General features: G+C 31.5%; 3 protein-coding genes across 3 annotated transcripts; all 3 read left to right on the top strand.

Moving 5' to 3' along the window:
* Positions 1–50,583: 50,583 nt before the first annotated feature.
* Positions 50,584–69,800, top strand: LOC149901301 (neuropeptide CCHamide-2 receptor-like). Its single transcript, XM_090111560.1, has 7 exons — positions 50,584–50,783; positions 53,039–53,258; positions 57,895–58,058; positions 59,122–59,315; positions 63,704–63,824; positions 67,009–67,191; positions 68,940–69,800. The coding sequence occupies exons 1-7, from the start codon at positions 50,584–50,586 to the stop codon at positions 69,100–69,102; spliced, it is 1,245 nt and encodes a 414-aa protein (XP_089967686.1). The 3' UTR covers positions 69,103–69,800.
* Positions 69,801–84,383: 14,583 nt separating this feature from the next.
* On the top strand, positions 84,384–85,342 carry LOC149901300 (uncharacterized). The gene is made up of 2 exons (XM_090111934.1): positions 84,384–84,463; positions 84,876–85,342. The coding sequence occupies exon 2, from the start codon at positions 84,881–84,883 to the stop codon at positions 85,190–85,192; it is 312 nt and encodes a 103-aa protein (XP_089968060.1). The 5' UTR covers positions 84,384–84,463; positions 84,876–84,880; the 3' UTR covers positions 85,193–85,342.
* Positions 85,343–96,809: 11,467 nt separating this feature from the next.
* On the top strand, positions 96,810–114,481 carry Kaz-m1 (Kazal-type protease inhibitor m1). The gene is made up of 5 exons (XM_090112008.1): positions 96,810–96,815; positions 98,012–98,177; positions 111,763–111,909; positions 113,724–113,930; positions 114,375–114,481. Exons 1-5 carry the CDS (start codon positions 96,810–96,812, stop codon positions 114,479–114,481), a joined length of 633 nt encoding a protein of 210 aa, XP_089968134.1.
* Positions 114,482–115,240: the final 759 nt, after the last annotated feature.

The raw sequence follows: 115,240 nt of genomic DNA, 5'->3' as shown, positions 1-115,240 counted from the left end.
CGCTTACGCACACTTCCGTATTACATTGAAAGGCAGTGATCCTGTCACATTGCATTGCCAACCATTTTGAGGAGCGTGGAGGTGACATTTGGGCCACGTGTCTTCAAATTTCGGATGCGAAACACACAGGGTGGTAAATATTTTGCTTTCATTAAGTGAATTTCCATTGGAATAGTTTTTCGGGGAAGTTGTTTCTGTTTTGCGGTGATATGAATTTTATAAAACCGAACCTGGTATTTCATTAACTTAGAGAATTCAATAGAAAAATCGTGGATATTTCACTTGATGTTGGTAATAATTAAATTGAATTTTCAATTTATATCCCACTTTCCAAATCACCAATGTTTCAATCGGTGATGGAAAACATCAAACAACGGGCAATATGGCTTATGCTGGATAATGCCCTAAATGCTCATAGTAGGATTAAATATAGGCGAATGATGATGTTCTTTGTATTAATAATAATAATCTACTACAGTAAGCTGATCTGATAAGTAAAGAAATGTATCGTGCGTGCCAAATTTCCGATAAAATGAAGAAGGTATATCATACGAGATTTATTTGATTAATTATATCGGTTAGAATCGAATCATTATTTAAGTGGGATGGGTTTCACGAACATAATATCATAATAATGAAATGTAGCTTCCAGATTGATCAATGTAAAGTAAGAAATAAATTAAGAACACAGATTAAGAAATAAATTATTATTTCATGCTCTTATATTTCAGTTCATTATATACTATATTCTTTTATATAATAAGTACCTCAATAATTAAACGAGTCAGCTAAAATAATCATATTAAATTTATTTACCTCGGCAAGAGCGAGGTAATTTATCTTTAATTTTGAGGAGAAATATTATCATTCCCGTGAACTTATCTGATCAAAGGGTTAATTTGTATTTTGGCATTCAGAGCGTTTCTGTAGACAATAAGTAAATTGAGACCAATTAAGTTTTGTGTATTTAATAAGGTACAACAATTTCTGTAACAATTCATCATAGTACCGTGTTTATTAATGGAATGGATTATTTGAACTTAATAACGAACTTTTGTTCAAATTAAATTATCGGTTGTGGAGCACGAATATTTCAGGAATTCAATTGACGCATTCAATTATATTTGGACATATTATATTCGGTGGATAAATGTAAGTAAGAAAGAAGTTTTCCTTGACCTGTTGCTCTATATTCTATTGTTATAACAAAAATTGGATTCATTGGTTAAATGAAAGTTAAATGAAACCTTATCATGATCGCGGAACTTTTGTCATTGGCAGGATATTGAAAGTTCCTACTAGAAAAATTGACAGGAGATTTTATGGAATGGATATACTTAAAACTACTGTTTCATATTATTGATCTTAACCTAGATCACTGAGTGCTCTCTCAATAAATAAAGGATAAGGAAAACCTCTTTCTTTGAGGTTTCTTAAACGTGCGTTGCGATTCAAAAGGCAGTCTAGTTTTATACAGCCTTTGTTATAGACAAGTCTATTGTGAAAGGGAAACCTAACCAGGGCGCAGCGCTAGTTTATTTCTAATAACTTCTTTATTGTTAAGAGCATTGCATTATTTTCATTTGGTCATCGTAAAATATAAAAGATTTTATAAGAATCGTGAAATAAAGGAAACGAAATAGTTTTTCATTTTTTTTAATTCCTTACACTATTGATTTTTATAAAAAAGCACATTAACATTATTGAATGTCCACGCTATTCGCTTTCTTCTGCCTTCTTAGTAGTAGTGGTGGTTGTAGGGGTCGTAGTAGTAGGTAGTGTAGGAGAGGGAGGAGGACTCCAACACGCCGGATCCAAGCCTTTGCAAATTAAGCAAATAATCTGAAAAAAAAAATCATATATCATTATCAAGGCAGGGTGAAGATCGCTTGAATCAGCAAACGTTTTCTTGGAACAACGCGTTATTGCAATTATGAGTTTTAAATCAAACAACCTAAAATACATTTTTAAATTTTAATAGGAGTTGTTCCGAACTCGCGCTGTTCATACTAATTTGAGTAGTCTTCATGTTTTCACGGTACAGATTTGCGTAAAACATGCGTAAAACAGACCTATGATGCCCGGAAAAATATTCAAGCCTACAACACACTTATCTAGCGTGTTATATTATAACCTTTGTGGAAAATTTTATAGCTTAGGCCTTAGATAATAAGCTGTTTCTGTATGGAAGTAAGTATAACCATTAACCATATCTGTCCATATATACCTACTATTGAGTACCTACTGCGAGTTGACCAAGTTATGAAGATTTATAAGCTTGAGAATTATATTTGATGATAAATAAAGATAAGTTTATGTTTATTTCTCGATAAAATGTCCATACTTCAAACGCAGCTGTATGTTGTATTCATAAATGTGCCCTAGCGAAAGTGTCAGAGCATCTCGTAACTTACAAATGTGGGTTTGTTTTATGTCCGCAAATAAAAGTAACTAGAAAAAAGGTAAAGAAGCCATTCGTGAAGGGATAGTGGTACACGTAAGGGTCGTAAAGGGACGAATATGTGACCTGTAGAGAGTTATGGACGAAATGAAGTTCACTTACACCTAGACCTTAAGAATTGGGTTTTAGTACGTTTTACTTTTATCAGATATGGAGGGATATCGGCTTGGCTTCCCGCACGTAAACTTTGATGATTTAAATGAAAATAGTGCAGTGTATCTATTTTATTATCTTTCAATTTAGTCTGCAAAATCTCTGAAAGTATGTATTCTAAGGCAGTAACTTTCTGTGGTGCATTTATAGATAAGCCAATTTGACATAAAGCAGCGCTATCTAATATTTATGAGATTATGGTGAACAATAGGCGAAAAACTGGATACATTTTAATATGATTTACAAGGATTCATTTTATTACACAGTAAATTAAATAATATTGTGATCTATTCCTCTTGCTTTCTTATCTAGCGTAAGTGATAAACATATTTCCTAACTGCACTGACTGCAGTTTTCTACACGACCTGTCGTAATTGAATTTTAATGCACATAGTTTAGTTTCCCAAACGATGTTCAAGGGAGCCACTAAGCTAACTTAGGCAAAGCGGGTAATAAATAAAGTTTGTTGCTACTGTTTTGTGCTTAAATGGATTCTTGGGAATAGAGCGGGCAAGTGGTGTTCGAACAGTGTAGATAAGGTAACTTGCTAAATTATTGACTTGCTTATATTATAGTGCGATGTAGGTCGTGATTTAGTGTTAGATAATATTATATTAAATTAATATTTGTTCATAATAAGACAATAATCTTTGGTAGTTCGAAGAAGCCTCATTTTTATTAGACAGAGAATTAACTTCGCTATGTAAGTCAATTTAAATAAAAAAAATAAAAAAAAAAACTAGGAACAACGCATTTCAACATTCGTTTGTATCCTTGTAAGTCAGAGTAAAAAAAATTGTTTAACTATTACTTGATTTTCGTAAGCATGTACTTAGTTTTTTCCATACCTATACTGATATTTAAAATACACAAGCAAATATTATACAGGTTATACAAATACCTATTGTATTATACAACGATCATCGAAACTTATTATGTCATTAAAACTTTAACCTATACAGGGTGTCCCACTGTTGGTATACTAAGCTCAAAGGAGGTTATAGTTTTGCATACGCTGAGTACGTAAAAAATAATTAAAAAATTCCAGATTCATTTTTTTTTCAAATAGATGAATTCTTAAAACTCTATGTGTACACCCATAACAAGCGAGCCGCCCAACTTTGCCACCAGCACGTGAGCTATCGTTTAAGATTATGTTTTCATAGATAAAATGCTCAAATAAGAGAAGCGGTATATGCCGGCTGCGCGAAGCTAGAGAAGAAAACATGGATTTTCAGGAAAAATTTAGCAAAAAATTTTGGACGTAATTTTTTTTTTAAGTATTTTTTACGTGATCAGTGTATGCAAAACTACAAGTTCCTTCGCGCTTAGTATACCAATAGTGGGACACCCTGTATATACGATCCTATTTCGATATGCCCTAAATTTTACAATGACGTCAATATTCAGAACCTTTTCTTTTGAACAGCACAATTGTCTTCGTGTGGAGACCCTATTCTCTTTTAAAAGCTTGTCAGAAGTATTAATGGCTCCATTAACTACACACTGAACTCAGCGCACTGAGACTTTATAGCAGGTAATTATTTAACCGGATACGGTATTGATATCTTGTGGTACCTATAGTTAAACTGTGTTTTACATCACTACATACTTACATAGTATAAAACAATGTTACTTCTTGTTGTCTGCCTGTCCCTATGTATGCTTAGATCTTTAAAAATGCGCAACCTATTTTGATGGGATTTCTTTTTATAGATAAAGAAAACAAAGTGGGGAAAGTCGCGGGTGGAAAACTCGTGAAAGAAATAAAAATGAAAATTGAACAAATATCCGCACTAAAATACTTTTATTTTCAATAAATTTTTATAACGATATGAATCTATATTATAACTACTACCTACAGTCCAAGTGATTTTTTTATTTTTTTAATTTAACAATAGAATTATTCACAATATACTATGAAATAAGATAGATCAATCAAAGTTTTAACAAACTTAGCCGACCTAGATCTGACAAGGGTTGCGTTTATAATTGTGCTGACCTAGTAACAATTAGCTCTGTAATACAATAATTGACAAAACTACCTTATTTCACTATTAAATTTCATTATTATACGTCCATGATTTTGTTTCCACATTTATTTAATAAATTACATTACAACTAATATGTAAATATACTTGAATTTAATGTTGTAATAAGTAATCTAAATAGATATTATACTTACCTAAAAAACTGAACTGAACGCAGATAATTGAAGATAGGTACCTATTCGTAATAAATTAAATTTCTACTTTAAGCTAATTTTGTAAGAAGCTTTATTACATATTCAATGAATTTAAAGTGCACTTCATAAAGTTCTCTCTTCTGCCATAAAAGCAAAACCAATCAAACACTTCGAATAAAACATAAAATTTTGGAACAATTACATTACAAAAAATAAAACTATAGGTAATGGAATTAGTTTTAAAATCAATATGAGTACTAAAACACACAAGTATACTAATTATTAAATTAATTTGCGATACATGCCTTTTTATTCATTTGAAGAAGACTAGTACTGGAGCATAATTTTTCAATGCCAAACGGCGCAGCAGCTCTTGCATCCCCTACATCTGTGGATTGAATTAACTAATTTAATTATTAGTACAAAAAAAAAATCCTTACACTTATTTTTAATGTAATTTCGCGATGTGAAACCTTATGAAATTTGTAACAGCGCTCACAGTGTTATAAAAAACCGTTTGTTATTCGCAAGGCAGAGAAAAGATGTGCCTACATAAACCGGAGTACCTTAACTATTTTTTTAATTGTAGATTGGGAAGCGCTTGACCACAATTTGGCCTGATGTAAAGTTATGATGTGGTCTAAGATGGTACGCACTTCCCTAGTATGTACTACTCTATATATTCATAACGTACAAATACAGAGAAGAATAATTAAATATTATAAAACAAACACTAGATGAACATATTATTTTCTCAGTCACTGACCGCATACAATCTATAAGCTTTTGTTAGCAGCAATTTGTTTCAATTGAATGCGAATTGTACTGATTCGTGGATAAGGCATTTAATGAATTTCACTTTATTTGCTACATTCGTTTAGAACATTTGTATGCTGGTGGAATTGCGTATTATTTCGTATTTGCTGTTGTGCATTTAAATTTGTTTAGATCAGCGTTTATTTTGTGATTGTTATTAGATTATATTATTCATCAATTATCCACATTATTTTGGTGGAAAAAAAGTTTAGAATTCTTTATTTCTATTACAAGTTCATTTTTGTATTTCAAATATTTTAATAAACGTTTCATAAATAATGTTTTTTGATGTTTTAATTACCTAATTGTATTGATATAATTTATTTCTTTTTGGTGGTCATGACTAAAGTAAGCAAAAAAAAAAAAATGCATACGCTTGAGCTTCATTAAACTACTTAATTATAAAAGGGTTATAAAAAAGTGAATCCTGATAAAGAACAGCCGATAACAAAGCGTTAATAAAATTAAGACAGCTGCTTGCTTTTCAACAAGCTCGGAAGTCCATGATTGATTGTTCTGTTCCACTTTGCTTAATTTATTACACTCATTTGGTATTAATAGTTTTATTTCCTTAATAACTAAATTACATACGCGTTGATATTAAGAAAATTTTATTGAATGTGTTATCTAAATCTGTAAGGAAAGGAAGTATGAAAAGTATGAAGGTATAAAAATAAGTGATCCAATCCTGAGAAAGATAAGTTATATAAGATAAGTTATAAAGATAAGTTATATAAGAATTCGTCTCGTTTTTTCCTAAGATACTTTACATAAACAAAGAATTAAGTAATATTTACAATAACACATCTACAAAAGAATACCTAGTTGAGTTTAATTATTATAAAAAATATAAAATTTAATTATTTTTACGAGAAGAAACCAGTCCGTAACGAGTAAAACCATCAACAAAGATCTTTCATATTGTATTCCAGCACTTCATCTAAAATTGCAACCCAGTTCTTACAAGCATAAAAGACACGTGTTCTATGCCAGTTAATTAAATTAAAAACTAACCTTTCATGCATTCGCATTGTGAAACCAAAAACACTGTAGAAATGCAGAGAATGAGTGAAAATCTGCATAAAGGAGCCATTTTGACGCACGGTATAGATGTAATGAACAACCCTCTCGACCTATACTTGACAAGCGTTTTATACTAAACGTGAGTCGAATGTGGATGTGACTGAATTTGCTAGAAAATTCCATTGCCACAATAATGTGTTGTTACAATAATTGTAAAGAGCGATATGTTATTACATTATGGTTGTATATTATCATGAAAAAATAATAAATTAATACCTATGTTAAAAAACTCGCTTCTTATTGGTTCATGAAATTATTTTCTCATCCCAGCTCTTTGATAAGTGTTTAAGTTTCGAATTAAATCTGTTCGTTTGAACTGGGCCAAAATCGAGTCTTAATAAGAAATTGTATTTGTTCAGGTGAAATTTTATTAATGGACAAACAATTTTTAAAAATTCATACTTATGAATTCAAACATACTGCAAATAAAACATTGATATGAGAGAGGAAGAGTTTAACTGTAGTTGAGGTTGAGTGCATAAAATGTATTTTGAAGGATCTTATTTTCGAAGGTAAATTAATCGAAAGTTGAATTTAATTTGCTAATTTGTGTTACTTATTGATCTATTTGATATGCTATAGAAATACATTTATCCAAAACTGATTTAATATTTTTAAATTCATTTAATATTTACATAAACTATATTCCGTATATCATGTATATATTAGCACAGATAATATTATAATACTATAGGTACTAATACTTAGTATTAGGTAGGTACTATATAGTATATACGAATTGGGAATCAATTACCGTTGTTTTTTGGGAATGCATTTTTTTTACGAGCTTATTATATGTATAGTAATGGTAGATAAACTAAGTAATAACATTTGCATATAAAGTATTAAACCTAAAAAAATACATCTACCCGCATTTTACCATCTTAGTTAGTAGGCTTATTATAGACCAAACACATATTTATTGAAAAAGTAAGTTAATGATTAAAAATCTTATGTAATCCATAATAATCTTTTGTGTAACAAAAGGCACATCATATCTCGGAAATTCCTGAAAGTTCGTTACTTCTCTTTATCTTTATCGTTGCTTTTAAAGCGGCTGTAAATTATACAACTCATACGGGTCCTACATTCACCATTTTGTTTGATCTATAAACAACATTCAACAATTTAAACATAATATTAATATTTAAATAATATACAAAATGATTATATAATACTAACTGTCTATGATTTGACCTCCATTGCTCTGGTCTATAGCCTTCCTCAAATCTAACAGTGAAAAAGTATACATATTTATAAATTTTTACCTTTATTGATAGGAACAGTTATAGATGTAATTTTATTATTAGTATTTATATAAATGTAGGACCTCGGAAATACGCGGGCAGACTGAAAATCAGCGCTGTTCGGGTGTTAGCCCACAGCATGGCTGAGTCTGTTCCGATTGCCTAATACGTGTTTTAGTCTAAGTTTTTGTTGGCAATAAAGCTTTTTTTTTCTTTCTTTCTCTCAAATAACAACAAACAAACTCTTCAGCTTTATAATATTAGTATAGATTAGATTTAATAAATAGTTTTGTTTACATTTAAACTCATACGACCACGCATCGGATTTAGAACTTCTATTTATATAACAACAAGAAATACTTAATTACATATTCATAATAACCCAGCTACATCCTTAATGAAAGCATAATACAGAGTATACGATGCAAATTGAAGAGACGATTACAGCGAAGACATGTTCTTATATTGCATTCAGTATCTACGTAGAAGCCTGTGTATCTTAGTAATAGTACTTCCTTTACATTGAATATTTATTAGTACCATTTTTATAGTATTTTGTTTGGAGATATTTTTATGATGGCAATTTCGTCTTAACATCTTCAGAGAAATTAGATGCCTACCTAATGGTTATTTTATCATTTACTATCGAAATGTAATGGAAATGAAAAAACGTCACTAATATAACGTAAAAATATTGTTGAACGAAGTTCTATAGTTACATTGCTAACAATATAATTTAACTTAAAACATCCTACTTTTCTTTTTTTATTCCTCGTTTTTAAACTCATAATAGTACCTATAGATAGAGCTATTTTTATATTCTACTTATTATTAAAGATAATATCATACTATATATATCATGTACAATTTTTCATTAAATTCCTGAAAACGCAATCAAATTGATCGGAGGTCAAAAACAAAGAAACAGCACATAATCGATTCAAGTCGATATTCCAAGTGAAAAGGCATGTTTATTGCAGCCATCGAAAATCTGTGATCAAGTGCTTTGTCCATACTCGTGATTCCCTCCTTGCTTTGGTTTCAAAGAATAAATACCTCGATGTGAGGAATTAAACATTTAGCATTAGGTAAGAGAGTCTGAACCTTTTATAATAATTGTTACCTTTACTTACGATTTGGGACAAGAATTAGGTCGATGGATGGAGCAATTAGTGAAAAGTCAATAACACTCAAAAATGCTTTGTAAGTAAAGTATTAGCGGACAGATAATACCATGTCAAAATTGAGAATTTCGCAATTACGGAAAACCTTATGAAATATCTTTCAAAGTTCATCAAGTTATGATATAACCGAAAACTTGTTAATACGTTTTTTTTATACTAAGCAATGTGCAATATTTTAGCTCTGTACTTCTCAAATGTGATTTCAAATGTTCTCAGCTTAACTATTTTTAATACATTGTTAACCCAAAACAAATAAATGAGCAATCGACAATCCCAGCATCTATACATTTCCAGGCAGCTCAAGAAAATGAATCAATACGCAATACCAAGGTAAGCGATTGTTACAAAGGGTCTACACAATCTGGTCATCGTTTTACGATCACAAAGCGCATTCTACAACTTGTCACGAAACTAATGGTTCGGAATGCTATTTATATTTTATAGCCGAGAAATTACTGAGGTACGAGGATTCCTTTTTAAAATATTCAGTCGACCTCCTTCGTTTCGCAATTTTTCATTTTACGTGCCGATGCTGTTTGAGTGGTTCTTGTAATGAAGTTAAGTCGTAACCAAGTACGTAGTCATAGCTAGCAAATTTTGTTTTTAATTAATTACATACATTTAATATAATTTGTTACTATCTACCTACTACATACTTAATTTAAACGTAATTCGAGGGTTTTTTTCTTAAACTTTGTAAATATTTTATTTCTCATTGAATTCATAATAACTTCTTAATCAGTCAATAATTTTTATTCTAAATCACAACATTCGGAATAAAGCAATCAACATAAACATAATTGAAGACTAGTTAAATTTGTGAAGTGAGCTTTAATAATAGTTTTGTTTGGATTACTTCCAATTAGCAGAAATAATATCTGTTTTGTTGTGATGTTTATTAAACAAATTAGCTCTACCAAACACAATACTCTTAATGTTTACAAATTTACTGTGTAGTTGACATATGATTAAAATAAATGTAATTGTAACTGTTGTCTGCGAGTGAAAAATTTCATCAAATAGGAATATTTTACTTTAAATAGAAAATAATAGGATTAAGAAAACCACAGTTAACTTTATGTAGTATAGAATAATTTTTAAGGCAGATTTAAATATTTTAACTAGATTTCCACCGGCCGCAGCGGCTTCGCCCGCATTTTCAAAGAAAAACCCGCATAGTTCATTTCATTTCATTCATTCATTCATAGTTCTTGTTTCTGAGGGATTTAAAAGTAACCTATGTCATATTCTGGGTCTTCATCTTCCTAGATAGCAAATTTCATTGTAATCGATTCTATAGTTTTACGTGAAAGAATAACCATCCATACTTACAAATTTTCGAGTTTATAATATTAGTAGGATATAACTATCGCACAAGAAGAAAAGAGCCTTGTTGTCGAACTATAGTGGCGTGTTAGTCTAAAGTTTAGATATTTAAAACATCAAAACATTATAATAGAATTTCCCAAGCTATAACTATTTATTATGCAAATGACATACACGAGTAAATCTATGTAGGTAGCTATTCGGTCTAGTATATCGATTCTCGGATAGAACTTCCTGCAGATAAGAGTATGGTGACAATGGTCGAACTGGAGTTGCCGCATCCTACTATTTCCTGCATAACAGAATACTGACACTGAATATAATACGTAATAGATAGTTTTATAGAAACATATTTACTAATAAATACTTTTATTTTAGTATTTTATTGTGTTTGATTTTACGCGAGTATATCTAGATAAGCTTGAGTTTCCCCGCTCGCTGTAAATTATGCGAAACATCGGATTAATTATTAAAAAGATTAAATCGTGTTTAAAATCCGTTAAAGTCTTTAATTTTCTAAATCTTTATTAATTTGTAAAATTACAAAAAAACGTGGAATTGGGCTACTTTAAAATAAATATAGATATTTAATCCGGGGGCGCCGGTTGTTATATATTATTGGCAACACTCGAAGGCTAGTCGTAAATATAAAGGAATATTGAAAGAAAATTATTTCGTTTGTCGATATAAAATTAATTTAATTTAAACTAAGAAATATTATGTCTCTCTGTTCAAATGACTGTAATATTGTCGCCTATTAATTTGTAAAGTAATATACCTAGTTAGTACAGCTGTTATTTTAGGGGGTTGACCTAGCCAACTCGATTTTCCGAGACTACATTTGACTACACTAAATTTGACGACACTAATAAGGTTTATAATATTTAAAATGTTACGTAAGTCATCTAAAGGAACGTGTCCATTCTTTGAGACGTTAAGGTATAAGAAAATGAACGATAGGCAAGTTGTTAAAGTTCTGATTGATGACTGTATAAAGAGTTCTAACAATTGCACTTTGGCCTTCAGAACCGCGAGGAAAGAACTGGTTGAATACAGTTTTCTTAGCTTTCCCAACTTAGAGGAAAAGAAGAATAATGTGATTTGTTACGGCGCTAAGTGATTTTTAGGTTATAGTCAATTTATCTTTGGGTTTAAAAAATGATTAAACTAATTTTTATTATTAAGCTGAAGAGTTTGTTTGTTTGTTTGAACGCGCTAATCTCAGGTTCTACTACCGGTTCGATTTGAAAAATTTCTTCGGTGTTAGATAACCCATTTATCGAGGAAAGCTACAGGCTATAAGATCATCACGCTAAGACCAACTGGAGTGGAGCATGTTAATGACCTAGCCTTATTTTAGAAGACGGCTATAGTCATACGAAGCAAATATGGGAAGTTTAATAAAGGCTAAATTGTTTTGTATGGGGCAGGTAATAAAACACAAAAAGTCCTGATAAAATTCAATTCAAAACTACCATCTCTACAATTACTACACTAAAGTAGTTACTAGTTGGTCCTATAAATAAACTACTGTATGCATTACGGAATAGATAAGCGTTTTTGGACACGAACAAGTTTTACTAACACAGTTTTTCTTAGCAGTTTTTGAACCCAATTCTCCCTAATAAGAAGTAACGTATTAGGACAGCCTCAATTCGATTGTCCAACTTTTTATGTCTAAGCTGAGTGCCTCTTAACAAAGATTGAATTGGCGAATGTTGTACTTGTGTATATTTATCTTATGTTAGCGATTGCTTATCGTGTATCTATAGTGCGTTTGTTCTGTTTTTCAATTGTTTTCTTAATATTACGTAGCCTTTTGGAAACGAAGAGCACTGAAGATGTTATTTTGTTATTTTCTGCTTATATAAGTATGTAGTATAGATGTAGAAAGCAAAATATTTGCGGATGCTACCATGTCAATATAATATACGGATTTTAAATACGATTTATTTATTCAATTTTAACATCCGATTTTGAAATCTCACGACACGAGTTATGACAGAACTGTTATATTTTGTAAATCTAATACATTGTAGTTAAATTACTCAATTGTCAGCGGTTGATTAATTTCAATTATGTAGTATGAAAACACAAAAATTAATTCACGTGACTGAAATTGCGTGCAAACAGCTAATTATTAAATATGATTTACTTTACTATTATATTTTGGCACATTCAACATTGAATTATAATCTATACAAAAATCCTATTGTGAAAAAATTGGATAAGATTATTGGGACCTAAATTTCAATAGATTCACGATTCACGTTCCGCCGAAATTGACCTAGTCAATGTGACCCTCTGCGGATTAGTCGACTTAAAATAATTCAACTCGTTTTGTACGAAATATATCGAAATTGTATTGAATTAGAGCATTTTTAATATGTAGTATGTTAAAGGCGCAAAAATTCTCAAGTTGGTCAAGATTCGTCAGTCGTTTTAAGAACCTCTCTAGTTTTATTTTTGTGATGTGTATGTTAAAATTATGTTGCCGGTGTCTTTATAATGTAAGAATTAACAAAAAAAATAATGCATTAGCAAAAAAAAATGGTCTTCGCAAAGAGTATTAATACCTTAAAACATTATCTGTTATTTAATAATTAATATGCTAAATCTTTAGCTGGTAGTAATTTGGCAACATATTTAGTCATTAGCTTGTCACTTCGTCATGTGGCTAACAAGAACAGAAGTGATTTATGGCTCTAGTTAAATAGGACGTGACGGGGTGTGGTTTCTTTACTAATACAGAGGGTTGAGGAGTTTAGTAATTTTATTATGTTCAGCGATAATGTTCTCTTCCGTGCGTGTTTTGTGTTGAAAATTTTAAATTAGGATCGAGTTTGTTGTATAAAATGATGTTTATTCAATTTAAAGTTAGCGGCATTAGAATTCTAAATATAGGATGTATAAAGGCTTGTGCTGATTATTTTACTCCGCGTAAAAATGGTGAGAAATGAAGAATGAACTTCTTTGTATGACCTAAGAAATAGCAATGAAAAATCACGTTTGTAAAGACGTACAGAGAAAAATTTATTAGATCTGCCTCCAAATAAATCAGCTTTTCCGAACCTTTGTACTTTTTTGTGTTTATTTCTCAATTCCGTTTACTAAAATGATACTTATTGCTCCCAAAAGTTAACACTGAAAATAAATTGACTCTTATTTTTTAGCATCAATGTGACAGTAAATAAATGCAGCCCAAGTGAGCCATTTGTGTCAAAATATATTGCGTAATCTTTGTCCAATTTATCTCAATATGGGGTATCTATTATTCGGATCTTTTATGCTCTATCATGCGCGTTTTATAAGTTTTCATGAATTCCTTTATTTAATGGAATTTATTGGAACTATGAGATATTGGTATTACCTATAGTTCAAAGTGAATGCTTGCAATGAGACAACTCTTGTTGCTTGTCGCTCAGATGCAGTAAATAAGTAATTACCTATATAGATTACTAGGTCTCCGCCCGCGGCTTCGCCCGCGCAGTTAAAGAAAAACCCGCATTTCCCGTTCCCGTGGGATTTCCGGGATCATTCTCCCGGGATTAAAAGTAGCCTATGTCCTTTCTCGGGTATCAAAATATCTCCATACCAAATTTCATGAAAATTGGTTCAGTAGTTTAGGCGTGATTGAGTAACAGACAGACAGACAGAGTTACTTTCGCATTTATAATATTAGTATGGATCTTCATATTAAAAGCCATCAACCGCTACCTTATTTTAATATACTATACCAATATTTAAAAAAAAAATTCAACCTTCAACATCAACTATAATTTTTTAACAAGCATAATAATTCAAAGGTACAATTTAAAACAAGCAAGGAAAGAAAGTCGCTCTCAAAGTTCTGACAATTGCACAGACAAAGGTTAATTGTAAACAGCGTGGTGTAACGAAAGGAGACAACTTTCTAGATGTTTCCCTTATTAGTTTAGAGTACGGCGAGGTGAAAATTAAATAAAATGTTTATTGTAGAAAAGTTTCCTTGATGTTTCTTTGAGAAAAATGTTGCGCTTCTACGAAATCATTGGATCTACGTCACACTTTGTTCACACGTCACACGTGTTTTATCTTTGTAATAATTTTAATTACGAATTAATTGGTCGCAATGCAATGCAATGCAATAAAATAAAATTAATGAAGTAAAAGTTAAAGAAAAACAAAAATTTTATAAATACCCAATTTTGGAGAGAATCCGTCGTAGCCATGTTAACATGTTTTTTGGTAGTGGCATAACTTATGAGTTATGGGTTTTGCGTCACCGATATGCTAATATGACGTGTTGTGTCGCTATGGGAGAAATTATAATACATATATGTAATATTTTTATTAACGAAATAGAAAGCAAAAAAAAACAAAAACACTGATAACCACTATTTAAGTTTTCGTTGGAAGTAAAAATTTGTTTGCAAGAGCCGTCTTTTGTTGTTGTCATTTTTTACATTCACATAGACACCTAAAAGAAAATAAGTCGCGTCGTTATAAGCGATTTCCAAATGTCTAATGAGTCAATTATAATGGAGAACGTCCCATTCACACAGTATGATCATAGAGAACAAAATATAATTTGTAAGGAAACATTCTTCCTACGAACTCCTTATTAAGAGGTACAATCGAGTTCGCATTATATTTATGTTTTGTATCTATTTACAACACGAAAAAAAAAAGATACCGTACTCATTTGCGCAAAATACTTCAAATGTTTACTTCAAGCATCATTATGATAAATATTCATAATGACAGTCCAAATATCTATTCACTTAATAGGGCTGTCATAAAAGTGGCATAATTTGGTAGGCGGAGTTGAGTAATGAGGTAATTTCCACGACGAAACGCCGACTTGTGAGAAATGACACGACAGCTGAGAAAATATCCAAGATTCTATTGTCTCCCGCCCACCTTACCAAAACAATAGCTGTAGGAAAGTAACCGCCGGCTTTCATAACTTCGTGTTCAACTATGGGACGCTATTTGACCAAATTATTTAGGCGGTGAAAGGACATTGTTATTTTTGAAAATTATAACTAGTTAGTATTGAATGTAGGTCAGGAATAAATAATAATGTTGAATGGCAAAAAATATTTGGATTAATAGCATTAGAGTCGTCATGAATAGTTGGAATGATATTGCTTATAGGGCTAATGTAGATATTTTGATACCTGAGAAAGGACATAGGCTACCTTTTATTGCGAAATATGTACCTACCACGGGCGAAGCCGGGTCGGACCACTAGTATTATATAAAAATAAACTGTTAAGCGACAATGAGTTTCAGAAGGCTACTCGTGTACAAGATAACTTTATAACGAAACTATCTGGGATGGAAACCCAAGGCTTCGTCCGCGAAGTCAAAGAAAAAGAAGGAACGAGATATTTCACCTTCAGTAGTATTAACACGGAAATTATTTTTCTTAAAACGACATATTTTAATAAGGTTTATTGTTTGTAAGTTCAATTGTTTAGGTTTAAGTATATTTATCTTAAATCATTTAATCAACACTTAAATAACTAAGAAACTAGTAGGGAATTTATTACATTTGTATTAGATATATTTAAAAAAATGTCACGTTACTGCCGCCAAGATTATTCCAGGATAAAAAGACAAACATGAACGTCCAAGTACATAAAGGTTTAAAATTTTTACACATTAAGCATATAACACATGGTAAATTCAAAGTTTTAAAAACTACGTCAAGTTTATTAATGGGGTACTAGCTCAGGTAAGGAACTACGAATTATACGAAGGTATGCCGTATGCTGCAAATTCTTCATTTGTAAAGCTTCGCATGAAACTATCATTGCACGTAATATATTCTCATGCAATTAGTTCGAATGTGGCTTAGTTGTGAAGTTATAAATAGAATATATGAGATACTATACAACTATACTTCTAGAACGTTCTAGAAAATAATACTCTACTAACACGTGAATACAACTCGATTCAAGGTCGCATTGTCTTCAGTTTGAATTACTTGGAAGATCTCAGAAGTACTTTCAACCAGGAAGCTATTAATCCTAAAATAGTTTCACTACAATACTATCGCCTGAGAAATAAAACTTTTCCACTACAGTTCGGTTTTCATTTTGGATTGATCATATAAGTTTTGTTGAAATTCCATGTTATTGATACATTTCATATGATTTTTTTAGATTATTTAACAATATTAGAAACAATGTCTTATTCATTGTTTGCGTGTGGAGTTCAACACGGTCGATATCTGTATTAAAATGCTTCATTCATGTAGTTTTTTTATGAAAATAATAACGAGATTTGGCGGCAAAAATCAAGTCCTTTGAAGGGTCGAGTTCTCTGACAAAAGCAGTATTTGAAGAGCTCCTTTGTCAGAGACAAAAATAGCTGCGTCATTTTCAGTCAATCAGTCAACGAGGAAGAGTGAAAATATGTGGACAATTTGATTATTAAATTTTATGTTTATTTTTAAATATTTGTTTTTACACGCGTAATGTTTCAGCATTGGAAGGCACGGTATGCGAATCAAGTAGGTGCAATATTTGATGGAGCAAAAAAAAATACTTGTAAAGCTCCAAAAAATCTCCTCATCGGTACTCGTACATACTCGGTTTAAAGTTCACAAAAACAGCTTTTCAGCATAATTTACATCAGATAATATACAAAAACTGTCGAAATGCAATTTTTTCAAAGATCTACCGTTTCGGAGATATGTTCGGAAAACATTACTCTCCTTATCACACTCCGATAAAGACATTATAATTTTCCTTTGTACTGCAGATTGTTATGTCAAGAAGGTTGAATTCATTATTTAAATAATCTTTAATTTCTAAACTGTACACGAGTATTGTGTAAGCCAAACGAATACCTACACAATTAAATTTTAATGAACGATTCTAAGTCACGCCAAACAAAACTACCTCCGTTATTTTTATGAACATTGTTTGAAAGCTTAAAATATTGCAGAATGAATTAAATTAATTATTTCATATCGTAATGGTAGGATTTTTATGTCTAGAAATAGGAGGCTAAAGAGTGACATAAGCTTCTCGTTACCGCGGTGAAACATCTCGTTCCCATGAGAATTTCCCTCGTCTGCACGGGTACGTCTGCGTAGTACGAAAAGCCTACCTTAAAATAATATTAAAGATGTTTCTAACGAAATAAATGATACAGTAATCGAAATATTACCTGCATTAATACGATGCGCCGATATTATTATAACAGACGAAGTTTCCAATCGCTGTACAAGCAATCTTACTTTGTATTGTTTTATAGACTTTGCCAATCATGAAACCAAACTATCGGCTTACAACTCGTGCAAAATGGCAATAAAGATATAAACTGTTTCACATCGTATTTTCCCTTAATTATACTATGGCTTTGTTTAGAAGCTCGATTTGTTGAAATTACGTTTGTGTGCTGAAATCGTGTCAACACAATTTTAGTGAACTAAACTTTTATTTAAGTTCTTAGATTAGGATTTTAAAAAGCTGTTATTTCAGTTCTTTGTTTAAATTTACGTTATTCAAATCAAACTTTTTAATAATGGCACGAAAAGAAAAACAAAGAAAACTTACCATTGGTGAATTGTATGATTATTATAATTTGAGCAAAAAATACTAAACTTTCTGCTTTTTTTTCCAGGAGCCATAGATGATAGAGTACAAACTATTTAGCATTTCTATACAAACTTGTGTTGTCTATGAATTTATATTTAAAAAAAATACATATTAATTAATTGAAAAAATAATAAATAATATGCTATATATACATACCTACGATAAAATAAAAGAATAGAATTACATCACAATATAATCATCATAGTCATAAATGTCTGATGGAAAAAGAAAAGTAGGAACTGGCTGAAAATTTTTCAGTTCAGGCTTTAAAAAAAGATAAAAAATTTAACAATAAATAAGAACTGCATTCATAATTCAAACTCACACGTGTTGGTGTCATCTTATTTCCGAACTGTGCGCAGAGATCGCCCTTACTTCGTTCGGGAATCGTGTTCGCCTCCAGTCTATTTTGCGGGATACCATCGCGTGGTCGACTCAGAGCACGCGTCAAAATGCTTCCAACTTTAAACGCAGCGTTCCTAAACGAAGTTTCGCGCCAATTCAATGAGCCGTTTTAAATGAACATTCCTTTTGACATTTAAAATGTTGTATTTGCCAGATTAATTGAATACATAATTATTAAATTAAAAGTGCATTATAATATATTGTAAGATTGTTTAAATAGTTTATAAAATAATAATTCCTTGACGTTGATACGACGATTGCTGCGTGTGAAAAGAGTATTTGGAAATTGAAGTTTACAAGTGAATTGTGTGAAAACGATTCTACGGAAAAAAATTACACATACCGGTATAACTTAAAAAACGTGAGTAGTATGTTTAATATTTATTATAAATTTATTTTGAGATAACTATGTACTTATTTTTATTTATAAATCGGTTTACATGATTACAATTATGTCTATTTATTAGATTAATGCGATCAGATAGTACTTACAATATCTATATTTAAATTACCAAAAACACTTAAAAAATGCAACTTCATTACATGAATTAATGAAAATATAATTATGCAATTAAAATAAAAGGCCATAAATAATGTTTAAAGTCACTTAAATATATTACGCTCATTTGTTTAGATATTTTATAAAAGTTAAATGAAAATTTAATTTTAGAATTTTTGGCAACCGAATCGTATATTTTAGATTAAAAATGATTATGCGAACATTTAATTTTAGTGTGAGTTTAGTGAATAGTCATCATGGGACACATTTAAACTAAAAATGTTTATTGTATTTAAACTAGCTTTCCGCCCCTGATTTCGCCTGCTTTGTCTAAAACTTACCAAATTATAATTATGTATACCTACTAAGACCTTCCTCGAGAACCAGTCTACTGAGTATTTACTAAATAAAAATCGCATAAAAATCCGTTGCGAACTTGTAAATATCTAAAAAAACAGACAGACGTACAGAGGGAAGTGACTTTGTTATATACTATGTAGTGATACTATGCATATAGTGATAGTTAATGAGAATCTTATAAAATAATTAATATTAAAAAATTATTCAAGAATCGCGTTTATACGCCAACAAGTAAATTCGAGTCTCTTACATTTTTTCATTGGTATTTTTTATATTTTCGTTTTTATTTCGCAATTTAACATTTTAATAAACATATCATTTTACATTTTGATAGGAATATGAATCAGAACTGTAGACACAGTGTACACAGGTATTAGTAAAGATTTATTATAGATTTATAATTTACACGAAATGATAAATTATTTTCATAATCGCTCGGATTATTCCAAGTGGAAATGTAACAATAAACACCTTTTAAAAACGTTTAAAAATGAACTTAAGGTTAAGGAATCTTAAGTTTATGCAATGTACCAAGTTGATTTACGCAATAAAAATTCTATAGTTAACTATTTTATAAATTAAAATTGTTTACATAGAACTGCTTCATTTTAACCCTTAACACGGCAAGCCCTGAAATAATATACCCAGATTGACCTGAATTGGTTTTAGTGATAGTTATTGATTAAAAAATACTATAGTAGAGAAAAAAATAAAACAAATTTTCTGTAAGTAGGTTTTTCAGGATGTCCGTTAAAACGGCCTTTGCCAAGAACCCCGTCTTCATTGCTGTCTCAAAAAACGGACAACGCTGTCATACAGCTTATAAAATAAGAATGAAAAAAAATAAAATTCACCTAATATAACACAATTGAAAACAATTTCAAGTAGCATTTTATTGTTTTATTGTATCACAGTATTTTCACTATCTATTATAACAAAAAATTCTTCAATTTTAACTAAATACCTAACAAATGATAATTGAGCCCTCTCGAGCTCAATCACACTATTTAGTTGTGTGGAATGTTAAATAACATTTATTATTTGGTGTCAAGCAACCTTTGGTTTCATTTAATACAAATAATAATAGTTTTTCTAAATGTGAAGTGATTTGGCCGATGATTAGGACATTTAGACGAAATGCATGTGGAGGTCGAGGAACTCCCGGTTCTATTGTCGATCCAACAGATTTAACTGGTCTTAGATTATATTCGTCATTTTGAACTTAATTAAAAATAATTCTACATATAATTAAAGACTCTTAAGCAAGAAATTCCCATAAAAGTGATATTTTATTAAAGTACGAATCATGGCAACGTCCGTTTCTTGGGACATGCCAATGGGTTCTTAGTTACCTGTATCTACGGCACTGTCCCAAAAAACGGACCAGCTATATTTCGAATATTTTGTCATAGAATTATTTGAATATTTCATAATCTTTAGAGCAAAAACAACACTTTATCTCACCTGAAAGTTAAATCAATAGAAATCAAACATGGAAACTATTACATTAAAGCTATTATTGACCAGAAACACAAACCATCACTAATTCCGGGAATCCCTAAATTCAACAGTCACCTAGCACACGAACGAAATGTTCTCTATAATTGGCATGTAGGAGAAAAATAAAGGATTGTTATCGTACTTTCTCCAACGTAGACAATTTTCTAGATTTTTTGGAACGTTCAAGATTTACACGGCAATAAGTACATGTACTAAAAAAGTGACAGAAAAGCAGGGTTAAGTAGATGTTTCAGGAATTCGGATTTTTTTATATAAATAACGGTGATGTATAAATTGAGGTCAATAAAAAGACAGCTGGAACAAATTGTTTCTTCCCTCAATTTATTCAAACCATAAATACCTCCAATATCATTTTGATTCAAAAATTTAATCTACAGAGCATTGGCTCTCATATTCTTTAAGCAATTTTGTGGGACCACGTTTTTATTTCTTTCATAACGGTACTTTATAGCGTAACTCCGATTTTTGTATTAAAAATTATATTGTTTAAAGTTCAATAAAATTAATATCGTTTTAGGAGTCGGGTCATAAACATGAAATTATCCAAGCACCCATCTGATATGCCTTTAAATTAGGTTTAAAAGTTGTGTTTTTTGTATTAGCTACATTTTGGCCTGTGAGGAATGAAATAGTTTATGATCCTATGCGTACTTTAATCGTCGTTGTAAACTGTTAAGTCGAATATTAGAGGATTTGAATAATAATGTTTTATTTATTTTGAAACAGTGCGCATGTATGTATCTAATACATACTTTGAATGGGAAAACATGTAGGTATATGTATCGATAAATTATTTATCTAGCATCCGCTAGTAGTTACTAGTTATTATTCTGTGCTAGTAGGGAAATATAAACTGATTAATATTCATAGAAACATTATGTGGCGATAAAAGATCTACGTAGTACGTAGGTAGAGAAAGCTTTGAAATTAAACATACGTAAAAGTTGAAGTGGATATCATTGGTGAAAACACAAACACTCGCAGATTATACTATTATTTTAATAAAGAGTCACCTAATAAATATGTATTGCAATTTTAAGAAACTAACTATTACAATAAAACAATAACAAAGACATACAAAAACACGGACACAAAAATACACAGAAATAAGTTTATAACAGGTCTACAAATAATGTTTATCCACGAAGCAAACAGTAAAAGCAGCTCGATTTTTGCACGAAACAACTTTTAATGTGTTCAGGATTAATAAAACAACATTTCATAAATCTGTCTGCCATATATTTATTGCGTGTTGCAGTTAAACAAAACCATTACGATAAAAATAAACGTTTGCAAAAAATACATGTTTACATGGTTTACCTTTACTTCTGTGTACGCGTGCAACGAACTCAGATTCTTTTTTCTTTATTCTATCTATTTCTTCTATAAAATACTCATGTCGTACTGTTATTTACCATACTCTCCGGAAACGGCTGTAATTATTCTGATTTTGTAAGCCTATAAAATGAGAATGCCATATGCCTACAAAATAGACGTTAGCCGATTCTCAGATCTACTATATCTGAGAATCAGCCAACATCTATTTTTCATACCCCTTAGTGACAATAGTATGGCAGAACAACGTTTCCCGGGACAGCTTTTCTTATAACATCTATTTCCAAAATACCTCCTTCTAATAGAGAATATTTACCTGTGTAGTCTCCATCAATATCTGAAATTCACAGATAGTTTTAAGCACTTAGTCCTTTGAGTAACGAAGACTGATATTGACCGTTAGGAAATAGTTCAAGAAGAATCCATACAATATAGAGTGATAGACTATCCCTTTATAGCTCTGTCTGCTTTTATTAAACCTAGCTTTTATCTAAGACTCAAACTTGTCATTACGTAGGTTGCAGAGTGACGTAATAGCAATCAGACGTAGGTGATAATCCATACTAATATTATAAATGCGAAAGTAACTCTGTCTGTCTGTCTGTTACTCAATCACGCCTAAACTACTGAACCAATTTGCATGAAATTTGGTATGGAGATATTTTGATACCTGAGAAAGGACATAGGCTACTTTTTATTGCGAAATATGTACCACGGGCGAAGCCGGGGCGGACCACTAGTATGTGATAATATGGGGATAACATAGATACTAGATAGACACACTATAGATAAAATATGGTAGGAATGACGAAATGGGTAATTTTGTAATTGTCAAAGTTAATGAATTATAATGAACTAGGTACTCGCCTCGGTTATACCCGTGTATTTGTTTTTGTAGTTTTGTATTTTTTTTATATATTTTATTCTATTTCATGCGGACATAATCCAATCGAACGGTTTTTTTTAATCCTTTCTATCCTTCTTGACTTATAAGTGGTATAAGTAAGTACAATGCCGCACTGTTTTATGCGTGGTCTAAAGCAAGCATAGCTTTTGAGTTATTCTGGTACATAATCTACATTATTACTAGGTATCATCATTATTCGATGAGTGGTTTTTACGTGAAAGAGGAACAAGCATACATAAACATCCATCATCAACTTTCACGTTTATAATATAAGTGATAAGATAAATACATATAATATAATTAATTTGTACACATCATTAAAAAAAGCAATTTCATCTAGATTATCAAAGGACAGAATTTTTCTTGTATTTAAATAAATACAAGAAAAATTCTGTCTGTGTTTGGTTCACCAAATTTGTAGCTTTTTGCATCAACAAATATTCAAACATAAATATAGGGTGTCCCAACAAGAACGCAAGATTTAAATTTGACATAAAACGCAGATATTAAAAAAAAATTGTGAAAACTATATTATATCGTAAAGTAGACAAGATGAGGTTTTGTTTGGAACAACACATCAGGGAGATGGCCACCGCGGCTTTGCTGGCACATACGCGATCTTTAATGAAATTTTCAATGACCGTTTTACATAAATGCTGTGGTATTTCATTAATACAGCGTCCAATTTTGTCTTTTAAGGCTTGAGTCATCGTCGGCTTAATCGCATAAACCATCGATTTCAAAAAAACCCCTAAATCGCATGATCAAGGTGGCCAATTATGGTCCCCAAAGCGTGAAGTAACATGACCGAGAAATGACTGATGCAGCAATTGTATTGTTTCTCTGGCTGTATGACATGTGGCGAAGTCTTGTTGAAACTACATCCCCTCCAGCATGCAAGACGCAAATCTTTTGTCAAAATTCGCTGCATAGTGGATTCGGAACCACCAATTTTTGGAGCTCAGTGTTGAATTGAGATGGATGGAGTTTGAGCGATATCATCACATACAGCTGCGATATTTTCGGTTGATCGACCAGGTCGAAGGCGCGTTGTTGTCTTTACATCACTAACAGACCCAGTTTCAGCAAATTTTTCCATTAATCTCTTTTACTGATCGCAATTTCTTTGATCGCAATTTGCGTACTGTAGCCGCAAAACTTTCACTATTTTGGTAAAACAAATTTTACAATGAGAATGCGTTGATCCTTCGTTTAGTTTCCATTTTCATTAACCTTATACCTTCTACTAAAAAAAAATAACACTTGTTGATATGTCAAACAATGACACTTCGAATGGCACCAAATTTAAATCTTGCGTTCTTGTTGGGACACCCTATATAAGGACAAAAAGCAATTTTAGAACGAGTAGAGCTAGTACGAAGCTTTGTAAACAGTGTGCCTCACATTTGATTGGAATTTTTAAATAAATGCTATCTAGAAACCACTAGGTATATCCCAGAATAAAAAAGTTTACCATTTCATTAGGACCTTAACTATGGCTTAACTATGTCGACGAGGAATAACTTCACGAACATATTCAAGTGGTGAAACCAACTGGGAATTCTTGATTGAAACTTCGTTGTATAATGCTCTATTTCATTTAGCCTTATGAAATTAAGCCAAAGAAAAAATAAGTTTCATGAACTTCCGGAGCAATTTGCTAACCAAGTAAACAATTCAGAAGTTATCAATACCTGAGCGTGAAACTTAGTTCCTGGATAATTGCATCGTTGCCTGGACTAAGTGAGTGGTTACATTGCTTCTTTAATATTACTATTTTAATCACTGCCCACTACATAGTAAAAGCAAAACCGCTTCTCGCGCATGTCCTAGTGTTTGAATGTATGCTCAGATCTTTAAAACTGCAAAACGGATTTTGATGCAGTTTTTTATAGATAGAGTAAGTCAAGAGGAGGGTTTTAGTATATAATTTATATGGTTTAAAAAAAAGCGGGCAAAGCCGTGGGCGGAAAGCTAGTGTACATTATAAGGCAATCAGAACATGATAGATTATATCATATTTTAACCTTTTAGCGGCTACAATAACTAAAATAAATCGTTATTTTGATGAGAAATTACCTTGAAAATGCTCCGAGATAAAATGTAATTGCTTTCAGACCATTAATTATGGCAGACGATTGATGGCCGCTTTAAAAAGCGAAGAATACGTCCTTTGCAATACGAGATTAACCCTAACAATAGATTTTATTACAAGCTAATGTAATAGAAATGAATATTACCCAAGGCGTATTCGTATTAACAGTATAAAAAGAAAATGCTTTACAAAAGAGGGGATCTAAATACTTACTCCTTTTATGGGTTTGTACAATATTTTTGGAAATTTTTTGTATTTTAGAAATATTCATGTACATCATCAATTATATTAAACTTTTTTCAGGAAACATATTTTTACATCATTTAAACCGCGAGCGCTCTCCATTAAAATTATCCGGTCTTTTTCTTTTTGCACCGTACCTGCAAAAAGAAAAATATTTAACATTGCTTCTAATATTTTTTTCCGTTTGAATATACTTTTAAATAAGTTGTAGTAAATTACAAATACGGGGAAAAAGGATTATATTTGTAAGCTTGATGTAAGCTGTATTTTATGGAATAAAATAACTTTTAATTGGAAAACACTGTGACATACGAGAAGTGAAATGTTTTGGACAAATCCTCTATTAAAAAGCGAATCGATTTGCATGTTGTTTTACGTCCTGGCTCTGTTTGGTTTGCGCCAAATGGGTTTCTAATCTATAAAATATTGTTTTAAGCTTTTATAGAAATGTCGCTCGACTGTGTTGGTTTAGTTTCTGTTGGTAACTAATTGAATAGCTATGAATTTTTTTAAATCTTTTAATTTGATTTAAATTTTAAATTATTTTGTGTTTCCGATTGATTTCCGAGATAGTTGTTACTAATATTGAAGAAAAATCGTTAAATGCTGAAAATTCTGAAAATATAAGTATTTTTGGGAATAGACGATACACAATTATTAATATATTAATTTTAATTTTAATGAAAAAGAATAAAAATATAACTTTAATAATCGATAAAAAAGACTATTAAATACTATTTTTCAGTGAGTTTCTCCATCACCTTACTTTTAACTCTCAATGCTCTTTGAGCAATCTTACCCGTTTCCGTCTCCGCGGTTTGTCCGTGCTGCTGAATCACCGATAAATTTATCTTTATTGAAAAGTGATCAATCTTGCGCCTTCACTGAGACACTTTCAATCCCTGCAGGAAATAAATCTTAGATGGTACGTGGAATGCGCCAATTATAAATGGTTTTTATAAAGCAATGCTTGACCACTATCACAAAAAGTTGATAGATGTCACAAATAACAAATAACGTTTATGTTACAAGGCATTATATTGGAAATATTTATTGCTTCACTGCTTCCGCGCTTTGATAAAATTCTCTATTTTGTAGTACGGTGCAAACAAAATCCATTTCATATTAATGAGAAATATAGAAAAATAATAGCCTTAAACAAAACCGTATAGCATAGTCCCGTACCGTATAGGATTTCTTAAATGTCTAATGTCATTAGTTACTGTAATTTACTATCAGACTTATATTAATACTTTCGTTATAAACTAAAACTACATATTATCATGGGTGATGAAGGATAAAATATTTGTTTATGTTATCTCTACGATTTCTCCATAATTGGTTTCGTTACTAGTGGAAATTAGAGGCTCAGCCTCGATGTTCTAAGCACGCCTCTGATGTATGTTTTCTTCCTGTATATGTACATAATATAATTACACATATTCATGCATGTCAGTATGAGCTCTGAAAAAAATAACATATAAGTTTGAATACGATGCAACTACAAAAGATTTGAGAAAGAATTAAAAAAATAATATATTCATTTCCACAAAAGCTCTTGGGTACATGTTTAACATTATTTTGTTTCATAAAAATGAGTTTCACAGGTCCGCGCTTTATTATTAAAACGGTAAGAAAATTGTGTTGTTTTAAAAGCAATTTCGGGAGGTGGAATTTGTTGTATACAAGAGCGTTGTTTGTCTTATTGACAGATATATGAAAGGGCAAGTATTTCAGTTCGTTTTTCTAGGTGTTATTTATCTGAGCCGTGTACCTACATTCTGAGTTTGGCCTTGCCGTATAAAACACGTAAAGTCATTATTTAGAGAAGCACCAGGGACATGATGTTTTAATATCACATAAAAGGTTATGAAGTTTTAATTACAAACTTTCATCTAGTTTTGTTGGGATGAAGGTTACTTCACCTACTTTTATTTTCTGTTTTACAAAACAAAACACTATTAAATAGAAGCTAACTATTCGATTACAAGAATTATATTATTATTACCTATCTTAATAAATTTTAAGCATTAACATTGAGTTTTACGTTGGTTTTAGTGCTGACATTAAAACATACTTGCCATATTATTTGGCAGAAAGGTTAGGAAAGGAACAGTCATAAGTTTGACTTAAATTATGAACATTAGACATCGTGTTTCATGGTTCTTGTTAACATCATTCGCACCTTACATAATCAAACCACGTTTATTTGGTCCGCTTTTAGCTCAGATGGTGCAATTCAAGTGACGAGTGCTCGTAAGTACATCCCTCTTAGTTCGTTAGCGAACTGACATCATGAAAAACTTCTTATTAGTGTCTCATCCATAATACTGGAAAATGAGTACAGGCATTTTGCTCGGAGTTTTTTGTACTGGATAAAAATGTATAGTTTTTATGAATGCGTTTTATAATATTGTCCGGGTGGAGTAGTGTTTAATGATTCGGATCCATACAACCTACATATATAAAAAGAGTATATAAAAGTATGAGTCAGAAAAGTCTTCAGTGTTTGGTATTAAATAATCTGCTTAGTTCACTAATGCTTACATAAGAATTAGGCTTGGATTAGTTTGGAATTAGATGTCATCTTAAATATCCCAGAGGCCAGATCCGATACTTTGTATAATATTTTATAATGTAAAACATCGATGTATCGATAAAATATAGTGTGTTTTATTAATTCCATTTATGCATCCCACTTTCTCATACATTGTAAGTACTATGAAGTTGTACAGTGTACACTATGTTCAGTGCCGGTGTAAGGGCCACTGACACCCCGGGCGAAAATATTGTGGCGCCCACTTGAGGTGTTCTGAAGGTTTGCACTAGGAGAGGCAAGAGACTCCAACTTCAGACCTTGACGCCCCCCAGAATTTGTCGCCCTGGGCCATCGCCCCCTCTCGCCCCCCCTTAACGCCGGCACTGACTATGTTACAACGTCAATAATAAATACATACATATTATATTAGTCACCGCAATTAGACACCATTGGTCACACACAATTAGATATAGATTAGCCTAGTGTAGCATTATATTATTTATGGTATATCCTTTTGGCGAATTACTAGTTCCACATTGAATAATTTTGTAAAAATTAATGCTTAGCTTTACGAATGATGACCGTGAAGATCAATTAAAAGCGCCGATATGTTAACAATTCGATTATGTGAATCAAAGGCGATGTAAATTTTTGCGAGGCATTTAATGAAACGTGTACATTTATTTATATTTTATTTTATGAAGTATATTCTTGATCGACTGTCCCCAGTTTAAATATTGATACTTCTTAAATGTACCTAATTTCGTTGAGCAAAGATTGCAATCGCAATAAGATCTCGATGGGAAATCAATCATTATTTTTCCAATCTATTGCAACGAAGTGGCTATTAGGTTCTATTTCTGCAACTAGAACAATTAGTCAGATTGAAAAATCGGTCATGGTATTGCTTCAGTCAAGTACAAATAATTAATGTATGACTTTCCTTATCTAAGTGTATTTTCCAATACAATATATTATTAATCTATACTAATATTAAGTCGAAGAGTTTGTTTGTTTGTTTTAACGTGCTAATGTCAGGAATTGCTGGCCCTATTTAAAAAATTCTTTCGGTGTTAGATAGCCCATTTATCTAGGAAGGCTATAGGCTATAATTATATCATCATGCTAAGACTAACAGGAGCGGAGCAACACGGGTAAAAACGCGGGGAACAGCTAGTAATATAAATACATAAGTAGTTAATTTACATTACGCAATATAATCTTGCGGATATTCGTTTATTTAGAATTCCACCAACAATAGAAGGAAAAATAGAAAATAATTTCGTGGAATTCCGTATTTGTCTATGAATAAAAATAATGGCTTTTATACTTACCAATAACAATAATAAGAAAATTTATTGGTTTTCCAAATCAAAATAGATGTCGAACAACGTAAATGTCACCTCCAGGCATCTTCTATTAATAGAGATAAAACACGAATATTTTGTAGGAATGAGATTTTTGAGATTGATTTGAAATGAATGGTTATGACAGCTGGACTATAGGGTGCCAAATACTAAGCGCCAAAAGGCGGGTCTAGGTACACATATCGAGCAGCCTCACGAACAATTGCTGCGCAAAGCAGTTCGGTCAGTGTGGATGTGGTTCAGCCGAGGAAAATGGCGTGTCATTTTCAAGTCACGTCCACAATTGCTTCGCGAGGCTGCTCGCTCTGTGGAGACCCTCCTAATAAAAATATGTAGTCTGAGACGATGACAAACATAATATATGCGGATTTCTCTAATCGAAGCAGCTCGTTTTATGTGGACGTGACACAAGACAGCATAAAGCGCGTCACACACGGTGAAGATACTATAATATTTTATCTTAAGATACTGTTATATTTTATATTACAGTATCTTAACGCTTCTGGTATCAGCGTTCGGACCATCATTTTTCTTTTGGTCATTGCGTACCACCCACCCCTTTTTTTTTTTTTTTTTTTTTTTTATAGTGGGGAAATCTTCTTAGATACCCCCGGCTCCCGGGGATGGAACCGTGGTTATGTCGGATTTCTACCGACTAAAACCCCACTCTGTTCCATCGCGCTGCTTTGGACGGGACTGCGGGAACGGTTACGACTCTACCGCGTGTCCCGCCCAGCAGATGCCCGTTTCCAGGCCCACCACTAGAACCCCCCTCGCTGGTGGCTGCTGGAACGAAGGCTTACGCCACCAACGCGCAGACAATGGATCTTTCCCCGCTCCATCATCCGCGTTCCCCCGAACCCCCGACCCCATCACCGTCCGGCCGGAGGGGGCACGCCGGAAGGTCCTCCGATGTGTGAAATACACGTCGGGGGACCCTCCAGCGCACTTTTATAGAGATTACCTCGCAGCCCCCACCTCACCAGAGATGGCGGCCCTCGGTCCGGCCCCACGGACCGGATTACGAGTTGGCAGACGGCCGTTTTACAGCGGCCGCCGCCCCACACCTCTCTGCAGGAGTCTCCGCGCGTCATCACAATGACGCGTCGGGATCCCGCCCTCCGCTGCACGGCGTTGCTTGCTAAACCAGCGAGCACGCCGCGCCGCGACCTCTGGCCGCCATCCACCGCCGCATAAAAGCCGGCTCCTCTCTGGCCCACAAACAGGACCTCTGCCGTCGGGTCAGTCGAGGCTTTCCAACCCCAACTGCCGTTCAGCGCCACCTTTGCCTAGTGGACACGGGGTCCGCCAAGCCACGACCTCTGGCCGCCATCCCACGCCGCACACAGCAGCCGCTGGGCCACACCTAGCCCTGGCCGTCGGGCCGGTTGAATCTCCCCGACTCTAAACCAGCCGTTCAGCCCCTCGCTGGTCCAATTTCGCTTCACTCAGAGGGCCATAACTCTGAGCTACTGAGCCCCTCCGCCGCGACAAGGCCTGGACCGTTGGGGGGTACCACCCACCCCTGTAGAACCGCCATCCTGTTACAAATGACGCGAAATTTTGTGGGTCATTTGTAACAGGATGGCGGTTCTACAGGAGTCTTAGTACGCAATGACAAAAAGAAAAATGATGGTCCGAACGCTGATACCGGATGCGTTAAGATACTGTAATATAAAATATAACAGTATCTTAAGATAAAATCTTCACCGTGTGTGACGCGCTTTAGTCATTTTCTTCGGCCGAGCCACATCCACACTGACCGAGCCGTTCGCGCTGCAATTATTTCGCGAGGCTGCTCGATCTGTGGAGACCCGCCTAATAAAAAATATGAAGAGGTATCTTTAATTATAACAAACGTAATATACCTATGCGATTTTGCGGTATACTCTGATATAAATATAAAATAATCATTTGTAAATTATACGTTTAATTTGGAATAGTACGTCCAGGTGAATAGTCACTAAAAACCGAACAATCATTTCCTCTTTATTTTTATCAATGGAATTTTAGAGCAACCTTAGGTGTAGGTGTATTTTAAGTTTATCTAGTTCTTGTTTATAAAGAGATACTTACGAGTATATCAGTGAAAACAAGCGGCTAAATATTTGTACGATGTTAGAATTTGCGGCTTCATTTAAATATAAAATAATAAAATGAAATCAGTCAAGTAGCGTTTCTTTGCGGAATGTTATTACTACGTATTTTTAATATGCGTTCTCTCTTTCACATTCTCCATTGATTACTGTGATTGATTATTATATACAATTAGCCCTAATTCAAAACATTTGAGGTACAAATATTCATAATATGATTTTTTTACTAGGCTTAGTTTATTCGTGAAATAATTAAGCAATTCTCGGCTATTACTTTGAATCAACAGTCCCAAATGGATGGAAAATTACTTATATGCATATTTAATTAATCATTTCTAAACAACATTCAAAATCTGCCGTATCTATTATAGGGTTGATTTATCACAAATAAATATAATAATACCTATCTAAAAATATACAGAATGTTATCAAAATCGAAAGCCTCTTTATTAATTTGCCAACTCGACAAACGGTTGCTTCCCTAAAGCGCGTCACACACGGTGAAGATACTATAATATTTTATCTTAAGATACTGTAATATTTTATACTACAGTATCTTAAGGTATCCGGTATCAGCGTTCTGACCATCATTTTTCTTTTTGTCATTGCGTACTAAGACCCTTGTAGAACCGCCATCCTGTTACAAATGACCCACAAAATTTCGGTCAGGGATCTTAGTACGCAATGACAAAAAGAAAAATGATGGTCAGAACGCTGATACCGGATACCTTTAGATAGTGTAATATAAAATATTACAGTATCTTAAGATAAAATATTATAGTATCTTCCCCGTGTGTGACGCGCTTTATTCCTGCGTTACGATGAAATCATTCCACCATTAATCAAAAATACAAATTAATCATCAAGCGTTTCTTTTTAACAAAATTTAATTATAAGCTAATACAACTATTACAGTATGATTTATTTATCGCGTTAGATACGATGCGTTAATTCTCTATTATCATGTATTACAATTATAATTGACATAATATTATATTTATCACATGTGCACATCATTTGCAATTATAATGCAAATATTATCTACAGGATGTGATATTGTATTAAAGTAAAACATTACCTAGTCTGAGTATGGATATCGAAGGAGAGATTACATGGCTAAGCCTCGGCTGAAGTGCCAGTATAATTCATTATTGACACGTCCACGTTTCCCTAATTATTGCTACTATGCTATACAGAGTGTAATCGTTAAGTCTGTACATTCGATTAATCGGTCACTATTGCAGATATCTAAAAACTTGAAACTCATCGAAAGTAGCTAATAACAATAAACACTTTTTAAAAATATAACGAGAAATAAAAAAAAAATTGTAAAATTATACAATAGTATGTATTGTCATTTTATTCATTAGGTATAGTGCCTACTTTACTTACTAAACCAAATTGTTACGGAATAATCGCATGTGCACACAACGATTACAGCCTGTATAATATAAATAAATTTAACGGCGAATTAGGTCTAGGTTATTTTCGAGTGCGAGTAATAGAAGCATGACATGGGCCATTTTAAATTGGACTTCGAAAAGCTTTTGACAGTTATTGGGTTGCTCTTTGCTATATCTGTAGGCCGACGATCGGTGATTCAATGATACCATACATGTTATGTTATTTTTATAGATGAGAGTGCCGGATCTTTGAATTGGTTCACCTTTAACCCGACCAAAATAGAGATTTTTATGCAATAAACTGTTTTATGGTAATATTGTGGATGCTGTGTTACTATTCATAATTGTTATAACATAATAACATAATTGTTATGTATGATTGTTTTATAATTTTTGTTAGCTCAAATAAATTTCCACAGAATGAAATATACATTAAATTTTGGTAATTTTTGTATTTAAAACCTGTGGTATGCTATGAGAACAACGTTGTTACAAGGAAGAGAATCTTAGCTAGGAGTTCATAAAGCTAAAGCTCAGAAAGAAAGGATAACTGAACTGCCAAAGTTATAAATGTTAACCACCCTGTATTCAAAAGAAAATTCAGTAAAACTTAAAGCTTTTATGTACAATAAACATTGCAAAATTACCAACATTTGTAACCAACCGCTAAAGTATACTATCCTATGTAAAAACAATAAGATATTTTAAACACACTAAATTCGTACAAAATTTCCGGCCCTAAAAACAACAAAAGCACAACTAAAGTTGCATGTAATAGTGTAATAGCTTTAGAATTAAAGTGAAAAGAAAAAACAAGAAGTTAGTTGCATGGTTTCGTATAACGACATGTTAAAAGTTGGCAAGCCTTTGTCACCATTTTTTGGTTCAAAGTTGCCAGTTTCCAACTGTTATTAGATAAAGTTTTGCTCGATTTTGTTTGCTTTTATGGTTGGGTTTCCTATTTATTTTATACTTTGTTAACTAACGTCAATAAAACAACTACAAAGAACAAACTATTGAGTTTACAAAGGATTTAAAGTTGAACGTTATAATGCAGGTGTTTAATCTATTGATGTAACAATAAAGAAACAGATACAAGTTAGAAATAAGGTGAAGCAGGATAACGCTATATCAAAAATATTGCCAAAAAATTTAAGAGAACATAGTAAGACGATATAAGACGAACAATATGTTACATGTTCGTCTTTTCTACTCTAACTTTTTACATCACTATATAGGTATATTTTTAGTACATGCAAGGGAGGGCACTTCATGTGAAATTATTTCATTATACTGATAGTTTTATTTAATCAATACATTTCATTCTTCATAACGCAATACATTCAAGCCTAGTGTCAGTATTCAGTGTACGATTTGATATCATACAAACTAGTTTTCAATCATAGTAATGGATGACTTGACCGATGAATTTCTAATTTCCCCATAGAATGAAATTAAAACCACAGCAAGCAAAAGCGTGAAAAAGGGAAGCTTTAATAGAGGTTTTCTTTTAGGTAAATTACGCACAATGTACACTCGGAAAAAAATATAACATTATTGTGACCTCAAACTGCAAATTTGGTCATAAGGCATTATGCATAACATTTTAACGGAATCATGTTTCCAATATGTACTTACTTCAATTTTTTTAGGAAAATTTTGCCCAAAAACGATACAGTGGTTATTTAAATATTTATACAAAGGGGGCAGATAAACAAACTACGTGTCACAGATAAAATACCCGCATTTCATTGAGTTGTATAAATCAGGGATGTGGGAGCAGTGAGCACAAGTGGTTTGAAACACGATATTGAATAATGAAATAGAATTGTATCAGTATGGTAAATACTAAATAGAATGCGCGGGAAAGGTCTTATCTAATGGAATAAAACTGTCGAGTATAAGTAATCCCTCTCGACGAAGAGGGGACGATAATAATGAATGTGCGGTTTCCGTCATTTTGAATACGATTCTGTAGGCATCTATTGTTTGCATGAAATGATTTTATAATTTAGCGGTTGGACTCACAACCTTGTACGTGAAAGGCCTCATTTATGCATATTTTGATATCACATACGAAATTTTAGCTATTCATGTACCTATATGGAACTCCCTTTAACGATTATGCATAGTTTTCAGTGTATTAATTCAATGTACTGTTTTGTGTTTTGATATGATTAAATACAAATAGATATGGAAATGGGAAATAACAGAACAGTTTTTCTGATAATTTTAAGCCGGTTAATGAATTTAAATATTTGTAGGTATTTTAAGATCCTGAAGATATCGATTAAAAATCAATATTACATATTTTTAAACGATACCTACATGGTTGAACGAAACTATTCAATACATTTATGTTTTATACTCTATCTCTGTTCACTCGTAATTTTGTGGCATTACACACTAAAACCGCATATTTATTTCGTCAATACATTAAAGTTTTTACGTCTACGCATAAAAGAGAAGTACTTCAGATTAAATCGGTTGTCTGTTAAATATTGGGTATCATATAGAGGTATTGGTAAAGATTATTGAACTTAAGTTCTGAATTCATATTTTGGTTAACGATTGTTTTGGTTAATGACGTTTTAGATAAAAGACAATCAGAAAGATTTTTTTGGTATGCTTTATAAAAGTTTAGGAATAATTATTATATAAACTACTGCAGATGAGCATGATGAAACACACACACATCTTAAATTAACATTAACTAAAAAATGAATACATTTATTTCGGTCCACAAAATTAATTGTGAAAAATGCACTGCTTTTATTCTTTATCACAATACTTATTGTATCTACAGAGGTTATGTGAGTTTAGGTTCGCAATAACTCATGGGATTTTATATCTACTATCATAAGCTAACTAAAATTGTATTCAAATGTCTTCCGTGTACTTTAGGGAAAAGCTCTACATTCTTATCTGTAATTGCATGTCTGTGCTTACTTGAAAAGGGTACTATATTGTTTATTTAATACCCACACATATTCACGTAGGGCGTTATATCAGTACATACATTTTATTTAAATATTTAATGAAATTAAATCTATACTAATATTATAAAGCTGAAGAGTTTGTTTGTTTGTTTGTTAGAACGCGCTAATCTCAGCAACTACTGGTCCGATTTGAAAAATTCTTTCAATGTTAGATAGCCCATTTATCGAAGAAGGCTATAGAGTATAGACTATATATCATCACGCTTAGACCAACAGCCAACAGGAGCAGAGCAACGCGGGTAAAACCATGGGGCACAGCTAGTAATCAATAAAGGTAATTATTAACATTAAAAAAATGTTTATATTCGATCCATGATAATTGTACAAAGTTTGTTTGTATATATCAGACTTTAATGGAGTCTTTGCATACAAACATACAGGTGAAGCTAACATAATATAAGCATGTTAAAAATAACTAGAAATTAAAAAAAATAACGGAGGAAGTTATTAACCTAATAGGTCTGGCAACCCAATTAATCAGGAAATTAATTATAGCCATGGTGGCGCTTCATAAATTATAATAAAAGTTAACTACTTGTTTAAAATAAACAAAACTTAATATGTTGTTCCCAATGTCAACCCAGTAACGAGTAACGGGTGGCCTACGAATAATTAGGATAATTATAATTTTAATTTAATTTCAAATGTAGTACATAAGTACTTACAAGAATTTTATAAATTGTGTGAATTAGAATAAAAAAAAGACCCTCCTTTTTGTGTGTAAGGAAATAATCTTTTAATGGTTTGGTAAATCTATGTAAATAACAAAATAATGTCAGTCAGGATAAACATTTAAGATTCAAGTACAGGCGATGAAACAGTGAATTTGTGGCCCTTACCGCCTCGAACTTGGAAAGTATTTACATATCTTAAGAAATTCAAGCTGATAAAAGGTTATATTATTTTGAACCTTTTACTGAACATTCAAAAATAACAACGACGTTCAACTTGCTTAGTTTACATAAACATCTGCAAGGAATTTTACTATTATTGTGCAATTCTGCTATATTCAAAAAAATAACTGCATACGTATTCTAAGTATAGGTAAAAAGTAAGATCCCAGACCGATAGAACTGCAGAAAATATTTATATCTATATACCTATTAGGTATATCTATTTTATCCGAATGCCATAAGCATAAAAGCGTCAGCGACTGTATCTATAAATACATAATTTTAATTATAAGATCATAGTAATAAGTTGTTAAAGTAGCTGTGTACTTAAAGAAGAACAATTTATCATGAAAAGTAGACACAATCTAAATTGCTTGCGCTTTTGGGATCGCTGAAAAATATCGTTAATTAATTCTTGTTCAAGTAATTGAATCTCAAGTCTCATAGCTATTGACATGTTGGAATTCGATTAACAAGAGTTTAATTCTTCCTTAATTCTCATTAACAGACAGAAAATTAATCATTTTAGGTGGAAGATAATTTTAATGAATTTTTGAGTTGACAACAACTCAACGTCTAACGGCACGGTAATTTTTTTAATTAATAAATGCAACAATTAAAAAAGCAACAGTTTCTTAAAGAAAATATTAACCGCAAAGACGAAAAACATATTGACGGGTTAAAAGCTAAATTATTACTAGTATACTAATTATAAATTATTATGCAAACTTAACAAATTCCTATTAAATTTTGCTATTGCTCGTTTTAAACGTTACCTAATTCTAGGATCCATTTAGTGTGATCTAAATCCAAAATACCTCACCTCGCATTTAATTGAAACATTCGTCAATTTTTGAAGATGAATCACATGAAAATGAAATTGTTCCCTTCCGTGAAAATATTAATAAATTTTCCGTCATCACATTGCTCTTAAAATAGACAGTTATATTTATTTTCGGGTAAACAAAGCGATTTTGATGTATTCTTCAGAAACAGTTTGTTGCCAAGGACCAACGCATTATTGTATTGTAATTTATGCTGCAGATGATTCTATAATATGAATATAAATTTCTTTTTGAAATAGATATTTAGGTGAGATGCACCCAAATAGCCTAATCCTAATCCTAAAAAATTCATAAAACGCAATAGGTATAGGCTTAATCCTAATTGAAATTTCTATTTGAGTAAATAGTTATAAAAAAAACAATTTAATATAATTATGTAATTATTAAATGTAAACTAGAAAAGAAAACAATTCATTATACTTTTCCGTTGAAAGAAACAGGAGAAGCTCAGGTTGCGTATTTTGTTCCCACTTCATGGAATCTCATACGAGAGTTTTCAGTTCAATGTTGTTTATCATCTTTCATGTATAACATTTATGATAGAAAATGAGGGGTTATCATATGATATAGAACATTTAACACTATAATGTACATTGTACATCGACTAATTTATATGTAGATGCACTCTTTACTTTATTATTGCGTTACTACCATATACCTACTATGGTTACTACCTTAGTTATAAAATCTTTCTTTTATCCAGATTGTCTACTTAATGTGGATTACCTCGGATACATTTTGATTAAAAAATAAAGGGAGTCTTATCGACTGGTACGTGAAACGTGATGTTTGCTGAAAACATAGTAGTTTTATAAAGAGAATTACACACAAGCTTTACTCTATTCTCGCCAAGGAAAAAAAGCATTTATTACTTACTATTAACATTAATTGGTTTTAAGTATAGTAAAAAATGTAGTTCGAAATATTATGCTCTATGGAAGCTTTGGCACATATCGTTTATTTAAGAAATCACGTAAGAAATACATTACGTTCATTTCATACATCGAACCGACGTTTTGCAATTTGTAGCAGTAAAAATCAGTAACCGCTGCACTACTTTATTGGCTTTAAGTAAAAACTGCAGCTTTTTCATGATATATGACGAACTTGCTTTGCCCCGTGGTTTTACCCGCATTGCTTCGCTCCTATTGGTCTGCGTGATAATATATAGCCTTCCTCGATAAATTGACAATCTACCAGTAAAACGATTTTCAATTCGAATCCGTCTTATCAGTGATTAGCACGTTCAAGCCAACAAACAAACAAACTCTTAAGATTTATAATATTGGTATAGATATGATGTATATCCCAAAAACTTTCTACTACGTAAGTAGTTCTAATATTTAATTTGTAAAAGCGCTGTCTTAGCACTGAGCTGTCCAAACAAACTACGAAGTAATATTTCAGGAAATAAATCTTTCTTATGACCCCAAAAAGTTCGAGGTACTTTTTTCTTATTAAAAAAGTAAGTAGAATGACATTAAAAAAAATAGAAAAAGATGTTTTGATTCACGAATTCCGTAAATTTTTAACTTTTAAGATACCTAGCCAACTAGGTATCTTATTATATATATTAGTTATGATATCATAGTTTTGCCATAATAAATAATGTAATTTAAAGAGTATTCAAAAAAAATTTAAACGACATAAACTATATTTTATTTACTTGTATACAAGCAATAGAATTCAGTTATTCTCTGTAGACATTATTGTGCATTTTATTAACGTAGAAATATGAATGTGAATGAAAGCTATCAAATTAGAGATAACACTAAATTGCTCGTAAGTACACTAAAATTTTGTTATTTTATTGAGCAAATTGTCTCTTTTAAGTATTTAATTTACACTCAAGTGTGCGACGAGGGACGCGTTACTACCATTTTATTTTCTTTTATTGTATCAATGCAATTTTAATTTAAAATTGCTTTTCAGATTTTGTGAAGTTAATTACATTAAAAATTTCAGTACTTTGGGATCTGTTGCCAGTCTTTAAAACAATTCTGGTATTATTGCCCTCCTTGTATTGTATTTTATTAAAAAGCTCATTAAAAACAAATGAAATAAACATACAATATTAATTCCATGTGTAATTTATATCGTTGACTGAAACTCCGAAATGCGATATCCTTTCGTTCTTTGAAATGAATATTTTAGTAACTTGTTTATTCATTAGTGGGTTATTTAACCGCAATTACATTTAAACCTATATTGTGTGGCGAAGTAATAGTTTGTGGTAAACAATGCAAGTATTCTATTGCGCGACAAATCCATACTAGGTCTATATTATATACGAATGTTTGACAATAAAGAGTCTCTAACAGGACCACAAAAACTCTGAAACCCTAATATAATTATCAATTATTGAAACAGATGTGATATTTATTTGCTACATACATACTGTTACATATTATTATTATTTTAATATCAATGGATGTAGTTATTTGGTTATTAGTAGGTAAAAAGTTCCATGCTTCTAAATTCATATAAAAAGCTCTAGATGTCGTCACGAGCTAAACAAAGAATACGAAGTTCTATTTATTATTATATTACAAACGTGTAAGATTTCTTTAGCAGAGGGAACGAATAAGGCGTACAGCAATTTGCATCCAATTTAAAATGTCTTTGGAGAGTGTACTCTGTTATAAAATTGGCTTCACAGGGCCGTAAGTGTGTTAAGTAGGTATTGACAAACTATAATTTCAATTTAGGAGATGGTGTCTCGCTTTGATATACTAAAAAGCGAAAGTCTTTGAATTAAAAATAATTTTAAAATGTCTCTTAATAAAAAGATTCTTTGTGATTAAATTAAGATTTACCTCTATTATATTTATACTACTGTATGTTAGGTCATACGTAAACCCATACTCGCTTGGAAGTGTACGATATCATCGCGTCGGGAGTCAAAATTATAATGAAACAAATCGCGTAAAAAAGTGCTGATATTTTCATACAATATTAATTTATGTATAACCTTAATAAGCATCAGGAATAGTATGATACATGAGAATGTAAGAAGAGATTCTTAGTGTAAAATTTTCAATTGTAGAGAAACAGTAAATATTCTTCTCATGCCATCAGTAAATACTTTTCAAAGGTATTAAAACCAATTCAACGTAATGTAACACAAGAGTAGACCTGTAATTTCATCTCTTAAATTTCCAGGCACGAAGCATTGTTTGTTTAGGATCTAAGTGTTTTGTAAAGTTTTCAAGTCAAATGGTTGGATTTTTTTGCCAAACATCCAACCATTTGACTTTGGAAGTTTTATAAAGCCGATGTTATCCAGTTTCCACACTTCTTTGTTTTTAGCCTTGATACATTTTATCATGCCTACGAACAAGTAATTAAAATTAAAATTGTTAAAGTTAATAGATCAATAATACAATTAGTTTTTAAGGTGTGTTGTTTAAATTGTACATACATTCATCTAAAATTAATTTAAGTGGTTGACGTAAATGCGTAACTGATATAAGAGCCATACATAGCCCATAAATAATGTTGGACGATATAAACCATATAAAACTTATTATGCTTACGTACTATCAAGATAATCTAATCTTATATGACAAATTTCAAGCAAAAGAGCCATTGATATAATTATTTATTAATTCTAACCTTTACAATTGAGTTAGTTTGAATGCTTTGAACTTGGATTAGCAACTACTGTCCTACAGCTGGGATAATTTGCTTGGCCTCTTAAAGAGGAGCTCAACGGAAACAATTTGTTATTTAGTTTCTCTCAAGCATTGACCCAATGGACCAGGTAGTGTTTAACCTATATAAAATGATATCATTTACGACACGTAACTAGTTAGAACCATTCCATAGTATGTAAAACTTTTTAACAAAGTAAACCTTTAATTTTACCATTCCCTGTAACACCAACGTATTTTATCCGAAATTGCTGAAAGAGGAGGAAATTCCGAAACACGTGTAAAGGGAAATTGGTAACAATTTTTCTTTGTGATTATTGGATACAGTTAGAATGGAGGGTGTTATAAAAAATTCCTGGTATTGCATGATATAAAAGCAAAAATTTTTATTTTTTAGTATGTCACACACATAAAAAGCATAGTAGGTAAAATAATCTCAAATAGGTATAAATCCATGTCATGTACAACCAGTTATAGCTTTATCAAAAAATAAATTCCAGCTTCCCAAAAATATATATTATGCAAGCCTGAATTATTGGCATTTTAAGCTTTCATTTATTTTACTTATTGCTCAATAAAAAGCATAATATATCGTCAGCGGGGTTGTGTTTGTGTACATTGCGAAGCCATTAAGTTTATATTATTAACACAAAATCATGAATTTTAATGCCCAAATAGATTTCGTGTTCTTCTCGATCATCCATCTACGTCATACTTTAATAACTATAATGCATTCAAAATCTCAAATCTTAAATTCATTTATGATTCCTCTATCCTCTATAATATATAGACGGTTGACTTGTTGATACTCATTCACTTTTCATCTATCATCGGACCCTTGTCATGATGGTTATTTGACATAACAAAACAAAATAAATAAGCTCAGAGATTGGAATAGGTAGAAAGGTTGGTGGGAAGTCTCTAGAGGGCTCCGACATTCCGCTGTCTCTAACATAAGGTCTCCTAATACTAATAAACAACGTATCAAGAAGTAAATAAATTAGACTTAATGTTGACGGAATTCATTTGATTAACAGTATAGACTACAGTGTATGTTTCCTGCGACCTAAGACGTTGTTTTGGACATAATAACGCATAATAGAATATGAGCCTTTCACATTTTTCCATTATAAAGTTTTCTTTGTATACACAGTATAGTAAATAAAAGAGTCACCAGAAGAAAGGCAAGTTAATAACTGAAAAGGAAGCACCGCAACATTTTTAATTTCAACACGCTTGAAAGTCAATACATTGATTAAATTGAAACCTGGAAATATAATCAAGTTCTAAAGCGATGAGGAATATTGCAAGAACAATGAATTGGAAGAAATTAATTTCCCTCGCTTTTGAAAGTTTGCAGTACCTATATTGTCTGTGGGTTTAGACAGTTGGTTGTTTTAATAATTTTGAAAAAACATTTTTCAGGGACATACTTTGCACGGGCTTCTAGAGATACAAAGTTCACTGTATTGGTTCAATTATAGCTAATTGAGAAAAGGAAAAGATTGCCAAGTTAATTGTTCCAGCAAATTTTAATGAAATTTACAGTTACTAGGTACCTTTTTACTGTTTTTTACCGTTTTAAGTGAAAAACAGGGTAACGCTGAAAATGCTTGGCATTAATCCAATTATCTTTTCAACTGGAAATAGGAAATACAATTAACATAGCAGGAAACTGTAATAATACCTATTAAGAGATACTTGTTTTCTAAAAGTGTGTTCGGAATATGTTGTAAAATTTTATTTTATTATATTAGTCGATCTCAAAATTAAAGACGTAACAAAATTTAAAGTCGTTGAATTTATATATCTCCGTCTCTATGAAACTCTATGTACTATGATGTTGATTAAAACACAAATAATTTTGTATATTAGAAATATTGACATTTAAAAGTGATTCTTGTTTTATAAAAGTTAAATTTTTTTATTGTTCATAAAATATGTTGGTAAAACGTTGTTTCAATCAATGTGCATGCATTATATTATTATCTTCTTATTTTACTACCTAGTGTGTTTACTTTTTATTTATTGTGAAATATTTTAACCTGTATGTTTCTTTTTCAAGTAAAATGACTTAAGTATATACAACTAAGTCCAGAATATTCCCGCTTTCAAAACGTCCAGAACAGCTTCAGCAAACGATTGCAACTTTCAATACATATGCTAAACCATATTTCATTTGAAAACATTTCATCTTCTATAGCGCATTGCACTCTATATACTACAAATAACTACAAAACAGTCCCAGTAGGTATACCCTCGAGGGTTTACCTTTGCCCGAAGGTTTCCTTTCAGGTTTGATTCAAATGTGACGGATAACAGTATTGTTTTATCATCTTGAATATATCGCATTTTTACCATTCAAAGGACAGCTTCACTTTGTTACCGCATGATACATTTTGTTGTCAAATGTATTCACATCTGAAAACAATGATATGAATTGATGTTATTATATTTTTGATACACTACTTTCAGTCTGATGGGGGAGTCGAAAAAATTATGGCCCAAGACTCGTATATTGAGAAATATGGGTTCGAAAGTAGAGCTATCAATATAGGCATAAAGAAAAAGGTTTTGCTTTTGTATTGATGAATTGCGTCACCCGATTCTAACTTCAAACGTCAATTAAAAATGAAACTGCAGAGACAGAGATTGCATGTTGACGTAAATTGGTTTCTGGTTGTCACACATTCACATCTCGTTCAAACTTGTGGCGCATAAAATCCAATTGATATCATTTATAAAAGATAAAAAAACATCTTGGCACGCTTATACACATTTATGTAACGATGCCTGCGCTACGTAAAACGAAACAGCCGAATGTTTTTCTCGCGTTTGCTATCTTTATCAAAGCGACTGAGCGATATCACATTTTCGTTATATTATAGGTAACCGTTAAATCTTTCAGATGAACACGTAATCTCGAGAAATGCCAGTCATATTAAAGCGTAAAATAAACTTTATTGCATTTTGACGAGCGAGCTTCCACCGGATCTAAATCCATCAACCGCTGACTGCTTACATTACGCCAGAAATATAATAAATAAAGTTTTGCTAACTTTTATCTTTCGATTATGTAAATTTGCCGATAAAAGAAAAAACATTGACTGGAAGAGTTGAAGTATTCAAGAAAATCTCATAGAGCATAAAATTAACACTTTTATACATTTAATAGCACATTGTTAATCATTTTATATAGGTACAATAGTAAGATACCAAGTCTTAAGCAGTATAAAGATTTTGAATAACTAATGTGTATGATATTATAGTTAATAGGATTATAAACCTAGTTACTTCGAAATCAGATCCTGATTAAAGGCGAAAATGTTACGAAGACTACCGTCTGGGTATAATATATTCAGTGTGATTTCAATAATCAAAACAAACACTGAATGCAAATTGAAGTTATATCTGTCCTCTGAAGATAAACCCTGAATAACTACGGTCAAGGACATTTTGTAAATTATTCATCATACTAATGTTTTATTTAAATTTCGTACGGTTTTATTTTTATAACAGTACTTTAAATTACATTGTTTTTAGTGAATGTGGTCTGAGTGAAAGAAAAAAGTGTTGTTAGCTTTTTGGAGACATTTTTAAGCCGTAAGCATAAGTGTTCGCATGTGAAAGGTCATTCCAAAGTTTTATAAAGCTTTCACTCAACAAAGAATGAATACGATTTCTTATTTTATTCTTCATCTTTTTAAACAAGATGTGCTGAAAGTTATATCTACCTTTTATAATCAGTTTATGGATTTCTATTATGATTAATTAAAATTCTTGGTTAGTAGAGTTAAGCATAAACATTATACTAATATTGTAAATGCGCAAATTTGTGATCCCACAGGAAATATAACTATGCAGGTTTTCCTCTAAAAGCGTAGACGAAGCCGCGGTCGGAAAGCTAGTGATTAATATAGTTAGCTTATACCCTTTTAGAGAATGCAAATTAATCTAAATTGAAATTATATTTATTCACGAAGCAAATAAGCAATACACAATGAAATTTATTTCTATTCATGAAGCGAGCTGTGTGAATTAACATAAAACATGTCACTAGAACTAATGCTCTCATTTATTTTGAAAATACGTGACTGCACTTTAATGGATTCCTAGTTGAGCAAACCTTGTATCTTAATTTGGATTTTGGATAATCAAAATGTTGTAAAGTCAAATTAAATTGCTACTCTGAAATGAAAAATCATCATGATCAGTGTATGTTACAATTTTTTTAATTATAATCATTTGCAAGCTTTCAATGTTCAACTAGTTCATTCTAGAGATGTAACTAATGGAATCGAGTAAAACATTGAAGACTATTATAAAAGTTAAAAATAATATAACACTGAAGTAGAAGAACGAACTGAAGCGACTATTATTAATAATTTCATGGCAGTACAGGTTACATAAAAACAACAAATAAAACAGGTTTAAAAATCTTTTATGGACAGTAAAGATAGGTTCCCTTTTAAATAATAACAATATTACATAAAGTTAAAACCTTTATTAATTACCATTTTAAATGCTGTCTTTCAACGTAGCAGTCTATAAAATAATTGTTCATATTCTAAGAAATAGATCAATATCATAAAATAATAAACTATATTTCTGTTTTAAAATTGAAAAGTAAATATTGAAAATCAAAATATTTCATAGCCTAAACGTTTCAATACATGTAAACAGAGAGCACTAACATTTATCATTGACGTTGAAACAACACTTCGTGGATTCAAGAGCTTGGAACAGACCCAGAAATTGTAAAAAAGCGCAATATTTTTATTATATTCGAAGCTATTTTATTGATTTTATATCACGTACTAAAAGTTATTCATAACAACCGATAGTCTTAATGACTTTTTGATTAATATTTTCATACTCGAGAAATTTTTAACATTATAATACTTAAATGAAATGGTCTGAAAATAAACCTTCGTCTATATTACGCTCGATTTTGAAACTTCGACTTTCTTCTTTTAAAGTAGGTACAATTAGGTGTTTCTTTGTACAATTAAGGAAGTTGGTGACATTTTTTCTCGTTGAAATTTTATTCAAACAAGAACAAACGATACAAATATAATAATAGGAGAGAAGAAAAAAACTGTGCAATACCTACTAAAGTTAGTTTCCTAATTTTATCCAAGTCAAGATTAGCTATAATATACCTTACCCAATATTATTGGGTAACTCTTATCAGTACAAAGGCATTGCTACGTGTTTTGAAAAAAAGTTCGCAACGCTATTCGTGTTTCTTTTAGATCTTTCACCTATGTATGACGTATGTGTCTACATTTAGTACTATTCCTATGTATTTAAAGTTCTTGTAGTGTACTTCTTCTGTTTCCGTATTAGGTAGTAAGTCTACGTAATAAAGAAGTAAGCATAAAATTGTTTTCTTTATACTGTTTATACATAGATGCACCAGATTGACCTATATTACAAACTTCGCAATAATTATGATTTTTAATAAGTGACTTCTTCAATGATTTTTTAAAACAGCTTTCCTTTTTGTCTCCTTGTTTTTTAATATTTCCGACTATGACGTGGTCTATACTCCCATCATCATGTAGGTAGGTAGAGTCAAAAAGAGAGATTGACAGCTGCTATATTATCTGACCGAGTAGTACATAAATGTTTTGTTACAAATTCCATCAGGTATTTACTTAATCTGATCGAGGTGGCATAGCGTTAAAATACTCGGATTAGTTATTTATGGAAACGTAATTACATTGGGGCTTAGTGCCAAAATCCAATTAATGGAAACCTAGATTGTCTTCACGTAGAGACGATTGAGACATTATTGTGTACATGACTTGCTTTTTAACATGCTTTTATTAACTTCCCCTATATATTTTTGTATGTATGACTTCTTTAGACTCGATTTTATACCCACTATAAACGAAAGAATTAATTCAAACTTTGTATACTTATCAAGGATCGATAACAATACAATAATTTCATTTGCTTTATGTAAATTATTAAACTATTTTTATTGAGCTGTTATTTCGATATTCTCAAGTAGTTTTCTTTTAAATAAGTCCATCATAATGATTAGTGTATCTCATTTATAAAATACTAGCTGCTCCGCGCGGTTTCACCTCCGTGGCTCCACCCCTGTTGGTCGTAGCGTGATGATATATAACCTATAACTTTCCTCGATAAATGGGCTATCTAACGCCGAAAGAATTTTTCAAATCGGACCAGTAGTTCCCGAGATTAGCGCGTTCAAACAAACAAACAAACAAACTCTTCAGCTTTATAATATTAGTATAGATTTAATTTTACCTGATCACATTTTATGCATACAATATTTCTACCTCATATTAAAAGTTATATGAAATGCAAACTTGCGGATAGTTTGATAGTTTTATGAGTGCGGATGGGAAGTTGAACGGAGGAGGTATTAGAAAACAGAGAACTTGTAAGCCTTCGTATAATTGCTATGCCTAAACAACTATATGTTTAAGGCTTTAAGCATACATTAAACATCATTACCAAATAACAGGTCGATTTGTAGTGTAATTGCTTAGAAATTAAAGAGTAAAGCTCAAGGTATCGGGTATTTGATGAATTTCAATCTAAAATAGCCCAAATAGTCTTTAGTTATTTGTACGAAAATTTTCCTCTTTGGGAAAAGCTAATAGCAGCAATATCGTTTTCCTCTTTCCTCAGCACAATCCAAAATCTTTATGTTTAATTAATAGATTTTGAGACAAGCTAATCAAAATTTATTTGTACAATGATTTTTAATGCTTTAATATAATTAAATACCGCAACAAACCAGTTTCTAGAAAGAAATAGTGTTCCCTAAATAAAGTTGTAGGTTCATATTATAGACATAATAATTAATAATCTACTTATCACTGTATTTTGTGGAAATTTTACTGGAAAACTATGGAATACAGACTAATAAGTATTTTTCTCGTGTATTTTATGTGAATGATAAATCAATGTTTAATTTTGAATTGAAAGACTTTCAAGTGGTTTCCGAAACTTTTAGTGGTCATTTGGGTTTAGTAAAATAACATGGACGTAGAAGCAGATAGGTATTGGAAAAATAGAAGATAAACATAATACCTCTATAATTCATTAAATAATTGTAATCAATCGTTCAAGTATATACTATTCAAATATAAATGTCGGTAATTATTCAATGGAGAAAACCCTTTTAAAATTATTCAAATGTGAAACATTTTGTTAGGACTGCCAATTGATTACTCAACCCTCATTCGTAACTTGATTATTTGTAACACAAATGGTATAATGTTTTTTACAAATTAATTGCAAACATAGAATACGATCAATTTTAAAGAAAGAAAGATTTATTTTCGTCTTGATTTATCTTAGAAACGTGTTTTTAAATAATTCAATATAAATGAATCTGTTCCAGCGTATAATACCTACTCACGACTCTCATATTAATTTTTTCCATAACATTTTTTATTCTTTCCCCATTCATACACATAGGTACATTCTTATTGTGATGTTCATATTCTTCTCCAAAATCAACCCAAACTTCGCTCTATCTTTTCTGAACCTGGCATTGTAACGAGAGTACGAAATGTTATGTTAATGTTATATTCGGAAATGTAAACCATATAATTTATGAGATATAACCAAATAATTCGGATTCACCGAAATAGCAGTTAGCATTGACACAATTGTTAAATTCAAAAGCCTCTTATCTTGAATCTAGAACTTGCCTATAATAGTTTCGAATTCATGAACTATTTTAACGGCTACGAGCGTTCTCATAGCATAAATTATATCTTCTAGATGATTTGGTATTGATAAATAGAATTTTTAATTGAATGCTTCAGTTTATAGATGAAAAAACTTTTGCAGAAATGATAGAATGAAGCTGCAATTCTGAAAATTATATTTATTCAATATTATGAAGGATCTCTACTTTTTAGGGTTCCGTACCCAAGTCCGACTTGCACTTGTCCGGTTTTTATCAATCAATATATCTAATTACTGGTGATATTGAATATAAGTGAAAATTGCCAATATTGTTAAGACGCCTCTACCTTTCATCGAATTTGACTAATTAGGCTTTTAGGTCATACATGTTTGGAAGTGATCATTATTTCTTAACAACCTAGCTCTATGACATAAAATGAGTAGTCGACACTCGTCAATTTCCACGCATTTTTATGGATCCTCTGAAATAAAATCTACCGCCTTAATATAATACTTATATATTATAATATTAAATGGCGTCCAGCGGCTGCTTTAATTTTGAATTGAAAGACTTTCAAGTGGTTTCCGAAACTTTTAGTGGTCATTTGGGTTTAGTAATTAATTATTGGAGAATCAACCGCAGTTTTGGGGAATTTTACGTTATGATGAATATTGTAGATACATTGTATATAATATTAGACTGGTTAAATGTTGAACAGTTGTTTTTCTATTTCTATCTTGAAGATAATGTAAATAAATGGATAATTATTTACATAATCAATTTTATAATACACAAGTATTTTTCACTCTATTCCGCTTAAAGCAAATTAAAAACTACGTGAAATTTATACAGCTTCAAACCAGTTAGTTTATTCAACATACAGATTATAAAACACGAGGGATTTAGTATATTTTTGGAGTTCTGCCACACTGATTACATAAATATGTGCGATGAGTGGTTTAAACTTCATAATAATGTAAGCTTCATATCAGAAGGTAACACTTGAGTTATGTTTTCGACAGCTCCATTCGTCCGTCCATTAATGAATACGTATTATTTACGCATTGTGCCTCTCGACATTATTAAATGAGTATTTATGGACTGAATTGAGAGATTATATTATCTGTACTGAAAACTATTACATATGTAACTTATGTTATGTTTTATTTGATTATTGGGTTATTTGTATTAGGTATACCATCTACCTAATAGACCTTTGTACTATATGTATACATAATTATCTTTCCACTCTCAGCTTCGCCCGCGTAGTCAAAGAAAAATCCGCGCAGTTCCGTTCCCGTGGGTTTTTCGGGATGAAACCTATCCCGAAAAAATCACGAAATGAAAAACTCGGTTTAGTGGTTGAGGCAAGGAAGAGACAAACAGATACAGTTGCTTTCGTATTTATAATAATCAGTGAGTTAATATTATTCTTTTGTTTAAGGATACCATTTAGTATTTCAAATAATTATATAATTAAAAGGTTTTTTAGTAAGAGATTTTCATAGTTTACGAATAAATTCAGCTTGCGTACAAAATCTTGCAATCTCAGCCTTTATAATATTAACTCTATGAAACTAATAAAAGTCACAAGTATACCCGTGACAACTAATCCACCCTTCCAAATCAGCCACTCGGAACGACGTATCAAATCCGATAAATATAATAATAGAATATATTTGTTTCAGAGCCATGTACACTCCGTCAGCTACCAACATAACATTCCTGGAAAGCAACTTGACTGACAGCGAATACACGCCCTACAAAGATCGAGTCGAGACGTACTTGGTTCCAGTGATATTCGCTATAATATTCATAGTGGGTGTATTGGGAAATGGCACCCTTGTTATAGTGTACGTGCGGCACAGGGGAATGAGGAATGCACCGAATACGTAAGTTTTTGTGTAGTAGATAGATAGATAAGCGTTTATATTTTCAGGAAGACAGTTACAGTTTTGTTAGTTAATTGTTAGGGTGTATGATTATGATCTATAAAGAACATACGCATGGTAATGGTACATTTATTATATTAATAAAAATATTAATTAAAATAATATTGTATTTTTGACTAGTGAAACTTTTATGGGCAATTTGCTAGGAGCTGATTTTATCATAGCCGTAGCACAGTATTACAATATTTATTTGCCGTAGCCTAACCTACAATTCCTTTTCATAATTGTTATAAAATCATACTCTACAGCGTTCATTTAAAAGATACCATACACAAAATAATATGTTAACCCTAGTAGAATAAAACACAATCTTTAGTCCTGTAATTGATTTGTAAGCGCTCAACCAAGTATTCCATTGTTCAGCTGTCTTTCAAATAACTAGTATTGCACGAAACGAATACCTCCAGAGAGATATGTAATTACAGAATCGTTTTAGTTTCCTAGATCAATGTACAACATAATACCTCGCATTCTAAGACTTATCATTTCGCTTTGTCGAGCGTATTAATGAGTTATTTTTGTGAGAACTCGTATCCTGTTGAGAGAATTTTATATCAAGTAAATGGAACGGATCAGCCCCCCTAGTCAAGTGGCTTTCTGTTAGCGTAGCGTTCAATAGAATAGACTACGAATGTATGAGATTGACGTAGGCTGTAGATAAACGTAGGTATCTACAGGTTACGTCAATCTCATACATTCGTAGTCTATTCTATTGAACGCTACGCTAACAGAAAGCCACTTGACTAGGGGGGCAGGAAGGAAATGTAGAACGTGTCGATGTCGATTGTGTTATTAAATATAGCTTCTCTATAAATGAATGTATGTCCGTATCTCCTATATATAATTTTTAACTATGATATATCATATGATGATGTTCATTAACGTTTTATGCATTAGCCTATGAAGGTTTTGGAGTTAGATTTTCGATCTATTTTCGACATTTTACCACAGGCGAAGCCGGGATGGATAGCTAGTAATTTATAAAACAAATTGATGGCTCAATTTTGAAAATAGTTTGCTTTTTACCAAAGCGTATATTAAGTTCGTATCGTTCGTGAAATTAAGTAAGTAGTAAGAACTACTTACTTAATTTCAATTACAATGCTAATAAACTTTACATGAGTATAGATCGTACACAAGTTCACTACACACTAGTTAATACTTTATACGTGATTTTATATGGTAAATTAATTTATTTTTAATTAAGCCACTTAAGTGTACAAGCATTATAAAGCAGTTTTGTGAGAGGCTCCTGTCAACGTAGTTAATCGGCTTATGGATAAAATTAATACCAATTAATATTATCAATTAGATCGCCGTCTAGCTCGAAATATCTTATTATTTCTCTTTCTAATGTGACTGTATAGGTATGTCTGATTATTGGAGATATGTTTAGGTTTGGATTTATAGGACTAATTGAAAACTAAGTAAGGAAAGTTTATCATTAATAAAACACTGTCTGGGGTTTAAAAAGGTTACCTATTAGATTATGAGTTCTATCCGTATATTATAACTAAATATGGTGGTAGCGTTAATGCGTTATTATCTACAGAAATTATTATACTATTTAGTGCTACTTTCTGAGAACCTAGTGGCCTATAATATGTCCTATACATAAGTATTTACTCTTTAAGTACGGCTGTACTACGTTAATGTATTTTGATAATATATTCCTTTAAAACACGCTTAGCGTTGAACTTTATTACAAAAGTTGGGTCATTTGTTAGGTATTAAAAGTCAATAAGCGTCCAACCCATTCATCATTCATTAAAAGAGTTTAACACTGTTTTAATTTCTGTAATATTTCAACGGGTTACGCTTTTGTTTTTTTTATTTCACATAAGCAATCAATTTTCATAGCATTGCTACCTTATTACTACAAATATAAAAAAATAACAATATATGAAAGGCAGGTGAATGACGTAAGGTAGGAAATAATAACGAAAATTTAATATAAATAGCAGTTTATTTTATTTTGCTACCAATCTTCAATTATTATTAGCTTTCCAACCGCGGCTTCGCCCGCTTTGTTTAAAACTTAAATTAAGTATATACTAAAACATTCATCGAGAACCACTCTACCTATTAAAAAAAACATCAAAATTTTAAACTATGTAATTAAATGTGATAAAATTTTTAACACGATGTTACCAAAACATTTCTGTGCATTTGCTCTATATTACACATATTTACAGGTACATATTCTCTCTAGCCCTTGCCGATCTGCTGGTCATCCTCATCTGTGTGCCCTTCGTATCCACGATATACACCCTGGAGTCGTGGCCATGGGGTGAAGTGATTTGTCGACTATCAGAAACCGGGAAGGATATCAGTATTGGTGTATCCGTTTTCACGTTAACGGCATTGTCGGCGGAGCGGTATTGCGCTATTGTGAATCCGTTTCGGAAGCTGCAAGTAAGTAAATTAGTAAGAAATTGTATAGTTATGGTACTTAATAATTAATATATAGTGATGTAGGTTATGAAAAGTAATATTGCTTAAAAGTACTTATATAGAGATGTAGGCTATGATTATATATTGGTTGGAAGTGCTTTAGAAGAATGACCAAATAAAAATTTATGGGAATTTTCTTTATTATCTCTTAGTCTAGTCTTTGTTCACATACGTATATTATTTCACTACCTATTAGTGTACCGTTTAATATGTTAGTGAACTTAGCAGATCATTTTTAGCAGATCAAAAAAAATGTGAGTTCTTATCGCGTGCAGTTGAGTTCTACAGTTCCTGATACTTTTTAGAAATAGTTCTGGCGTTTTTACCTTAAAAAACGACATTTGAAAAAATGATCTGCCAACTTCCCGTAGCAGATCATTTTTAGCAGATCAAAAAAAAAATGTGAGTTCTTATCGCGTGCAGTTGAGTTCTACAGTTCCTGATACTTTTTAGAAATAGTTCTAGCATTTTTACCTTAACAAACGACATTTGAAAAAACCCGACCTGGACCCGGCTTAACGTGATGCTACGCTGTGATGCTACGGCGTGATGCTACGGCGTAATGCTACGGCATGTGTTACGGCGTGATGCTACGCTGTGATGCTACGGCGTGATGCTACGGCGTAATGCTACGGCATATGTTACGGCGTGATGCTACGCTGTGATGCTACGGCGTGATGCTACGGTGTGATGCTACGGTGTGATGCTACGGCATGATGCTACGGCATGATGCTACGGCATGATGCTACGGCATGATGCTACGGCGTGATGCTACGGCATGATGCTATGGCGTGATGCTACGGCATGATGCTACGGCGTGATGCTACGGCGTAATGCTACGGCGTGATGCTACGGCATGATGCTACGGCATGATGCTACGGCGTGATGCTACGGCATGATGCTACGGGATGATGCTACGGCACGAAGCTACGGCATGATGCTACGGCATGATACTACGGCGTGATGCTACGGCGTGATGCTACGGCATGATGCTACGGCATGATGCTACGGCATGGTGCTACGGCGTGATGAAATATGACATAAATAAATTTTCTAGTGTTTCATTTTACGCGAGTATTTCTAAAAAGTATCAGGAACTGTAGAACTCAACTGCACGCGATAAGAACTCACATTTTTTTTTGATCTGCTAAAAATGATCTGCTACGGGAAGTTGGCAGATTATTTATATAGTTGACTGATCACTAACATCCGTTTAATTCGCGTATCTTAGTATTTATTCATTTCAAAAATGCACTACCTATTAGTGTACCTTTTAATTGACGTTATTCATTCATTTCGAAAATTGAATCACTAACTGTAAGGTAGGTACCTTATTAATTATTATAAATAAATAAATTATATTAAATTAGTTTATTAACTAAAAATTAAAACTGTAGCAGCAAATAATGTAATACAACATTCTAATCTATTACGACTATTCTTTCTGTTTGGCTAATTAACCATTAAACAAAAAATACATGTTCCAAATGCATGTATAATAAAACGGTTCATTTTCTCCTCTGTGAATGTACCAAAAAAACTTCGTGCAAACATTTTATCACTATCCCAACGACCATTTATGAGGTAGAACCAGAACGATTTTCTGGATTTATGTTTCAGCACTTTTATTTTTAGATTCTAGAAAAATTTTCAAGCCGATTAGGTTGTCTAGTACAAGTACCTACTATTAGGTGAATTGAAGTGACATACTAGTTTTAAAGTCGAAAGTTAGATCTCGAATCACTTCGGTAAAGTTGTAAGATGTTTGACGCTCACATCTTTACTTTGAGAATAAAATTCTGAGTCTTTATTTCGCTTTGAAATATTGAATGCAAAGAAATTGGGATAAAAAACGTAGTAGGTATTTGGTGCTATATAATATGGGAATGTTCATTGATTTTCGAGAAGTTGTCGAGTGTTTGGCGTGGATTTGACAATTGTTTGATTGCTACCATTTATAAGTTAGATATTGATTATTTTATTTATTTGTCTATTTTAAACACGAAAAAAGATTATTTAAACAACGGCTATCAAACGTGATGTTTAAATAATTTACAAATTCAAAATAAACACACGCAGTGCGCATTTCAAATAATGACATTTGAAGATGATTTCTAGGCTTTTTATTCGTTTGTGAATCTAAAATAAAGCGTGGGTATAGGTAACAACTCTAATCTTTACTAATATTATAAAGCTGAAGAGTTTGTTTGTTTGTTTGTTTGTTTGAACGCACTAATCTCGGGAACTACTGGTCCGATTTGAAAAATTCTTTCGGTGTTAGATAGCCCATTTATCGAGGAAGGTTATAGGCTATATTTCATCACGCTACGGGAAACAGGAGTGGAGCCACGGGGGTGAAACCGCGCGGAGCAGTTAGTGCTTAATAAGAAACCCTAGAAGCTTTGATAGAGTCTTTTAATGGCGTATAATAGTTCAATAATGAGAACAGCTTGCATGTTGCGTTATCATTAGAACAGTAATAGACCTCATTTTCCCAAATTCTATTACGGGAATAATTTCTCTATGTCAGAGAAAATGTGTTCGGAGCATCTATTTATTGTAATTGTTGGATAAGTCGTTTTTATGTTGCCTCCTTTTGGGAGCAAAAAAACACTAAAATAATGATTGTGATGCGTTGAATATACCAGACTGTTGATGTAAGATTGTATTAGAATTTAATTTGAACTAATATAAAACTCATAATCAAATACATATAAAGCTAAAGTATATATAAAAATAAATATAAAGCTCAATACGCTTAGCCAACAGGAGCGGAACAATGCGGTAAAAACCGCGGGGCACAGCTAGTGTAGAAATAAAAAAAGCTCCTGCTTCACTCCAATTTTTAAAAAAGTAACGTAGGAGGGTTACTTATACAAATTACTGGTATTAAATAATAAATCGAAAAACAATGCGAACAAAAATATTGTTAAATCAGTACGTACTCGTTCTGTTTCCTTTCCTTGTTATATTTCCGAAGCTTTCATAAATAATTTAACAATTATTTTCATTCCTTTCAATTGAAAAATCTTTCTTATAAATGATTTTAAATTCAATAACATTGTCTAAATAAAATTATCAACTTTCTTTGTATTATATGATAAATTTTAAAGAAGTTGCTAGACAAGTAAAGAAGTACCAACCTCCAGGGGATACATCTTTGTCCTGTTATATGAAATGCTATTTGTGTAACATTTTATTCGTTTCTTGTTGAAACAAGGTTTAGTATTCGGTACTATTGGGAACTTATCTGAGTATAATAAAACCGTTGGATAAAGTTTATCTTAGGGTATTTATTATCGAAATATGTACAGAAACTGATGGCTCTCTAAGCCAATTTATTTTACCTCAATATACTTATTATTATGGTCAGTCACACTCTGTTCTTAATTATGTTGCGTGTCTTAGTTTATGTTGGTTTTCAAAAAAAATCTTGTTATTATGTATGTAGTTGTTCACAAATTACTTTGCTTAGTTTAGGATCCCACAAGCAAATTGCAAAGTACTATTCAAATTGTCGAGGATTTATTATTTATTAGTTTAGTTCCAGGAGTTGTGGAATACTAAATAGTGTAGAATCTAATTGCTTAAATATGTTATCGTTAGGCTACTGGCGTAATTTCAATTTTCATTAATATGCATAATGTTTTGTGTATTACATTAGTACCCACTATATCAATTAATTTACTCAGTATAGATGTAGTAAATATATTAAGTAGTACAAATGAAACATATTTCGAAACATATGCTCGAATGATATAAAAATAATTTCGGCTATTTGTACAAGAGCTTGGCTGCGAAAAAGTCATCATATTGGTACGTCTGACAAAAGTTTTGGTCCATGAAAAGTGTCTGATACTTGCGATACCATTTGAGAATGATATTCTATAAAATATATCAAAAAATCAGCCATCTAAATTTAAGTAAAGTAACTCTTATTTTTAGTCACCTTTCTCACCTGGTACCTGCCCAGGTGTCACTGGGCAAACTTCACAAACACGCAGGTATACAAAGTACATGAGACACTACTGAGAACTTAAAGTTTCATCTCTTAGAAAATAAGTTATGTCTTATCGCTCTGGGATCTTGGACTATTTGTCATATTTATTATGAAAGCCTTTTGTCAGCACGTTGCATATCTACGATAGTAAATAGCCTTAATAGAACCATCGCATCGTGATAAACAATCATGTTCATGAATAAATCTTGAATTAAGGTGTTATCAAATATTCAATTTTTTTTTCTTTTAATTTAGATATTATTTTCTAAGTAGCTTTCCGCCTGCGACTTTATCTTTTATTCTTCAGCTTTCATTCAGTTGTTTAGACGTGGCTTAGAAGAGTTTTGGCATGAAGAAGGGACAGATAAATAGATATAATTTTGCGTTTATAATATTATGATAGAGTCTAGAGATTGTCTCTACCTATAGATTTATTGCTTGTACAATGTACACTTGGTTATTTGTTATGACTTAACTCAATATTATTAAATAATTTTTAAAAGCTGTCTATTGCTCTACATAAAATATTTTATTTTCGTTTTATTTGTGATCAAACTGGTCTAAAAAAGTGACTACTAATGCATACATTTGTTACAGTTAAGAAAACTTCCATTAGTCTGCGCAACATTTATCTGGGGTGCTGCTCTGATATTCGCGGCCCCTGCTGCCATGTTCTCCAACACAATAACAGCACAAATACATAATAATGTGACCATTTTGTACTGTTCCCCGTATCCATTGGAATGGAAGAATTATCCCAAGTAAGTGATATGCCCAAGATATGTGACTGTTACTGTTTATTATAATAGTATTTTTTATTTACATGCGGTGTGTAGTTTGTAATGGTGTTTGTTTAGAGATTATTTATTGATTAAGCAAAAATAAATATGATATTTGAAGCCTTAATGTAATGACTGATCTCTTGAATTATTGTAGTGGTCTCAAGTAGATCAATTATCTACTCTTCAGCCTTTAAGTATATTGAATTGTACCTATGCTTCTTATTCTCTTTATTAATGGTATACAAAATTTATTTATTCATGAAAGTTCACTGTTAGCGGATTTCAAGTTCAGTCTAGTTTTCCAGCGTGGAAACTCCATGAATGTAATTATGATCTATCCATAAACAATATGATGGAGCAGTATCTAAATGTATATATATGGTTCATTGTGCTTATAGCATCTTGCTTCGTTATATTATGTTACTACATGCAAAATGGTAATATTCTAAAGAAAGTGTAGTACTACTTACTACTTATAATAAAAAGGTTTTATGTATTTTGTAATATAAATTTAATTTCTACGACTTTATTACAAACTACTACGACTTTATTAAAAAAACATATTTTTAATAATCTTTAAGTATTAGCGCCTGCTCGATAGTATAATTATTTATGACAGTATATGCGCGATACTTTGAGCAGGCGTTAAATTTTAAGAAGCTCTCGTAATTTTGTGAATATGTTATTTTTAATGGCATAAGTCTTCAGTTATCTCTATTTTGTTTTACATACTAAAACAAAATAGAGATAACTGAAGACTTATGCCATTAAAAATAACATATTCACAAAATTACGAGAGCTTCTTAAAATTTAACGCCTGCTCAAAGTATCGCGCATATACTGTCATAAATAATTATACTATCGAGCAGGCGCTAATACTTAAAGATTATTAAAAATATGTTTTTATTTCTATGAAGCAATCACAATTAATTGGTATTGATAATTTGGTAGGTATATTCTAATTTATCTTTCATTCACCTTAAATAATATGTATAATTACAAAAAATCGAATATTTTTCTACCACTACAGTACTCTTTCCAGATGGATGACACTAGCAAAAGCGATAATATACTACGCCTTACCGCTGCTTGTGATATCGTTCTTCTATTCGCTTATGGCCCGCCGGTTGCTCGCAAGCACGCGGGAGATGCCCGGCGCGTTGCACGCGGGACAGGGCGAAGCGCAGGCGAAGGCGAGGAAGTCTGTCGCGTGTATGGTGCTTATATTTGTTATTGGTGAGTCAATTATAATACCTAATTGTAGTAGGTTAATCATTAAGTTCTTCTATTCACTAATGGTTCGCCGGTTGTTCGCGAGCACGCAGGAGATGATAATTTTAGGTTTATATTTTTTTCTAATAACCTGTGCTTGTTAGAATGTACCTACGTAGCATTAACAGTTTGGTAGATTTCATTTATTAATTCTCTTATTCAGTGCTCAGCACATTGAATGGATAAAAATATTCATAAATTACAAATTTCAATCCTCATATATATGAATAACAACTGTCGCAGAAGCAATATTCCCTGTTCGTTGATGATAAGAACATGTTAAAGTACTTTAAAATTTTAAGCCCAAATGTTCACTGAAACTCGCTCGCCTAAATTAATTGTGAGTAAAATAACGTGTGATTTGACAACAATTTATTTTGAAGATATAAATTAAACAATTGATACATTCGAACTCGCGTCTTCTGCATGAATGTTATAGACCGGGAGATACTGACACAAAATTTCGAGTCATTTGTAACAAGGATGGCGGTTCTACAGGGGTCTTAGTACGCAATGACAAAAAGAAAAATGATGGTGTGAACGCTGGTACCGGTGTCTTAGTCGCGTGGGCGTTTGTCGAACTCGTCGGAAAAATAGCGAAAGTCAAACGATTTGTAACACAAAAATTTTAGAATTTACCGATAGCCCATAAAAAAGTAGTAGGCGGTAGTGTCATGCCATACTTTTCCGGTGTGACTTACAGCCCGCCATACCGACACGAATGTGTTGATTTAAATAAAACAATCATTCAACCATTTGTACCAGGCTAACTTTTGCACAGGTAACTATCGTCGTGCAGCCATTTACGAAAATCGCCATGCCATACTTTTCGGACGATTCCAAATGGTCGCCATACCGCCGAAAATCTGCAAAAAATTTTTATTTCGCCAAACTTTTTGTACCAGTATTGCATTTGGATTTTTGGAGAGTATTTGATAAAATGTGACCATTATTATATTTGCCATACTTCTAGTAGGGGGAAAAAGTGCTGTTATACTTGAAAACTTAATTTATTATTAATTTATATAAGTGAGGATTTCCAACACTTAGATCTTTGAAATTTTGTATTTATATTTGTTGATCCTCAAACTTACAGGAAAAATAAGTGCCATACTGTTACAAATCGTTTGACTTTCGCTATTTTCCGACGAGTTCGACTAACGCCCACGCGACTAAGCCGCCGGTACCAGCGTTCACGCCATCGTTTTTCTTTTTGTCATTGCGTACTAAGACCCCTGTAGAACCGCCATCCTGTTACAAATGACTCGAAATTTTGTGTCAGTATCTCCCGGTCTATTATAAAACTAAACTATCAAATATTTTGTAGATACTTATGTATTTAAAATGTTCCTATTTCTTAAAACACCAAATATCAAAACATGAAACTTTAAATTAATTATCTTACGAAATTAAGTTCGGAATAAATCATCTCTCGCGACTAAATGTAGCTTAATAATCAATCAAGTTCAGGCTTTGTGTCATCTTAAACTTATGAACCTAATAAATTGAATAAACATAACATTTACACAATTGTATAATATCTGTTATTTATTTATTTATTTATTTAATGTTTATGGTTGCCTATATTAATTTATTTTCAAAGTTAATTACGGATTGTGTAAATATTAATATCACCTAAAGGTCATCTAGAAATAAGATATCTAGTTATTAGAACTTTCACAACAAAAAAATAAATAAAAGAAACTTGATTTCTAAGAAGTGTTTGTAAGGTTTGTCAAGATTAAGTTTACGACCACGCTCAGTCTCACAAATTAATTCATTATTTATAGACAAAATAGTTCAAAACTCCAAAAAGGTTTCCAATATCCCTTCAAACATAATAGGATTATCGCAAAAACTATTTGGTGCGATGTAAATTAATATTTCCTTTTACTCCCATAATTATTTTATCTTCCCGCGGCTTTATTACTAGGAAAACCAATTATGATCATACAATAGGTAGTGTTTAATCCATTGTAGGTAATAGGTAGTGTCCTGTAGACAAAGGGAACCTAGCTCAAACCACTATTCTCCATAGATTGGTAGTTTTAACAATAGGCTCTTAGGGTTTTTGGGATTATATGGAAGTTCGATTAACCTTTTTGTATATAAGAATAAAATATATTTTGGACAGGAGTAGGGGTTGTCATAATTTCTGCGGATGCGGTTCTACCGAATACCCGCGGCCCCGTCAATAAAGCGGCAAGGCGGAACACAGGGGAATTTAGTCGGTAGGTCCCTGCACTCAGCAGGGTGAGTCCGACATAACCCAAGGCACTTTCCCCGAGTGCCCTGGGTATGCCTAAATGCATTCTCCACTATAAAAAAGGGGTTGTCATAATTTTCGAAATTCATATTAAAACTAAAGTTTAGTTCTGTGAGCGTTAGCTACTACCTACTTAATAAGTATTTTGTGGTTTTGTCTAAAGAAGTGATACTTACATCTATTCAAACCTAATATTTGTAATTTGTTTACAGTAAATGATTAATAGGTACTATCCCATTATTATTATAATACCTATTAGATATGTCGTAAATTTTGGAAAAAGTAGAGTAAGTAGAGTAGAGTAACTCTACCGAAAAAACTTAATAATATATTATCGGTTGACGTATCTAATCAAAATTAAATATGACATGATAAGCTTTGCCCGCGACTTCGCATAGGATTCGATTAAACGCGGAAATTCCCGCGTAATTTTCAACATTTGTCATTTATGCTCCACTTCTATTGAACATAGCGTAGTTATATAGCTAAAGCCTTCCCCGATAAATGGGCCATCTAACACTTCAATAATTTTAGATTTCAAACCGGGAGTTGTAAACTGGTTCGACCAAAGAAATAAAAATCTTTTCAGTTTCGAACAATATATTTTTTATATTTCGTCAAATTACACTCATCATTTGAAGCATCGTGCATTGAGATTGAGATTATCGAAAATACACTTTCCATGTCGTGGAATCGAAGTAGCCAAAAATAATCACTGTTGCTTTTGCATTCTTTCAATAGAAACATATCTTTATAAGCAGTTCTATTTATTAAAAAAAATAAAGGAGTGTTTCTTGGCTGCCGAATTTGCTATCTCCATAGTATTTAAAGTACTTTTCCTTTCCATAAATTTCCACCCTGTATATATGTCGTGGCCATATCGTTCATCAATCATTTCATGAAATGAGCAAATCTACGATATTGCCACAACATTTATACAGGATGGAACCTACCTACATACATAGGTACATGTACTATACATGACGTAAGTATGTAGGTTTGTGCTGTTTGTGCACGTTGCACTAATGTCCCCAAGCCTTTGCCCTGCCCTTTAAGGAAACATTAATCAATATCTCATCGCCGCTAAGTAAACATAATCACTCAATGTTGTTTAAACATAAGTAACACTGCACTCACTGTAAATTGAAAGAAATTAGCAGCTTGACTTTATATGGATAAAACATATTGAACTTTTATATTTACAGTTACCTTTTAGCAGATCTTGTTATTTTCCTGGATTCTCATTTCTCTTAGCTTTATTATGATAAATGTGAAAAATTTTGGAGGTGAATGGATAAATGTTTGGTGCTCTTACGTTGTATGTAAAATAGTAGATAAGGTCTGGATAAAATTTGGCTCAGAAATAGATTATCTATTAATATTAATATTACATATATTGAATATAGGCTTTTTATCAGGATAGCACAGATGGAAAGTAGTGATTTGAATAATTTCTACTCTCAGTTATGTGATAACTCCAGTTCAATGCGACATTTTCTTTAAGGTTTCCATAAAGTGTTTTAATTTTTTTTGTGCGAGATGTAGATACATAATAAAAAATGTCCTATATGCTATTAATAAAATATTATTATAAATCAACTGAAAATTTCCACAAAATTGTCTTAATAATTTTCGATTCAACCATTTTTCATGAATACTACAATATTAACTTTAAGGATAAATAGCAATTTGAGTAGAAAATAAAATAAAATGTTATCATTAATAAATAAAATTAAATCTGAAAGCTCCGGAAACGCCCACGATTCATTTTTTTCAATGCTGTGTTTTGACATAAGCTAAACAAATTGAATTTTTTAATTAAACTTGATTTTATTTAATTATGTGTTTTGAATAGATTAAATTGAGTCATTTACAATTTTTATAAATTAAATAAAAATAATATTAGAATAATATAAGAGATAATTATAATATTACTACCATCAATTACATATGTGTTCAATTGATACCTTATTTAAGTGATTTATAAACACAATTATTTGAAAGCCGTACATACTTTTGTTACACTTAAAAAATTCTCGAATGTACCTACCAGTATTATAAAAAATATTTTTCTCGTTTGTTCCAGTGTTTTTCATATGCTTCCTACCATACCATGCTCTGGAAATGTGGTTCTATCTCTCACCAACCGCTCAAACTGACTACAACGATTGGATCCACGCTCTCAGAATAATGGGATTCTGTTTAAGGTAACTTTAGTATGATGAAGGACATTTCCTAAGTAATTTACATTTTAACTCGACTCAAAAGTTTGATGCTCTTTTGGAAAAGTTGAAACGCTCATTATGAGAGCTTATTATTTTGTAGAGCCCCTTGATTTAATGTGCAGAATGTTTATAACAGCCTATAACAATGTGTATTTGTATGAATTTTGATATTGTTATATCTTTGTCAAATAACCAGAATGATTAAAAGGTGGTAAAAATCTGTCGATACATTTTTGGCTGCGTAAAACACTATTTTTTTATTAACAAATTATACCATACTTAATCTAACATTCTCTAAACTAAAGCGTTAATAGCTGCTGTACACGGGTAAAGTAAACGGTATTATGAACTAGCATACTACTCTACCAGTTCTCAGTACTCAGTTTTAGTAGAAATTTTAGTACTCTACTCTAATAATGGTGTCTACATTTGTATTATATAGAATAGTTAGTACTCTACCGCTCTACTGTACCGTTTACTCTGCCCGTGTACAGCGACCATAAGAGTGATTGCAAAAGTATTTATCACATCCACGATCCGTAGTGTGTATCCGTATGCGGAAATGATAAAGCCCAAACAAAACAAATTTAACATAAAGTTTTCCCCATAAAAGTAAAAGAGATCTCAGAGGTCTCACCACGGAAAGTTGAAATAATTTTCACGGTTAAACTCCTCCTGTTATCCTTAACACTTTGTTCCTTAATATTTGACGGAAAATAAAATTATAATTACAACTAGCTAACCACCCGCGGCTTCGCCCGTGTTTTCAAAATAAAACCCGCATAGTTCCCGTTCCCGTGGGATTTCCGGGATAGAACCTATCCTATATGTTAATCTACATATTGTGTGCTAAATTTCATTGTAATCGGTCCAGTAGTAATTTCGTGAAAGTGTAACAAACATACATACATACATCCATCCTCACAAACTTTAACATTTATAATATTAGTAGGATAGGATTTATTTTGAAGCTTTACCCCAAATAAACCCATGAACATATTAACGATAAACGCAGTCCTATTTTAACGTTATGTTTATTCCTAATGCTTACGCAAATGACAATGACGCATTTGTATTTCAAGTAGTTCAGCTGAATTTAATCCATGCTAATTACTTTAATATTATAAGTGCTTATGTTTTCAAAATTAAATATGAACCTTCTTGAAAATACCTAACGTTACTACTACTACCACTATGAGTAGTTAGTGATTGCATAGTTACACACTACACACATTTTAATCTTTTGTTTTATCGTATATTACTTTGATTTTAAACCAACTTCAAAAAAAGGAGGAGGTTCTCATTTCGTCGGTATAATTTTTAAAGTGAAACTTTTATTACATCGTCTCAAACTTTTTGGTCTGTGTAGCGCATGTCGCGTGTATCGCGGCTGCCGAGTAGGTATACCTACTCGGCAGCCGACCGTCACGCGACATGCGCTACATAAAGCAGTTTTCGGAACCGTTCGAACAGTTTCACTTTTACCGTGGTTTCATAAAACCACACAACATTTTTTTATGTTTCTTTTTCTTTCTTTGGTAACTACCTAATTAATGCCTTTGAAATATTTTTAATTGGCTTACAGTTTAGCAAAGTTAGTACGGAAAAATTATCGCATTGTTGTGTCAGTCCATTTAGTGCCATTTGCTTGTGTGGAAGGGTGGTTAGATTGAACCAATATGCGGAATCCGATCGGGGTTTGGTTAAATGGGAGATAAAAGTAAATTGAATAGCGCCTGTTTGAACAACCTGCTGCTATTACTTAAAACGGGAATGTTCAATAAAACCCTTTAGTTTTAGTTCAATATCAATTGCAAAAATGGTTATCAATTTTAGAATGTGAAAAAATAAACTACCTAATTTAAAATGTTTTTGAGGTAAATAGGAAATACTTGAATTAGGCATTCTTAAGTATATTGTATGATGTTTTAAAAAATGTGTAAATATTTTTATAACATAAAAGAAAGAAAAATAATTTCATACGATACCTTTGATGTTAATTTCACGTTTTATATTCTTTTACATGAATAATTCTCGATTGATTTGAGTATATAACTGTAAATGTATTTTTAAATAATGGCGTCGCAATAGTTAGACAAAATACACATCTTTTCATTACCCGGTCATGAATAGAAAAATATAAATCACAGTTCACGTAAAATATCCGAATAGAATCTAACGAGCCAGAAAAATTTAATCTTATTGTATACATTTTACAATCTTTCAACGGCGAAATCAATTCTTGGTATCGAAGTTATTCTGTTATTCTTACTGGAGTTAAATTCAATTTAGAGTCCAACACTTTTTCATTTTCCTCACTAAGAAGCCTCGTTCTAGGTAAGATGGGTTAAGTAGGATATTGACTAACAAAGAAATTGCATTGAAAATTTGCGAAGATTCTACTAAGATATTTGTGTATTAATACTACATTGAAATGTAGACAATATGCGTTATTATTTTAAAGAAACTTATATCAATTATTCTTGTGATTCTAAAAAATATCTAGGACATTACCGCAAATGCGGTTAAACCCTATTACGAATATAGATAAAATTAGAACTAATAACGCATGTTATAAAAACGACAAGATAAGTTCGAACGCTAATAATTGACCTAAATATTTATCAATTTCCTCATTAACGATACAATTTTGGGATAAAAATAAAAATAATATTTTCTACGTTGTCTGCATAAAATATTTAAATGTAATACAGGTTTCAGTTATCTACATATACCCAGAGGGTCGTGTAAAAGCCTACAATTTCCATAGCTGCTGACGCCCTTGAAAATTGTACGCTTTACCATATATTATACACATTTGAAAACCGCTCTGTAAGCATTCTTCATATTGCTGGTATTTCCCTTACTTACATAAACATTAATTTCCATGCATATAGTGTATACTGATATAATAATGTGTTAGTTATACAAAAATCTGACTAACAACCATTTAATTTGCCTTGGACCACCAGCCGAGTATGCCCAGCGATCTTAAAATACAATTTCAAACCTTCCTATTCATATAAACATTTATAAACAGTCACTTTTTGAAACTATCCGATTTGCGCCTTCTAATTGTAACATTCTTCTAATTCTAAAATAATGAAGGTGAAAATCATCTTCATGATTTCGACAAACCGTTCCAAAAGTATAGATTTCCTTTCAGTTTCCTCAACTCCTGCGTGAATCCAGTCGCATTGTACTGCGTTAGTGGCGTCTTCAGACAGCACTTTAACCGGTACCTCTGCTGCCAACGCACTGCGCTACATCCCACTTGTAGTTCCCGGTTGTCGAGGACTGCGGTGTGTGAAACGTCCTTTAGGAGTACGCAGCGGTTGCGGTGTAATAGGTAAGATAGAGGGCAATGTTAAAGAGTAGTATGTAGTAATGTATACTGGGTATAGACTATAGAGTAGGAGAAAATATAGTAATGCAGTCGGAATGTAGCATTTATGAGAGATAGTAAAGGGTTACTAATGTTTCGTAGCTGCTAAATGTGGCTGCCCCACATTCTCTTGAAATATTTCGGACTAAAATCGCTTGGTACTAAAATTTTGCATGTAATTATGTAAGTATATGAAAATAGAGGGGTCATATTTTTTAATACGTAAACGATCGAGAAGAATTTATAGGTGGCAACAAAATCCACTAGTTTATTACAGTATATCCTATTTTCACTCTTGATTTTCTGTATTTTTGTGTCCTGCATTTAAGAATTAAAAAGAATGCTAGACCTCATAGTGAATAATTCGATCATAATTTAATGTAGGCACTGTTTGTAATAGATGCTAATACATACTTTGTAATAATTCAAAAGAAAAATAACAAACTTGAAGCATGCAAAACTTTTATAAAGTAAGTAAAGTATGTAAATGCATGCAAAATCATGTTCCCGCAATCCGTTGAGTTAACACGTCCGTAAAAATGAGGTAAAATCCTTGCTTATTCACAACTATTGTTGGCTTAGCACGAATATGACTAATTTATGCTGTCTTAATACCTAAGTTCGATCTTTAGAAGATTGTCTTATTAAATGCAAGGAGATGCAATGTTGCATTTGTTATTTATGGGTTGCTTCACTAGACAGGCTTTATTAAGTTAAATGGATCGTATATTTTAGTATTGAATTATAAGAATTGTTTATTTTGCTAAAGAGTTTCGAAACTACATAAGGTAAATGTTAAATAGAATTACAATTTCCAATCAAAAGATTCTTTTAAATCAATATATAGGGAATTGTGACAAAATTCAAACACAAAATAAAATAATGTTTCAACAGCCGCCAAACAAAGTACGTATAATAAATCGTATGTCATCTTTACACAGCACAAATCCTCCTAGAGGTTAAAGATTTCGATATCAAATAAACTTTGGGAGATAAATATTAAAGTTTCCAGGATTAAAGCTGGAAGTTACGAAGTGGGCTCAATTCTGCCTTTGTGCTCTATCTAATAAATTATTACTATAATACGGGTTACTTAAAAAGATGCAAGTTAAACAGTCGTCTTAGTATTTTCTAGTGTTTGATTTTACGCGAATATTATATCTACATTTAGAAATTTAAGATTTTAACGGATTTTGCGTGGTCACGGGGAAACCAAAGTGTGCGAAATGTCTGGAAAATAAAATAATGAATAAATCGCGTTTAAAATAAGTCCCTTAGGCCTTAATCCTTTAATTTATAGTCGTGATCTTGATAATAATGCTGTCGACGATCGAGTAATTATTATTACAAAGAAATTAAATGTATTGAATCTGAATATCATCAATACCTTGCTTTATGCATAGTTTCATCACCTAGAGCAATAGTAATTTCAATATTATTTATAATACAGCAATATATAGATAAAGATGTAAATAATAAATGTGATTAAAAATTTCTTTTTTGTGTTTTGAATTGCATAATATTTATTTTTAATGTGCTCTCTTCACAATAGGCAGCGTTGGGCGAACAAAGGCAATCACGATAGTGTAGTCTGTAAAGGGCCTAAATGTATATGATCGGCAAATATCGACGATCATTTGTTGGGCCAACGCTGCCCATTGAGTGTAATCTATCTGGGAAGAATGTTTCCGTAAAATATCTTTTTATTACAGGAATCCCACGGAGAGCGTCGTAATATCAAACTACGACTACGGAAGTAAAAAGAAAAACAATGTTATAATATCTAGGAACAGTGGAGATGGTGTCACCATCATGACCGTCAGAGATTCCAACGTTTTCCTCACTGATGTCGATGAGAAATGTATTACAAGATAAAAGTGTATAGAAAAGACATAGATATTATTAGAAGTTATTATAGTATTTTAAATTTTTATTACTTACTAGCTTTACGCCCGCGGCTTCGCCCGCACAGTCAAAGGAAAACCCGCATAGTTCCCGTTCCCGTGGGATTTCCGGGATAAAACCTATCCTATGTCCCGGGGTAAAAAGTAGCCTATGTCCTTTCTCGGGTATCAAAATATCTCTATACCAAATTTCATGCAAATTGGTTCAGTAGTTAAGGCGTGATTGAGTAACAGACAGACAGACAGAGTTACTTTCGCATTTATAATATTAGTATAGATTTCCCCACGGTTGCTTACAAAAAATGGCTCATAGCCACAATTGTATATATATTTTATTTTTGTTTTCATTTTTATATTTCATAACTGTGTATACAATGAAGAATAAATAAATAATTTAAATATATAGATTAAGAACGAACCAAAGATGTAAATAGTCTATTGTGATTATCGTCTAGTCGGATGTGATGATTAGTATACATATTGTAATGCTAATTATTATGTAAATTATGTGATTGTTCTGACTTTGTTAACGATTTGATGTATAAGCTATGTGGGTATAATTTTATTTACCGTCTTTATTTGTAAGAAAATTATTGTATTTCCAAATATTATATACAGATGAGATAAGAACTATTGTGAATAGGTTTAAACTGGGAAAATTGTATGTAAGTAGGTATGTGGCTTGTAAAATAAATAGATCTTAAGAATTAATATTATTAATGTTAAGAAATATTATATTTTACGCTGAGATAATAATATATTATGCAATGAGTAAGTAATGAGTTCTTTACGATTATATTTCATATCATATTTTTATAAGTATTTATTTATTGAATTATCTATAATGTATTATGTTTTATTAAATTGTTATTGTCTTGTTTCAAATACGAAATAAATTTTAATAAAATCAACGTAAATATTAATATAGGTTACCTATAATTAATAAGTGTTGATAAGCTTTGTAAAATTAATTATATAAGAGTAATATTATTATTATTTAATAAGTTAAGAATAATTTGTAAATATACATTAAAACAGTGTATATAGCTGCATTTTATGTAAAAAAAACACCGCAATCTGAATGTTTTATCTCATTATATTTGTATTGCATGTGTCAGTCCATAAATTTGAAAATAAATAAATGTGAACATTATTAAGTATTTTATTTACTTCATGTAATACAAGGAAGTATTGTATCATCTCTGTTTGGATACACGGAATTAAATAAATTAATAATATTATGCTAATGCAATGATAGAAATATTAAATTAAACCATGGATTTTCCCAATAATAATGCTTAATTAACCATTAGTATTTTTAAGAATATTTGCTATGATGTTGGTTAAAGTTTATAAACAAATATGTTTTTAATCTATAGCATAGGAATAAATTCTCAATATCAGGTCTAATAAACACAAGAAAATGTTCTACATCGTAAAAAGTAGATAGCATAATAAATTATCTATAATAATAACAAATAATAATTATCTGGTAGGTACTTCAGCCGGGGCTTTTCATACAAAAACAAACAATGATTTATTTATTTATTTATTTATTTATTTTATTCATAACAAGTAATTGACAGGTTTTACCCCAAAGCATTACATGTTTAGTTTTACACAAAATATTAAAAATAGTTTTCATTAACTATCGACTTGGGTTGTTGAGGAAGTGATTATGAGGAAGAGGAGGAGGAAGAGGAATTTTCACACACAAATTTAGGGGATGCGGATGAGGAAGAGGATATTTTTTTGAGGAAGAGGATGCGGATGAGGAAGCGAAAGAGGAAGCGGATGAGGATGAGGATGATAGGAAATTAAAATCATAATTAAAAAACAAAAACTTTTAAATTTAAAAATTAATATAACAAAAGCCATTCTCCTGTCTGTACATATATATTGATGTTTAAGGTTAGGGGAGGTTAGCTCGCCCGATCGCGAATTTACAAAGCCTCTAAGTACTATACTATTTCAGTCACGAGCCGGACTCAGATGAGCTTTTGTTTATGCATATTACTCGATAAAACCTAATCTATCTCAGTGCCAGAGGCGACATTAGGCGATTTCCACAAAAAAAAAAAACTAACTGGTAGATATTATGTAAGCTTAAACAACTTGTTTGTTTTTTAATTTAAAATGACTTTTGACACACATTATTTGGTAAAATATGTTTCTTCTGAGTATGAGAGAAAATGTTATATTATTGTGTTTAGAGATAAGTGTTAGGCGCAGATATAAATATGGCGGTAAGACTCTACTCTTGTTCGTTAGTAGAGTCCGACTCGTAACTCAAATACATAGTTAGTCTAAATAGGCTTTGTAAATTCGCCGCCCGATCGGATCAGTATATCCTCATAAATTTCCTCTAAATTTTGAGGAAGCGATAGCGGAAGAGGATTTTTTTATTTTCATTTTTGAGGATGCGGTAACGGTAGAGGAACCCAAAATATTGCGGAACTTCCGCATTATGAGGAAGCGGAAGAGGAATCCTCAACAACCCTACTATCGACTTAAGAATTTAAAAACATTTAAAAACATGATGAGATGACAACGGAGGTTTTTATCGCAATTTATTTATTGATACTGTAGTCGTAAATTATCTCATCTTATTTCACTAAATCTCACTCGATAATTCAAAATATGTCATATTAATCTTCATAATTTCTGATTTAAATGTCTTTTTGATGTTTTAATGAGTTCGTGTTTGGGGTCATTCGTATGTGGGTAAATCCTAAAACTACTAATTACCGATTTATTTAGCCAATTTTGAATAGGATGACGTCATTGGTGACTTGATATACAGGAAACACTCATATTATGACATTTTTACTCTAAGTAGGATACAATACCAATACGTATGTTAGTCATCAATTCATATACAGAAATGATAAATTCTTTCCTTATTGTTACCAGTAAGCGTACATTGAACCTTGTGATCCTTTAAATTATTTATTGTAATGTTTGACTTTATGCGACTCTAAAGAAAATATATTACACTGTTATTAAGTTACACCTAGATTAATATGGACCAAGCTTTTAGATCACATAATGATTATATCTTTATAATTGCATTCTTAAAAAATTTCAAACTGAAAATCAATAATTATATTATGATGGTTTGAAACCTAAGGTAGATCAGAGATTTCCTGAATTTTAACCAGACTACGAATTTCCACGAAACATTATTAAATAAGCCTGAAAATGAACAAACGGGCGAGATTCGAACATAAAAATCATTATAATAAAATCGAAAAATACGATGCCGATTTTCCGTATAATTTCCGCGTATATTGAATCATACTGTGGTAAACGACATTCATGCAAAGAAGCAGTTATGTATATTGTGCAGAAAATCTGGCAAGAAAAGCACATTATCGGAAAAATAGTATTAGATACATAATATTTTGTTACAGGAAGAAAGAGCGCATTCTTTGCGATTTATGATAACACTCATTTTATATTCTCCTCGTAAACTATCACGCATGTCATTACCTACCGAGTCATGTTGTTCTCCTATCTTTTATAAGAATATAGAGATACTGGAATTTAATAATATAAAACTATGTCAAGCTTGGTCGCTGCTTCACTCGCATTTTCGCTGATATGAACTGGCCTATGTGCTAAATAAGTACCTACATAATAATTATTATTATAAGTTATAACATGTCAGTTTACAGACAGTATTTATATTATCTTCCCTTTCTTTTTCTGAGTATAACACATCAAGAATCTAATGTGAATCACAAGAAAGGAAATAGCATCCGCCATTTCAAAATATATAGGTAAGGTGGGTCTACTAGCTTCAAATTCTAATATCTAACTGCTGCATTTATGAACATGTAGAACGCCATTTATTCTATGCCATCCCCAGGACCTTGAAGAGTCAACTTAACCACGGCAATAATTTAAAATTTAAGAACTCCAAACATTGTAATATAAAATAACACATGTTTAAGTTAGAGTCTTCTTGTTTTTTAATGACTCTTTCACGAAGTAGACTGGGGTAGAAGCCTTTGAAAATAATGAAAAGATAAAAAAAATCGCAGTCGGATGAAACCCATTAGAAAAGGAGGGGAATATGATAAAAATGTAAGGAAAAATAAATTACGGTCAATCCGGGTTCGGGAAGCGGGAGGGGGGAGCTTTTAAGAGAAAAAAATGGTTTCTCTCGATTTCCGACAAAACTACAAGTCCTATAGAAAAAAGTTCAATGGCAAAGTTGTAGGTAATTAAAAGTTCTACAACTTTTGTATTCACAATTTTTTCACATAACCTAAAAATTTAGGTGAAAAATTAAAAAAACCAAGTTTTTGGTCTTTTATTTCTATCTACTTCAAAATTTATTTTTTTTCTACGAAATTTGGTGGAAACTTACTTTATTATGTCCCAAATACACTGTAATTTATTTGATTGAAAATATTTATTTTTTCGCCTTATTTTGAATGAATACCAAAAAAACAACCTAATTTTCAATCGAAAAGTCACCCGTCAAAATATCAGCTTTTTTCAAAAACTTGGGGTGCCTTTTATTCATTGAAATCTCTACTTTCATATGGTGTAAAAAAAATAAACACCACCATAGTAAATGTTCTCAGGAAATGCATACAAACAGTGTGATAATGAGCTTTTACTAAATCAGGCACACTTCTTGAACTCTATATCTTCTCTTGTATCGGCTTTTCGGTAATATTTCAAAAGAAAAATAATTATCTGTTCTAAGTTTAATATTTTACAGCATATTCAAAAGCAAAATGATGTCGATAAAAACATTTCAGGTAGTTCGAGAAGTGTGCCTGATTTAGTAAAAGCTAGTTTTCAGACTGTTTGTATGCATTTCCTGAGAACATTTACTATGGTGGTGTTTATTTTTTTTACACCATATGAAAGTAGAGATTTCAATGAATAAAAGGCACCCCAAGTTTTTGAAAAAAGCTGATATTTTGACGGGTGACTTTTCGATTGAAAATTAGGTTGTTTTTTTGGTATTCATTCAAAATAAGGCGAAAAAATAAATATTTTCAATCAAATAAATTACAGTGTATTTGGGACATAATAAAGTAAGTTTCCACCAAATTTCGTAGAAAAAAAATAAATTTTGAAGTAGATAGAAATAAAAGACCAAAAACTTGGTTTTTTGAATTTTTCACCTAAATTTTTAGGTTATGTGAAAAAATTGTGAATACAAAAGTTGTAGAACTTTTAATTACCTACAACTTTTCCATTGAACTTTTTTCTATAGGACTTGTAGTTTTGTCGGAAATCGAGAGAAACCATTTTTTTCTCTTAAAAGCTCCCCCCTCCCGCTTCCCGAACCCGGATTGACCGTAATTTATTTTTCCTTACATTTTTATCATATTCCCCTCCTTTTCTAATGGGTTTCATCCGACTGCGATTTTTTTTTGTTTCAAAAATTATCTACTCTAGTCTAAAGAAATTATGTCACTTAAATAAATGAAACAAGTATTGATATTATCTTAATTTCTTATATAAGTACTAAATATAAGAATCTATTTGATCAGATTATCTATCCAATTAATAAATTAATTTTTAAAAAGCCAAACTACAAACCACCTCATTAAATAATTATATTAATTATATTATCTTAAGTTGAATACAAGAAGAACTAAGATGCTGTCTCCTTGATCAACTTTAACAGCTAAGGAAAAAAAGATCAAAGAGCACTTACTGGCCTCGGATTGTTTTTAATTATGAAGGAAATAAAATTTGTATTCCTTTTTTTTCATATAAATGATAGTGAAATTCAACTTTCTTTGTCTACATACTTGTATTGAGAAATTATTATCAATGTAAAAAATATAGCTAGTAATAAAAAAAAAAAACCGCCTGCATCTAACAAAGAATGCCTTAGTCGACTCATCATAAGTTCTTGACTATTATCTAGTTCATGGTTACTTCACCTTATAAGAAATATTCCATCTATTATTCTTAACCGAGTTCATTCTTTTTAAACAGTTTAATAACCGTTTAAAGTTATTATTATTATTTTTAGTTGGTTTGGAAATTCGATTTCTAATGTAAAATTACAAAAATTGTTCCTAATTTGAGTGTCTAAATTAATATTTTTAGCCTGCAGTTTCACTGGTGCAGTCAAAGGCAATACCCGTGGGAATGAATATTTCACCGCGTTAAAAAATAGCCTATATCACTCACTTGCCTCGTATCTATCTCCAGCCAAAAAAAAATTGGTTGTCTGTAAAGTCAGTTTACTGACGATAGTTGAACGTGACAACGTCCGATTGTGCTTCTTTGTCGCTCGTTGCGCGCTCTCGCTCGCACTTCACGCCTTACATGGAACGCCTCAGAGCGAGGTAACGCCGCATGAGTCATGTTTTTTCGTGCGTGCAGCTGGCTCTATCGAATTATAAGACGTTGTCACGTCAAAAAATCATACCAAAAATCACTACACTACAGACTTGCCGAAATATCTTTACGTTGCGACGTGAAAGAAATACAAACAATCACACTTTCGCAACTGTATTATTAGTAAAGATAAATTATAACCATGCCAGTTATGTTTTTAAGCTACTTAAGTACTGAAAATCAGCACAAAATACAAATACCACTCAATTTAAATCAAACATGTTAAATTTCTTGCTGAAAATTAACAAACACTATGATATTGAACCTACTTCATAAGGATAAAATAGGATATGCGCTTAAAATACATAAAAGCAGATTCATAGCTTTATAAACATAAAATTGTAATGCACGTAAATTATCCTTTACAACTTACAGAAACTGTAATCATTCCATTGATTTCAGGTATTAGCAAGGTATTAGTAAAGGTAAACAAGATTTATGAACAGGTGATGATATTCCTGCGTTCATCGAAAATAAATTACATGATAGTAAGTTATTTTGAGGGTAAGATACTTGATTCTCGCTGCAACTCTGTTGCGTATCTGAACTCTATATAACTGAAAAATAATTTCATTTATACTACTGTTACATTTGGGGATAATATTTTAATAAAAATAACACGTAATACGATATTTTTATTGTTTCAAACCATGGTCTCTTTAACGTATTAATATTATATTTGCAACACTATTAAAAATATCCTGCTAATCTGAAATAAGATTTGAGCATTTAAAGAGGTTATTTCTGTTCAAAGTTGCTAACAAAGGTATTTAATATTCTCAGCATTTAAGAATAAAACGTGACTATTTTCTAAATAGGTACACCTGTAACTATGGACCTTACACATTTTTTCATGAAAGTTGTACTCAGATATTATTTTTAATGGTCATTACATACATAAAGACATCTCATATTATACTTTGCGTGCGCCTTTGGCATTATAACCAAAATATGCAAGGTTTAATCCTTGGTAGAGTAAAGCTGTATTTAGTATTAGTGAAGAGATTACGTTTGAGTAAGGAAAATCGATAAGTGAAACAGTATGAATAATGTATCTACTAACGAAAACGGGACTTCATTTATCCCGATTGATAATGTAACACACGATAGAAAGAGTCTAATCCTATTTCCAGCTTTGCATTTTAAAAAAGAGGCAATTTATTGCACAATTGTACAACTATATCCCAAAACTGTGTTATCATGGAACTGATTTCTATCTATATATATATCTATTAAGTAGGTAATAAAGAGTTATGCCAAACGTAAAATATATTTGTACCTAATTAACGTAGGTAAATCCCTAAGCTTCTATTACTGCCGTTGCACATTGAAGATGAAATCCATACTAATATTATAAATGCGAAAGTCTGTCTGTCTGTCTGTCTGTAACTCAATCACGCCTAAACTACTAAACCAATTTTCATTAAATTTGGTTTGGAGATATTTTGATACCCGAGAATGGACATAGGCTACCCTTTATTGCGAAATATGTACCACGGGCGAAGCCGGGGCGGACCACTAGTATGCTATAAATATCATTTATACGCTCCATAACATCATAAATCATTTGAAATATAATATGTATTTCATATTCGTGTTAGCATATAGTTGGTTCTGTGGTCTAAATTACTCTAGGCAGAACCGCAAGCAATATCCGCTTCATAGTTCAGCATCTTGCGAATCTTACAAGGAGATTGTACTGGTCTTGAATTGTATTAATAGTAGGTACTGAATATCTTAATTATATTTCAAATGTGAAAATTATTATTTTTTAACAAAAAACAAATACTCTTGCAGAGGATGAGAACGTGACCAATTCGAAGGATTTCACATTAAAAAATAATCATCAAAATCGGTTCTCCAACCAACCTCAAAAAAGAAAAATACAGACAGACGAGATGAAGTCGCGGTCGGTTGATAATAAATTTTATTAATAATGTTTCTGTGATTATTGAATGAAATTTATTAACTATGAGACATTTAGACAGTTTCTACTGAATTTTGTTATCTTTGTACGGATATCCGATGTTTCATAGGCGTGATTAAATTGCGATATTTAATAGTTTACAAGAACTTAATTATTACGCATTAGTAAACATGACTCGTTTAGTTATAAAAGTGAATTATATCCTTAAATAATCGTGAATTAATTATATTCAACAATATTTTAAAATGTTACCACGCCTGTGTCGTTATTTTTACATTTCATTCCTCAGTGATTTTATTGACATTTGATACATCAAAAGGAAAATGTATTTAGAAAAAGTTAGAAACAACTCCAAAACTCATACAAATGAATGAATCAAATATTTACATCTAACGTTAAGATTGTCGAAAAAGAACGGAACAACTTCCTCTCGTCTTTTTGTTAGACATGATTAAATTACTGCTAAATGGCGTGGAATTTATTATGAAAATGTATTTATAACGTATTCACTTGAAATAATATCTAAATATAGATCTTTTATGAGTATATTCACTGTGTGATAACGAACCTACTACAAAATAATTTGTAGATGTTATAAAAAAAGAACACCAAAAATATATCTACGAAAACAAATCTGTGGTATTTGGTACGTACCACTTAAGTGCAAAATGGTGATTTTTGGGTATGAGCGTTTGAAAGTTTTCACGGTTGCTACCCTGTTGCTACAGATCGGAATAAACACTTGAGTAAAACAAATTTATGATATTTAAATGTCTATTATGATCAAGTTTTGAACACTTACAAAAAAAATAAAAAAAATGCTCTAGTTCAAGAGTAATTGTTACTTAACATGTTTGTACCAAAAGAAAAAATGTGAAAATGATGTGAAAATGTCTAAAACGTGTGTACTTAAGTGGATTAGAGCATATTTATTTGTACTCTTAATTAGTATTTATTCCTATTTTTACCTTAATGGAAAGGATTTTTCATTTTTTTTTCGACGGAGACATAAACAGACATTAAAAAACAAATATTATGGGGAAACATCTTCCATACAAATAGATTTAACCATATATAAAAACAAAAACGAATAGGAGTGTGATTTGCCACAAATAAATACTCATAAAAAAGCCAGGAAATATTGTGATTTTCGTGCAATATGCAATTCTCTGATACTCTCTCTACAAAGTAAAATCCTAAAAGTAGTGTGTGTGTGTGTGTGGTTCAGAAGTCACGGTAGTTCGCTTGCCTGCCGTGCTAGATGCTGCGGGATCGATCCCATCAACCGACATGTACCAATGTGTCGTTTTCGGATGCATAAGTAGATTCTCTAATAACCAGAGATACATCTTCTATAACAAGAAAACATCATCATTTCTAATAACAGGAAAACATCGTGATGGCAACCGGGATTTTGGTCTGAAATCACCAACCAGCAGTGAGCAAGCGTGGTGATTACTGCTCATGTCTTCTCCTTGTGAGAAGATGTCTTTACCCTGCAAATAGTTACGAGCTGGATCCAGTCAAATAAAATTTGTTTGTAAAACGTACCACTACAACATTCATTCATAGTTGTCATCACTGTCACTGAAAGTCATAAGATTGTTTCTAGTCGGACCATGAGACAATGATTTGAAATAATCATCATAAATGGGATCACTTATTGACAGGAGATCTAAGATATCTTTGAATTTCAGAGCATCGATATTGATAGGCTCATTAGAGGCCAATGGAAAAGCCACTTCGGAGACTTCTATCTTTTCTCAGTTCTCTTAAACCAGAAATACAGAAACTCTTCATTTTCACTCAAAGAGTATTTAAAATCTGCGTCATTAGACTTTTCATACATCAACCAGAAAATACAGTTCTAACCAAATGTAGTTTTGTCTGTTGCAGTATTTTTTTTGATAAAATCAGTAGGTAGTCAATAGTTTCGAAAATGGAAAGAAGTCAGATTCATTCTGTATTTTACATCATGGCGATCCTGGTCATTTTCATTTATCTCGGGGAACGGAGATGGTGCTGTTTCTTTTTTGAATGAATCTTTCAATATCTGCTTAACAGGCAAGATATTATACCGTTTTTGACCTGGAAAACACTGAATATAAAAGAAGCTACTCTACTTCTTCTGCCAAACGGTTAATAAAATGCCATAAGCATGATGCGATTTCATCCGCACCTCTTTGAGCTATTCCTTCATACATAACATAATGGAATGTTCGTTTAGTAGTAACTTTGCGGATTTTTAAATTAAAAGTCCAAAGTTTCTTTTATAAAAGGCTACAGATGCAGTTAAATTTGGAATCTGTAAACAAACAGCTTTTATCTTTTAGTTTCATAGTGAAATGTTGCCTTATGCTCCGATTTTTCTAAATCTATTCTAATCTGACATGAAAGAATGAATTTGAAGAGACAAAGAATCAAACCTTGTGCATGTAGGTATCGTTATTTGGCTTTTTAAACGTTTACCAATCTTTAAATCGATTTAAAGATTGGTAAACGTTTCTGAACACACTAAAAAAGAAGTCACACTAAGTCTAAGAGATCTTGCATCACATGCATGTTTCTTTATAGAGACCTAATGTCTGAAGATTTAAATTATGTGCCAAATAACGTTATATTTAAGTAAGGGAGAAGACCTGTTAAGTTCACAAATAATTTTATTTGATTTGGTACAAATAAGTTAAGTGATGATAATACTTATTAAAGTTTGGTCTAATTATGTTAAGTGCTCTTACGTTGTAAATGGCCGTTCGTTGATTGAGTATTCGTTTTACAAGTCTATGTTAAGTTATATTAATATATTTGTATCAAATAAAAATATTTTTTTTTGTACTTAAGGGGTTTTGATACAACCTATTTAAGGTATTTCTACTATCAATAGGCTTATGTGACATAGACCAAACGAAAGAGGACGTTTTTATCAGTATAGATGGCCAAAAAACAAAAAATGGCCATTTTTGCACTTACGAGGTATATACCAAACACCACAGAAATGATCGTAAAAGATATCCTTATTACGAAACAAAGCTTTGGGTCCACTAAAAAATGTCTGTTCGTAATAAAAATGAGAACTACTTGTAAAATCTAGAGCGAGACAAATATTATTTTGTTTAACTGTACTCATAATATTATTACGTTTGGGTTATTGCCCGCATTTGTATAAATAACTTTTGACATCACAATGATAACATGGAAACTGTCTGAATTTCCGTAATATTAATCACAAGAATTTACGTAGTCTACAACATGCATTGTTATTATGATGAATTTCCCATACTATAAATAAATAAAATTGTTTCGTTTAACTGAATTCTAAGTACCTATTTAAGGTATAATATACACAACCTATTATGATATATGTATATCTATTTAGCTTTTATATACACTAAGTATAGGATTGTTTTAATTGTCTCTTGAACAGTGGGTATGTTTAGATATCGTATCAATTTTTAAATGCAAAATCAATAACTGCCTTTACATAGCAATACAAATATTAACCTTGGTGGAGAACGGTTTCATTATAAAATTTGCTCTTCTTTCTATAATGCTTCATAGAAAAGTTGAGAACGTTTCAGTTCTAGGAAGTCTAATATCCTCTGTTATCTATATTATAGCTTAAATTCAATATATAAGGAAAAAGTTAAATGAATTGAGATCTATTTCATAAATCGGGAACAAATTTTCACTTATCAGAACATAAACAAGCGAACTTTTTTCAAAATTGTGTTATGCCATTAGAAGCAAGACTGTAAAAATATAATATGTGGTATAAATAATCGACTATACTGTATTTTTCCTTTCTAAGATTTAAAACGCTAGTAATACGTGTAGGATATGTTTCACTTTGTATAGGAACTACACAGGTGTTATAAAATCCTGTCGGTATTTCAATAGAAGCATGTTATATATAATATAACAATGTGGAAGATTACAATAGGCACCTGAGATTGTGGTTTAAATGCGATCAATATTTCCTTTAATACTAAACAAAGGTCAGATAGGAATCTTATAAAGAATCGTGATCCGAGGTTTTATATCGTGCGAATTATAAAACAATAACGTCACAAACTGAATCATTTTTCTAATTAAATCCTCTTTTAAATATCTCTCAGCTGTAGAAATATTTTTATATCATTTTTATGATTTTAATTATACAAAAGACAAAGGGGAATAACAGAATGTTTCAGTATAAAATTTGTCTTTTTAGTGCTAGCATAATATTATAAAGGATAGCTGTGAAATAATTTTTAGAAGTCTTTTTGTAAGTCTTTGATTTCCATAAATAATGAATTGTTATTTTCCAGGATAATTGATTTATCATTCCTTTGAATGTGAAAGTTATTGATGAAAGATAAATTACCAATTAAAATGTTTTATTTCATATTTATTTTGTAAGTGAAAATTATGATGTTCTCTACGAAAATACTGTAATTTAGTATTTTTCCGTTGTTGATATTTCGTAAAACGTTTTTGATTGATTATGAATTATTACCAAGAGGTCAAAAGGTTTGTTTGTTATTATTTGAATTTTGATACGATTCATTATAATTATAATTAATATAAAATATATTAATTTGATATTTATATAACAACAATTCGCGGGAATTCCTGTGACATGGTTTGATATACGGACGCTTGTAAAATATAATAAAATCAAGTAATGAGCTAAATAAGTTATTGTTAAATCCTTAACTGCTAGTTAGAAGTTCCTGCAACTGTCTTCCGGTTCCCTGATCACATCATTTCCGGCTATATCAATATCTTGGGATGTAGTTTCATCGGATACTATAATTATTATATGAATTATAATTATAGATAAGTATTATACTTAGGTATCTTTTCCCTTATGAGGTGTTATAATATTTTTTTCTACAAATAAACAAATACATATATTTTTTACTAGCTTCCGCCCGCGGCTTCCCCGCGTGGTGTTTTGATAAAAGGTAAGCCTTTGTTATTTCTCAGGGTCTAAAGATTGTCTGTGCCAAATTTCATCAAAATCGGTTGAGAGGTTTAAGCGGGAAAGCGTAACATACAGACAGACAGAGTTACTTTCGCATTTATAATATTAGTAGGGGTTATAAAATTACCTAGTAATATCCCTACTTATATTAGTAGGGATAATAAACAAAACGATTTCGGTCATACAATCTGTCAATACTGATACACCTACTGTATGCCGTTCTTTGTAAGAAAGATTCATGAAAGATTACTCATTTTTATCAGAAGGTTTTTAAGCCAATACATATTATTGCTACGAAGTATTTTATGTACCTATACTATAGGTACAGGTAAAGTACTATCCTGTACCTATAGATCCTATAGGTACAGGATGGCACTTTGTAATACTAAATAAATAAAAAAATATTTAACTTAGGTACCTATAATTTACCTTGTATATTTTGCCGACAGCCATTATGCTCAAATTTGATATGGATAAGCATATTAATGATTCTACATGAAAATAAACGAAAACACCACTAGGTTTTGCTAGTATTTCTGTAGATTATGTACCATTCTGGTACATGAGCTACAATACTGCCAAGTTTAACTAAAATACGTTCAGTAGTTTTGGTATAATTTAGTAACAAGCATTCCACGTGCTTTGTAATATACTCTCAGTCAAGTTTACTTTCTCTTCAGTCCCTTTTAAACATATGTATCAAGAAAGATATAATTATATTAATTATATACATATTTTTTAGCTTTATTTTATTAATATAAAAACAAAAACAAATATAAATTTATAAAGAATAGAAAAAATTCGATCACGAGGCGGGACTCGAACCCGCATCCTTCGCGCCATTCCGGGGCGGATGCCCCCAGTTTTATGTGTCTGAAGGTTTCAGACACATAAAACTGAAAGAATAGAATAAATTCGATCACTCGGGCGGGTCACGAGTGGCTGAGTTGGTGAGTCATCCGCCCCGGAATGGCGCGAAGGATGCGGGTTCGAGTCCCGCCTCGTGATCGAATTTTTTCTATTCTTTATAAATTTATATTTATAAAGCATTTGAATGCCATAAAACCAAAAATATAAATTCAACAAAAACAAATATTTTACGACTTTTAATAGACCCTTCTCATGTGGGACAGACTTATCCCGTTTCATTTTAATAAATACACAAAGCCTTTTGTCAAAAGTTTATTATGCAGTAAAAAAGAAAGATACATGCAGAAAGCGACATAAAAAAGCCCGCCTAATTTGTCTGCGAATACAAAGCCGGTTTTTAATACAATAAGCTCGCGTGCGCTTTCCGCGATGATTCAGTAAAAACGCCCAATTTAAAGTGAACTAGTAGTACATGTTATCTTCATAGAACGAGAGGTCAAGCTAAAATGGACGTTCTTACAGTATCATGTCGTGGATTGTGTGACGTCACGGTCCGGAAAGATATGAGTATCCCCGCGTGACGTGTAAAAGTGGGTTTTACGTTGCCTTACGAATGCTTAGAATAGACCCATATTGAATAATTATTTGTTAATGTAGGTCATGGTTTTATATTTATGGAAAATTATATATGTGGTTTTTTTTAGTAGTGGCATATTTTATAGTAAATTCTATTTATAGGATTCTTATTTCGTAGTAATCAAATACAGAATTATAAAGTATGCGTTTATTATTTAATGGATTTCAATAAGTTGACATAGAGCTTATTATGTAAAAATAATTCGATTTATTTTTATTGTAATTAGGGACGATAAATATTGTGTTTGTGTACTAAAATAAGATTCATTAAAAAAGCTAACATAAATACACTTAGATAAAATCATATTAATTGCATTATATTACCAATACAATAAATTCCATCTATTTCTACTTAACGGTTTAAGTTTAATACGAAGTATGTGCCAGGTCGTGAGATTCGAAGGTCTATGGCACGTGACGTAGCGATAAGGTGTGTATTCGTTGATATTTATACGAGTTCTCTTACAATTGCATTCATAACGAGCTTGGACATCAGAAACATAGCACGTGCCTTGAAACAGGATTATTACCGCAATTTAATACGAATAAAAGGTAAACAATACATTTATTTAGCGTTTATTAATAGTACGATAGTGTTAGTTTTAGCTTATGATGGTTTTATTATAATTTTTTTTCGGTTTTGTTAATGTAATATTAGTTTAGATAAATTAAAGTATTTCAAAAAAATTTAATGCTTATTAATAAAAATAATTTAATTTTTATTAATAAAAATAAATTTAAAATGCTTTTTTAATTCCTTATTAATAATTGTAAAATATACAATATATTTTAATATTAGGTATACCTAGGTAGATATACCTAATGTAGGTACATTATTTGATATTTACTCCATAAATTTAAAATACTCTTCAAATTACCACCAATTAAAATATTTATTTTTCAAAATGCCCTATCAAAATTTTAAAATATACAACATCACTAATAATTATTTCATTCTTTACAGAAACAATGGCTGCCCACAAGATTATAATTGCCCTAGTGCTCATCATCGCCTTAACAGAAGCGCAGAGACCATTCTACGCTGGTCTTCGTCCCATCGGATATCCAGAAGTAGAATCCAACAGTCTTAACAACCGTTTTGGAGAGGACTCCGGAGCTCCAATAGAAGCCAGGGGCGATGGTAATCTAATAAATAGATTGAACCAACTGCCTGAAGACCGTAGACCCTTCTGGTTCTTAAACTCAAAGCAATACGACGATCTAAGGAAGAACCCTCAAACATACCCTGTAAGGCCAAGCGGGTTTGTTAGCGGTCGTTGATTGAAGAAGAATTTTCAGAAGTAGGCTGTGATAGTGTATTCCAGTATTGTTAGGTTAAGTTCTAGTGCCATATTGTTAATGAGTTCTTCATTATTGAGTTTGCAAGTTGTTTTAATTCTATTTCGAAATAAATGTTATCTTGTTGAATGAGTATCTGTCCATTTTATTATATTACATTAATTCTTCTTTTAGACAGGAGTAAAAGTAATAACTTTTGTTCGTGTTCACATTATGTAATTAGAGTTGAAAACAGGAACTATTTACGATATTTAGTTACCAATAAATAAGAAAATTATTGAACTATTATTAAAAAGTGAAGTCCCATGTCCCCTAGTAGGGTAAGGGGCAGTAGCAAAGAGATTTTATGAAAGTTTTCAAGCAAAATTTCACCACACTAAACTATTGGTATATGGTAATTATGTTCAGCATGTTTAAAAATAAACAATTTTATACAAAGAAAACGTTTACAGGTTACACTTAGTGCTTGCAATTTATCTTGATTAACACTGAATTCCAGCTATTCAACGAGGAATTTAATTTAAAATTTTATAACGATGCCGTTCTTTTGTAGTTTTTACATGCTTCTGTAAGTATTTTTGTAGAAAACATTAAAGAATTACTTGCAAGAAGGCTTTTTAAATCCTTATATATTATTTTTAAATCAGTTAATATGAAACATAAAAATAATACCTAATGCAATAGTTATACTTTTCCAAAAAAGTTCCCGCAGTAGGTACATAAATAAATGAATGATTTATTTTACATTACTATTTCTTTCGTATTTTTTTTAATATAAATAAAAAAAACATAAGTATTAAGTATAAATATCAAAACAATTATCATTCAAGTTTTATATCGATGATTACTTTACTCTGCATCTTTGCAAGCAATACAGTACTTTAGAAATCAAATTCCTATTAGACCTTAAGTGAAATTGCAAAAGGATACCCTGGATAATGGATTCAGCTTGGTTGAACGTCTAGTAAATATTCTAGGAAGTAAATAGATACAGTTTATTACATTTAGAGATGAATAGTGCGCCTATGAAGTAAGTTTAACATATTGGGTCACTAGGTGCAGTCGGGCTGGGCCATATATGGAGTTGCAAAATAAAAAATGAAATTTAACCTCGTATAAAATTTGTACTTATTACTCATCAAGTTAAAGCTTTGTTTAAAAACCAACCTTGTTTTGTCCTCAAACAAGGTTGTTAATGGAAAACATAGCCCTCATTATTGACTAAATAGGTACATAAACATTGTTATCTCTGGTCACGTCAATTATGGAGGAAAGTATCTTCAAAAGAAAATGTTATTTTCTTCCCTATATTTCTATATCCACTTAAAATATACAATCTGATTTCCAAGGGGTAGTAAATCTCTAAAATGTTTAATAATAAAGTTTCAGGAATCAAATGTTTAGTATTTGCACTTAGATCAGGGACCAGGGTCATCTTAGTTCAATGTTTCTTACGCATCTTTATTCATATATCTACGATTTAACAAGCTGAATTTATTCATTTTAGTTTTGATGTTAAGTTTCGGAATAAATATTTAAATTATGTAATATTGTGTTAGTTTTTGTTTGTGTTTGATGTTTTGTGATGGCACCTTGAGAATTTAAAGTAAATAAACTTTTAGGGAAATTTTATTTGTACACAAATGAAAAGCTTAGTAAAAATTAATAATTAATGTGTCTCATAGAGCTTCGCACTTCACAGTGACCCTGTTAAATAATACCTAACTAGAGCCAACTAAAACTGTTAAATAACAGCTTTAGTTATGGATACTGAACTGATGTTATTTTACAAAACCATACATTGAGTTTACGCTTCCATAACCGCAATTGGTAATAATTAATAATGCAGGCGCTTCATCAGATTAAGTAGGTATAATTCATATTTTGCAAATATTAAGAATATTTCTTATAATATTTACAAATTTTGCTACCTCAGATTAATTCTGAGGTAGCAATAATTATTATTGTTTTAAATAAATATCAATTCCCAATTAGTCGAGGAAAGATTCACCACATTCTTCCGATGTTCAGCTTGATCTTCAAATATAATATGATATGATTGTTGGTTGAGAAAATATTACGGAGACATTAATTTTTTTCATTGTTATATGAACTACAGCAACGTTTGTCATAAAATTGCTAAGGAGAAAATACTCCGTTACATTATTATACTTTTTGTAAATAAGTAAAAAGTGTAAGTCAAATTGATAAACAGTTACTTAAACCGCAACGATTGCCCGCATAGACCGTGTGGCCTCATTTTATTCGATAACAAATTTATAGCATTTTACACCAATATAATTTGTATGTATAAAGGTTAAAGGATTGTTTTCTGATACCAGTCCTCGTACCATAATGTCTTAAAGCTACTGCTTTGCATTTTTCAACTACGGAAATAATACTACAATATGTAGATACAACCAGTAGGGAAACTTCATACAAACGTTCGAAATGGCTCACGCACACAAGCAAGCGTGTTTACGAGAGTCGTAAAAGGCTTATTACACTACCCGATATGAAGGGCCCTGCATCAAGGGTGGGCGTGTACCCTAGTTAGTGTGGCGCTTATTACACTTCTCTGCGAATTGGGCCCTAACTCAGTTTATACGCGAATGTCTAGAGAGATAAACGTATTGTTGCATTTTACATTATGCCGCCGTCAGTATCGAAACTTCAAAAAGTTGCTGTAGCAGTGGCATTCGTTGACGCAATAACAAATATTAAAAAAAGAAGAGAAAGATCTGGGTGAAAGAGTATTTGCGGTTACGTGAAAAGCTTTCAAATATGCAAATACTAAGCGTGCTTGAACCGGGAGTTTTAATGAATTAATTAGAGTAGGTGCAGAACAATTTGAACACTTGTTGAGTTTTAAAACAATTAAATAAACAATTGATTTAAACAATTTATTTATTTGTTAACATGGCGGTGTGATCACAAACATTTGGAACTTCCCTTTTAAGTTATATAAACCTGTAGTAGGGAAGTTTGGTGACACCTTACATACAAAAGCAGCCACTCCACGCACTAGTCGCGCGGCAACTGAGCTCCCTAACCGCCCTAAACGTTATTACATTACCCAATCTGCAGGGCGCTTAGGGAGCTAGGCAGATCGGGCAGACCCGATCGCTCTAAATCGGGACACTAACTCCCTAAGTCTTATTACACCCCCATTGTTAGGGTTAGGGTCCCTAAAAATTGGGTGGTCTAATAAGCCTTTAAGGGTATTCTTATATCATAATAAACACGCTTGCTTGTGTGCGTGAGCCATGTCGAACGTTTGTATAAAGTTTCCCTACTGGTTGTACTTGTATTGTGATAATACTTTATTTTCATAGTGGAAAAATGACACCGCTATCGTATAGCACTATCACTTTCCCACACTGGAAACAATAGAGCTATAAGACCTCTTAGGTAATAAAACTGATTATAAAAGGAATTCCTTGCCTGCCTTCTATGTTAAAAGCTATGAATTTATTCTATGCTGCATGAAAGAAGAACGAACTAAAGCTAAAGATTACATAATAGTAAAATAGTTGTCAGTCCTACGCAATTTTTCTTCATCTCTCTTGTGTTATTGAATTTCATCTATTGAGACGTGAGCGCGAAGCAAATAGTGTACTACTCTTTATAAACTAAACTGTGAAATCAGCTACATAATATTTAAATAAACTTAAAATACATTTACTGTGAGCATCACTATCTTTACGTGTATGGTACTGAGATAACCATTTCAAATTGAAGGTTTCCAAAGGCATTTTCAGTATTCATTTCTCACTACAGAATTGGCAAGAATAATTTGACCTAGATGGATGTTTTTTGTATTGGCGTATTCTATACGTTATGCGTCGCAAATGAGTTTGAAAAGCGTGTATTTATCATTAGGTAGAAAATAACCATCAAATATAAATATTTAAGTATTATTGAATGGTTAAGACATACATTAACATATTTCATGTACCTAGATATAAAAAGTGGGTATCATGTTTTTTTTTAGAATTCCGTATTTTTCATACAATGTATCATTGATTTCAGTTATGAATGTATCAATTAAGCGTTGTTCATTCGATGACGCTACATTGAACATATCTTAGGCATTATTATCCAATCAATAAAACAATTGGAGTGTGAAATAACCGCCTTTTACAAAATTTAGTCATTAAGTTATTAATAAATTCATATGGATGATTACACGGTACTTATACTAATGGAAATAATAAGTAAATTACAACAATAATTATTATGTGGTTATTTAAATAAAGGGGATCTCATACAGGCATTCGAAAAGTTACCTTTACATCGTGATTGCAAAATGACTTACCTTTTAAGTACACCACGTTGCATAAAAAAAACTATTCCAGAAATAAATCTAATAAAAAGCGACATACACGCATTATCTATGAAGTAAATAATTTATCAAATAAGCCAGTTATTAATAATGGCACGAGTTACATAATTATACCGTTTATTGTGGCTTGCGGTTGGGTTTTGCCCATTTTATTCGCGATCAGCTTTCGATGACTTGCACGTAGTAATTTGTTGCGTGTTCGTATTTTTATCAGTGTTTGTAAATATGTGATTCATGTTGGTTATGAAGTATGAGTAGAATTTGGTTAACTTAATGAGATCATTTACGCTTACAATTTACTAGACAGTATTTGCATTGGATTTTACGATAGACGTGATAATTAACTTGAGAACGGTAAATGTTATATGTATTATGTCTTTTTTTATAGGTTGTAGTCAATGAAAAGTGAAAAAAGGTAAATTCTTAAAATTTACTCTTGCTGAATTATTAGCTATTTAATAACAATATTTGAAGGTAAAAATTTAATTAATTTTGCAGCGATAGTATTATAATTATAATAGAGTAGATAGTCTGTAAAAATGCGTCGATATTTGACAAATATACTCAGGGTACTACTAGGAAAGTTAAACAATTAGCTAGCGTAAATGAAAACAAGTTTGCTTCCTTCACTTGCTACATCTAATACATAATGCTAGGAAGTAATAAAAACTATTTATGCACTAATCCTATAGCATATTTTCCTTTTAACCTACTGGGTATTTCCAAACCTTAATACGATTTCAGTTCTATTTATAATTCATGGCTCGTTCTGTGACCGAGGTTTAAGTACGATTTGCAAGTTCAAAGGATAGGCTGACTCATAGGTTACTTTAACTGTTTACCTTTGTTTCAGATAAACAAGCAAGGTTTATATTGACTCCATAATGCAATAAAGTATGGTTGGCCGTCGTCCAAGCCGAAACCCCTACAAAGATAAATCACGTTTGGATAATCATTGATTACGGAATAACCCAGGATTTTGTGAATTAAATGCATCGTTTTAAAATTGAACTGTATGCGGTAAAAATCACCGAAATATTTCTGTGTACAAAAAGTAATAAGCAGTTTGAAATGATATTATATTTAGATAACCTTTGTGGTTTTGGCAATTTGATGTTTTGGTGAGATTAAAAATCATCAAATCATTGTTTTCAGTTAAAAATATAATAATATCTTATGGTATATTATATCTTATATTAGTGTGTAAGTATATGTTTTTTAGTATCATCTATTTATCTTTAACTTTTACCTACCTCCGCTGTACTTATTTATTGTTTTTCACACAATCTGTTGGTTGCCTGGAAGAGATTACTTGTTAGTAATAAGGCCGCCTTCTGTGTTGTATGTCCTAGCTTAAGTTTTTATTGTACCTACTATTGTTATTTTTGCAGCACAATAAAGTGTTTAAAATAAATAAAATAAAATAATAGGTACGATATAATATATAAGGTACATAATATTAAGGATACGTTTAAAAAGAAGCCATGTGTTTAAGCGACTATTATGATGATTACAACGAGAAATTTATGCATAGGTATTCAATATGGTCCGGGAGCCAGCAGCAGATTTTATGACCAAGTTCCTCTCAAGCGGTAATTAGTAAAATGCATCAAAGTATAGTATTATGAAGCCTCGTGAACGTCAGCTGGAGCTCGGTTGGGGGGAAGAGCGGTTGTAGCCTCCCGTATCAGCTGACGGTTTTTCCACCAAGATACAGCCAGCTGACATATATATTTATCCACAGTTACATATAAGCTATCATCAGGTAAATTTTTGTTTGAGAGGAAATAACGGAAAATAAATTTTTCTTTAAATTTAACTTTCATGTTCGAGACACCAGCTGACGTATAATACACCATGTTGTAACCAGCTGACTATTTTTTTTCGTTGAGATATTGGGTTAGCTACAATTTGACAAATTTTTAGCTGAGAGAAAATGAATGAATGAATGTATTTTTTTTCCTATGTGCGTGGGAGGCTACAACCGCTCACCCCCCCAACCGAGCGCCAGCTGACGTTCACGAGGCTTTATAATACTATACTCTCATGCGTCTGACGAATTATCTCTTGAGAGGAAATAATGAACCAAATTTGCACCTGGCTCCCTAACCAATAAGAATATTATGCTTTCTAAGCAGTTTCGTTGCAATTCTAATTTTTGTCATTTTATTTATTAATACAACGTAAGCTAATGTAGTCACATATTTTAATTACAATATTAAGTGAGACAGGCAATATAAAATAAAAAAAAATCAGCACTCCTAAAATATAATTCGGTTTCATAAGTTTATGGAAAACCATTGAGTTAATATGTACTACGTACTAGAGAGGCTATTCCAAACAAAAACATTGCGCACGGCCGACGTGGTGGGGTACGTGCGAGCCAAGCGGGGCGTGGCTTCGAGCTCAAAGATTAAGCAATGCGCGCAGATGGGACACATTGTGCAATCTGTTTTCTCGGTACTATCTGGTGGTACTGATACTAGGGAATTAATAAAAAGAGGATGTAGTGGGTTGTATTTTTGTCGAACATTAAAAATACCACAACCTAACCTTATCTATGTTGTGCTCAAGTAGGTATTTTTATGAGTATAAAATATAAAAAGACTGATAAAAGTTAAATTATTACATCAATGCAGGGTACAGCTGTTTTCCTGAAATATATTCGTCCTGTCTTTTTGGTGTATTTGTCATCTTCTATAAAATAAATAGAACAAATGCGTGAATACTCAGATGGTAAGCATGTGTCCTCACTACGATTTTTTTGAACAAATTTAATCCACGCCTCTCTTTTTTCGTGGCGCGGAAACCTATAAAGAAGTTGAATTAAAACTAAACAGTATGGAAATATTATTATATTTTTTTTCATTATTTTTCATATTCACACATAATTGTCTTTATGTCCGTAATGGATGAAATATTTAATGTAATAACTTTTTTTTGTTAATATCGCCTATTGTATTTAATCTGAACTCTTTAATGATAAGAGCACACACATTTCTTTTTTTGTTTAATTAATAATTGTATAGATATACATATTATATAGATATCGCCTTATTTATTAATAGTTTCTGTGAATGTTGTGTTCATCTGTAATTGTTGTGCATAATAATTTATAAATCCTATTGTAACTTTTTAACGCGAAAGATACGTATGTAACAACTGTTGATGAACCTTTTTTTAATAAATAAAAATAAATAAATAAATATTAATTAATATAACCTACCGTTTCACTTTGCGTAGTCGGGTAAAAGTATAAATATTTAAGTACTACACCACAGTAATCTTTTCTAGTATATATTATAATATATTCATAGTTAAAAAATCCAGTTACATTTTTTTAACACACTCATCGATAGTGTCACGTCTGTGCGTACAGAAATGTGCTAGTCTATGAAAAATGGCGCGAAACGCAGAACGCGTGGTGATTTTTCGCAAAATGATAACAATATTAGTAAAATGCATGACTTACTCATAATAAGGAAACTTACTGGTGAAAAGTCACTCCTCGGGCTTTCTTTGTATTATAGGAACTGTTAAAACAATATCTTAGCACACACGAAGGCATTTTGAACAGAGCAATAACACGTGTTGACGCGGCAAGCGGGGGGCACAGTCCGGCACAGACTAAATGAGCTTGTGACTTTTGCCTCTAGCTCGTGTTAAAGAGAGTGTAGTAGCGATGACCTCTCTAGTACGTAGTACATGTATCTCAATGTGGAAAACCTACTTAACAAAGCTCGTAAGCTCCTGGTTGCATTTTAATAGTAATTCGTTTGGTGTTTTGCTCGAATTTTCAGAATCAACGTAAGAGCGGTAGATGCGCCTCACATCCCCGAAAAGGTTTAATTTCTCAATTGGTATTTGAAGATAGGTTTCCAACATTTTTTAATATAAATTCTAAATAATATAAAGATGAAATGATACCTTTCAACCTTTAACATTCAACTGCTTTGATTTATGTAAATTAATGATCAATTTAATTAATGTAATGTATGTTTTCCATTAAATAAATGGGAAAATTTTTAAATTGTTTGTGTTGACTTTAGATTTAGAGGGGTTGTTTTCATAAAATTTTATTGAAGCACAATAATCGGTTACTTTGTTGATAGGTAAGTATTCGAAAATCTTTCCTCTTAAAAAGTTTTACATTATTTGTTGACATTCATTAAAACAAGATTAACATTATAACTTTATTCAAAATGTTTGAAGAGAGACTTTCAAAAGCCTCTCTTAATTTTATAAATAAATGCATAATTAATAATCTATTAACTTTATATACAAAAACGTTGTAAAAATCTAGATATGATTTTAATCTAGATACAATTTTTAAACAAAAAAGTCCAATCTTATAAAATTACCTAATCTAGTAAAAGAAGAGCGTAAACGACTTTGTTCAACATCGAGTGTCATCGCTCCTTATCTGTCTGTTATATTTATTTTAATACAAGAGTTATGATACTACTAAGATTAAAGGCCATTTAAAAGTTTGAGAGTTAAAGAATTTACTTATGGAATCTTTTTAAAAGAGAGTCTTTTAAAGGTTAACCTTTTTCAGCTTAATTTGTGAATAGTACATAACATTCAAAGAATTAAGATATAATACACGACTTCTATCAAATTAAAATTGTATAGTTGTACTTATCCTAGGTAAGTATATAAGCGTAAAAAGTATAAACGTTTTCATGAGTAGGTAGCGCTTTAGGTACCGTATACGATACCTTAACCACTAACTACGTTATTGTAACTATAGTCCATTGAATGAGTCCCTCCAAGGGGGGTCTAGAGTGCGTGAGTTAGTAACGTAAGATGTTTCTTCGGAAACATGTCAAGAGTCCCTAGGTAATAAACATACTAAAACCCCGGGCCACTAGGAGGAGCCCCGGAGTGGGGGGAGGGGGGAAATGGGTCCATTTTTTCATTTTTCGCTTAAATCTCAAAAACGGTACATGTTAGAGAAAAACTTTCAAGGAAAAGTTGAAAGGCCATAAAATTATCTACAAGTTGTACCTAAATCATTTTTTCTTATATCCTACCGTTTCTGAGTTATACGCAGTAAAACATGATTTTGGCTCAAACAATTTCCACATCAATCGATCAAAAAATATTTCTTTCTTCCAAAAAACTCAAATGTGCAACTTGTGACCAGTACTGATAGATTGCTCTTAATTAGGTCTATAATTGGTAAAATAAACACATTCCTCCATGGACGCCTTTAGGAGGAATCGATTGTCAAAATATTATATTAGGGCAGTTTGAGTTACTGAACTTGATCTTTTTATTTTTTTCTTCCAAAAAACTCAAAAGTGCAACTTGTGACCGGTACAGATAGATTGCTCATAATTAGGTCTATCATTGCTAAAAATACCAGATTCCACCACGGAGGCGTTTACGGGGAATTGAATTTTATCAGGGTAGTTACGATACATGAACTTTTTATTTTTTTTCTTCCAAAAAGCTCAAAAGTGCAACTTGTGACCGGTACAGATAGATTGCTCATAATTAGGTCTATCATTGATAAAAATACCAGATTCCACCATGGAGGCGTTTACGGGGAATTGAATTTTATTTGGGTAGTTAGTTAAAAAGTTCATGTATCGTAACTACCCTAATAAAATTTAATACCTCCTAAACGCCTCCATGGTGGAATCTGGTTTTTTTATCAATGATAGACCTAATTATGAGCAATCTATCGGTACCGGTCACAAGTTGCACTTTTGAGTTTTTTTGGAAGAAAAAAAATAAAAAGTTCAAGTATCGTATCTACCCTAATAAAATTCAATTCCCTGTAAACGCCTCCGTGGTGGAATCTAGTATTTTTATCAATGATAGACCTTATTATGAGCAATCTATCTGTACCGGTCACAAGTTGCACTTTTGAGTTTTTTGGAAGAAAAAAATAAAAAGATCAAGTTCAGTAACTCAAACTACCCTAATATAGTATTTTGACAATCGATTCCTCCTAAAGGCTTCCGTGGAGGAATGTGTTTATTTTACCAATTATAGACCTAATTAAGAGCAATCTAACAGTACCGGTCACAAGTTGCACTTTTGAGTTTTTTGGAAGAAAAAAATAAAAAGATCAAGTTCAGTAACTCAAACTACCCTAATATAGTATTTTGACAATCGATTCCTCCTAAAGGCTTCCATGGAGGAATGTGTTTATTTTACCAATTATAGACCTAATTAAGAGCAATCTATCAGTATCGGTCACAAGTTGCACTTTTGAGTTTTTTTGGAGAAAAAAAATAAAAAGTTCAAGTATGGTAACTACCCTAATAAAATTCAATTCCCCGTAAACACCTCCGTGGTGGAATCTGGTATTTTTATCAATGATAGACCCAATTATGAGCAATCTATCTGTACCGGTCACAAGTTGCACTTTTGAGTTTTTTGGAAGAAAAAAATAAAAAGATCAAGTTCAGTAACTCAAACTACCATAATATAATATTTTGACAATCGATTCCTCCTGAAGGCTTCCATGGAGGAATGTGTTTATTTTACCAATTATAGACCTAAGAGCAATCTATCAGTACCGGTCACAAGTTGCACATTTGAGTTTTTTGGAAGAAAGAAATATTCTTTGATCGATTGATGTGGAAATTGTTTGAGCCAAAATCATGTTTTACTGCGTATAACTCAGAAACGGTAGGATATAGGAAAAAACGATTCAGGTACAACTTGTAGATAATTTTATGGCCTTTCAACTTTTCCTTGAAAGTTTTTCTCTAACATGTACCGTTTTTGAGATTTAAGCGAAAAATGAAAAAATGGACCCATTTCCCCCCTCCCCCCACTCCGGGGCTCCTCCTAGTGGCCCGGGGTTTTAGTATGTTTATTACCTAGGGACTGTTGACATGTTTCCGAAGAAACATCTTACGTTACTAACTCACGCACTCTAGAACTTTTTATTCAATGGACTACTAGCAATTTTAAAATCATTCGCTTTTTTCGGTGGCAATTAATGTGGTAATTTCATGATTTTCAACTTAAATTTCGTTTTTTATACCTTTTAAAAAGGGTAAGTTTTTCTTGCAATTGTTTGAATTTTTGTAAGACAAAAATGTAAATATATCTAATCTAATATCTAATAGATTGAAAGATTTTTAATTTCTCCATATTTTTTATGAATGAGGCAAATGCGTCTGATATTGAAACTATTTCTCTATTAACCTTACGTACTGCGTAATAAATTAGATTATTCGCAATTTTCCTGTTGCTCTTTAAGATAAACCGTCTTAGATATAAAGATAAATGAAGGTAATAAATTAAAACCTAGGTTTATAGTCCGAGTGACTTATTATTTTTATTGTCGACTATCACCTTGAATTTTTAATTAGTTCATTGTTATTCTATTTAATAGATTTTTTTGCTTATCTGAGATCTACACTGCTTGTTATTTTATTATATTAATGCTTAATTAATAATAATACTTACGCGATCTTTCCTCTCAAAAAATTTTAAATTATTTGTTGACATTCATTAAAACTTTATTCAAATTGTTTGAGTAGAGACTTTCAAAAAACTTCATCATTTTATAAATAAATGCATAAATAATCATATAAATCAATAATCTGTCTGTCCTTCTTAATTTATATATTTTGAATTAACTGTTTTTGTAAAAAGATCTAACGAATCGATGGTTAAGTAAAATTGCACGATTTACAAGCATAATATTATGAGTTGATATTGTGACCGTAGTCACCGTAGTATCTTTTTATAACGTTGATATTGTTAAGTTAGCCGTATACCATTGATCTAAATAGCAAATCTCTTAATGAGCAATGATTACAGTTTTATAACCTACATGCGGTCATTACGAGCGTTAGGACACATTTAATATTATGTTTGACCAACTATTAAAAGAGACCACACATTTCTTATGATACCTATTGATTACGACGGTATTAATATTAATGTTTCTCCCAATGTAGATATTGAAACTATTTCTCTATTTACCTTTCGTAGGATACATGTACATGTAGGATAGAATTATATCATCAAAAATAATAGGTATTATACAATAACTTAGTTAATATTATGTAACAATAAAGTTGTAAGATGCTAAGAACTACATTACATTCTTGCATCCTTAGTCCTTACTTAACCCTAGAAGCCTAATCTACGCCTGCGAGGCGTACAAGAATTCGAATATTGGATGTCTCTTTCTAACGGTTAAAGCTAGCACGTCGTACTCTTTAGTTATCTCAGTGGCCGACGGGAGCTAGAGGACGGTGCCTATATCGTTAAGGTAAGTCCCGCCATTTTTGATTTATCGAAGTGTTGCACGCCAGAGACGTATGTTTAGGCTTTGTGTAACTTTTAACTAAGATTGAGTGATTTTACTTTTGATTGTTTTTCGTGTATTTTATATCTTTTTTCCGAATTGTTTCAGGTATAAATATGTCACGGTCCAATATATTAAATGAAGACGACATTTTCGCAATTTTGAACAGAGAAGACGTCCTTCTCATGAGGATTCAAATTCCGAAGTTGTGGATGACCAGATTATCGACGACGTTCAAAGCAAGGACGAAAATAATGAGGTGTTTGAGTTCGTTGCGTCATTACAAGAATCTGAGCCCTCTGAAGAAACTAATCCAACCATGCATGTCAAAATTAGTGTGTAAAAAATGTAAAAAATCTGTGTGTGGCGAGCACAAGATTGCTTTATGTGTAGACTGTTCCTAAAGTTAATCTAGTCCTTTAAAGTCTGGTTAGTTGTAATGTTTGATCTAAGAATATATAATTAGCGTAAAAAAAATTGATACTCTATAAAAATAATATATGTTTTAGTTGATTTTGAAGAAGTTAATTTTTTTTTTCCAATTTATGCATATTGTTTTTTATGTTGTAATAAACAACTGTGATTATAGTTATAATTGATAACAGTGTGGTTTTATTTTTAGTTTATTTCCCAAATTCAAATTTCCGCTTTATTAAAACAATAATAATTAAACAAAATATCTAAAATAAGGGCTTTTATATGTGTACGCCTCTGAGACGTATATTAAGGCTTCGTGTACGTTCTATATAGATTAGGCTTCTAGGGTTAATATTATAAATGCGAAAGTAACTCAGTCTGTCTGTCTGTTACGCTTTCCCGCTTAAACCTCTCAACCGATTTTGATGAAATTTGGCACAGACAATCTTTAGACCCTGAGAAAGAACATAGGCTACCTTTTATTGCGAAATATGTACCACGGGCGAAGCCGGGGTGGACCGCTAGTTATATGATATGTATGATCAAGAACTACTTACAAAATTGAGCTGTAAAAACATAATAATATATATATTTGTTTTCGAACTCTAACCATCATCCTACGACTTTTAGATTTATTTGAAAAGGTCACAAATCTAAAGCGTGGGATTAAAATAAAAGTTTAGCAAGTTTGAATATGAAATAATTTAACGGCAATATACATTGCAATTCACCAGAGTTAATGTTGCAAGTAGCGTGGGATTGAAACACGTATAAGATACACAAAGTTATACGATTTTATTTCTCTAAACTTTGCCGTTAAAAGCCAATATCTTCTAATCGGGGAAGGGTAGAATGGTCTATTTTCTAAAGACCTAATATAAAATATATATAATACGTACCTAGTGTAAAATACGTAATATATAATTTTTTAAACAATAATAATAATGATCTTTCATATTTTTGGATTGTTTGACTGTTTGTAGGTGATAGGCTCCAAAACTACAGGATTGATTTAAAATTCGTAACGTACTACGTACGAAGTTACATTATTTCTATAATATCTACGAACTAAACCTTGTCAAGAAGACATAATATTAACTATAAAGAATTTTTAAATTATGGTTTTAAAGGAATCCAATAACTGCGTATTTGCTAAGCGATTAATGGCAGGTGAAATGAAAATCTTTTATGTCAGTTTAAAGCCGCAATAAAATTCAGCTTTAATCTATGTATAACCTCAATTCAACATGAAATCTTATTATTTGGCCATTTTACCATTTTATTTTCGTAAGAAAATTACATTTTTCAAAAAATATCTCATGAATTTAAAATCATAGCAAAATTGAATATACCCTGGGTTAACATACGATGATGAAGTATTAGGTAATTTTATTATTTGGTTTGGTACAAAATATATTTATCATCTTGAACACATTAACAGTTAAATAGAACGTTCATTGAATTATTGTAGAAATCGTCTATAAGATAATAATTGTACTTATATGTTTATAATTTAAAAAATCAACAAGACATTCGTACATTATCCAAATTCATAATCTATACGTGTACTATGCATATATTCTGTGTCTATGTATAGAACTCGAGTAAAGGCCTAGTGTAAGCAGCACCTTAGTCTATTGTTGTACAAAGTCCCCTTGAATATGTAACAGTTATCTCAGAGAGTGGTTCAGCTTTATGTTCAATTTTCGATGGTAAAGGCTAATCTTCCGGTTAACATAATGGCTTATTGAAAATGCTAGCTGGATGTAGAAGCATATTACCTACGTTGCATTTTTAAGCTTAAACAGTGCAAAGTTTTACGAAAACTGTATGTAAATGTTTCATGTTAGGTAATTATGCATAGTTGGTACGGATGACTTTTAACTACAATAAACTATAGATAAAATTATTCATAAACTAAACATTCACACGACAAATAAATGTAGGGCCTCGGCTGAAAAAAGAGTATTTAAAATGTACTTTTGAAACTATTATCAACGAAACAATTATTGTTATTGTCCATATTCACAATTAAATAAGATATTATTAAGTTAGTAATAAAATTGCATTTTATTTGTATACAGGTGAGATTAACATAGGTACTATATCAATTCAGCCGAACAGTAAAATAATTTAAGAAAGGCAGGTTTATGAATCACAGCCGTCATATTCAATTATTCAGAAAGATATTGCTTCCAATACCTAATATCTGTTACATTATATTTTCAGTACTACCTAGGCCCCGCGGTTTCACCCGTGTGGTTCTGCTCCTATTGGTCTTAACGGGATGATAATATAGCCTTTCTCGATAAATGGGCTATCTAACACTGAAAGAATTTTTCAAATCGGACCAGTATTTCCGGAGATTAGCGCGTTCAAACAAACAAACTCTTCAGCTTTATAATATTAGTATAGATTATCCAATTCTTCGTATATATTTCTGGATTCTAATGTACGTATATTGTAGGTATGTTACGTATATTGTAGGTACCTATAGTTTAAGTTTAGTGGTCCCCTTAATAAGTTTTATTGGTAAAGTTCGACCACTGGAATTTGGAACAGCTGCGAATTTCTAATAAGAAGTTCAATTTCTTTCTATTGAAGTCTAATGAAGTCTCTTGGTGTTTTTCACATAAATTATAAACAGAATAATTTTAATGAAGGAATATAATGTTAAAATATTTTGAAGTGAGTCCAGAATAGTTATATAGGATTAAATTATTTAAGAGCTTTAAAAGTGTAATGTTGTGTTACACAAGTTTTGTACAGAACTAAAATTAACTAGATTCAACAGCCAACAAAATTATAAATTATGTGAAGAAATGTCGGTTGTAGTTTTCGTTTATGAAACTAGTGAACATTAAATATTTATTTATTTCACTGTCCTTTATTTGGTACATAATATTATATTATCTATAATATCAAGTACCTACAATTTGCAATAAATTGGTGGCGTATTCTTTAACTATATTTTAGGAGTATATTTTGTTCGTCTGACAGTGTAAACTACATCAAAATATATTAATAACTATTGTATTTGTAATATAATTAGTGTATAAGTAATTTTTTCCCCATGTCTAGACCATTTGCCCCACTTACGTCCAACGTCGTTACTCACACATTCATATCACCCAGTGTTATATTAATTTGATGGCCATTTAGGACGTAAACACAGAATACATAATAGTAGCTAAACGCTACAGAACGGACACTCTCCGCCTCCCGCCAAAATTAAACACTTACCTCCCCCGCACGATCAGTCTAAAAATGGTCCATATTTTTCTACAGGGACGATACGCAACGAAGATTGACAACATTAATCAAATTGACTTAAAGTAATTTTATTATTTTGGATTTGTGATTATCGTTTTTCGTAGAAAATGGTTAGCGAATTTTTTTTACGCTAGTCAAAAATGTGCCAACCATAAAGCGTTAACACACACATTTGCAGTCTCTACAGTGTGACTGTCAAAACGATAATTTTGTATGGAGTGTCCGGGGTGTGACGTAAATGTTTAGCAAAGACCTATAAGCCTCTTATGTTTTACTAGCTGTGCGGAGCGGTTTTATCCGCATTGCTCCGCTCCTATTAGTCTTAGCGTGATATAGTCTATAAGCCTTCCTCGATAAATGGACTATCTAACACTGAAACAAAATTTCGAATCGGAATCGTGGTTAGCGTTCCTGAGATTAGCACGTTTAAGTAAACAAAACCTTCCAACATTATGATATAAGCAAAGTATAGATTATATCTCATACTAGATATGACAGAAAATATTGTATACTTCTTCTCCTTACTTCTGTTATAACGCTTTCATATCCATTAATATATTATACCAGGTATAAATAGTGCAATCGTGAATAATACGAGTATGATAATCTACATGAATATGGAAAATATTCTTTGAAAAACAACGCCGCTCTTCATATTATTACGAACCCAGATTCATCTTATCTAAATTCGTTCGCCAAACTCGTACAAATATTTGTAGCAGTCCTGTTGTTTGTGCTTGGTTCGGCTCAAACATTTCTTAATAAAGCAAAATGTGTGGTTTGCGTTAAGAGAGCTCTCACCGCCGTTATGATACTATCTTTCAATTTGGAATATATTTTGTGTTCTAGGAAAATGGAGGAAAGAATTTGGAGCCAAAAAGCCAAAATAATTGTTTGTTTGATTTTGTTGTAACGATTAAGGATAGAGTTTTTAATGTACCTATAACTTTAGATGACTCTTGCTAAAAAAAATACTCTTAAAATAACACGCGAAAGGTGTCTATAATGTTTTATTTGGACTATAAAATAGGTTTCTCTTGACATGGGTCTGACCCACATCAGGTTAAACTAATAGCTCCTGTGCAATAAGACGTCGACGAAGTTTTATTGAATTTAGAAACATTTAATACATTAAAATTGATATTTAAAGAGACTCTACAGTATGCAAGGTAGGTTGAAACAATGTATACAGTGCCCCATTTATTAAAGCGTAGTGTACATTAAGTGCAGACATGTCCCCATAAAACCAACAGTTTAAGTCTTTTGCTACGTCCCTTAACGAGATTTTTATGCCGTGATAAAAAGGGATAACCTCTAGTAGGGTCCAAGTATTTAGATACTTGAGTATGAAACTATTTTACGGGTGAATTCATTATGAAATTTTGAATATAATTATCTAGAAAATGCCTTGTTAATTCCCTTTAAGTTAAATCCCCTGCTCTAGAAAGCCTGTTAAAGGAATATAATATTTCAATAGAGCACACCTTAATGCTTTTTACTTAGTTTATTTGCTTAATAACACCTTTTTTTTAAAGTTCCATGAAGTGTGTATTAAAGAAGATACCTATCAAACTTATGAAGTCATGGATTGCTGAAAATGTTCGGAAAAATATTATTCGTAGATCAGCCGGGTACTCCGCAAGCAGATGAGATTAGTTTGGATTGTGAGCGTGAGTCATTGTACCTCAAATTTAGCATGATAAACAAGACTTTAAATTTTTTTTGGTTTATACTATTTAGTATCTTCTTTTAATTCCGACTCTTAATAATTTATACAGTCCCTCCTATAAAAACGTAATTTATTTAACCCTATAGTAGTCGCGTGGTCTACACGTCTAATCCAGTGATACATATCACCCACTGTTGTATTAATTTGACGTCTCTTATTTAAAAAATAAGTAAAATAATATAGAAAGCTCCTATGGCTTTTGCATGGTAGATAATATTTAAATTCCCTGGACCTTTTTCCTGGTTTCTGACAGCTATTAAATTACTTCTGAAATTCCTTGACATTCTTGTCGCTGTAAGGACACTGCTTAGGTTAATTAATATATTTTAGATTGGTTTTGATTTGCTTTTCAATACAAGAGCTATTTATTTATAACTCAATACTATTGCATTTCCATTTAGGTTATGTCAACTTTCTTTTGACCTCGCGGGCGAAGCTGCGGGCGGAAGCATAGTATCAAATAATCATGTACTCAATAGTACTGTAAAACTATAATGACAAGTATGACACTTCATATTTCAGCTGCAACAAAAGCTCTTATAATTTAAATAAATCTCTCGACTACAAAGTCTGCATAATGCATTGCACCTGACTAACAAAGCCAGCCAATAAATTCAGTCCGTAATTGAGGGAATCCATAATAACTTTGTAACATTATGTCACGAGGTATGAGATCTATAGTTGTGGTGGGAGTATGAGGTGCTAATTGAATCACACAGCCTCTTAAGATGTAAAGGAACTTTCCTATACAGGGTGTCCCGCCGTTAACGAAACTTAATAAAGTTTTGCACACGCTTATTACGTAAAAAAGAACGTGTGTTCCGAGCGAACGTATCAGAAGTGAAACTTCTTTGGCAAGATTCAAAGATACCAAAATCGTCGCCTTACTCCATGACGGGACGGTATTGCCATGACGCGACCATGAAATTTTACCCTCAAAGCATCTAAAGAAGTTTCAGTTCAAGAATAATAATTAAACAAGAAAATGACGAAAAATATTTCATCCTTTTTTTACTTTATGTTTGAAATAAGCATAGAGTTTAAGAAGTTAGCTTCGCGCAGACGCGGCTGGCATATTATACGTCTTTATAATAACGTATATGTAACACCCTATATTTTAGGGAGTTTCCGTAGATAAGTGTGGGCGAAGAAATTATTTTGAGAGGTCTCTCTTTTGATTTTCACGTAGATTAACCTATAATAGGAATTCCTTTTTATTGGCATGATTGTTCTTTTATATTTATAAAGAAAGGTTGTAATGGATAAAAATCATTTATAAATAAATATATAAATACGGATCGAATCAGGTAGAACCTTAAAAAAACACATTCTTCCTAAACTGTTTTGAGGATTTTATAGTAGAACAAATAAATAGACTGTTTACTTCCAAAGGCTTAGGTATATTGATGTAAACAAACAGCAAGTAACTACGAAAAGATAGCTACAATATAGAAAAGAGGCACATTATGCCCTCGTTTACGCATTTCTGCATGTCATGGTACCTTCATCATTTAGTATTTACTGCACGAACTAGTTAACAATGGAAGCAACTCTTTTGTGGGCTTTTCCCTGAAAATATTTTGTTAATATCGTCTTTCCTCTTGCTCAACATAAACATTTATTATCTATACTAATATTATAAAGCTGAAGAGATTGTTTGTTTGTTTGTTTGAACGCGCTAATCTCAGGAACTACTGGTCCGATTTGAAAAATTCTTTCGGTGTTAGATAGCCCATTCATCGAGGAAGGCTATAGGCTATATATCATCACGCTAAGACTAACAGGAGCTAACAGGAGGAGCAACAGCTAGTAATCTTATAAAATGTTTATCCTTTACCTCATTGCATTATAGACTAGAGTAGATAATTTTTGAAACAAAAAAAAATCGCAGTCGGATGAAACCCATTAGAAAAGGAGGGGAATATGATAAAAATGTAAGGAAAAATAAATTACGGTCAATCCGAGTTCGGGAAGCGGGAGGGGGGAGCTTTTAAGAGAAAAAAATGGTTTCTCTCGATTTCCGACAAAACTACAAGTCCTATAGAAAAAAATTCAATGGCAAAGTTGTAGGTAATTAAAAGTTCTACAACTTTTGTATTCACAATTTTTTCACATAACCTAAAAATTTAGGTGAAAAATTCATATGGTGTAAAAAAAATAAACACCACCATAGTAAATGTTCTCAGGAAATGCATACAAACAGTCTGAAAATTAGCTTTTACTAAATCAGGCACACTTCTCGAACTACCTGAAATGTTTTTATCGACATCATTTTGCTTTTGAATATGCTGTAAAATATTAAACTTAGAACAGATAATTATTTTTCTTTTGAAATATTACCGAAAAGCCGATACAAGAGAAGATATAGAGTTCAAGAAGTGTGCCTGATTTAGTAAAAGCTCATTATCACACTGTTTGTATGCGTTTCCTGAGAACATTTACTATGGTAGTATTTTTTTTTTTACACCATATGAAAGTAGAGATTTCAATGAATAAAAGGCTCCCCAAGTTTTTAAAAAAAGCTGATATTTTGACGGGTGACTTTTCGATTGAAAATTAGGTTGTTTTTTTGGTATTAATTCAAAATAAGGCGAAAAAATAAATATTTTCAATCAAATAAATTACAGTGTATTTGGGACATAATAAAGTAAATTTCCAACAAATTTCGTAGAAAAAAAATAAATTTTGAAGTAGATAGAAATAAAAGACCAAAAACTTGGTTTTTTGAATTTTTCACCTAAATTTTTAGGTTATGTGAAAAAATTGTGAATACAAAAGTTGTAGAACTTTTAATTACCTACAACTTTGCCATTAAACTTTTTTCTATAGGATTTGTAGTTTTGTCGGAAATCGAGAGAAACCATTTTTTTCTCTCAAAAGCTCCCCCCTCCCGCTTCCCGAACTCGGATTGACCGTAATTTATTTTTCCTTACATTTTTATCATATTCCCCTCCTTTTCTAATGGGTTTCATCCGACTGCGATTTTTTTTATCTTTTCATTATTTTCAAAGGCTTCTACCCCAGTATATTATAGGAATCTTTTAGTTCAAACGTCAACTTTTAATTAAAACTCTCAACTTTTGAAATCACTACAAACAATGAATTCGCCAATTAATATTCTTACTAAGTACAACTTTACTCCGACGCGATAGACGCGATTGTGCAAAAATTCGAAAAAATCACTAACTACCTATGTTTTAATTTTAACTGGTACTAGAGTCGGTGAAAGAAAATATTGTGAGGAATCTGGAATGTCCAATGTTGTATTGCAAACAAAAATATTAGCTGATGCTGATGATGACGATCCTGTGTAAAGAAGTAATAATATTTCATTATGAAATAATTGAAAAGAGTACTGTAGATAATAGTACCTATAGTACCAATATATTTACGTGGATAACATAATAATTCATACAAATAACAAATTAATTTTCTTCCCGAGACCTTTCAAACACTCTTATAAAGAAACGTTGTAATAAATGGATTCATTACAATCAGCTTATTACATTTTCTATTAAAATAACCCCGCATTTATTAAAGAAAAGATTTCCTACAGATGTTCTATTTTAAAGATTCCGCATAGAAGATAAATAAGTGTCTTCAATCTATTCAAGAATAAAATCTAAGAATCTAATTATTTTAACAATGTTTAGACTAATTATTTAATAAAGTGTTTTAGATGAAGCGTTTTTTATTACAAGTTATAGAAAATAATAATTAGCGAGATTAATTATTATCTGATCGAAAATAGAAAACACAAGATAATTATTTCAAACATTTTGCTATTTTAAACGAAGAATTATGTCAAGAATTATTTTTCAATAATAAAATTCTGAGAAAAATTTATATTTAGACGACAAGTAACGTAAGTATAATAACCGTGTAACCTTTGATTACACGAATCGTAAAATTAAATATTCTTTAGATAAATTATTTTCTTTGAATTAAAAAGAAATTATTTCCTGTACAATGATTTGTACTTTTACATTGATATTTGCATGTAAGTATTATTTATTTTCTTTGAAACAGAACACCTACGTACCAGTACATACAAAAAACGATTTTATCTGCTACTAAATTTCCGCCCGCAGCTTCGTCCGCGTTTTCAAAGAGAAACCCGCGTAGTTTCCGTTTCTGTGGGATTTCCGGGATAAAATAAGCCACAGTATTAGTCTTATTCTTGGCCTACAGGACCTTGATAAGTAACATATATAATTGGGCAAGATGGAGAATATTTTTTAACGCACGGTATTATTATTTTTTGGCATTCTAATCTAGCTCGAGTAGTTCCAATCGTGAACGTACCCGCAAGCTTAAAATACAAAAATACATCTATACATTCTTATAATTAACTTTATCATACTAGTAGCATATATAAAATTATGTAGTTGCATTAAATCGGCACACAGACATTGCTTGAATTGAAGTAATGCTTTTAAGCTGATTAAATTGTACAATGAAATTATAAAGTGCTTCTAAGAAACAAGCTTTCCACCTACGACTTTTACGCTTTAATATCGCGCGACAGCTGTAAAAATCTCGATACAAATTTTCTACTTTTTAATTCATTCAAGTTTTATTTCGCTTATTTTGTTACGTTTTAACGAAATTCTTTTTAATTGCTCATTCAGCTGTTCAGGCGTGATAATGTAATAGACAAAGTTATAAATAACTAGCTAGACCCTGCTTCAACTGAGTGGACTTTGCTTATGTCAGTTTTTTTTAAATTATTAAAATTTTAAGTTATTATCCTGATCCAATATTTGTAGATAACTAACTTGACTTTTTGAAGTAAAACTTCTTTAGGCGCGACTAGGGAGTAACTCAGATTTTTTTTCTGACGGAAGTAACGCTTACTATAGTCTGTGTAGTTTCCGCCATTTAAAAATAATAATTCTGATTGGTTGTAAGTATATGACATATAGGTACTACACGCTTCTTGACTTATTCGCCAGCTAGTGGCAAATATCATAATCAATTAGGATTATTTATTTTCAAATTTTCAAACGGATCAATTGTGAATAGCAAAGTGAATGAAAAATTCAACAGTTTTAAAAACATTATTTTAAATTGCAAATTTTTTTGAAAATCTCTAAATATACTTGTTTATTTATTACTTTTAAAATAAGTAAATTAAAAATAAAAATAAACATGTTGCGGATTATAATCAATCTATTTTAAATATTGCTGAAGACAAAGTAGTATCTATAGCAACAGATATGTATATAGGTTGTCATTCAGTTGAACAAGAAGCATTATGTATGTACGCCAACAATTTCATAAAATGTCAGTTATTGATACAGGAGGATCGCCTTATGAAATCATATTAGTTCTTAACAAATTTTACATTATTACAACCAATATTGATGTATCTGATGGCTTAGCCAACGGTTGTGTTGGAAAGTTAGTGTATATTGAACGTGATGACAGTGATAACATCATACGCTTATGGCTTGAGTTTCCTGGTAAGATAGGAGAGAAAATTAGGAAAAAAGCTGCCCATCATATTCAAACTCTAAACATTAGTAGAACAGCAGTCCCAATTTTACGAAGATCGTCATCTGTACCAATGAATAGAAATAAGACAATATTTGCAAAGAGAAATCACTTTCCATTAGTATCTGCTTGTGCGCTTACAATACATAAGTCTCGAGGTGGTACTTTTGATCAAATCGTTTATGAATACAATAAAAGTCACAGTCAGCAGCTGTTATATGTAGCATTATCACGAGTAACTGATATAAATGGATTGTTCATTGTCTCAAACACCGATGACAACAAATTTTATCATGGAAGAAAGCGTCCAGGGGGAATAGTTGATTTACAGTGTGAATTTGAAAGACTTTCAAATTCTCGCCTAATAACACAACAGGAAGAATTATATAACCTTGTAAATGAGAGTAACATTACACTATTTTCCTTCAACTGCCAAAGTTTACGTGCTCATGTTTCTGATCTGAATGATAAAGTATTAAAAAGGTCCACATTGCTGTTATTTTCCGAAACTTGGATGAAAAATGACGAACAAATTCTTATTGAAAATTTTTATTGCGTTACCCAATACAAACGACCCAACTCAACTGCTGGTGGAGTAGCTGTATATCATTCATCTACAGATACACTGAACAATGTAACACCAATTCAAAATATTTCACAAACGATATTATCACAAATTTCCGATGAGGTTTCACAAATTGGTGACATCGCCTTGGTTCGATGTGTTAATACGAATGACCAACCTGTGATTATCGTTGTTATTTATATTTCTACAAATACTAGCCTGACAAATATCATAAAATTTATTCATCAGCAATTACTTCACTTCACAATTGAAGGTTCTCGACTTTTAAATAGTAATTATCATGAATTACCGATGATTCTAACTGGAGATTTTAATGTTAATTTTCGCTCTCAGGAATCTCAGCCGTTAATTGATTTTTTAGAAGAAAAATTTGATTTATCTATGAATACTTCTCGACTTCATTCAACAACGCGTTTCGGTACAACGATAGATGCTGTATTTTCAAGAAAAGTAGCAAATTTAGAGAGTAAAATTTATGTTTCACATTATAGTTACCACAAACCTATAATTTCGTACGTAAGAAATTATGATGACATTCAATTACCTGTTTCGAATGAATAATATTAATATAACATTTAAATAATCTTTGTAAAGCACATGAATAATAAATATAATTAAATTATAATATAATATTTATTTATTTAAGTTAATATTTAATCATTTCAGTGATATATGTCGTCAACGCCAAAGAAGTTTTACTTCAATCGCGCGTAAAGGTTACACGCACACACTTTTTTTTTAAATGTGTTTATAATTGTAAACGATACCTATTACCACAGAGAATATAAAACTGTATTAGTACCTTGCCTATGTAGGCAAGCAAAATAAGCACTAGATGCATGTGCATCTAGTACTTATTTTTCCATGAGCGTGTTATTTAGGGCATTCTCCCATTACGATACGCACAGGAGATTCAAGTATCCTGCAAGTCCTCGGAGACTAGTCGCCGCGGAATATCTCACATACATTTTGTATGTAGGCTCGCACACTACGCTACCGGTACAATGTATGTGAGATATTCCGCGGCGACTAGTCTCCGAGACTTGCAGGATACTTGAATCGCCTGTGCGTATCGCAATGGGAGAATGGCCTTATGAGCGAGGAAAACTAGCATAGAGAACTAACATCTCTGATGGATTAGCTATATAAGTTATAATGTAATTTAAAATCAGCATTCATTTTATCTTATAATTAATTGATAACCGAGGCTTCCTTACAAATATTTGCTTAGGTTGCTAATGTTCGCATTTGTTATAATTATTGGTAATTGTTTTATCAGCTTTGCACTCTGGTAAAATTTGGTTATGGTAAAATAACGTGGTTATTCATTATCTATATCTCGAATTTGTACATAAAATTTAACTTGAGTTGAGTCCAGGAAATATTCATAAGAATGGAGTTGTCCTTGACCGAAGATATCGCGTAAGGGCGCTTGTGCACTACAAGGAATTTTACTGTCCGGCATTCCGATTTTTTACGGTCCGGTGTGGCATGAAAAAACCGATGAATTGCTTGTGCACCTGTCCGTCTTTACTCGGATCAGTGCGGTACAGTTCAAGGAAGTTTGGCGGTATAATACTATCATAAATGATTGTTTTTGCATTTTACAAGAAACGAGTAAAAAATATAGAAGGTGAAATATTATATTATTTCGTTATAATAAAAAGTAAAGTTCCGTAAGAGATTTAAAATGCGTGTTTCACTTATTTATTTTAATCGGTGACGAGGAACTAAAGCTATTCCCACTTGAACTTTAACTTACCAACACTTACTTAGATAATAATTATAGGTCAATGCTTGGTCAATGTATATAAAATAACAATACCGACTTCTCAAATCTCATTGCCAACTAAAAGAAAGTAAAACAAGAGCTTGCTTTCAATTGGCATATGCAGTAAAAACAGTAAAATCCAAGCAAGTGGGCATTCGAAAACAATTATAGCTACAGTGACTCGTAGACACAAAAAACCATCCGGAATAGGGAAAAGTAAAATGTCGGACAGTAAAATTACGTATAGTGGACAAGCTAGTATATAGATTAATGGCGTGCCATACCGGACCGTAAAAAATCGGAATGCCGGACCGTAAAATTCCTTGTAGTGGACAAACGCCCTAAGAATTTTAAATTTCTGATTGGTAACAAAAATGACAGAAATAGGTAGAATGAAATTTAAAAAAGATTTTTGCAACGGATTCCATAAATATTTGCGCTGCTTTTCATAATAAAATTGATCAGATTAAAATTCCTTAGTTTTTATTAAATAATTTTAATTTTCATAATTAATAAATTAATAATTTGTTGCTCAAGTTTTATAAAGCCTATGCTTCTACTGTAAAATGCTGAGTGGCAATCCTTTTAGCACGTAGTTAAATTAAGTTATTTTCAAGTAGTTCGTTAATCTTTATTTCTTTTTTTCAGTTATTTATATCACAGAGGGTAAAAAATGTGCAATAATTTGTCCTAACGAAGGGGAAATGATATGCGCTTTCGATATACAGAATAATACGTATAAAATGTTTCCAAGTAGTTGTGCTATGACTGGATATGCGCAGTGTCATGAAACCCGTAAGTAACAAGTAGATAATATTCATTTATATCTACTGCCAGTAAAATTTTTCCCGAAAAAGTTGAACTACCTTTTTCCCTCCTTTTTTAATCTCTAGGCATAGGCCATACTGTGTGAATTTCGCACATAAGATAGAATAGTTCTTTTAAAAGAAAAATATATAGATGCGCGGACAAGGATTTTTGAAGGAAGGACTTTTAAACCTACTTCAAAAAAGGAGGAAGTTCTTAATTAGGACGGTATATTTTTTTAAATTTTCCGGTTTGCAGAAACAAGATAACTTCTACAGGGTCATCTAATTATTGAATTAACAAATATTACATTATTCTCTCCACAATAATAATTTTAAATGTAAATTCATCAATTATTGACCACTGGTTAGGAAAATTTTGCTTCATTGAATCATGAGTGTCATCAGCAGAAATGTGACGAAAATAGGGTGAATGTAATCCAATAAGCGGATTTATTGTCGTCATTTTGTTATTTGAGAGATAAATAATCTGACTACCATTTAGACGTCACTTCCTCTTTCTTATCAATATAAACAAACAAATGAAAATCACAGTTACTTATTGATTCTTGAATTGTTATAAAAAAATGTGTGCGTGTAGGTACTAGTGTACACACGTAAGAAGTGAAACTTCTTTATGACCTTATTTATCAAAAAATAATTTACTATATGCAACTTTACAGAAATATGTCAAATCACGCTTGGTAGGGATAAGAAAAAGATGGCGCGTAACGGAAAAATGTTACACTAAATTTTTTTTCAACCCCGATAAAGAAGTTTCACTTCAAAAATATATAGATGAGAAGCGTGAATTTAGATATAAAAAATATGGCCAATTTACAATACTTACTATTTTTTACAATTAAAAAAATAGAAGAAAGTAATTTTTATTCGAGATTGCCCAATGCCGAATCCATAAAGCCGAATTAAATAAAGGTTTTGTAGGAAATACTATAAATAATATAAAAGCGTTATATCTTCTTCTTACTCGTTCAAAATAAATAAATTTAGTTTGAACCAATAAAAATATTTACTTATAATTCTTGTAAAACGTTTCTTTATACAGCGAAAATATTATTTAGGTTATTGAAATAATAATCGTACAAAATTACTTTTACCCCAGACATTGATCTCTGAGAGAATTTTTTTTTTATTTATTTTTTGATGCTTAGATATTAATTTTGAAGCTAATAATTTATAGATACCGCGTTTTCCTCAATTATCGTTATATTAAATCATGGCAGCAAACACGGCGATATTAAAATCCTGCTTGTCAGTGATTGATACATCTGCCAACCAAAAGCATGCGAACAAAGTAAAACTGATTGAATTTTATTCACTGTTACATTTTATTTATTTAACGTCGCTTTTAGCTGTAATCCCTTTGTAAAGATCAATAAATTGTAACAGAACTGCAATTGTGTTTCATTTTAGAGCAGGATTAACTTTTTTGTAAATGTTTTGAAAAAGCTTTTGTATGGATGCAATCAATTTAATCGGATCTTTCAACATGTTCTATGTTTTAGTGATGTTTGATTTTATTTGATAAAAGGGATTTTACACGCAGATGAATGTGAACGGGTTAAATTATTTATCCTATCTCCATTTTTTATTTATTCACATGAGTTTATTTACTCGTATATCCATTTAAATATGTTTGTGTTTGTTTTTTTTATGCTGTTATTAATTCACATAAAATATAGATGTTTAAGGACATTAAGTTAAGCATAATTAACTATATTAATATACCTAAAGAAATATAGGTATAGAAAATATTTCTTTCAATAATTAAAATTTTTACAGAGTTAGTCAAAACACCAATAATATTTTGTATGAGAGACCATTTCCAAGGACACAGAAGGATGTATGGAGAGTCCTGTCCCGTATTCTGTCCGAGCCACTACAGTCCTGTTTGTGGAGCTTCGAAGTATAGGAGTTATATTTATAGAACCTTTAATAATGGATGCTATCTTGATATGATTAATTGTAGAGGAGATGACGATTTTACTGGTAAGATTAAATTAAATTTATTTAAAAGAATGTAGTTACAAAATATAGATATTATGATTATAATATTATATGGCTACCCATTGATTGGGTGTGCAAATACTATTAAAAAAGAAATTACCTACTTTATGTTATTTGTAAAAATATTTAAGTTGTTTATAGAGTTTCTTTTTTTAGTTTATAAAAAGGAGATTTAAATGGTCCGACAGGTTTACCTAACAATTAATGAATATAATATATAATTATATTTTTATAATAGGAAAGGTATACTTGTAACACGTTATCTTTATCAAATGGAACTTGAGAGTGTTTATAAAACTTTCTTCTAGCTTTACTATTCAATAGGTTGATATGTTAAGGTTTTAGAATTTACCTAAAAGTCCTGTGATGATAAAGACTTATTCATTCAGCGTCCCTTACACAAATCTAATACCGATATCTTTTTAGGTTATGTGGAAGTTCCTTTGAGTTTCTGCCAACGTCACCTCATGAAGAATATCTTCAAAGAAAAGCTCGTCATCTCCAATGTATATGATTATAAAGATTACGATTAGGTAGCACAATTTTTAGTAAACTTCTTGGATAAAATATATTGGGTTTTATTATACTTATTAAGTTATTATAGTCTCTGTGATATATTGCAAATAGTCATAAACCAAACAATAGAACCTGAACATCATAGGAAAAGTTTGTGTTAAGCCATTCTTATCGCGATGAGTCTTATTATACCCAAAATAAATTGTGAAAACTTCATGAAAATGTTGTTATAATTTCCATTAAACAATCTTGATACTTTTGAATTTGTCATTGTTCAATTTACACGAGTGTTAAAATTTATATCATCCCTTTCCGCATGACTGAAGTGACAATAATTAAACTGCAAACAATATTCCTCATTATTACTTACCCTCATTTTGAAGTTTTATCCACGTGTACTGTGGATTATGATTAAACTCGTAATTATTGAATTTCATTAAAGCGTAGAGATTTTAATGCGTTTCTGACATTTTGGTTCGTAAATAAAAATTGATTGTGTGATGGTATGCATTGTGGGGATTAAAGCATCGATCAATTTGGGTACTTTATCAATTCTTTGATGTCGCCTGGTAACTGAATTGGTAATGTGATTAACTTTCTCTTTATTCACAATTCACTAATAATAATTACAGGACGCATGCACAATTTAATTTTCCTCATACCTATAAAAATAATTGGGATTCTCGCTTTTATTTTTAATTTTATACTAACATACATCATTAAAAAAAACTGTTTGAGTGATTCGAATTATATCAATATTTTTTTCTTAGAATTGG

Source organism: Colias eurytheme, chromosome 17 (assembly GCF_061535395.1).
Source record: "Colias eurytheme isolate Ceu_HAF_F1 chromosome 17, ilColEury1 Martin Lab GWU primary, whole genome shotgun sequence".
In the NCBI taxonomy this organism is placed as follows: domain Eukaryota; kingdom Metazoa; phylum Arthropoda; class Insecta; order Lepidoptera; family Pieridae; genus Colias; species Colias eurytheme.
Note: the sequence above shows the minus strand (reverse complement) of the source record. Positions and strands in the feature narration are given on the sequence as shown.

Coding starts and splice junctions, on each gene's coding strand:
- LOC149901301 (XM_090111560.1), top strand. CDS start 50,584: ATGTACACTCCGTCAGCTACCAACATAACATTCCTGGAAAGCAACTTG. Junction 58,059..59,121: donor GAATGGAAGAATTATCCCAA/GTAAGTGATATG, acceptor TACTCTTTCCAG/ATGGATGACACTAGCAAAAG. Junction 67,192..68,939: donor CAGCGGTTGCGGTGTAATAG/GTAAGATAGAGG, acceptor TTTTTATTACAG/GAATCCCACGGAGAGCGTCG.
- LOC149901300 (XM_090111934.1), top strand. CDS start 84,881: ATGGCTGCCCACAAGATTATAATTGCCCTAGTGCTCATCATCGCCTTA.
- Kaz-m1 (XM_090112008.1), top strand. Junction 98,178..111,762: donor AACCATGCATGTCAAAATTA/GTGTGTAAAAAA, acceptor TCTTTTTTTCAG/TTATTTATATCACAGAGGGT. Junction 111,910..113,723: donor TGCGCAGTGTCATGAAACCC/GTAAGTAACAAG, acceptor AAATTTTTACAG/AGTTAGTCAAAACACCAATA.